Source organism: Cupressus sempervirens, chromosome 3 (genome assembly GCF_028749045.1).
Source record: "Cupressus sempervirens isolate cs-2001-9-10 chromosome 3, ASM2874904v1, whole genome shotgun sequence".
Lineage (NCBI taxonomy): Eukaryota > Viridiplantae > Streptophyta > Pinopsida > Cupressales > Cupressaceae > Cupressus > Cupressus sempervirens.
In genome coordinates this window covers 762,770,969-762,915,147 of record NC_143120.1, presented here as the reverse complement: position 1 = coordinate 762,915,147, position 144,179 = coordinate 762,770,969, and the positions used below count along the sequence as shown (strand labels likewise).

General features: G+C 34.7%; 1 protein-coding gene and 2 pseudogenes across 1 annotated transcript; 2 read left to right on the top strand and 1 right to left on the bottom strand.

The window, feature by feature from the left end:
* Nucleotides 1-52,763: 52,763 nt before the first annotated feature.
* LOC149569048 (uncharacterized) lies at nt 52,764-105,556 on the top strand. The gene is made up of 6 exons (XM_089821832.1): nt 52,764-53,104; nt 53,193-53,267; nt 76,142-76,201; nt 76,308-76,363; nt 103,685-104,563; nt 104,897-105,556. The coding sequence occupies exons 1-5, from the start codon at nt 53,006-53,008 to the stop codon at nt 104,511-104,513; spliced, it is 1,119 nt and encodes a 372-aa protein (XP_089677958.1). The 5' UTR covers nt 52,764-53,005; the 3' UTR covers nt 104,514-104,563; nt 104,897-105,556.
* On the bottom strand, nt 54,885-60,865 carry LOC149569049 (chorismate mutase 1, chloroplastic pseudogene; annotated as a pseudogene).
* A 2,281-nt stretch (nt 105,557-107,837) lies between the features above and the next one.
* Nucleotides 107,838-117,614, top strand: LOC149569047 (disease resistance response protein 206-like; annotated as a pseudogene).
* The last annotated feature ends 26,565 nt before the right edge of the window (nt 117,615-144,179 follow it).

Sequence of the window (144,179 nt, the reverse complement as noted above, 5' to 3'; positions counted from 1 at the left end):
ACAGACTGGTTTTGTCCCTGGTAGGCAAATTTTGGACTCTATCATGATGGTTCATGAAGATATTAACTCCCTTGAAGCAGGTAAAAGGGAAGGTTTGTTATTCAAGCTAGACCTTTCAAAGGCCTATGACCGGGTGGACTACACTTTCCTATGACCGGGTGGACTACACTTTCCTTGATTCTGTCCTCGAGGCTTTTGGCTTTGATCAATATGTTCGCAACCTTATTTCTCAACTTATTTCTACTTCTTCACTTGTCATTATGGTCAATGGGGATCCTTCTAATTTCTTCAAACCTTTGAGAGGTTTAAGATAGGGTGACCCTCTCTCTCCTATTATGTTCATTATTATGGCTAAGTGTATTGGTAGGTTGACTGGGAAGAAAAGACAGGAAGGGAGACTAAGAGGGATTAGGCCCTCCTCTGGGAATGTTTCTTTTTCTCATCAACAATTTGTGGATGACACTATTATGGGAGGGGAATCTTCTGTTAAGGAGGCTAAAGTGATGAAGGATCTTCTTGATGTGTATATCAAAGGATTAGGCTAGCTAACTAACTAGGAGAAGAGTTTAGTTTTCTTTATCAATACTCTTGTTTATAGACAAATGAAGATAGCTAGGATTCTTGGGTGTGGGATTGGTAAGCTACCCTAAGCTATCTTGGTCTCCCAATGGGAACTAAGCCCCCTAATTCCTTATGGAATGGAATTCTCGACAGGTTTAGCAAGAAGTTGGCTGGGTGGAAAGGAGCCACACTGAGCTAGGTAGGTAAATGTCTTTTGGTTAAGTCGACTCTTCAAAATCTCCCAATGTATGCCCTGAGCCTCTTTGGGATACCGACCAAATTTTCTGACAAAATGGAAAAGATCCAGAGAGATTTTCTATGGTCTAGTCTAGAGGAATGTAAAAGATATCCTCTAGTGGCTTGGGATAATGTTTGCCTTGCTAAGTGCTACGATGGTCTTGGTATAAGGAAATTAAAACCTCTCAATAAGGCTCTCTTAGCCAAACAGATATGGTGCATTTTCAACATTTTCAACAGCATGGGGAAATGGAGAGATGTTTTAGTGGAGAATTATATTAGAAGGCCTTCTCTAAAGTTCTTTCTCAATAGTTTTGACATACCGAATGGTTTAGTCATTTGGAATGGTATTCTTAAGGCAAGAGATCTGGCCAATTTTAAGACTAAGTGGAAAGTGGGTAATGGTGATGACATCCTCTTATGGCATGATAACTGGTTGATTGAGGGCCCTCTAATTAATAATCCTATTTATGGGAACTGGGCAAATGTTTGTATCAGGCAGTTTGGATTAAAAGTTAGAGACTACAGAACTGACCAGGGATGGAGGGACCTATCTTTTATCTCGAATGGTCTCAAATCGATAATGTTAATGTTGAACTCAATGATTCTAAATAATAAGAGGGATGAACTAATATGGTAAGATAATCCTAATGGTTGTTACTCGGTTGCTTCAAGATATAATTCACTTTAGAGCTTAAAGGAGAAACCTCCTTGGGCCAGGGCCTGGGTTCCTAGCCTTACTCCAAAGATTAATATGTTTTTCTGGTTGGCTTTACAAGATAAAATTCTTACACTAGAAAACTTGAAGAAAAGAGGCCACTATATCCCAAATAGATGTATTTTGTGTAAACAACAAGAGGAGTCAGTTAATCATATGCTTATCCATTATACTTATTCCAGGGAAATTTGGGACCTTATCATAAAGAATTTTGGAGTCAGTTGGTGCAAGCCGGGTAATGAGTTGGATTTCTTTTGTCAATGGAATAACATGTATAAAGGCTCAAAATTGCAGGATTTAAGCACCTGGTCTTTGCCTCACTTATGTTGGGGAGTTTGGAAGGAAAGAAACAATAGGATATTCAAAGATAGGGAGGAACTTTCTTATGTTCTAGCAGATAAAATCAATAGACATATGAAGGAAAATTACCAAATTAGAAAGTGGGGAGACATTGAAGATGGGGGTAAGAAAAAGGAGAAGGAAAAGGACAGGAGCTCTAAAAGAGAGGAAGTGAAATAGAAGCTTCCACCTGAGGGATGGCATAAAGAAAACTTTGATGGTGTGGTAAAAGGGAATCCTGGTCCCTCCGAATGTGGAGGTATTATAAGAAACTACTACGGTGAAGGGATTGCTACTTTATCTTACCCATTGGGACATCAGACAAACCATTATGTTGAAGCTAGTGCAACTCTCCACACAGTGAAATTAGCTTTTGATAAGGGAGTTAAAAAACTATGGTTGGAGTAGGACTCAAATAAATCATCAAATGTATTAAAGGGGATATCCAACCATCATGGAAAATAGCTAACATCATTGAAGAAATTTGTTTAACATTTGGTAAATTTGACAACATCCCCGTCAGTCATGAATATTGAGAGGCAAACTCAATGGCTGATTAGTTTGCCAACGAGGCAGTAAAGAAAGACATGGTGATGAATTGGAATACCGGTGGAAATATTCTTGTAGGTATGAAAAGCCTAATTGAATTGTAAAAAATCCAAGGAGGTAAGGGGGAAATCCAACAATAATTATGGATATAAATGAGAATATGGGTGTAAGGAAGTGTAATAATGGTAAATATGAATGGAATGGGCAGATGATGTTATCAGTGTCAAATTGACATGTTTTATGGGTCAAATTTTGTATGTACCATTTTAGTGGTATTGAAAGACAAAACAACAAAAATCAAAGCGATTTCCATCAGAGTATTCAAAGGGTTTAGAAAGAGTTTCAGAGGAAGGAGTTTATGAGAATAGTTAGTGCTAAGATTACAGAGATGGTAGGGGAAAGAAGCAGGAAAGAACCAATAGGCAAGGCCAAAAAATGGAAGCAAAGAACTAAAGTGTGGGAGAAGTTAGGAAAGGGAGGAATTGCCAATTATATAGCCAAGCTCCATGGTTACAACCCAACAATTACTGACCTTATGGTAAATTTGTGGAAAGATGGAAGGGTTAAAGTCAATGTGATCTCATATCAAGTGACTATGGACATTATTGCTCATATAACTAAAATTTTGAATGAAGGTCTAAAGTTTTACAGAGATAAGGCATCTGCAAATGCTATGAAAGATTTTGCAAAATGCATAGAAGGAAAGAAGGAACTAATCAAGAGAAAAACATACTATGAGATGGATTCGATAAAGAAACTATGGAGGTATGTTTTGAGGGCTATTATTAAGTATATATCTTTAGACATGAGATTTGATAGAGTTAGGACACACCATTTTTTTCAGCTCAATCATTTCCGTTATGGGATTAAGGTCTCTTTTCCTTTATAATTATATACTTCTATGCATAAGAATATTTCTATGCACGATAAAAAGCCTACTTCAAATCTGGCCCTACATGAGGGTTTGCTACTTTTTATTTATGATCATTTCAAGGCTCAATATCAAAGCAAAACCCCCACCTAGGCAGTTGCAACATCCGAGGAGACGGGGAGTTCAAACTTCTTGTCTAGTATAGATGATGTTCAGAGTATAAGTTCGGAGGATGACGATGCTAACTCTTCATCTAGAAAGAAAGCTAAGGCTTTTGAGAAGAAATCGCCTTCCTCAACTAAAGCCCCATTCAGGAAAAGTACCAGGGGGATTGGGTTTTAAATTGTTGGCCAAGGAGATGAGGAGTATAATGAGGAAGGGGATGAGATGGATACTAATGAAGAGAATAAGGAGGAGGATGTTAAGAGGGAGGAGCCAATAGCTACAAAATAAAGGAGGTCTAAGGAGGAGGATGTGCCCCGAATAGGGAAAATGGATCCTAGGTCGAAGATCACAGCCATTCCTCTTTCCCCAACTTTCCCTCTTCAGGAACATGACAAGGAGAAGACAGAGGATGAGAGTGGAGAGGAGGTTATAAAGGATAGGCACATTACCTGGAAATTTTTTAATGTTAGAACATCAAAAATGGGAATAGTGAGAGAAACCATGAACCCTCAAATCCTTGAAGGTAAAGAGGGAAAGCTCCAGATGGAGGAACTCATTGATCCAGCCCTAGTGGCTATTACTGATAATGCAAAGGAAATTGGCATGAATTTGATAAATAATGCTAGAAATAGTATGATAGACAATTTTAGGTCAATTAAATGGCTCTACCATGAACTAAAGGAGGTCAAAGAAAGAGTGGGTCAGTTGGAAAACCAAGGGAAGAAGTTAGAACATGGAAGTTTGACAGATCAGGGGGATGGCCTCAAATTGGTCGAAAAAAGAATTCAAAATCTGGAAAATTACAATCATAATTTGGCAAAGTAGATGATTTCAATTCCGACTTCTCTTAATGAAAATATCTCTTCTCTTGCCAGAAAACTGAAAGCCAGGGGCTTCCTGGAGGATAATGAGGAAAAGGATAGAGCCAAAGATAGGATGGGTGAGGACATGACTATGGACATTACCCTCAACAACTTGGATGAGATGGGTTAGAAGAAGCAAGAACGTATGGTTGAGGAGATCCAGAAAGCCTATGAAGTAGTGGAAATGATGCAGGAACTAGAAAGAAAGACAGAGGAGTAACAAAGGTTTTTCATTTCCTATGTTTTGGTCTGTCTGGTTTCTATAGTTTTTGGGTTTTGGCTTTTTGCTTGTCTGTTGTTCTGGCCTTTTGGTTAGCTATATTATTGTCACTCAGCTTTTATGCTTATTATCAACCTTTTGAAATGTATGGATTGTGACTGGGCTTTTGTTGCTTATTATCAACCTTTTGATATGTATTAACTTTTGGGTTTCTGGATCTTGTAAAACCTATTTTTCTAATCAAAAACATAAATATATAAAAGTTATTAATAATTCTTCAACTAATCTATACGTTAACACTCCCTCTTAGATTAGTAAGATAAACACACATAAGAGGTCTTTGATTAGAAGACTTCTTTATACAATGTCAAATATAAGTATTGATTCATTAGTTTAATCAATTTATATTTGACATCATATAATATTAGAGTTGGCCTATTAGAATATCAATCACATGATATTCACCAAGTACTCAGGGTGGTAATGGCCTATCAGAATATTAGGACAAGATATTCACAAAGTACTAAAAATATATATGTACAAGTAACTTGTAGATAATCAAATTAATGATATCAAATGCCTAGTTTTGATTTATAAGATAAAGCCTTTACATCAGACAATTTCACAAAAAAAAAGAATCATGCTACGAGTTATTGTAAGGACATTGCTTTACAACAACTTCTCTTGATACAAGTGAAATCATTTTGAAGTCATCACTTAATGATTAACATAGGTTTTATTTATAATATATATAAAATGTACAATAATCAATTTCTCTAAGACATTTCCTCAGATTTTACAATCATACCAAGTTCTATACAAAAATGCTCCACTTTTGTCTTAGTAAGTGGTTCGGTAAGAGTGTCTACAATTTGATCCTCTGTACTAATATATTCTAACTAGATTACATCCTTCTCAACCATGTCTCGAACATAGTGGTATGGTATCTCAATGTGTTTTAATCTGTTACGAAACATTGGATTAAGAGATAGCTTGATGCAACTCTGGTTATCACAATAAATAGTAGTAGGTGGAAGTGGCTTCCCAAATAATCCAAATAGAAGTTTCCTCAACCATACCACTTCTCTTGCTCCCATAGATGCAGCTATGTACTCAGCTTTTGTGGAACTCTGTGCTACTGAAAATTACTTCTGACTAAACCAAGATATCATTGGGGAACCCAAGGTAAAATAACATCCTGAAGTGCTCTTACAATTTTTTGAATTTCCTGCCCAATCAGAATCTTTATATCTTCTTAGATTTAGCTAAGTTTTAGTGTATTTGAGACCATATCTAATTGTACCACTAAGATACCTGAGAATGTGTTCTGCTACTACTAAATGAATTTGTTTAGGTTTGCACATGAATTGACTGAGGACATTTATAGCATAACAAATGTTAGGTCTTGTGTTTGCCAAATACATTAAAGAACCAATAATCCATTCATATAGAGTAGAATCAACACTTTCAGAATCTTTAGTTGCTTCTTTTAGTTTCTGGAGGTTTGTTTCCATAGGAGTTTTCATTGCCTTGCTATCCAACATGCCAAATTTGTTGAGTAGATCCAGAGTATACTTTCCTTGATTCAAGAAGATTCCTTTTAAATTTTGTTATACTTCTAGTCCCAAGAAGTAGCGTAGTATTCCTAGATCTTTCATTTCAAATTCATATATGAGATCTTGTTTACATTTTTCAATTAGATGATCTTCTCTTGTAATCAAAAGATCATCAACATATAGAACCATGATTAACATATCCCCCTATATTACGTTGTAATATAAATTTGGATCAGCAATATTTTTAGAGGAATCAAGTTTAGTTAGATGTTGATCTATCTATTCATACCAAGCTCGGGGAGCTTATTTCAATCCATATAAAGCCTTTTGTAATTTGCATACATGAGATTGTTTATTGTGTACTTCAAATCCTTCTGGTTGTTCAAGATAAACTTCCTCTCCTATAACACCATTAAAAAATACAGTCTTTACATCCATTTGATGAATTTTCCATTCCTTGGATGCAACAATGGCTAAAATAGTTCTGACTGAAGTATATCTGGCTACTAGAGAAAAAGTTTTCTCATAGTCTATTTCTTCCTTTTGGGAAAATCCTCTTGCTACAAACCTTGCTTTGTACTTGTCAATACTTCCATTTGCAGCATGTTTAATTTTACATAGCCATTTTGAGGAGAAAACTTATTTATCTTTGGGTCTATGAATAGTATCCCAAACATCATCTTTAAGTATGGAGTTATATTCTTCTGTCATAGCATCTTTCCAATGTTGATGTTTTATAGCTTCTTTTACATTAGATGGTTCAGATTTGGAGATTTCACTCATTAATACAATGTAACTTGAGTATATATTAGGATGTTTTCTTTCCCTAATGAAATCTAAGGGAAGGGAATTGTTTTCTTCAATTAGCTTTCTGGCCCATAGTGGTCTTTTCTTTCCCTCAGAGGTTTGAGTAATGTCCATAGGTTCAATGGAGTTATCTTCCTCCATTAGAGACTCCCTCTCATTATTAGAGTTTTGTCCTTCTAGAGTTTCTTCTAAATTTGATTAATTTTCATCTTTGAATCTTTTGTAAGCCAAATATTCATCAAATATTACATCTCAGCTTAGTTCAATATTTCTTTATCCAAGGATATAGTTACGATAAGCTTTGGAAGTTTCACTATAACCTACAAAGATTCCTTTCTTTCCCGAGGGTTCTAGTTTGGTTCTCTTCTCTCTAGGAATATGTACATAGACAGGGTAACCAAAAATTCTCAGGTATTTAATATCAAGTTTCTTCCTAGTAAATACCTCTTTAGGGTTATTGAATTCGAGATGAGAGTGAGGACATCTATTTTGAAGGAAAACAATACTATTTGAAGCTTCTCCCTAGAGAAATTTTTCAAGATTTTGAACATGAAGCATTGCTTTAATAGAATGAACTATTGATCTATTATTTCTCTCAGCTATTCCATTATGTTGAGGATTATAAGGAACAAAACACTCCCTCTTGATCCCAACAGTTTTACAATAGTTTATAAAGATATCAGAAATGTACTCTTTACCATTGTCTATTCTCAAGACTTTTATTTTCTTTCTAGAAAGGTTTTCTACAAGGGCTTTAAACTCTTTAAATTTTGTCAGGATTTCTTCAGATTCTTTACTTTTAAGAAAATAGATCCAGGTCTTCCTAGAGAAATCATCCACAAATATGATGTAGTATAGAGAAGCTCCTAGAAAGGGAACTAACAAAAGACCACATAAGTCTAAGTGAATAAGTTCTAGAACTTCTTTGGATTTGGTTTGACTATTTTGGAATCTAGTTTTGATGTTCTTCCCTAGAGTACAACCTTTATAGGTTCCTTCATGGTATGGATTAAGTTTAGGTATACCTGTTACCATTTATCCCAAAGAAGGTAATCCTCAAAAATGAAGATGACCTAGTCTCCTGTGCCAGATTTCATTTTCTTTGAAAGAATCATGAATTAGAGCTGAATGAGAGAGAGAGAGTTAATCCGATAAAGACATCCATGTCTGGAGCCAATTTTGTATGCTTTTTTTATGTTAGAATTCTTAGGCCAAGCTAAGACCTTTCCTTCCATAAATGTAACTCTAAATCCTTCATCTTCAAGAGCACAAATAGAAAGCAAGTTTATTTTTATACTAGGTACATATAGTACCTTAGTAAGTTCAATTGTTTTCCCTGATTTTAGATGAATAGTTCATGTTCCTATTCCCATTACAGGATAGCTTGTATCATCTCCAATGGTTAATTCATCAACATAGTCTTCTTTGATAGAGTTTAACTGTCCTTTAAAACCTGTAATATGTCGAGAGGATCTGCTATCAATTATCCAAGTACTTGATCTGGTTGTTGCTTCACTAGAGAGAGCTGAATAGAAAGCATTGTATTCAAAATTTTCATTTGAGTTTTGAGTAGATGAAAATGAAGCTTGTGGCTTAATTCTATCAGGACATCTAGATGTTGGATGTCCAATTTTATCACACCTAAAACATTGCATTTTGGAGAAGTTAGGTGGCTTCCTTTTTCCTTTCAATTTTCTTTTCTTCTTATTTACTTGAGTTGAGAGAACTTGTAAATCTTCTTTTGAGGATGAATTATTTTGGCCTTGGGCTACTTGCATATACTCTTCTTGTATACAATCAGCTTTGAGTCTTTCAAATTTTGGTAGTTTTGATCTGGAGCATACCCCTTGTTTGAAGGTATCCCATGATGATGGAAGGCCTTTAAGAGCCATTATTGTTCACTCCTTTCCATCAAAGATGTGTCCTATGGATGAGAGTTGATTTCAAAGTTTAATTATTCTCATAAAGTAAGAGGAAATTTTCTCTCCTTTATTCATTTTAATATTTGAGATTTTGTCCTTTAATGTAATGATCTGAACAACATTATTTATCTCAAACATATTTTCAAGAGCATTGTACATCTCATGTACAGTGTCCAGTTCTGAGATTACAAGAAGTAGATGAGTTTTAACACCATCCACAATAATTTTCATGGCTTTATTGTTGTCACTCTCCCATTTTTCTAGTTTGTCCTTTCCTTTAGGTGATGAGTCAAATTTTTCAATAAACTTATTTAGGCCATGTTCTTTAGGTAAGAGTTTCAGTCGTAACTTCTAGCCTACAAAATCTGAATCACCTTCTAATCTGTCTTCCAGCCTCATGCAACTCACCATTTTGAATAATATTTGTCTAAAGTCTGATTTCAAGATGTTGTTAGTCACTGCTTTGTATATAGAAGATTGTTTTATGTATATGTTCAATGTCATACAAAGTCAAAGAGGAGTAGTATCTTCTATGCAGATGTTTATTCAAGAGTCATGTCTATCAGTGTAACTAATGTGAATGACAGTTCAACTAATGTCATTACCACATTATATGCTAACACCCAATAAATATATATTGACGCCCGATTATATGTTGACATAAGACTATGATATATCGATGGGAAGGAGTTAATAGTATATCGATATGAATAGATTAACTTATTCATAACTAATATATATGTATTCGTATTTGTATATTAGGATATCTACACATGTGTGTGTGTGTGTGTGTGTGTGTGTGTGTGTGTGTGTGTGTGTGTGTGTGTGTGTGTGTGTGTGTTAAATATCTTATACATATAGAATAACATAAACATGAATAGAAGAGTTATTAATAACTCTTCAACTAATCTATACACTAATAGATAAAAACATGCATTCCCCAAGCTCATCAGTCCCTTATCCATTGGGCATTAACTAAGTTATTTAACATACACCTGGATATCCAAATATACTCATACACTCAAATATCTAATCTATCTATCTACCTTATAAATAGACATCAGTGTTCGTAAAGACCTAATAACCAACAACCTTGTTAGATGTATCAAGCATTTACATGGCTCTTTGTTCCAACAGCAAAACACATAAGACATACAACCTTAAGGGGATGCAAAAGGGTTTAAATTCTTTGTCCCTAAACCATAAAACATTGCAAATTATAGAGAGAGGAGATGAGAATCAAAATGAAACTAAGAAATTGGTTGTTCTTTGTATTCATTTCATTGAAAATAATACATCAAGTGTATATAAAACTTATATAAGACACAATAGATGATTGTATAAATTATTTGCTTCAAGGGAACTACAACATTGTTGTTCATAACAGAGAAACACTAAAAATGGGTGGTATCACAACAATAAAACTGGAGTCATCCTTATGATCACAATAGTAAAGACTCGAACGCCTATTGGTCTTGCAGTGATAAAACTGGAGCCAACCTCTTGTTCCTCATCCTGGAAATCTTTATAAAGGATTAAAACAAGCTATAGATGAGAGGACACATGTTAGAATCCTTACTAGAAAATATACGTAGAGATATTAAAAGATATTGCATTTAAAACATTGTTTGTCTTTAGATGAAACTAGGACAATGACTACTAAATCAACATGGTAGAACTTGCTACAAGAGTCTGCAACTTGATTCAGTTTTATCCTCTTCTACCTTCAATAATGGAATTCTCAACTACCTCTGCAACTACATTCAAAATATTTAATCTTCTTTGGTGGTTGTTCCATGAAACTAATTTGATCTAATTTTCACCATCTCCCTTCTCCACCAGAAAATTTGATCCTCAATCAAAATATGTTGCTTGAGCGATCCTATCAAATCATCTATTTAGTGCCACTCAAAACCATGCTCTATTTCTATGTGATAAAATCAAAATTCATTCGCCACCCTGAGGGTCAAAACCTCAGTTGACTACCAGGTGAGATCCATGTGCACAATAGTTAAAAATTCAACTTTAAGGTTTTTTGACTCATAATCTCAGGATAAGACAATCACGTGATAAACTAGAGAAGGAAGCCCTTCATATCATCTCAACATGGAAATCTTGGCCTTACGATCATATGATCCTCAATTTTTTTAATCTTTTATCATAGCATCATGAGCCCATGAAATGGCTTCTATGATCATATGATCATCAATTTTTTTAATCTTTTATCATAGCATCATGAGCCCATGAAATGGCTTCTGTGATCATATGATAACCCAGTACATCATGGCATCAAAACATATCCTGCAATTGTCTACAATCTTATAATAGTCCTTTAGATTTCTTCACTAGCATAGCATCTTAACTCTTTTTCAATTTCCCTATAATCTTATGATCGTAACAAACTAACCATCAGTGTAGCTTCGACAATCAGCACATAAACCTCTACAATGTCACAAGAAGCTTGGCATAACATTGTGGCCTCATCATTTACCCCTTATGACCACACGACAATGGTCATCTAATTGTTGTTGTAACTTCAGAAGATTTACACTTTACCTTTATGATCCCATGACAAAGGCACTGTCGTACCATCTCACCTCATGACATCACAGATTTACCTTTTCTCATGATCTTATGATCATCCTTGCTTCTATAGCTTCATAACCCATCTGTCTTTCTACAAAGATTGTATGATAAATTATTCATCATAAAATTAGGACTCTAAACTAGCACATGCATATCTTATTTCTTTATGCTCCTAGTCCCACCTTGCCACATCAACTTAAAACTTACGATCTTACAATCATGCCTTGTCACAACATCGGACATCACCTATTCTGCTCTTATGATCTTATAGTTGCCAGTGCTTTGTAACATTAGACAACATGCTGAAAACCTTACAATGTCACGAGAAATCCCTTTTGTCATAGGATTGGGACCCATCATTATGCCTTTTCCTTATATACTCATGATCTTATGATCTCCCATTCTTATTGTATGGTCGTAGGCTATTATTCATCCCTTCCTGATCTGATGACATAGAACATGTCATAACACTAAGACTTTAGCTTTTCCTTGCCTTTATACACTCATGATCTTATGCCTACATGATTAGACGATCATATGACCAAATGATGAACCATAACATCTTAACATGAAAACCATGCTCTCATGACCCTGCGATACCCATGTACCATCTCAGCCCATACAAAATATTCTTTTGATCACTCGACAATATTGTAAGATTGCAACTAATCATTTTAACTCCTCGATCACATGAATATAGAATCTATTGTGGCATCTTATCATCATAGCATCAATGGTGTATGTTCTAATCATAACATCTCTAGGCATAAAAAAACATCATAAGATTGTAAACTTTAATATATCGGCATAAAAAAATTTGAATGAACTCTCATTCTACCTCTATTGATCAATTCATTTGAAAAGTGACCCCACCGCTACTTGTTGACCTTTCATCCTTCCTACAATGTACCACACATTAGATTTTGATTTGTCCACTTCTTGGATTAGTTTTGTAAGAATTTTCCTTAGGGGAAAATTCACCCAAGACCAAGGAACTCAAACACAAGCACAACAGTAGACCAAAGAGAGTATGATCAAGATTACGATATATTCATTCAATATGCCATACGAAAGTACATTAGGAGTGCCTGTATATAAAGGCCTCTGGAGAGCTTCTAGAATGCATAGAAGTCAGCATCATGATAAGTCATACAACCAGGCACATGTCCACTAGATATGGGTTATCCTCCATTAAGCACAGAAGTAAGTGTGATGATCAGAGGATAAGCCTACAATGGTGTAGCATGCAAATTTATGTTGTAGACAACATGTGCTAAATTAGGAGTGTGAATAACTGTGTTGTCTACATGACAACTCAATGAATAATGCAAACTCTAGTGTTGTACACACCATGTTCTAAAATAGAATTGTGTACTTCTGTGTTGTCAACATTACAACTCATGAGAGTACATAAACTCCTAAGTGTCTCACCTAAATAAATAATAAAATAATACAATATAATAAAATAATGCATTAACCTAAGTAAACTTAAGTAAAGTGTAAAATGATGATGTCAAGATACCCTGTACCTGTGATGATATTAGCATGACATCATGATGACATTAGCATAGTATGATATTGTACAGACTGTACAGACCTGTACAAAAAAATTGATGTGTCAGCCAAATAAGCGTTGACTATACAGGTGTAGACACTGTTGATTAGGTGTTGACTGGGTTTGATTCGATTGTTGATGTGTTGACAGCTAAGCACTGATTTGGCATTGCATGTATAGGATGGAGCTCCATGTGGTGCAAGTTTTGTATGTTCGCATGGCACCGTGACTAGAGGATATTGACTGTGCAAGTAGAATTTTGTATGCAGGTTAAACCAATTGGAAAATGCCACATGGCGTGCTGTGAGTGGGAGATGCAAACTTGCACATGGCCAGGAAATGCTATCACAGGGGCCAGAATTCCTATTTGCGAGTGTCGGAGGAATTAAAAACATCGTCGACCGGTAACTTTTGCGCTGGCACTATGCTTGGTGCCAGTTTAATTTGTTGTCATATGGAATGAGTTTTCAAGTGCTGGGAAAATGATTTTGGAACGTCAAAAACTTTGTTTATTATCCCACATTCATGGGTCATCCATGATATGGGTTCTTTAAAACAAACAGCCCGCTAGGCATAAATAAAAGATGAGCTCGCCTATGAGTGAATTGTCGTGTCTTTGTCGGTAAGTATGTGAGTCCGCCAGATGTTAGATTAAAGTGCCCACCAAAATATAATAATATCCTACGATTAAAAGGAATATTCCTCCAAATTTGCAAGGCTGAGATCTGACAGCCCGGTTCTGCTAAAAAAATTTCTCTGATAGCTCGATAAGGCAGAATAATTTTCCAAAAATAAATTTTGAAAAATAAATTGCAGAGAATGAAAATTAAATTCAGATCTAAAATAAATGTGCAAATTGAATTAGATCATACCCAGTTTGCAAAAAAATTTGCCTTGCGATCAACTTTAGTCCAACATAGGCCTATTTATAGTCGATCTTCACCAAATCAACATTCCAGATGCAATGGAGAGGTCAGATCTGGCTCTAGACGCTCCCAATTTCTACAGATACTCTGAATTCGGGTCAAGGTACTGAAGCATGAATGGTCTTGAACAACTATGTGTAGAGAATCTCCTTGAGCTATGATACCATGTAAGAATTTGCCTTAGGGCAGAATTCACCCAAGACCAAGGAACTCAAACACAAGCACAATAGTAGGCCAAAGAGAGAGTATGATTAGAATGATGATATATTCATTCAATATGCCATATGAAAGTACACTAGGAGTGCTTGTATATAAAGGCCTCTAGAGAGCTTCTATAATGCATAGAAGTCAGCATCATGAGAAGTCATACAACCAAGCACATGTCCACCAGATCCTCCATTAAGCACAAAAGTAAGTGTGATGATGAGAAGATAAGCCTACAATGGTGTAGCACACAAATTTATATTGTAGACAACATGTGCTAAATTAGGAGTGTGAATAACTATGTTCTCTACATGACAACTCAGTGAATGATGTAAACTCCAGTGTTGTAGACACCGTGTGCTAAAATAGAGTTGCGTACTCCTGTGTTGTCAACATGACAACTCATGAGAGTACACAAACTCCTAAGTGTCTCACCTAAATAAATAATAAAATAATGCATTAACCTAAGTAAACTTAAGTAAAGTGTAAATAGTAAATACTTATTTACACCAACAAGCTTGACCACCTGAGCCTACAAGGACATGTGTCCTTACCTCGCTTACTCGCATTCCTTAAAAATCTTGTAACTTTTACTAGCAATACAATGATGTTCATTGATCTTCATTTGATCAATGACACATAAACATGCACAATCATTGCTTGGAAACTAAAGAGAAAGAGGGGCCCACCTAGATAGGTGTCACAAGGTCACATCCCCACTTTGTTTAAAATTTGCACAACTTCAAAATGCAGGGATATGCCCATCGTTGATCTGCCAAGATCTAACACTCAAGAACATAACTCTCCTTGGGTTAAGATTTTCAAAGGAACAATGTGTGACTTGACCCAAGGCAAACCTACAGTTAAAAAAGCAGTTATGTTATGGGTTAAAAGGATATTCATGAAAAATATTTAAAATGGTTGTGTGAAACTTTATAACAAAAGGGTTTTCAAAGGTATTCTAGGGCTTTGTTTAAAAACCTTCCCATGCATTTTGAAAATATGAATAATGCAAAGCCATTTTTAGGAACCTAGGGCACAAAGGACATTATGGCAACAATGATTAGGGATTTTTATGGGGAATGAAAAAAATTAAAAAACCCTGAGCATCAAAAATACTTCTTTTTTATTTTCACAAGATATTTCAAAATCTTTTGGGTAAGCAGATAATTAGGCCAACACAACTTCAGTTTTAGGAAGATCTGATAATAGTGCTTCTCTTGCAAGCATATTGAACATGCATACATCTTTTTGAGCTTCATAACAACCTTTTAGCTTGTCTTCTTCAATCACATCCTTATTACTCTTTGTAATCAAGCAATAACTCAAAACCATTTATAGCAAATGTTAGGAGTCAATGAAATACATTCAATACATATCAATCCCTATTAAGAAATTTCAACCCTATTAGGATTTATGCCAACCCTATTAGTCGTTGTTTAGGAAGACCATTGAACCCACCATCCAAATAGCCTTTGAACTATCCTCACTAAATAATGCAATTGTACATCAACATTGTCAAACAATAACTTCTTTGCTAGATATAGTTTCTTGTCAGCTCATTGTGCCTCAATTGCACCAAACACCTCTTTGATCCAAAAGTTTTTTGCATGTAAGTTCAGACAATACAATATATCATTGATTACACAATATCCATACTAGATGATTACACCCAAGGAAATCATCCTTCTTTTATGCTAATTCTTAGAATAAGTTATTGAGTCGACCTTGAGGCTTTCTCAATTTACAATTATAAAATAGGAGCAACTTAAGATATTGCATTTATATGTTGCATTGCAATATTACATCATTTCACAATTACACACAAATTGTCAGCTCACCGTCTTCATAACTCTTCACTCAATGCTCATTTGGATGTCCATGATTAACCAAAGCATCTTCATCATGTATTCTACCATTGTCCAAGTCCACATGACTAGATTCTATCTTTGTTAGGATATACAATCCAAACAACAATAATCACTACCTAGAAACTTTGTCTAAACATTACCTTCACTAAATCCATCATATCTTTGTCTAGTCTTCATATTTATGAGTGCACACTCTGTAGAACATTATCTCAAGTTTTCATAAGCTCATCTTCATTTCTCAAATCGTGTGAAGCCAAACTCTATATGCCACTTTGCCAGTCTTCACATAGTAAACAACATGTTGACATCGATGACAAACTTTGTCACGAATGCATAGGCAACCTCTAAATCATGTATCCAACAATGCTACAAAACACCCCCAAAGGAATAGCATTAGCATTCATTCTAATAATTTTTATGTATAATTTGATTATTATTAGCATCAACAAAAAGGGTAATATTATTATCTTTAACTTGATTATAATTACTAACTATGATCTCAAACACCTCTGTTCTTTAAAATTAATCTGAAATGCGGTGCCTAACACCATGATGTTCTTGGAAGGTTATAAGCCAAGTTTATCATAAGTTTTTGGGGAGAGGCGAATGACTCAGATAATATAATTCTATTTTCTTCTAATGGATTAAGGTATAACCTGAGGGAAGATCTCATAGTAACTTAATCCAGTATTCAATGTTAAGGATTTAGTTTTGCACAAAGAGTTAATTTCTACTAGAATTTTAAGCTCTTTTATGTCATACCCAAATTTCTCAAATCCAAGGAAGACCAAAACTATTACTCAAAATCTTTAAAACTTCCCATTTAATTAATTATACTAGAAGAAACCCTAGACTAAACCAATTGTAACTTGCCCTAGGTTTATACAAAGAGGCATAATCTTGGGAAACCAATCAAAGAAGTGAAATATATATCCATTAAACATCAACTTTGTACTATCATGTAGAGACTTCTTCAATTTATTAGATTTATATCCTACCATGATATATTTTCTAGCTAGGTGCATAATACTTACCTAGTTATGGAAAGAGTTATTCCACCACTTCTCCATCTCTTTCTTCCTCAAAACTAGACTGTCCCACATAGTTATCAACCCTATATTCTTGAAATTTTATACTTGTGGCTTGAGAATGTCTGGTTGGATATCCCCTATATAATGTGAGGACTAAATTATAAATTCATCTTTTCTTGGCCCTGACTATGGTTTCTTGGATGAACATGTCCTTTGTTATTAAATAAACTTTTTAGGGTTTGTGATTGTTTTGGTGGCCTTTAGATGATAGGAAGAGAAGCCTCATTCGAGCTAAATTGAATGTATTTTTCACCATAGAAAAAAATGGATGATGATTAGAAAGGGAAATAGTAAAAAAACCTAAGAAATTTTATGGTATCTCAAGATTTCCTCTATAAACCCTTTCCTTGGAACTACAATTTGAAACCCTCAGGAAATGCCTAAAAAGGAGCTGTGATTTGTGTTGTTGAGTCTGATTGAAATATTTCCCTGTATGATGTGGTCTATGTGGAATGGTATTGTGAAACCAACCCATTAAAATCCCCTGGCTTTTGAAAATGAAACAATAAATAGAATCATAAGACACAACTCTAACAACTATCCTAATCCTTTGTCTAGTTTTCTTGCTCACAACCATATTCTAGTCCCTCCTCTCATCAATGCTTGTTGGACATGCCTTTAGAAATGAAGTATTGTTTAATCACATATTTGTAGATAGAAAACTAGGTTAAACTTTTTCTTAATTTTTATAATGTTTTTTTTAAATATTGAAAGCTTTAAATTAATCAATTTGTTTTTTAAAATCTTAATGTTGGAAGACTAGAAGAAAAAAATCAATGATTGAATTTTAACAAACTATTTATTAATTTCAGATAATATTGATGAAATAACTCAATTAGGCAAATATAGTTTATTCAATTTATATGGGAAAACTGAAAGAAAATATTTAATAAGTTAAATAAATCAATTCTATTAACATTTAATATCTATTTGTGGGATAGTCCTGACCAGTGTCATGATAGAAATGTGACAATGCATTTTTCTCTACATTTTTTCTATCTTTAATAGACAAATATAGTTTATTCAATTTAGGTGGGAAAATTAGAAGAAAAAATTGAATAAGTTTAATGAATCAATTCAATTAACATTTAATATCTATGTGTGTGATAGTCCTAGTGTCATGATAGAAATGCAACAATGTATTTTTTCTCTACATTTTGTCTATCCTTGAGACATTAGATAATGTTGAAAAGAAAAAATAAGAAGGGATGCCTTAACTCCTGGAAAGAGAATTAGTGAATACATATGAATTTTGGGTGCCCCCTCAAGAGGGTGAAGAGATCCATAGGGTCTAAATGGAATCTCAATTGGAGAATCATGGCCTAAGAAGTAAAAAACAAGGTTTCTCAAGTGTGACGGTTAACTAATGGAGGAGCATCGAGCTTTGATTTTATTGACCTTATGTTTTGCATAGTTAGGGTTATGTTCGAGGCATATTGGTGGACCTTGTCTTATGTGCACATAACAATTGGAATAATTATATTAGAGTTGGAGTCATTTTGGTGGATGTTGGTAATGTGTTCCTATTTACTGGGGAGACTTTGGAGATCATTTTTGCGAGCTTCGATCTAAATGAGTTGTCTTGTGGAATCTTAGATGTGGATTGTTGGATGGAGTGTGACCCTATGTATAAGGCCACATAATGTTATGTTGTCATATGAGTTATTTATGCATTTCAAACTTGGGGCTTGTCCTGAGTATTTATTTTATTTAGTCTATCAAGTTGACTTGTGGTTGAGTGTTTATTTAATGTAACTTGCTAGTCCAACTTGTGGCTTGATCTAGTATAAGTAGGGGGTCTTGTCTTATCTTGAGACATCATTGGATCATGGAGGAAGCAAGAAGTAGCTGAGAGGAGTGAATTTCAATATAGCTAGTAGCTAAGTGTGGGCTTGGGAAGCAAGAAAGATTCTTGGTGGCTTGTGAGCACAAGTTTAGATTCTTCTTGGGATTTCTACCAAATTGTGGTTCTAGGATAGCTAGGGTTTAGGTCTTGTGAGGTCTTGCAGAACTGTTATTGTAATTGTTTTGTATTTGTCCATAATTCGAAGGCCCTACAACCAGGCATGTTGGATGTTAATATTATGATTCTATTATGAGAATTGGTGTTGTTTTGGATCTAAATCTTTGTGTTTTTTTTATTCTTCCACTGTGTGGTTATTTGTTGGGGGAAAGGATGTCTCATTTGAGGACTCTCTTGCCTTACACTATATCAAGTGGTTTAGAGTTGGTTTCAATATGGTTAGTCGATCTAGTTGATCTTATTAGAGAGAATATTTGATCTAGTTGGTGATTGTTTGAGTGTGGTTCCTGAGATTTAATGTGATTTGATTTGTATATTTGTGTTCCTAAACTTGTGAAACTCTTTCCTGGTTGTTGTGTAAGGTGGTAGGTTGTGATTTGGCTTACAAGTAATTTGGAGGTTGTCACAAGTACTCAGATAGGATTTGTTGTAGAGTGTTTTCAAAGATCTTGAAGGATGTTTTTGAGAATATTGGACCCTAGGGAGATTGTTGAGAGGAATCTATCTTAAATTGAAATTGTTGAGAGGGTACTAAAGCAAGGTTTGAGTTGGATTCTACTAATCAAGAAGAAAGTTGTTTTGCTAGTTAGAAAGATTATGCAAAGAGAAAGACAGACTGGAAAAGAGCATGATGGCTTTGTTGAATATGAAGAGGTATGTATGGTTGGTTTTTGTGATCAATTTGTGGAGTTTGGTATGAAACCTATATAACAACTTGTGATTGTTGCTTAAATACTTCAGCTTATTGAAGAGGTTTCTAACCTTGTTGAGACTAGAAAGGAGATTTTTTTTCATAAGCAAATGGATAGATTTGACATGGAAATTGCAAACAATATTCTTGTGAGTAATAAAATTATTGATTACGAGGATTTGCATATAAATGCCGATATGGATCTAAATTCATATGTTGTTATTGAGATGATTGAGGATGTACCTGATATTGCTAACATGGTTGTTCTAGATTTCCATATTGTTGTTGATGTGAATATGGATTTGGATTCACATGTTGCTTCCTCTATGGTTGGAGATTCTATTGTTGATGTAGATATTTCTACTGATATGGAGTTGGATCTATCTGATATTGTTGATTTGGATCTATATATTCTTGACATGGATATGCTTATGGTTGACATGATTGAGGATTTACATGTTGCTCTCATTATGGATTTGGGCTTAAATGTTTCTAATTTGGTTTTGGCATTAGGTTTTGGCATTACCTAGTGTTGCTAACATGGTTTTCATGTTTGAGGATGTTATTATGGCTAATTGTGAATAGTTGCAAGAATTTTTGGTGAAGTGTTATGTCCAATTTGTTCCCAGGAGTGAGCATGTTGACTGTTTTGTAATTGAGATTCATTTGATTCTAATGTTTGAATGGATGAAGTAAAGATGGTTTGTTGAAGTTGATGAAAGATCAACCCCACAACTCCCAAGAATCACCTACACGCAAACACCTATCATAAAAGAGAGAAGAAAAAAAGCTATGGAGGCTAGAATTACAAGATCCATAGATGAGACATTCTTAACGAGCAAAAAGAGAAATCGCTAGTATCAAAAGAATTGATCTCAATTAATGTTTACAATGAGAGATGGTCCTTATAAAGGAGATCAAAACCCTAAAAAGGTATAACCTAGGTTGCATAATAATAATTAATAAAAGTATTAATTACTAGATTTCTAAAGTTTAGCTTAAGTAGACTATAGTTAATTAGAAAATATCTAATTACTCTAACACCCCCCCTTAAGATAAACTTAGGGAGTAGATAAAAACCTAGAAACTACTTCTGAAAGTAGATTTGGGTCCCAACAAACAAGGCCTGATGAGGTACCCAAGCACAACCAAATCTCTAAAAAGAGAAGAAATAGAGAAAACCACATGGTAAAAACCCTACTCCAAAAAGAGATGGAAAATAATGCTAAAAAGAACTAGTGAAGGATTGAAGATGCCTCCAAACTAGGGAATGTCCTAGAAGATAGGAACAAAAGATGATCACGTAGAACACCACTGAAGCATTTAGAAGTTGCAAAGCTCTATCAAAAGTAACTGCTAATCTAAAAACCTCCACTAAAATAGGACCTGACCAAGTAGAGAAGACTATAATTTGCATCAAATCAGGAGGCACACAAAGGAAGACAACTGAACTTGAAGATACAAATGGCATGAAACATCAATACCTAAAGAGCTAATCAATCAAACCAAGGAAGCATGAGAAACAATAGAAGAACCCCCTAGTGCAAACAAGGGTGAGGTGGCAAGCAACTAGAAAAGTGGACCAAAAGAATTGCATATCAAGGAACCACGATCAAGATGCACAAAAGGGTACATATATGTGTACTAAGGTGATCAATCTCAAACATGTCATGAGGCTAATGTCACAGAAGGGACACTCACCAGACAAAGGAAGATGACAAACAAAGACAAAACATCAACCCCCATGGCACTTTAATTAGGGTAGTGCATGTACAATAAGGCACAAGATATGGTGAATCCCAATAATACAATAATTTTCATGAGTATACTCAGATGACAATGCTAAAATCAGAAGGCAAAACAAGGCAAAACAACTAAAAGAAAAATACAGATGCAATATGGCACTTTATCTTAGTGCATTTGCAAGAATGAATATAAATGATGTCTAAATAGACCAGAAGAGACATAAGACTAATATAATAGATATTACAACTCATGAAAAATCATATGAAGCAATGAAATTGATCCTTGGACATGAAACAATCAAGATATCCACTAGAATGCAAAAATGCAAAAGATTGAATAGAATATGCCTAGAGAAGAATCTAGAAAAACAACCAGCATCATTGGAAAGAGCTTTCCAATGATGTAAAGAATTATCAAATCGAAGATTAGATGCTCAAGATATGCCTCCTAGAGTGCAAAAATATACCCCTAACTTTGGTAGAAGAAAAAGCCATAAAAGAAACATCAAAACTGAAAACTAACTATACCACTGTGATGAGCTTAGAACTAGCTTTTCGGCGATATCTTGTTTTTGGAAAATGGAGTCTGTATTCCTAAGATATGAGCAAAAACATGAAGTTAAGTCCAAATAGAGGCCAAGGAGGTGACAGAAAATGCTGATGCAATATTGATGTGGTGTTGATGTTAGCAAATGACGAGCCCAAATTTGACAAGCAAATGACCATCGAGGCAAAAAAATGACCCCGCTGGAAAAAATTTCAACCATCAACATAGATGCTAGAAATCAATGTCATCGGTAAAAGAGTCAATGCCAGAGGAACAATCCGGTGGCCAATAAATTTCACATGTGCCAAAAATCATGGTTGGAAAATTTGGAAAAATGCCAATGACTATGCACAGGGGTCCACAATCCATGTGCAAAAATAATCTACATGACTATCCTCCAATCAAAATATTGTTTGTTCACCAATCACAATTGGTAGTGATCAATGTAGGACCACCAAATATGTCAAGAAGGCTGACTGATCATGTGGAAACACTCAAATAAAACACCAAAAATCACCCCTTGGATTCATGTGTATGCCAAGAAACAAGGTTGGCATACAAATGCCATAATCAAAGGACTCAAGATTACACTTTTTGATGATGGTTGTTGACTAAGCATAGGACCTGAGATCAATGCACTATCACACCTATCACTAAATAGAGAGCTTAAGGAAGATTTGGGATCTACCATTGGAAAGAGAAGGACCAAGGAGTTTGCACATCAACCCATCAAATTGTCATGCACACCAGAAATTGTCAAATTAGCACAACCCACACACAAAAAACTTTCCACGTGAGTAGAATCAAATTTCATGTGAGTTGTGGTTCACAACACTTCCTCCCTTAGCACCCATGGGTATGGCATTGAACTCACACAAACTAATATTCTTATCTGATGCCATTCTACCCCTCAGGTACATGAAGATGAAGCTCTCGCAAAAAGACTCCACTTTCAGCACCTTTGTTGCTTTTACCACCAACAGGATGCTCGTGTAGATCGATGCTTATTGTGATGGGTCTAATGACATTTGTTCCTTCATCCCCTACTCTAATAGTAACTATGATTGGAACAATTTTAAGAGGCCCAAGATCACAGTAGACCTATAAATTCTTCGGTCATCATGGTTGAGATTAAGTGATTCAAATATCTAAAGCTTGGGGTAGTGAGCTTGAGAGTCTTGAAGCAAATGTCATAAAGCCCCTCATTGTCCAATACCATACACTCATTTCCTCCAAGAATTTGCCGCACCACACAATGAACAACCCACCTATGTACTCCCCTACACAGTAATGGGATCAACAGGACCAAACCAAAGATAGCAACAGATCACTTCATGCCTACCAATGTTCCCAAAAAACATTTTTTTAACCAATGCAGTTTTGGCTTGAGAAAGGGCTCACCAAAGGAAAAATGCATGCAAACACCAAATAAAACTTGCATGTACCATGTAGGATGCAGAATGGGGATTGAGGCATGCAGAAAATCAGAGCGCTTGACAATGAAGGATTCCTTGGAAATGGGTGCAACCTCCAAAAAAAATAAGAGTTGATGAAAGGCATGCAAATAAAAGTACATGGTGATGTTTCCAAAGAAGGTGGGTATGGTCTACAAGGGCTTTAATACCATGTTGAAGTTGAGGAAAGATCAACCCCACAACTTCTTTTTGCAAACCCACAAATTTTTTTGATATATAAAATCAAAATATCGATGCCTTGGTTTGTGTGCCTAGGTCAAAACAACCTAGGTGCAAAAAAATTGCCTTAGATTTCAACAACATCCAAATGGGATGTATTTTATATGGAGATGGGGATTTTCAAGTGCTCTGAGCTTAACAATGATGTCCATTTTTTCTCCAAGTGCATTGAAAATTAGTGACCCTCAACACCCCCGCCCCCTGATCCAATAAAAAACTATTGAAAGATCTGATCTAAAAACTAATGCCAAATCTCCTAGAACATAATAGGAACATGAAGATCTAGAGCTCTGATACCATGTTGAAGTTGATGAAAGATCAACCCCATAGCTCCCAAGAATCACCTCCATGAAAACACCTATCATAGAAGAGAGAAGAAAAAGGTTATGGAGGCTGGAATTGCTAGATCTATAGATGAGACGTTCTTGATGAGCAAAAGAGAAATTGTTATTATCAAGAGAATTGATCTCAATTAATGTTTAGCCCAGGTTGCGTAATAATAAAAAATAATAATAAAATTAATTATTAGATGCCTAAGGTTTAGCTTAAGTAGACTAGAGTTAATTAGATAATATCTAATTACTCTAACAAGGTTTATGTGTAGATTTGTTCTCTTGTCCTTGATGGATTGGAAGCCTTTGGTGAATATGAAGCTAAGTGAAAATATTTATTTTGGCATCAAAGTGTGGGGCACACTTTCCTATATACCCCAAGAGTCTAATACATAAGCATCAAGCTTGGATTTTTGGACCTTACATTTCATGTGGTTATGGTTATGTTCAAGGAATATTGGTGGACCTTATCCTATGAGTGCATAATGATTGGAGTAATTTTATTCGAGTTAGAGCAATTTTTGTCATTGTTGGTAATGTGTTCCTATTTCCTAGATAGACTTTGGAGATTGTTTCTGTGAGCTTTAATTCAAGGGAGTTGGCTTGTGCGATCTTAGATATGGATTGATGGATGACATGTAGCCCTATGTCTAAGGTAGCATAATGTTATGTTCATATGAGTTAGTTATACAATGCAAACTTTGGGCTTGTCCTAAGGATTTATTTAATTTAGTCTATCACATTGACTTGCGGTTGAGTGTTTATTTAATGTGAGTATTTGTTCAATGCAAGTTGTTAGGCCGAATTGTAGCTTGGTTTAGTATAAGTAAGGGTTCTTGTCTTGTCTTGAGACATTAGCAGATCATGGAGGAAGTAAGGAGTGGTTGAGAGGGTGAAGTTAAATAGAGATAGTAGATAAGTAAGGGCTTGGGAAAAATGAAGGTTGCTTGGTGGCTTACGAGTACAAGTTTAGATTATTCTTGGGGTTTCTACCATATCATGGGTCTAGGTTAGTTGGAGTTTGGATCTTGCAAGGTCTTGCAAAATTGTTATTGTGATTACTTTGTATTTGGCCATAAGAAAAAATGCCTTATAGTCGGGCATGTTGGATGCTGATCTCATGATTCTATTATCATAATTGGTGTTGTTTTTGGATCTAAATCTTTGTGTTTTTGTTATTCTTTCCTTGTGTGGTTATTTTTTGGGGGCTAGGACATCTTGTTTGTTGATTCTCCTGCCTTGTACTACATCAGTAACATTAAAGTAGAGATTTATAAAACTTTTGGAGAAAAAACCTAAACCCTTATTAGTAGGGGAAGATGGAGTCACTTGTGAGGAGTAAGGGGAGAATTAGTAAGTAATTATAGGTTTAGTAAATGAAGTAACTTGACCTCTATATTGTTGGTGGAAGTATAAGTAGGGAGTCTTGTCTTGTCTTGAGACATCGGTGGATCATGGAGGAAGCAAGGAGTAGTTGAGAGGGTGAAGTTAAATAGAGATAGTAGATAAGTAAGGGCTTGGGAAACATGAAGGTTTCTTGGTGTCTTGTGAGTACAAGTTTAGATTCTTCTCGGGGTTTCTGCCTAATCATAGGTCTAGGTTAGTCAGGTTTTGGATCTTGCAAGGTCTTGTAGAAATTTTATTGTGATTGCTTTCTAATTGGCCATAAGACAGAATGCCTTACAGTTGGGCATGTTGGATGCTACTCTCATGATTCTATTATCATAATTAGTGTTATTTTGGGTAGTTATATGAATGCAAACTTTGGGCTTGTCCTTGGTATTTATTTAATTTTGTGACTTATGGTTGAGTGTTTATTTAATGTGAGTGTTTGTTTAATGTAACTTGTTAGGCTGACTTGTAGCTTGGTTTAGTATATGTAGGGGGTCTTGTCTTTATTTGAGATAGTAGTGGATTGTAGAGGAAACAAGGAGTAGTTGAGAGGTGAAGTTAAATAGAGATAGTAGATAAGTAAGGGCTTGGGAAACAAAAAAGTTTCTTGGTGGCTTGCGAGTACAAGTTTAGATTCTTCTTGGGGTTTCTACCAAATCATGGGTCTAGGTTAGTTGGGGTTTGGATCTTGCAAGGTCTTGTAGAACTACTATTGTGATTGCTTTGTGTTTGGCCATAAGACATAATGCTTATAGTCGGGCATGTTGGATGCTAATCTCATGATTCTATTATCATAATTGACATAGTTTTGGATCTAAATCTTTGTGTTTTTGTTATTCTTTCATTGCATGGTTATTTGTTGGGGGCTAGGACATCTTCTTTGTGAATTCTCCTACCTTGTACTACATCGATAACATTAAAGTAGAGATTTATAAAACTTGTGGAGAGAAAATATAAACCCTTATTAGTGGGGGAAGATGGAATGACTCGTGAGGAATAAGGGGAGCATTAGTAAGTAATTATAGGTTTAGTAAATGAAGTAATTTGACCTCTATATTATTGGTGGAAGCTAAGGATAAATAAAGTGCATGATGTTGATCAACATTGGGACAAGTAGGTTCATGAGTATAAACTAAAGGTTGTTCAATGCTTTGTCATCTCCATATATGAAGTTAGGATCATGAAGTATCATGGGGTTTTTCACAAATTTCATGGGCACAATGAAAAAATGTGAAATTGACATCAAGTATAATTCTTGACGCAACATTTTTTCCCCATTTTAGTGAGCTGTTTAAATCTTAAATTGAGTTGTCTGATGGTGGCTTGTTTCTAGGTTTTTCTATTATGGTTGTAAAAGGGCTTGTGTTGGGGGGAGAAGGTCCCTTGTCTGCGGCCTTCTTTGGTGTGTGCTAGACACTTTTCTCACATCTTTAATGGGTATAATTGATAACAATTAAACATAAACTGATTATATAATTAAATATATATCAACAAAACTTTAGAAGTAAAAAATCAAATTACTCATTTAAATATATAGATATTAAATAAAATATTAATAGTAAATCAATATTTCCCCCTCATAGGAGCTTTGGGGCAAATCCTTTTTCTAGTAGAGATAGAGATGTTGAGTGGAAAGAACTTGACACTGTTAAACTCATATTGGTTTTGACATATGAGTGACAATACATTTAAGTCATTTATCAGATAGAACTTAGTTCATGTCGAACAAGTAATGTATGTCAAGCATAAGTTGTCAGATAGTATATGCCAAGCAAGGTATACAGTATGTGACGAGTAACTAGTAAGTGCTAAGTCATTCAAGTGTTGAGCAGATAGTTGATGCTGAGTGATTCAGATGCTAAGTGATTAATGGATGCCAAGTCATTCAAAGGTTGAGTTACATCATTGAAGATACAATGGATGTCAAGCATCAGAGACTTCAAGTGCTCAGTCAAAAAATTTTGGACATAGTTGTTTGTAATGACACAAACTTCTATGTAAACCATTTTTAGCTGACTTAAGGATTGTTTTGTGATTCTCTATCACAAGTATGAATCTATATTAAGGATCCCTATGTAATTAATGTAACCAATCAGTTAAAGGGATGGATTAAGCATCAAAATGGATGAATCATAATTTTTGACTCATACCTAACCATATGTCACCCAGGTCTTCTTAAGGAAGGGAAACCCTAAAACATTATATGTACGAAGAGAGAAGTTTACATGCATAGATAAAGCATTCATGGTGGCTAAGGAGTTGTGAATCAAGTTATACATTGCAAAATTAGTTAGAGGAGAATAGAGGAAAGAAGTTAAAGGACAAAAGTGAGACATCTTATTAGAGAGGATCAAGGAAACATGCAAATAGGTGATATGTTATCTAGTAACAAAGTGCTAACTGTAGGATCATTGTAGAGACATTCTAACAAGTGAATTAGTTAAATCTCTTAACAAAGTGGTCCTAACAAGCTATTATAAATCCTTTAACAGGGTGCTTACTTCATTGTAAGTTTAAGCCCTTTAATTAGGCACACTTCTAATAGGGTGTTGACATCCTTTAACTAGGCAAGATCTAACAATCTTGTAAGCCTTTAACAGGGCAGACCTTTCATAGTGTAGATCATAGTTTATGATCAAATATTGTAACCTTCATTGGGTACACTTTACAACTGCAGTAGCGAAGATTTGTGGATGTCATCCCCACCCTAGGTTTACCTTCTCATTAGAGAGTTTCTAGGTAACCAAATATCTTGTGTCATATATGTGTTGAATGTTTATTTGATTTCATGTTATAAATGAACATGTTTAGTTTGGTATTTCAGTTTACATGAAAATTGTGAGATGCATGTATGGTGAATGATTTTATGGTTAAAGTTTTGAAGGATAGAGTCCCCCTCCCTTCTTAGAATTTACTTTCCCTATTGTATTTCCAACAATTGGTATTAGAGTTTTGTTCTCTAGAAAGGAAAGCTTTGCAACTTTGAGGAAAGATCTTAAAGATGGAAGTCTACAAGTTGGGAAAGACTATTGAGAATCAAAAGATTGAAATCCTATTTGTACTACATCTGTTAAATGAAGCAATAGATGATTTAAAACACTCATTGAAGAGAAGGAAAGAGATATCTATTGAAGAGAATGACACACATTACCAAGAGGAAGGCATTACTGAATTGTTTGCAAATGGAAACACAAGTGAATTCAATGTAGCAACTGCAAATATGGTAGAAAAGAATGGTGCCCTAACTAAAGAGATTAGAAATATTAAGATAGAACAAGAAGTCCAATCAATATTGCTATGTGAGGATTTCTCATATGCAACTAGAAATAATGAATCAAATGATGATTTCCAATCATGAATTGAATGGAAAGGATATTGAGATCACAACCCTAAAGTTGTAGAATGAACAACTGAGAAATGATCTGAAAAAGAAAAAGAATTTGCTAAAAGTTTCAACAAACCTAGTGAAGCCATCAAGTATTTTGAGCAATTGATGAGATCTCCTAGATCTAACAGTGATGCTATTGGATTGGGTTACACCAACACTGAAGAAGGAGAATCATTTTAAAGTGGTGAAAAAAGAAACAACAAAGGTAAGAACTAAAACCTACTTGTCATCATTATGGTAATATAGGTCATACAATAAATGTTTGCAGGAGCAACAATGCAAATAAGAACCCTAAGAAGACATTCATGGGTAATTATCACAAGTGCAACAATCAAGGACATTAGGCATATGAATGCAAGAGCAAGACATCAAGCACACAAAGATTTGAAGGATACTGTTACAACTATAAGAAGTATGTACATAGAGCATATGAGTGCAGATCCAAGCCTAATTGGTCATCAAACAAGCAAGCTGGAGGAAACCATATTGACGAATCCTACAATTGGGGTTACAATACAAGGTATAGTTATCGCTATTGTCAAGAGTATGGACATGTTGCTGAAAATTGCATTAGAACACATTTTAGAAGTGACTACAGTAGATGGTTGAGTCAAACTACGTGTTTTAGTTGTTTGAAGACTGGTCATGTTAGCAAAAAATGTCCAACAAGGTCAAAAGCACCTAGTAGTTAATTCAATAAAGGAAAAGGAAAGGTTGACGTTGAAGAAGTCAAAGTGTATATGAACAAGACATGGAAGAGAAAGGAAGATTGTAGCACATCAAGTTCATATGGGATCACTTAATCCAATGGATTAGGTGATCACACCACCCCCAACTAGGCAATCAAGAGGTATGTGTGGGACTAATATTTCAAAGTTCAATTATACATCAATTCCAACGATTTAGTTCTAAAAAGATCATATACACATAAATTAAGATGCAAAGTATTGGTTAGAACTAAGAAGAAATCTATATGTTTTCATATTGTTATCGAGCATGAAAAGTTTTCATGTCATTGTTGAGCATGAAAAGTTTCACTGTTGTTGCTAAGTGAAAGTTAAGCTGTTGTTGAGCTATCGAAGGTGATAGTATTGGTCGAGATCGCTATGGTTGCTGAGCATGGTAGGAATTACATGGAAGCTGAGTGAGTCAAAATTACCATTAAAGCCAAGCTTACAGTTGTGTAAGCACTGAACATTTATTGCAAAGTTTTAAGGGCTATATGATCATTTTTTTACTCATTTGCAATCATTCAAGATTGAAGAGAGCACGAAGAGAATAAGGAAAATTGGAGAAATTGATTCAAATGTTTGCATACTAAATTTGACTACTACTTGCCACCAAACATCATATTTTTCAAGGTATTTATCGTGTGTTGAGCTACGTTGTTTGAATTTACATAAACCCTAGATAGTTTTTATGGTATCTATCTCTTTTGTTGTTGTGGTTAAGGAAGAAAAGGAAGTTTTAAATATTCAATTGATTAGTAATGAGATTAAACAACCACGTTTTTGGGTGATTCTTGGTATTGCATACAAAGGAGACCCATCTAGTGCATTATCTACGATACCACCACAAGTTTTAATGATACAAGATGTAAGGTGTTGCTACACTTGTAAGGTAGGCAGTATATGAGACATGGAAATTAGAGACTTGGATGAAAAATTGTGCAAAAATGGAGTGTTGAAAGAGGAAAACAAAATTGTAGAGAGAAAAGGGTTAACTCGTGCCCTAGATTTTCCTAATGTATTCAAGACATAATGGATTAAGATAGTTCTCAGCAGAATACATGACAACTTTGTATGTTAGAAGATGACCCTATCAAGATTACAAAGAGGATTATTCAAAGAGTAATAGGGTATCCTACCCTAGATAGAACAAAGACTATGAGGAGTGATGCAAGATAGGAAATTGAGAAGAATACAAGGGTAGTGTGGAACAAGAGTGGGATGACCATAGACACAATCGTTGATCCCCTGATTGCATTTGCAGTAAGGGTAATTACACATAATTTTTTTCAATCTAGAAGATTAAACAATGTACCATGTATATGTTAGAAACAATAGTCCACAACAATTAAAATATTTATCTTCTTTAAACAAACTTAACCATTCAACCAAAATAAACAACAACCATATAAAGATGCACATGGACAATTACACCAGATATGTTAACTAGGGAAAACCTCGGTGGGAATGATGCCCACGAGATGATGTACTAATATAAATATTCCTTGTTAGAGGATGGACCCTGTTAGGAATCTGTTATAACATTTAATACAATGAGTCCCTATTAGGAGAATTGAATTCCTATTAGGAGATTTTGACCCTATTAGGAGTTGTGGTATAATGTATGCAAGAAGAGCCCACTGCCCAAACATGCAATTTCAACTACAATAAGAGCTCATTGCTTAGACAAGTAATTTACTGTTATCTTCTTCTTTCCTCTATCTTGTCAACTAGACCAATCACTGTTATAACCTCAAATCCAAATACCAAGCCTCAGATCACTCAACAAAACCTTGATAATGAAGTTTCCTTCACTTTCGCACTGCTCTGCTATTTATCAAACATTCACACCATATCATGATAAAGGAAAATGTCCTTCCTTTATATAAAGTCCATAAAACAATTCCCTGAGTTGGTTGTTAGACCTTCTTAATTAATTATTATAGGACCACATTAAGAATATGTTATATTTAGTGATAACCTTAATCTTTTGCCTTACAACTTTAATAACTTTCTAGACACACAATATTATGATGAGTGGTCTTAGCCATGTCATTCTCAACATGTCTTCAACCTTGATCCTAAAGATATCAAATCTGCTAAGAGACATAACAAGTTTACTAGAACATGCCTCTGTAAACTCTATCTCAAAACAAACATCACAAAAACTTATAAAACTTCTTCTAGACTTATCCTTTATTCTTCCAATGTTAATTGCATATACTAGATACGTAGAAGTATCTCCCATAACCTCAAGTGGTTATCATGCTCAACTAGTCATCCATACCAACTTGATCTTTCTGTTGTTCTTCTGTTAGATACCATAGAAAATTGCTATGTTGACATCAATAACAAACTCAGTCATGAATGTAACATATCATCATAGTAGTACTCCCCCATAGGAATATCATCAACATTCATGCTTCCAACCAATCTTCCAACAATCTCCCTTTTGGCATTGGTGGCAACATAGATGAAAAACATCTAGTTCCAAGAATACCAACAAAAGATTCAAATCCTCTTTATCAATCATTCTCCCCCATTGATATACCTCAATGTGCTCAATACCAAATTGTCATTCTGCATATTGTACTTGTGTTGAAATTCTCATTTAGCATATTGTATTTCATACCAAACTTCTCCCCTTTAGCATAATGTTTTTCATGCCAAACTTCTCCCCAATTAACATCAATGTCAAAGGTAACCAACTCTACTGCATCAAACTTTGCAACAATTGATACTTACTAGCTTGAGTGTCAAAAGACACTATTCAAGACAACATTAACAAGAGTCCTGGATGACTCTATCCATCTTAGATACTCCCCCATTCAGGAAGCATCACCATTCGGTCTAGACAACAATGGTGCTCTGTTACACTGGATTGATGCACTCTTGCATCTTCTTACTCTGATGTAGGAAGGGGCATAACCCCAAGCATACCTCGCAAATACTCAAAAGTCTCTTTGGGAAGAGGTTAGTGAATATATCTGCAATCTTCTCTTTAGTGTTCACATACTCCAATCTAATTTCTTTTTCTGCAACTTTTTCTCTCAACATATGATACTTAATAGAAATGTGCTTAGTCCTCGAATGCAATATTGGATTATTAAACATATTTACCATGCTTGTGTTGTCACCATGTATAACAATAGGTTCACTAATTTCTATCCTTATATCCTTCAACAACTGCTTCATCCACATTACTTGATTACAATTATTTGCTACTGCAACATACTCTACTTTTTTTGTACTTTGAGATGTACAATCATGCTTCTTGCTTAACCAAGAGACCAATCTTCCTCCAAGAAAGAAAGCTCCTCCATTGGTGCTCTTTCTATCATCCATACTACCTGCCCAATCTGCATCAGTATAAGCACTTTGAGTAAAATTATTAGATCTATCATACCATAATCCAAATTCTGAAGGTCCTTTCAGATATCCAAATATCCTTTTCACTGCTACATAATGTGCTTCTTTGGGATCAGCCTAGAATCTTGCAACAATTCCAACTGCATTTGCTATATCCAGCCTTGTGTGAGTCAGATATTACAATCCTCCTATCATGGATTTGTACTTCTTCTAGTCAATAGTATGTGTTTCATCCTTTATAGATGACTTGTGTCCAATTACCATATGTGTTCCAACAAGTTTGCATGTTTCCAAACCAAACCTTTTTAGTAAATCCTTTAGGTGCTTAGTTTGAGAAATAAAGATTCCTTCTTTATTCTATAAAATCTACAATCCTAGGAAATATTTCATTTCTCCTATCACACTCATTTCAAATTCTTTCTTTGTCTCTTTTGCAAACTTCTTACTTTCTTCATCATTTCCTCCAAATATAATGTCATCAACAAATATTACTAAAATCATCAAACCATTATCAATTTCTTTCCAATACAGATTGTTATCTGCCATACCTTTACTATATCCAAGCTTTGTCAAATGCTTGTCCAACCTTGCATACCAGGTTCTAGGTGCTTGCTTCAATCCATACAATGCTTTCCTCAGTCTGCATGCTATGTCCATGTCATCTCTCAAAGGACATCCTTGAGGCTGCTCAATGTATACCTCTTCTTCAAGTTCTCTATTAAAAAATGCTAACTTGACATCCATCTGATATACTTTGAATTTCTTCTATGTTGCATAGGCTAAGAATAATCTTGCTACTTCCATTCTAGCCACTGGAGCATAAGTCTCCTCGTAATCTATTCCTTCTTACTGTGAGTAACCTTTACATACCAATCTTAATTTTTTTCTTACAACTTCTCCTTGCTCATTCATCCTGTTCTTGAATACCCATTTAGTTCCTATCACACTCTTGGTTGCTAGTTTGGGGATCAATTCCCATGTCTCATTCTTTTCTATCTGATCCAATTCCTCTTTCATAGCTTGTTTCCAATAATCATCTTTGCATGCTTCATCTGCATTCTTAGGCTCAACTTGAGATATCAAGCATAGTTCTTCATTTACTTTGTTTCTCATCATCACACCTTTGTCTTTGCTTCCGATGATCTATTTGGATGGGGTGATTCTTTATCATGTTATTTCCTGAAGTAGGAGTTGTTATCTCAACTCTTGGCTCTATTGAAGGTTCTGAGCTTTGTTCCTGCCTTGGCTCTTCTTCATTCTACAAATCATTGTTAGTTTCAAGAAATACCTCATCATTCCTTGGTTTAGTAACATCATCATCATCTAAATTGTAATCAACCATTCTCTCTTGTATTTTGAACTTCTCATCAATTCTCACATTTTCACTTTCCATAATAGTTTCAATTCTTTGATTATAGCATTTATAAGCCTTGCTTTTCAATGAATAACCAAGAAACATACCTTCATCACTTCTAGCATCAAGCTTACCAATGTCATCATCTCTGTTTATGTAACACTTACTTCCAAATATTTTGAAATACTTAACTATAGGCAAGTAACCAAACCATAATTCATAAGGTGTCTTGTTTGTGTCTTTCTTGACGTATACTATGTTCATAGTGCAAATTGTTGTATTCACAACTTCTCTCCAAAATGTCTTGGATACATCATTCTCTACTGACATAGCTCTTGCAGCTTCTGAAATAGACTTGTTCCTTTTATCTGCAATGCCATTCTATTCAGGGATTCTCAGAGCTGATAGCTATCTTTTAATTCTATTTTCTTCACAAAACATGTTAAACTCATCTAAAGTGAATTCTCCTCCTCTATCTAATCTCAAACATTTAATCTTCATATCAGATTCACTCTCAACTCTATTTTTGAATATCTTAAACTTGTCAAATGCCTCAGATTTCTCTTTAAGAAATGCAACCAACACCATTCTAGAAAAATCATTAACTAGAATCACAAAATACCTTTCACCATAGAATCCTCTAGTCTTTGTAGGACCGCTGGGATCTGTGTATAAAATCTCCAACTTCGTTGTAATAGTAAAATTCTTGCTAGGAAAAGAAGTACTATTATGCTTTGCCAAAACACATTCCTTGCAAATTGTGTTAGTAGGTTTTACAATCTTCGACAAATCTCTAACAACAAACATTCAACTAGTCTTTACAATACTATTAAAGTTTATATGACAAAATCTCTTATGCCATAACCAATTTTCGTCTACCTTTGCAGCTAAACATGTCATTTCAATAGGATTCAACTGAAATACATTACCTCTAGATCTAGTTCCTATACCAATTACCTTTCCATATTTATCTCTGATTATGCATGTCTTTTCTGTGAAATGCAACTAATGACCTTTGTTTATTAGTTGTCCAACACTCAAAAGATCATACTTTAAACCATCAACAAAGCATACATCCTCAGTATTAGCTTTACCATCAAGATTTATAAATCCAATACCTTTAACTTGACATGTTGCATTGTTTCCAACTCTAACAATTCCTCCATCCTGACTTTTGAATTCAACAAACTTGTTCATATCACCAACCATATGATGTGAACAACCGCTGTCAATTATCCAATTAGATTTCTTTTCAACCTGTGATATCGAAGCTACCTTCTTTAGACTTTCTTCTTTAATTGCCACAAATCCAATTTCGTCATCACTAGCACTTAGTGCTTGTTCATCAAAATCATTATCTCAATTTGCATAGAAACAATCTCTATCTTTTTTAGGTTCATGATTTCCTTTATAATTTTTCTCCCTTATAGGACACTTAGATGCATAATGACCATATTCATTACAAGTCCAACATTTAAAGATTTTCTTACCTCCTCTGTCTCTTCTTACCAGAAGGGCTACTCCTTCTTTAATCGTTTTGTCTTCCTTAGATCTGTTGTGTAATGCTTCGCCCGGAGATCCTTGGAAACAAGGATTCAAATCAAGCCAAGATAAAAAAAATTTTACAAGTATGAATGCACATGACAACATCATATAGGGATCACAACGATCGCAATGGAAGACTTCAACACAATCCCGACAACCAACGAATCTCCGAACGCCACTACCCAACTGACACACCCAAACAAAAGCCAACAACCACCACAACAAGATGAGGGCACAAGAAAAGACCACTCATCAACGAAACACCAAGCTGGGGTAAAATGTAGAATCTTGAAATTTGGCTAAGCCTGAAATCCTAAAGCCCTGAAAATTGGCTAAGTCTGGATTTCTGAAGCCCTGAAATTTCCTAGAATCCATAACTTATCTCTGAGAGGTCTGAAACCTATCTCAAACGATTTGTCGCATATATTAAAATATATCTTAAGTATAAGGAATTAAATATACGTCAACTTATCTGAATTTCAAAGAAACCTCCTGAATTCAAAATGCAACAACATAGGCTCGAAGAACGGCCAAAAGGGTATCCAGATCAACTCTCAAAAATATCAGATCACGAAGAAAAATGCTCGCTGATGGCACGCACAAGTTTTTCACAAAAATCATGCGACACGTTTCACTATGGGAGGGCGATACTTCTCCTTAAGGTGTGCGACACTCTTCCAGTGTCGTACGACATTTCTCAAGAAGGCATGCGACACTTTTCAGCATCGTACGACATTTCTCAAGAAGGCGTGCGACACTCTTCCAGTGTCGTATGACATTTCTCAAGAAGGCATGCGATACTTTACAGTGTCGTACGACATAGTTTGCATGGGCGTGCGATACTTTTTAAAGTGTCGCACCATGTTGAACAAATGTCGCCCATAGAAACATGAAAACACTCCCAGAAGCAAAAAGGACCAAAATTAGATCAAAAAAATCTCCACACCAGGGAGTACCGGATCCACCAAGGCTCGAGGAATGAACACTCGAGTGCAAGAACAACACAGAATGAAGAACACCAAACCATCTAAACTCCAGCAGCAAAGAACACACTGAAAATAAGCATTGCAGAGAACAAAAGCAACATCGCAATGTACATAAATACATCTCAAGAACAAAACAACCAAACTAAGTACGCGGTTCCTCCCAACCGTCAATAGCATCATAAGACCATCGTGGGTCCTAGCCATCCCCCGCACGTAACATCCCAAGCCACCGACCAGATCGTCAGTACTGTCGTAATAGGGATGTCACTACTAAAACATGCAACAATATAAGCATAAGGAAATCTAACATGCTAGTAGTAAAGCATAAAGATAATCCTACAGTAGATAACATCACCTATCACATGCTAAACAACAGTAAGCAACATATATACTACTAAATCAAATAACGTCATATAATCATATGCTAAACATCATGATAAGGGAATACGTCAAGTAAACTAACATCATCTAAACATGATATACAAGCATCCCAATGAAAGCATAAATCACAAGAAAGCATACTCCAGAACCCGAAGTACCAAGTGAAAACATCCAGCAACGGTCGCACTAGGATAAGAGACCGTCTTTGTACACCAGTCCCTAGCAGTGGTGAAGGTAGCTATGCCTCCCAACCACGTGGCACCCATAGGTCCACACCTGTCGTGCTAATGGAGATAATGATCCAACCACAAACACACAAAAGCACAACATCCAAGGCTAACACTCACGCCAGACAGTATGATGGCTGAACCAAGAACCTAAGACAATGCAAGGAGTAAAGGTCCCGGTCAGACACTCAAAAGGCTACTAAGTAGGGGCTGACATCATGGAGAGTTGCTTAGCATCGACAAGCCCAAGCTCAGATCTGTGTAGCTCAACTCCCTCAACGGAAGGCCAATACACAAAAGTACCATTTTATTATCTTAAGTTTTATTACCAGTCACACATTTTATTTAGTTATCACTTATATAAAACTTCCTCTGCCAACCGGGAAGTAGTCACCAGGTTACAGGATAGAAGCCCCCTCCATATGCTACCCTACCCTACCCATGCTCATCCTACGACATGTGCCCGTGGGCATGCATACTCCCATCCCAACCCCAATGATCATAACTTTCGACAAATCCACGGAAGATCGGGCCTCGCAAGTCACCCAACAAATGTACGTGCACGTACTCGTGTGTGGCGCACCACCATCACGAAGATCATAACACAAGGACAAGAATGAGAACACAATGCAAAGAAAACATCCAACTGAAAGCAACAAGAGAAGGACGGATTCTACATGAATCCCAAAGCCAATAAACTCATACATTATGAAATCACTCAATCGGCCTCAATCCGAGAGTATGGATTCTACACGAATCCCAATGATGAACAAGACCAAAAGACATGAACTTACTCAACCAGCCTCAATCCGAGAGTATGGATTCTACACGAATCCCAATGTCCATGAAACAAGGCAAAGGTTCAAAAGAAAACCATAACGAGTATAAAATCACTCAACCGAACACAACATCGGGAGTACGGATGCAACACACATCTCAATGCAACATAAAAGTGCAAAAGTGGTCTAACTGATATCCAAGCAGATCATCCAAGTCCACGACCCACATTGTGCCAAGAAAACCCGAGAAAACAGGGCGGCACGAGGTAAAAATCCCAAATTTTGGAAAAACTTCAAAATTAAAACCCATTTGGCCTTTGGGTTCAAAAACCCCAAAAATCCAAAAATAAATGGAATCGGACACCGTATGCAAAAATGGCAAGCATAATGGCGTAAAATCCCAAACCCTCATCCCAAAAAATAGGGAAATGTTCATACCCGCCCAACCGGGTAGAACTAACATACAGAAACGAAGGGGAACACTAGTTCTCAGCCTCCAAACAAACGGCTACCAAAAACAAAAGCTGAAACGGAGCAGAAACAATAAAACGGGAAAGCCCTACCTCACAGCCAAAAGGGAAAAACGGAAATCTGAACCATAAAATAAATATCCTGTAGAAGTAGTTGAAAATCGCGGCAATCCAAGGTTTCCCTGAGCTGGATCCAACGAGCCCAACCTCGCGACGATCCCACGCCCGTAGCTCCCACAACGAACAAAACAGTAAATCCTCATGAAGAGGATTTTGGGTTTTACTCTCCAACTTTCCAATTCAAAAGTGAGAAGTGAGGAATTAAATTCCTTTTTGGATACTTATTCACTTTTTGAGTGAATAATCGATTTGGGCAAATAACCAGCCAACCTAGTTATATCCCGAATCGACCCAAACAAAAATAGGCTATTCCTATAAATAGGAATTCATCTATGGCAAAGCTGCCAGAAATTAAAATAAATCAATTTAAAAGCCAAAAAACCCAAAAATACATAAATCTCCTAAACAACTTTCGCGACAAAGCGAAACTCTAAATGCACAGACATGCTTACTGGTCTAATCACATAATGCAAATGAGTTCGGATTTAATAATCACCGAAAGGTTTAAATTAAACATTTAACTAAGGATACGTCGACCATGCAAAGGTGACATTGGTAAAATATGAACGGCTGAATCACTAACTCCATGTGCCACTACCAGGGATATAAATCCTGCACACTAAACAACACGATCAAGTGCAATTGCATATAATAACATAGCCGAAGCAATAAATGTATTAAATCACCTAATTTAACCATTTATTTAATTATATTAAAATAATCTATTTACATCACTCACATTCGCAAAAGGCATAGCAACGCAGGAATGAAGTAAATAACCATAGCATTAAATCCATCACATAACAAAATGAGAGGTATGTCCAAATACCAGATAACATCGTAAAACACACTGTCATCTCAAAATGGCATCATCATGCAATATGATTAACTGAACAACATAGTAGTCTAAAATCTATGATATTGAAATCAAAGAGTAACATTTGACCCTCAGGTCATCTCAAATGTAAACATAACATGAGTAGCAATTATCTCTCTAATCAGAAATATAACAAGGTAAATGTCCGCAGCACATAACCAAATAATCCAACAAGAACAATCCATTCTAATTACTTAAGCATTTAATAATGATTGGTTACTTTGCATTAAAAAGGCACTTAAAACACATAAGCGAACACAGTCATAAACATGACTAACCACTACTATAGGAACCTAGTCCAGTGTAGCATGGTAATGGTACACAGTGCAATCTCTGCACACATCTCAGGGTAATCACAGAACAACCTCATGATACCACATCGATCCTGGTAACCACTGGCACAAACCTCAGTGAACCAAAAATCACATCATAATCTCAAAGATCAGTGAAAAGCATAATCAAAGCAACTGATAAAGAAACATAAATCCAAACACCTCAATGGTGTAGACCACTCAGGGTCACAATCATGATCCATCACAACAAAAGATCAACAAGGTTGCATCCATCAGGATGACTTGCAGAAGTCAAATGGAAGAGGCACTACATGCTGCTACTAACAAAATCTCCTCTAATGCTTGTTCTCCTTGATAAGTTAGGTCAAATATTCAAGGCACTGAAAGTTGTTTATGTTCTGGTCAATTCTCTGAATTGTCTAAGTTCATTCTCAACTACTTAAAGTCTTCCAAGCAATGTATCATTTGTGAAATCTTTAGTACATGATATCAACATCTATATCATCTATACTAATGACTTGAATGGTGGTGTTAGAGTCTTAAATGTCTTCCATATAACCTCATCATCTTCTTTGGTTCCTCCTTAAGCTTTAATACCTGCAGTAATTTCTAATATCCTGCCTATATATGTTCTTACAGATTCATCTTCCATCATTTTAGCATCTTGAAATGCACAAATCCAACTTTGTAGCCTCAACTTCTTAGATTGTGCATGACCTTCAAAACTATTTTCTAAAGCTTTCCAAATCAAATGTGAAGTAGCAAGTAATTTTACCTAATTGTACTCAATTTCAAGTAGTGCAATCAATAGTGCTTCTCTAGCTCTCGTGTCACACATGAAAATATCTCTTTTTGCCTCAATGCAAGTTTCCAAATCCTTTTCTTCAATGATTTGTCTTTGCTGATTTTTTTAAGATCCAATATCGAGGACCCCTACACAACAAATGTGTCTTCATCTTTTCCTTCCAACTATCATAGTTTGTTCCATCAAACTTCAGACTATCTTTCCTGAACATGTTTTCCATGGATCTCCCAAAGTTGTTAAACTTTTTCTTCAAGGGCTTGATGCTCTGATACCAATTGCTAGAAATAATAGTCCACCAAAAATAATTGAGAGGGGGAGGGTGTGTGAATTAGTTATCTAATAATTAAAATAATTACCTTCTTTAAACAAACTTAACCATTCAACCAACGTAAACAACCATATAAAAATGCACATAGACAGTTACACCGGATATGTTGACTAGGGAAACCCTTGATCAGAGGGAAAACCCTAGTGGGAATGATGCCCACAAGATGATGTACTAATATAAATATTCCTTGTTAGAGGATGGACCCTGTTAGGAGTCTGTTACAACATTTAGTACAATGAGTCCCTATTAGGAGACTTTGAATCCCTATCAGGAGATTCCAACCCTATTAGGAGTTGTGGTATAATGTATGCAAGAAGAGTTGTTGGTAAACAGATTTGTCACAATAGAATTTTCCCAACGGAGTATGTGACAAACCATTCACAACAGTTGGATAGGCCCTTGATATGCGGCCTTCCTTTGTGTTTAGAGAGACAGCTCCCTCGTATGATATAATTTTGAAGCTTTTCGAATAAAGAATCTAAAACTAAAAGGTGAGAAAGGTTATGATGACGAATGCACCACACGACTCCAAGGCTTTCCCGAACTACTAAATTAAAACTACTAATAACAACAATCAAGATCTATGCTTGAAAACTATTACTAGCACAATGCTGATCCACTGATTTATAAACATCTACACCATACTGTAAGAATGCTCACTACAAAGAGAATCAACATTTCTAACAATTTAGATTCAGAAGAAGAGAACTCAAATTGTAGGTTCCTTTAGTTTCTTGCACCAAGAACCTAATAGGAATTTTTGATTACAAAGACAAAATCTGTACATACTTTCCAAATATCATCTCCTGACCAAAATTTTAGCATAGTGCTCCCTTTTTCCAAAGCCAAAAAAAGTCCCTTATTACATTGATTTTTAGGAATTTATAGCCAATCTAGATTAATCGACTTTTCAGGTTTGTAACTACCCAAAAAGTTAGAGTTTGGAATGCTTGAAGAAGGTTCATAACCAACTCTAACCCTTAAAGCTTAACTACAGTTAGAAAAACCAAAACCAAAGTTAATTCTAAAGTTGATCTTTTTACAAAATACATCAATAAAATCCCAAGACAACTTTACACAAAAGTGTTTCTAACTTTAAATTCCCTGAGCTCGTCCCTTGATCTGTAGGTGCTGCCAACAACTGAGTCAAGTTTGCCTTGTATGCTTTGAATGATTTGACAACCTGAGCCAAACTTTTGTTTTTAATCATGATTAAACTCTACATCTTTCATTTGCATAGCTCATGTATTCTTCTAACTTCATCCAATTCTATTATGCAACCTGGCAAATTCTGAGTACAGGAGTCTAATGCAATCTCTAGTGAAAGCCTGAAGAGAAAAGTCAGCCCATGTTTTCTTGCATCTAAATCACCATTGGATGAGTGTGGAAGAATTAGAGCTTTACCAAATGTGTTTCTTTATAAAGGTCCTCCAACAACTCCCTAAACATCATTTGAATGCTTCCACTATGACTCAGGTAGGAAGGATGGCACCTTGTTTGTGTCTCCAAATGAAATTATTTTACCTCATTGCTCAAGACGGGCTTCTTAATATGAGAATGTTTTCTAAAGCTTGTTGATAGTGCAGAGTACTTTTCATACACTTGGTAATTGAATATGTGCATTTTATTTTCAAATCTCTAGCATTTTTGTCAAACAATTGACATTATTACCAAGTAGATATCATGCTACATAAAGTGTTGGAACATTTGGGTCACAAGATCTGTAAAATGTGATGTCTACATTTACTGAATCTCCTCCTTCATGAAAGTATGCATTCAAAGCTTTCACATAACGAATTAGGATATCATCATATTGGTCCAGCGAGCAACATACATATTTGCCAGTATTCACATATGATGTTTTATGGCTCCAATTTCAAAAGGTGCTCTGTTGCACAGCTCCCCAGCTCTACATTTTCATGGCTTCTGCAGGTGTCAAGCAATGCTACCCATCCAACTGCACCGAGATCAAATGGCATGTTTCTCATTGAATTTTCCACATCTTCGAAATGTCCACCATGACCAAGAAGGTCAATCATGCAATTTTAGTGGTCCAAAGTTGGATTGATGCAATGGTGTTGGCTTATGGATTCAAATTAGCAATTTCCTTCATCCACTAGCCGTGAGTGACTACATATGGCAAGAACAGCAATAAAGGTCACATGAGTTGGCTTGATGCCTTCATCTATCATTTGTTCAAAGACTTTGAGAGCTTTTTTACCATAACCATGGTGAGTGTGGCCTGTAATCATGACATTGCAAGAGATCGCGTCTTGTTTAGGCATTTTTTTAAATAGATAGCATGCAACCTCTATGCATCCGCATTTGGAATACATGGTAATAAGTGCATTGACAATAGAAACATGCAAACCAAATTCGGTTATCATGAGAAGGGCATGAATCTGCTTGCCCAATTATAATACTGCAAGGCCACCACATATATTGAGACAATGGACAAAGCTACATTCATCTGGTTTTATTCTTTCTCGCCGCATTTGAATAAAAAACTTCAACATATCTTCACAGTAGTCATTCTGTGAATATTCAGAGAGCATTGAATTCCATACCACTGTATCTCTCTCATGCAATCTTTCAAACACTTTCTGAGCACAATCTATTCTACCACACAAATCACGTGTCTTGTTAAACATTCAACCAAATGATTTTTTTTAAAACTTCCTATATGCCCATGGCTGCTAACAAAAGTGAGGAGGCTTTGTCTAAAATCTAACTAGACTGCCAGTTATAAAGAACAATGCTCACGCCTTAGTCTTTTTCGTTATCATTTAAATCTTCAAACGTCTTCAATGCTTGTCATCCTCCAAACAAACCTGTGTTGTTTTACTTGTCAAAATGTAGGTCTGGACCTGCCTATGTGGCTGAGAGTTTAAATTGGGTTAAACTTTCACCAGGCCTGGTCTATGCCTTTGAAAATGCAGAACTCATTAATTATTTTGCAAATGCTTTGCGATTAAAACCATATGAAATGGTGTGGACTGTATGAGCTGCGATTAATCAAACCATCAAATGCCACTGTCTATGTTATTCCACATTTTTATGTGTCATCATGGCAGGGAGAACAAGTTGCATTAACCATGCAAATGTTCTTTAATTACTCCACCGTATACTTTCAACATTTTGTGTGCTGGTCTCACCTGATTCAACCCGCAGGTCTGGGCTTGCATGCGTGACTGAGCAATGTTCATTCCAAACAGCATGCCAATAAAAATCAATGATATGGGGAAAAAAACTAGTGCATTGAGGGGGGCTATCAAAAATTGGCATCCTTGAAAACATAGTCATCCTCTTAGAATTCACCACCATTGACCTGCGATTGTCTTCTTTTTCAACTAAAACCAATCTTCCAAATTATATCAGTGAATTTTATTTCCTGCCAGCAGTTGTTTTAATAGGTAGGTTTGGGGTTGGGGAGTTCAGGTTACGATTAGGTTAAAAAGTTTGAGTGCGGGGAGAGAGAGTATGGCTAGTACGTGGAGAGAGAAAAATTGAGTGGGAAAACTCAAACCCAAACTCAAACCATATACTTCTCTCTAAAAGGTTTGGGTACGTGGAGATAGAAAAGTAAGGGGAGAGAGAAAGTTTGATTTTTCTTGAGGATTAATCTCTCTCTTTCTAATTAATTAACACAATTAAACTCTCCGTAAAATGTTTGGGTAACAAGACTCCACTGCTCAAATGTGTAATTTTAACTACAAGGAGAGCTCACTACTCAAACAACTAATTTATTGTTATCTTCTTCTTTCCTCTATCCTATCAACTGGACCAATCATGGTTAGACCTTGTAGACCAGGTCACGAACCTCGAATCCAAATACCAAACCTCAGATCACTCAGCAAAACCTTGGTAATGAAGTTTCCTTCATTTTTGCACTACTCTACTCAACTTCGCATTCCACGCTCTCTATTGTTTATCAAACATTTAAACTTCACATTCTCACCATATCATGATAAAGGAAAATGCCCTTCCTTTATACTGAGTCCATAAAATAATTCCCTAAGTTAGTTGTTAAACCTTCTCAATTAATTATTATAGGACCAAATTAAGAACACGTTACACTTAGTGATGACCTTAACCTTTCGCCTTGCACCTTGAATAACTTTCCATACATGCAATACGAGTGAGCTTAGCCACGTCATTCTCAACATGTCTTCTCCATGTCCTCAACCTTCATCCTAAAGATAACAACTCTATTAAGAGATATAACAAGTTTACCAAAACATGCCTCTGTAAACTCTATCTCAGAACATACATCACCAAAACTTACAAAACTTTTTCTAGACATATCCTTTCTTTTTCCATTGTTAACTGCATCTACTAGATACTCAGAAGTATCTCCCATAACCTCAGGTAGTTGTCATGCTCAACTAGCCATCTGTAACAACTTGATCTTTCCACTGTTCTTTTGTCAGATACCACAAAAAACTATTATGTAGACATAAAACATGCTATGTTGACATCAACAACAAACTCAGTCATGAATGTAACATATCATCATAGTAGTACTCCTCCATAGGAATATCATCAACATTCATGCTTCCATCCAATCTTCCAACAATTTCCCCAATCTTCCAACATTATAGGTATGGATTTAGGCTATAAGATAGTAAAGAAGGACCATTCTTATGACCTTGTCAAGCTACAACTCCATCAGTTATTAGAAAACTTGGGAGCCATAAAAAAAAATTGTATAATACAAATTTGGTTCAATACTTGTTTTTATATTTTTCTATGTGTAGAACACTTATCCCTCATTTCGTAAAGTTGCTTGGAAGAGCAACAGATCTATTGCAGTGCAGATTGGAGAATACATTGAGCAACTTTTTGATAATTTTGAGATTGTAATGACAAGTTGTTTTGAAGACTTCAAGAAGTCAATGAAATAAAGATTGAGAATGCCAGTATTACTAGTAGAGAAACATTTCAATGATGTTTTTTTTCTAGTTGATGTTGATTTCACTTATGTTCAAGCTATTGTTCGATGGGTTAGATGGCTCAAGCCATTGCCTTATGAAATTAATTTGGATGAGGCATTTGTAGCCATCACTGCTTTACTTGTAAAGGAAGTAGATAAGAAGGCTACAAAATTTGGAAATTATGATGTAGCCAAGTCTAAAATCACAATGGACTTGAAGACAATTTTTGTGATGAGGAAAAATAACAAAATTGTGAAAAAGCTCAAGGAAAAATTTGGTGAAGAGGTAGAAGGAGATGAAGAAGAAGAGGATAATGAAGATGATGAAGAAGATATACCTACACAAGCACCACTTGCTCTCATATAGGGTCAAGGTGAGGACCGAGGAGAAGAAGAAGCAAAATTTGATGAAGGTGTCGAGGGAGAAGAAGCTAATGAAACACTTATTGGTACATAAAAGAAAAAGATAAAAGCAAAGAAGCTAGCAACAAGCAAACCCAAGAAGGTTGTTAAACCTTCACAACAAAAGCCTACAATTCATGTCACTAGGGCTAGCACAAGAGCTACTGCTGAGAAGACTCAGGAAGTTGAGAAGTCTAAAGGCAAGAGACCTAGTATAACTACCGAGGAAGATGAACTTGAGCATAGGCAAATAAGGAAATATATAGCTCTAGATGAATTAGATGAGCAGAGGATTGAGTTAGATGACAACAACCAATTCAAAGTGGTAATTCATAGCCCCTCTTTTGATTTGGATTACTTGTGTGATAATATCAAGAACAATGTTGATTTATCAAGGTTCACACATGTTGAATTTGATAAACTTGGGAAGGTAGAAATGAATACAGTAGAAGAATTTTTGTATTTCATGATGGTAACTTTTTTAAAAATGCCAATTGAGCTTGCCAAATATTTACCATAAAGTCCATGTGATAGAGTTGAGAAAAGGTGGCAATACAATCTCTTATTAGAACAAAATATCAGAGAGACTACTCTAGCAAGAGTAATGCTAGCCTTGGACAAGTCTGCAATGACAAAGGCAATTAATAAGCATATGGGAAAATTTACTCCAAAATATTGAGCCTCTAACATTTTATAGAAGAATATTGAAGATGTTTTCCAAAAGAGCACCCAGCTATGGAAAGTGATATATGGGGTAACAATAGATGAGTCAAATAAACAAACACCTTTGGAAGTAGGTGAAGACAAAGTTGAGCAAGAGGAAGTTGTGGTAACAAAGGATAAATTTGTAAGGGAAGGACATGAGGAAGGCACTATAAAAGAAGTAGATATAGAGGCTACAATTGAGGAAGAGCAACAACAAGATTAGAATGTACCAAAGGTACATATGTTGACTGCTAGTCCCCCTCATGTGGACAAAGCAAATCAACAAGAAGAAATGGTAAAGATAAAAAATATATCTGACAACACCACTCAGAACATGAATCCCTTAATAGAGGAGGATATGAAGAAGATGTTGATTGATACCACCACTAAGGCAAAACTATGCAGTCATCCTATATTTGGATGAGATTGAGAAGGCAGAATTGTCATCTGCAGGGAATAAAACTCAAGCACTATCCATTGCCCCTCCTCAATATACAGAAGTGAAATCTACCATGCCCGTGGTAGTATATCAAAGGAAAGACACAATGTCATCACATGTCAACACATTGGTGCCAAATGTTTTAGTACATGTAGTTTTAACAGTTAAGAAAGATGGGACACTAGTCCAAACAAGTCAGGAAGCCAGTTCTGTACCTACAACACAAGCACATGGTGATACAAAGATCATAGAAAAGGAGAAGGATAGGACTGAAGATTCAGTCTTGACTACAAAACTAGGGGAACTGATAGTAATTCAAATACTAGTTACCCTACCAGATACTGCTACTCCTATTCCTAGTCAAGCACTTCATAGGCCAAGTCTAGAAGCTACACCGTTGCAGTAATTAAGGCCTAGTCCTAGCACATCTAAGGTTGATGAAGTTACATCTTGTGGTGATATCAACTTAGATGAGGTGATTGAACTGCCAAAGTTTGATCTTGCATCAATCACTATAGAGAAAATGGGCATATTGTAGGATGCTCTAGCCATAAAGAAACACCAATAACTACTCAAAAGGGAGCATAGACATAAACAAGCACTACATGACATCAAGGACATATTTCTTGATGCATTTGGTCTACTTACACTTGATGAAACAAATCCAATCATTGAGCAATTAGCAAATATTATGGAGAAGGTAAATGATGAAGACCTAGACATAAATATTAAATTACTAGAATGGTTTGAGAAGAAATTTCATGCCAAGGTAACTTAAAAGATATCAAGTGTCATTGCACTTAGTTAGGTTGACTTAGCAACCAAAATTGATGGTGTAAAGAAAGTGTTAGAGTTACCTTTGTTCACACATTCTCTCTTTACACCAAGTTGTGTGATGTACCTTTGTTCACACAAGAAGTGCAGAGATACATTAACCACTTGGAGGAAGATTTGAAGTCAACAAGTAAATCCTATAACAATCTCCTAGTCAAAGTCAGTCTCATTTTAGAAATTTGTTGTCAGCACAAGGTCAGTTAGTAGCATTGCAAGCTTAAGATGCCAACATTTGGGCTACATTGATGGTGTTGCGCAAGGAACTAGTCCTTGTAGAAACATTGATGAAGAAAGATCCACATCTTTCTATTCATGAAGGCCTACTTAACCTTGCTGCCAAGATAGCTATTCAAATCAAATTTCTAGAGGTAGTGTGTGACAACTGGGATGCAACACTAAAGCTCATGATGGAGGTCCATAAATTATTCTTGGACAAACACACTATTTGTGTACCACCCATGACATAAGTGTCAAGAAGGGGGACAATGAATTTTGAATAAGACAAAATTGGAGAATGAACAAGTTTTGGGGGAGTCCAAACTAACGGGGAAGTCAATACAAAAAAAGAGAGCACAACAATACAACATGTTTACTCAGTAGGAGTATTCAGATTTAAAAAAGAACAATCAACTCAAGGGGAGTTATAAAATTTTGAGGTATGACTGATAAGTCACAAGTTTTGTGAAATTTTGAAGTTTTGAAATTTTGTATGTAAGCCGAATACTGAATAAAGATTATTTGAGTTATGCTCATAAGATAAGGTTATTCATGCATGACCAAGTGTTTTTGCCACTCATGTTAGAGGTAGAGATTGTTAATCTCATATTGGTTTTGACATACGAGTGAGAATATAATTAAGTCATTTATCAGATAGAATGTAGTTCATGCCGAACAAGTAGTGTATGTCAAGCATAAGTTGTAGATATTATATGCCAAGCGGGATATACAATATGTTCCAATTAACTAGTAAGTGCCGAGTCACTTAAGTGTCAAGTAGATAGTTGATGCCAAGTGATTCAGATGTCGAGTGATTAATGGATGTCGAGTTTAGAGGCCGAGTTACAACATTGAAGATACAATGGATGTTGAGCATTAGAGACTTCAAGTGCTGAGTAAAACAGTTTTGGACATAGTTGTTTGTAATGGCACAAACTTCTATGTAAACCATTTTTTACCCGACTTAAGGATTGCTTTGTGATTCTGGATGATAAGTACGAATCTATATTGAGGATCCCTATACAACTCATGCAACCAATTAGTTAAGGGGATGGATTAAGAGGCAAAATAGATGAATCACAACCATTGATTTATACCTAACCCTAAGTCACCTAGGTATTCTTAAGGAAGGAAAACCCTAAAATATTGTACGTGCGAAGAGAGAAGTAAGCATGCACAGACAGAGCATTCACGGTGGCTAAGGTGTTGTGAATCAAGTTATACATTTGCAGAATCAATTAGAGAATAGAGGAAAGAAGGTAGAGGACAAAAGTGACACATATGATCAGAGAGGATCAAGGATACATGCAAAGAGGTGATGTGTTATCTAGCAGTAGAGTGCTAACCGCAAGATCATTGCTGATACATTCTAACAAGTGAATCAATTAAATCTCTTAATAGAGTAGTCCTAATAGGATGTTGTAAATCCATTAACATGGTGCTTACTTCATTGTAAGTTTAAGTTCTTTAATCAGACACACTTCTAACAGGTGTTGAAATCCTTTAATAGGGTAAGATCTAACAATCTTGTAAACCTTTAACAGGGCAGACCTTTCACAAGGAGATCATAGTTTATGATCAAACATTGTAACCTTCATTGGATACACTTTACAACTGTAGTAGGGAAGATTTGTGGGTCTCATCCCCACCCTAGTTTTACCTTCTCATTGTGTTGACTGTTAATTTGATTTCAAGCTATGTATGAACATGTTTAGTTTGGTATTTCAAATTACATGCAGATTATGAGATGGATGTGTGGTGAATGATTTAATGGTTAAAGTTTTGAGGGACTGATTCACCCCACCCCGCTCTTAGAGTTTACTTTCCCTATTGTATTTCCAACAATAGGATGGGTCAAAGTAAACTTCAATGAGGGCTTCTAAAGGAGATCCCGATCCATCAAATGTAGGGTTTGTAGCAAGATATAATAGGGGCAATATTTTGGCTATTGGAGCAAAAAATCTTGTTGATTGAACCAATAATGAAGTGAAGTATCGAGCAACCTTACTAGTAGTTAATTTGGAAAAAACAATCATCAACAACAAATATTCATTTGGAGGGTGATTTCAAAATCATCATCAATGCATTGGTGAATGGTGTGTTGGCAAAATGTTCGACACTCCACTCGCGATTTGTAACAAGGGCTTAATCGGCTCCTATGTACTATAAGTTGAGTGGTTGTATTAGGCACTGACAAATTGATATTTTGGTGCAATGACAACCCCAATCTAACATGGTGAAGCAGAAATGCAAAAATTGAACAAATTTATCAAGCCTTCCAAATGCAAATTGTAAGAGACTAATAATTTTAAAATCACTCACAACTTTCAGAGTGGAAACAATATTGTTTATGTTTTTATCAAAATGGGTAGTGATGTTGCAAGATAATGATGAACTAGAGATTTGGAAATATTTTTGAGGGAAAAATTAAATGATGTGGGGGTAAATGTGACAAAGGAGTTATTAATAGTACATACCAATTTATTGCCTGTAAAAAAATTCTATCTTAGATGAAAGGTGTTAAGTAATGAGATGAGAGGCAAATATGATAGGATACATAAAATGCAAAGAGCTTTGAACACAAAGAAAAAGAACAACAAGGTGCGATTTAAGAGAGCTATGAAAAAATGGCAAATTGCACTCTTATAACTCAAAAATAATATATGTCTACTCTTTGAGAGAATTTCAGATGATCCTTTGAGGAAGGTGCTCAAAATATTTGAAATCCACGTTCCTACAAATGATCAAGATGCTACTTGGGGATGAATTTTTTAGGCAAAAAAAATTAGGTACATAACAAATGTAGACATAGCCTCCATGCTTCTTGTATGGTACTTAAAGTTGTGAAATAATGAGGAGGCAAGATGGATGATGAATGAACATGTTGAGGCCAGTAGTGCTTTGGGCTTGTAGCATTTATTGCCATTCCTAATCCTAGAGAGGGATTTGTTGCCCGTGGTAGTAATTGGTTGTTTGTTGTGGAGTTTACACCTTTGCTCCACCCATTTGTGATGTGAAGATCTTAAAGTGACAAAAAATGCAAACTTGCAAAAACCTTGGCTACTCAACCACACTTAAAGGAATATATGGAGCAAAGGCAAAGAATGTCAAAAGAGACAAAGCTTGTGAAGATGGAGCATGTCAACAAGCTCAAATTTTAAGTAGAAGACTATTGGAAAGGGAAATAGGGAATTAAATTTAGTATTTTTTTATTATCTATTATCGTTTGTAATGTTTATGAGAATTTCAATTTTAGAAAGTATATTAAACTACACTAGGGCACAAAATATTTTGTAAATGAACAATGTGTGCACAAATTGTAATTTTTGTATATATTAATAGGATTTTTAAAAGATAATTAGAATAAAACAAAAAATGCATATATGTTAAAGAATACATATATAATTGTATAATTCCTAAGAAATCAATATAAATATGGAGATTCATCCTACCTTCACCAATTAGAAAAGCTTGATAAGGTGCCATCTTAATTGGGATAACTCCCTATATTGCATAAAAGTGAAAATTGCATGGCCATACAAGGATTACATGTTCTCATTTAGCACACTGAACCTAATTAAATCAGTGCATACTCTTACACAAAATATCCCTATCCCTTCCAAATTAATTATATATTTATACCTCGTATAAACTAATAAACCACAGCTATATATATATATATATATATATATATATATATATATATATATATATATATATATATATATATAGAAGAATATATTTGTTTGGAAAGTATAATGGGGTACAATTAATCCTCATTATTGAAAACAATTAGTTATCAACAAAAAAAGACTATAGTCATAAATATATAGCCTATCACTATAACTATGAATAGATTTTCTTGTAGTTCCTTAAAGAGTTGGTCTCATAGATAAAAGGTTGATATGGTTGGCTGCATAGCCGTTTCGGTCTCATAGACTTCATTAAAAATCTTTCATTTCAATAAGAGTTTTGTCATTTTAGAAATCTTCCATTTCACTATATGTTTTGTCATTCTAGAAATGGCCTGCCCAAACTTTGAGTACAACCACAACAGAAATAGCCCCAGACTATGAGTTCGGTCGTACAAGAAATAGGCCCTCGGCCAATTATTATGACAAATCAAACAAACAAAAGCAGATTTATCTGGAGCCAAATGCATAAATAGTAGACTCCCGCCAAAGCACATTCAGATTGCTTGGCTCCGTGTTTATTTCGAGGATAGAGAGATGAATGTGCCGGGCAGGATGAAATAGATTGCCTTATTCCGTCTTTATATTGAGGATTGGGAGAAGAATGTACACCGCCCGGGATGAAATAAATTGAGGTGTTGCAGGAATTTTTCCTTTTATTTGATAAGAATGGGCGATCAAAACGATGATGAAGAGGATGAACTCTACGCAGATCTGTACGAAGATCTCGAAGATGGCAGACAGCTTCCCAAGACATCTATACTCCAGGTATTTCACTGCACTTCCCTTTCCGTCTCTTCCTTATGCTTCATCTGTCATGATATAATGGCATTGAGTTTCTGGGCTTTCTCTTCAGATGGAAGAGAATATTTCTCAGATCACCAAACAAGCTCAGGAGTTTCAAATCGAAAGCGAAGCCTTGCGAAAACAGGTCCAATCCATTCTCCAATTTATTTTGCTCTTCGCTCTTCTGCTGTTTTCAATGTTGAATCTCTTCTCCTTTTTTCACCCGCCCTCCAAAAAGAAAATAAGGAGTTGTATTACTTTTTGATTATCAAAAGGAAAATGAGCTTTGGAGTTAGAGCTGATTTTTTGTAGTTTGTTCCTTTTCATTGGGGCAGTTATTATTCTGGTTAAAGTGGGATAGATGTATTCTACGTCAGACCTAGTTTATTTGTAGCTTGTTGTTCATTTAAGTGTCGAAGCTTTTGTTCTGCCAAAAGTGGTATAGATGGATTATACTCTTTGATGATTTCAAGGAAAAAAAGGCTAGTGGTTAAAGCTAGTTTATTTGTGCTTTGTTGTCCATTTAGTTGGAGTTTGTTATCCTGCTAAACGTGGTATAAATGTATTCTATTTTTTTGATGATCACATTAAAAAAAACTCAATGATTGGAGCAGTTTTTTTTTAACTATGTTGTCCATTTCAGTGTGGAGGTTATTGTTCTGCTAAAAGTGAGATGGATGTTTGTATGGTCATGTAATTTTGTTTCAATTAGTAAGAGGATGTTGAACTCCATTTTTTGCTTCATACCCCTAATTTTAATAGAGGGGATTTAAAGGCTGCAGATATCTACTTGAAAACTTACTTAAGAATATCAACTTTCCACAATCCATATTGTTTCTTGCTTTGGTTTCTGGATTTGATTGTGTGTGAATTTTTTTGCATCAAAATTTTGGGTCACTCTGTGATTTCATCTTGATGATGGATCATGGAGTGTGACCGGAAATGTTGGTGAAAAAATGTTCCTTCAAAATTAAATGTTCATAGTTGAGGTACTCGTTCTCAAATATCAATAGTGTAACTAGCCTCACTATGCTTAGTGTACTTGCATCAGGAAAGGGACTGACACTTCTATTCAAGAACACCGACATCAAAGATATGACCAGGGACATAAACTTCTGCTCACAGCAATTAAGATTTTGGTTACACACATCCAATAATAACCGCCACCCTATGTGACTGGGGACAAACACTTCCAATCACTGACACCATCTTGTGAATGGGTTCACACACATCCATTTGCAGACAATCAACAATATTGATTGGGGACAGTCATATCCAATCACTTGCACCAGAAGCTTGAATACCAAGCCTTCAGAGTCGTGTATGGAGCCATCTTTGTAGATCACTACCACTCTGATCTCAAATGATATGAGATGGTTACTGCTGCCACCTGGAAAGCAATCTTAGCTTAAGTCATTTTGGCGTAATTTGTTTTGCCACTAACACAATATCACAACCCCGTCACTAGTGATTCACGAGAGGTCATTGAATGTCCTTTAGTTTCCTGTGCCTCTATCCTCCAATAAAATAACTACTTGGCACATTTGTCTTTTGAGGCTCAATTCATTAGTTGTGAGGAAATAATCTCTCTTCCACACCCCCCCTCCCCCCAACTCTTGGTATGTCAATTTTTTACAAGGAGTTTTGGGTAGCAGTGGTCATACACTTTAAACAACACAATTTTTTTTTGTTACAACAAAAACACTTAGTACTAACAGCTTTTAATCAAGCCTTCTTAATTAGGTGTGCTGCTTGAACCTTTTTAATTTTTAGTTAAAGGCATGATCCACTCACCATAAAGATTGGCAATCTAAGAGGGTCGAATCATGTAGGTTGAGTTTACTTTTGTAACATCCAAACTAACTACAATATGTCTTTGCTTTTTCTTCCACTCTTTTCTGAACAGCCAATAAACATTTTTGAATATGAGCAAATTCATTGAGTTGTCTTTGTCCTGGGCACAGATTGTAACTTCATATACAGCTGGAGAGACTCTAAACTTGGCTTCAGCTACAAACTTCCCATAATGAATCCTTTTAGAAAGGACCTGTGGGTATCGTAAAGGTGGCAACAAAGGCTCTGGAAAGCCTTCAGGAAAGAATGGATGCTCATCCAGGCTTTTATAACTACCAACTTTGGCATGAAAGTGTCCAGTGTCTCCGAGAACGAATTCAATGAGCAAGTCCCTGAATCCAGACATGCAAAATGCATTGACATCATAAGTGGGGGCATTAAAACAGTACTGTGCTCTCGCGAGAAGATTGAAGATAATACTATCTTGTTGAATCAAAGAATTGTAGATGGCATCCAGTGTTAAGTTCTCACTGAGATCCAATTGATATATTTTGATGCTGAATGTGGTTGAGGCCGAAAGACCTCCTACGCACTATGCTCTCAGCTGCATATACTGCATTCCTCCACATACTTAGGGTAGCGATGAATTACAAAGTGATGGCACAACTTCATAGTGATGCCCACAAGACAAAAATACACAACCAACACATATTGAAAAGGGGTGCTTTAAAATCATAGGCCAATACAACCTCCGAATGAGGTGAGGCTCCGCCAATTCTAAATGCTTTGTGTAAGAAGATAAGAGTGCAGTCTGCTTAGCTTATAAATCCTCAGAGCAATAAACACAAAGTGCAAATCTTAAAAAGCAGTCAAAACAAAATCGAGCCACAACATGGGCCAAATGCAAATGATCAAATACCTCTTTTGAGGAAAGCATGCTTGCTAGATAATACACTAGTGACGCACTAAGTCATGTGAGAAGCTTGATCCAATGCCAATGAGTAACCAAACATGACAAAGGTCAAGATGACACAAGCAACAAAAGATCAAACAAGAAATTGCCATCAATGCTTCAGGAATAATAATGCACAAGGTCTCCTTCTCTCTTATTATTTGGCAACCTTTTCTATTGTGCTTTCTTTTACTTGCTAACACCCCTGATCTTTTGCTCCTTAGCAGCTTCTTGGCCAAATCCACTTATTAAAGCTTAACAATTAATGTCAATTTCCTCGTAATGATATCAGTCAGCAACCGTAGGGCCTGTAACAATAGACACAAACTATCTTACAAATTGGAATAGGCAAAAGGATACCGCAGCCTTCTGAAAAAAAAAACAAAAGAGCTGTGACCTTTTGAAAGAACTAAGCTACCAAACACAAAGGCTCAGAGAATGAACAATGAAAAATGCTGCCAAATGGAGATCTGGTAATGCAAATAGAAGTGGAAAGTGGTATATCACATCACTCGAATGTAAACTTTGATAGGAAATATGCAAATGGTTGAAGTCCTTCCTGTTGATTAAGGATCACAGATTAATAGGCATAGAATACTCTTCAATCCCTTTAATCATGCCTGCTCTGATACCATATTAAAAAATGTGGGACATAGAAGCAGAATATATTTGCAAGATCCTATAACTCATTCAAAGAATAAAATAGATAACACTTATATAGGAGTTTAATCTCCTGTATTATATGAAATACCCTTGCTACTAATTCTTGTTTAAAGATATGAAATCCCATAGTTTTATCTCAAACAGAAACCAAGTTTCATCATAACCATGAAAAAATCCCACATCATGCAAACATTTCTTATTGGGAACCTCCTATTTGCAATAAACACAATTACAACGAATAGCTGCAAAGAGTCTTAACAGAAATACTAGTTTTTTCTACTGATGGCTGCAAGAAAAAATTACAGTGAGATAATCATATATGCAGCTACATACTAGGTCGCACCCCTTTATGCATCCTTCATTAAACTTCTGGAGTCTACAGTAAATACCTAGTTAGCTGCAATCATAATTGAATTATATGCTGTTGGAATACTTCAAACATGCAGTGATTTCTATTCCAACTGATTTCTAATGGATGCCTTGTCAAGCTGAAACAACTCAGTCTGTTCTCGCTTGAAAGTAATATTGCAACCTTTCGTTTATTGTCACAACCTCCTTTGTAACCTGCAGCTGAGAGGAAAAACACTGAAAAAGCTTGGGTTTGCGTCCAAGCATGAGCTTCCAGTGGTTTAGTCCTGGAAAAGACTTAGCTGTTTCTTGCAGAGAAGAGAAATATATTACCAAGATGCATAATAATAATCTTCTAATTGCCATTGGTTCCCTTTATAAAGACTCTCCATCCCCAAAGCAGCGAATTCCTCCACAAATCCTGGCTTCTAGGCAACTTGTCTTAAGCACTAAGATTACCATTTATTAGAAATCCTTTGATAAATATTTTGTCAAGTATAATAATTTATAACTTAAAAATGACCCCATGTCTATGACTGAAAAATAGGAACGTAAGGTGTGTCTCTATATTATAATGAATAATTGAAATAAAATTGGCTGAGACTTTAGCTTTTCGGCATCTTATTTAATTGATCATTTTATACCCTTATTAACCCGTTGGCTCCCTATTGAGGACATAATATTATAAGAACAAATTCTTACTTGTATGAGTTGTTCTAACAACTCACCTCCCCATCAGCTTTTGTACAACTATAATATATATTGTCTACAAATCATACTAACAATATTATAGTCTAAAAATAATATAGAGCTGTTTGTCAACAACTTTATACCTAACCTAAATACCTATGTAAACACTAATTCCTTACAAGTGTGAGATTTAACTGTGGTAAACCCTTTTGGGCAGAGTATGCGAGCTCTGCAAGTACTCTATTTTTTCTTGTTGGGCAAGTTTTCACAAAGTTAAACTCTCAAAACTTTATAGACACAAAAATAACACTAGTAAAAATTTGACATAACTAAAATGCTAGTTAAATCGTCTCTTCCACATGTTTTTGCTTTAAAGCCATGCATTTTCTCTTTCGAGATGTCAAATTTTAATTTAACACATTTTGTAATTGAATATTTTGAAAAACCTGTTCTTTAAAATATTTTAATCTTTAAGTACTTTCTAAGTTGCTGATTTTGAAAATTTGGCCTTGGGAAAACTCCAAGAAAACAACACTCATTGTATTAAATTTATTTGCACTCATTGTTTAACCTTAAGCCAAGTGATTATGTACATGCACATTAATATAAGAAACTACTATGTGGTATTTCAATACAATAGGCACAATCTATGGACTGCAAACCACCTATAAGAGCCCATTCTTTTGCTACAGTCTATAATTGGTGTAAAACATACAAAGCAGATAATGCATATCCAACAGAAAATTGGTCCAATAAATTTTGTGATAGATCAAGATTCAAGTTGAGTATTATATTATTGTGCATTATATGTATTTGTACTCATATCTATGCTTGTATGCACACAATTATATATTTGTTACACACACATCCACTCACACACATACATAATGCAAAGATTTTTCATTAAGCCACGAAGAATAGATCCCTTCAAAGTACACAATCCTAGACTCATGTAGGTGAATGACCATATTTTGAAGAAGGCAAGTCTTGTAAAATGATAATCCATTGAATTGTGCAAATGTCTAATTAAATAAAAGAGGGCACCTATGTATCCAAATATCAAATATACTCTAGGAACATGAGTCATGACAGCCAATGAAAGGAATCATTTTAGGAATGACATTTCAATGATATGGACCTTGTAAAAATCTATGTATTATATCATCCAATTCCATTAGACTTATGTTAATAGTTGGTCAAGCAAAAGAAACGAGCACAATAATCAACTCACTCGATCCACAACAATATGTAGTGTACAACAAGAAAATAGAAGCAATGGTGGTTTGTTCCTCTTTCCTTATTGTACAATTGAATGGAAGATGTATTAGCACGAATCCTTATGATACTACTTTGGGGAGTATCCTAAGCATTGGAGAGTATTGACATGTTGCATTCATAACTGTGTTTGTCATTGATGTCAACATAACATGGTTTTTGTAAAGACTGGCTGAGTAGCAGACAGAGATCTTAATGGTATAGACAATGGTTTGATTGTCTGGTGATGCGTAGTTATGGACATGTTCGACACAGTGTCCTGATGACGTGGTCGAGTGTGCAGAGTCTAAGTTGAAGATGTACGAAAGTTGTACTTGATTTACAGAGAGTAGTTCAGAGACAGAGTATTGGGAAAACAGTTCTTGATGTTTGTTTGCTATCTTACATTTGAGATGTAATGAGAAGATGCGTAGTCAGGCAGTGACAGAGGACAGTCCGTTGATGACATCAGCCAGTGCGCAAGCCCTAGTATCCCATGTGTGAAGTTTTGTATAGACTATGAGATGACAATGCTATTGTAATTATAATTAATTAATTATCTTATTATAATTAATTGGGAAAGCCTCAAGGTCGACTCAAGGAATTATTTTGAAGATATGGTATAAAGGAAAGATGTTTTCCTTGATTGTAAAGTATTGTGATCATTGTATGAAGTGCGAAGTGCGAAAAGGAGTAGAGTGTTTGGTAAATGTGTGTAAGCGATCCAAGGGATTATTAGATGCGAGATTTGTGATCTGGTTACAAGATCAGAAGGAGCATAAGTCCGATTGATAGAATAGAGGAAGAGGAAGGAAGTACATTTCATTTCTATTATTTTGCAAGGAATAATACAAAGATCATTTGGACAGTGGGTTCATTGGTCTTAACCTTGGAGCTGTTTGGGCAGTGGGTCCAGTTGTCTTCCACAACTCTTAACAGGGTTGGCACGATTCCTAATAGGGTTGGAATCTCGTAACAGGGATTCAAAGTCTCCTAATAGGGACTCATATGTACTGAATGTATTCATAGACTCCTAATAGGGTCCATCCTCTAACAAGGAATATTTATATTAGTACATCATCTTGTGGGTACCATCCCCATCGGGGTTTTCCCTCTGATCAAGGGTTTCCCTACTTAACATTTCTTGTGTTATTGTGTGTGAGTATCTTGTTGTGGTTTCAGTTTATATTGCTCATATGGTTAAGTTTGTGTAAGGTTGATAATTCTGATAATAGTTTGATAACTGATTCACCCCCCCCAGTTATATCAGTGGACTATATATTCTAACAAGATGATTGTAATAATTCGACCCTTAATTTGACTAGAGAAAATCAATTTCTGTCTCTCGGAATTTAGTCAACTAATTGGTGTGCAGGCTGGATAAAGAACAATGCTGATGCTACTGTTGTGATTGTTGAATCTCATGTAAATGAACAACTATTTCTCACATGTTAACTCATTAATGCCAAACAATTACAACAATAATGATCTCAAAAAATGGCCAAGAAGAATCGAATATGCAGTCAAAGTTTAGTAAATAACAGGCTTTCGTTATTCCATATATGCCAAGAAATTACAAGAATGAACTTAAATATTTTAACTAGATTTTGAGATAGTGAACACACCCGTATTCATTCAGGGAATTGCCGCCTGTTGAAGGTATGTATGTTTGCCGTTATCGACCCTAGTTCCGTCTTCTGCAGATTGGTGTGATACTTAGTCTGAACACTGCCTGCCAATGTCTTCCCCACAGTCACTTCCTGTATTGGCTCAATAGCATATGCAGACACTTGAAGGAAGATGCCGTAACTCCACGGCTTTGGAAATAATAGTCACGGCTACACTCTTCTCCCACCCAATGAGCTGAGGTTACCTCCCGACAGCATGCTCTACTGCTTCTCACTACACAGTGGTGTTCCTCCATTCATGTTAAGTGGATGATCACCTTGATATCTTTGCTGCTGCTAATCCACGTACTTATTGAATGTTACCGCAATGGAAGTTGTGATTAACGTGGCTGCAGATAGATAATCCAACGTCATCGAACACCATGCTCAAATTTCACAGACTGACGTCCCATTGTTAATGCATAGCTACCACTGCTACCAACTGGCCATACATCCCTCAAACTACTGAATTCTTAGTTGCATAATATTGTCTGCCCAAATAACAATGGAATCCGTACATACTTGTCATATGCTGACTGATTTTAATCTCCTGTTCTCTTTTGCTTTTGAGCTTCACATTCCTGTAGGTCAATGTGGTGAATTACTTCAATACTGAAAATCAATGTGAGTGCCAGGTTTGTGTCCAGCCTCACTATTTTCCTTAGGGGTTTCGTCCTAGGAAATATCCGGTCACATTTAAGCAACCATTAGGATTTTGTAGAAAATATCATATATTCGTTGGTGTTAATCCCAAGGCAAAAGGCTTTCTTAAATAACTTCAAAGTGTGGGGAGATACAAACATCTTAGCAATGTGGGATAAAAGACTATTTCGTCTTTTAGTCACTTAAGTCATTTTGTCCGAAAGTGATTTTAAATAATAAAGTACTTTATATTTCAATCATATAAAATAAAGTGACTTAAACCTTAGGATGCCCCATTTAAATCTCCTCAACTGAAACCCAAACTCCTATGACTGGCTGGCATCCTAAATCATATGCCGTTAGCCTATCCGGATGGAAAGATAGACCAACTAGGCGCCATTAAGGTTAGTGCGGAGAAGGGGACATTACAATGATCCACTAGGCTCAAATAGGATTTAAGTGCTAAGCGGGTGCAATGACCCTTCTCTGTAATTGATTTAGAGGAGGTGATGATAGGATGATGCAAGATGAAAGGCTAAATAAGCTTAAATGACAACTTTCAGCAGAAACAGATAATCAGAAATCAGACAAGAACCTGCAATGACCTGAAACAGCATTTAAATATTAGTATTGACTTGTGGTTTGAACTTGAGGCTGATTTGGAAGGTATAGAATGCCTTGCTCGCTATATACCCCATACTTTTATTTCCTGGATTGTTTGTCGGATCTTGTACTTTCCAGATCTACAATGACAGGTTTGCCACTTGTTCCAGCACACACTAAAATGGGGAAGAAGGTTGTATAGAGCGGTTTGCCTCAATCAAACCCCTGTTTGGAATCAGCCTTGACAAATGAAAGTATGCTGTCATAAAGCAGAGGCTAGATATGAAAAATGTGATCAAATATGTTGATGCAATAGCTTCAACTTAACTGAAAAATCCAGAAGGAAATCATGAAAGACAAAATGTTGTGTAATGGATGTTGTAGTTTACCAGAAACATCGGGTATTGCTAAATGTGAGCTTTTGTGTGTTACTGAGCATCAGAATCAGAAGAATCTCATGTCAGGGAGATTGAACACTTGTCTTTTCTAGGAGGATGAACTTTAGTTTCTGAGGAAAAAATGGTAACAGTGAATGGTTCGAATTTGTAGTGATTTTCCTTGGAATTGACTTGCCATTAGATTTTATCGACAATCTTGAACTTCCTGCGAGCTTTATAAAAAAAATATTAGTGGAACTGTTAAATGCATAGGGTCTTTGTGGGCTTAAGCGATGTGAAATGTAAACTGAGCCGCGAAGTTCATATTGAGGCAGAGACTTACATTAGATAATGGATTTACACAGAAGTGAAGGTGGAGATTAGTGGAACTGTTAAATGCATAGGGTCTTTGTGGGCTTAAGCGATGTGAAATGTAAACTGAGCCGAGAAGTTCATATTGAGGCAGAGACTTACATTAGATAATGGATTTACACAGAAGCGAAGGCGGAGATTTCCTACTTAAACCAAAGAAATGATAATTGCTCATGCGGAGGCAGTAGTAAGGAGAAAAAAATATTTTCAAGTATTCCTGTAGTTGTTTTGGACCTGCACTCAATATTTCAAACATTGTGTTTAAAAGGGTCCAAGCTTAATCTGTGGTGATTCTTATATGGTCTGATATATACGTTGAAGAAATAACACTGTGAGCAGATTTCATAATGTTGTGTGAATGGGTCTGTCGTGCAATTCAAATTGGAAGTTTGATTACTATTGCTGGCGTTACAAACTAGAAGCCTATATGTATTGAGTCGCTAAAGTCTTCAATGATACATCGGGAATCATTATTATATGGTGATTATAAAATCACAAGTGTCAAAGCTGATGCATTTAATGGTCCCTCGTTTCAAATAAAATTGTGGCCCAGACTCCTTATTTGGCCTCCTTTTGATGGAGCAAATTTCATTAATAAGTAAGTTACAGAAGGGTGCTGTGTGAAATACTTCAGGTCTTGCTAGCCCTAATCTCATAAAATCATAGCGGATATAGGACATCTGAAAGTTTGAAGGTATTCTTCGTATTTTCAATACATCAAATACAATTTCATTAAACAGGCTAGACTATATATTTCAGCTTAGATTGCAAATTTGTGGTGTTCTATTACTTCCAGAGGTGTGCTTTACTGTTCATTACATTGGTTACTAGTTGTAACTCAAGCGAAAGTGTATAAATGAAGAGAATGGAAAATCTAAAAGACATTTCTCTCCAAAGAATTTAAGGACACTCTTGATCATTGACAAGTAAGGGATTTGTAGAAGGCAAAAACAATAGGTAACAAGCTCTATATAATTGGATTACAATTGGGTTCCATGAAATCTTTGGAAGGCACACTTCTGAATTTGGAAGGGATGGATGCATATCTATCCAAGGTGGACCAGTCTGATCGGAGGCTATTAAATTGTGTCTTACAACCATCCAGATTGCCTTGGTCCAACATAGGTTAATGAAGCACTTGTGTGAAGAGGTGAGGTTAATAGTTGCTACTTGCTGTAGTGAGATTATCAGGTGCACGACTCCTATTACACCTTATGATGATAGCACATTGAATAAGGTATTGCAAATTATTGTGGACCATTTAAATGGACTACATGACATTAAGGCCCCTACCTTTGGTGAGAAGGTGAAGAGCTTAGAACTCATGGCAAAGACCAGATTTTTTATTCTCATGTTAGATCTTGGTTGTGAAGAAATGATCCTACAGTTGATACAATGGTTCTTAAGGGAATACAGGAAACATCAACCAGACAATGTGAGAGCTTGCATAAAAACCATCATGTCATTAATCTTAGATGAGGATGATGCCATATGTAAGTAATTACAATCAGATTTGTTGACTATATGGAGAAGGAAGAACGTAATCTCACCCATGGCTTATGAGCTTGTGTAGGAATTGATTGATTGTAAGTTTAACATGTTCAAAATATTCATGACCGAACATGAGCTAAGATCAGCAAGCATATAGGTTGCAGGATCTTTGAATCTGAGCGATAACCAAATGAGAAGAGAACATATTTTCTTTACATGTCATGAGTTTTGGACACATGATCATCATTGTGAAGTCAATAAAGAAGAAGAACTTATGCAACCAAACATTGGTAAGGACATAGAAGCATATATAAGTGAAGACTTGATTCATGAGGCACAAGCTAAAACAAATATACCTGAAAGAATTCCAGATGTTGACATCCAACCGAGGACGATATTATGGAAGAACCCATTGCTAGTAATGAGGTATTCTAAACTCTTAATTGGTGAATTGCTGATTACTATTGATAAACTGGTGAAGAGAAAAACTCCTTTGAGGAATCCATTTATGAACATGATGCTATTCCATTATCACTTCACGAAGAGTGCATGACACCAACTATAGAACCAATTAAGTGTGATGATGAAATTGCTCTAGCAGTTGAAGACGAATCAGAAAATCCGATGTGTGACAGCCCATACTCACTAGATGAATTTGAACACAAACCTTTATCACTGCATAATTTGATGGATATGATTTTGGTTATGGAAGAGAGGCTCGTGCAAGTGTTAGCAAAGGTAGATGATTCTCACAAATTCATTGAAGATCTCATTTGGAAGACCAAAATGGGTGAGATGCATGGAGGAATTGCATGTTGTGTTACTAGTTCTCAATTGCACACCATCAAAGAAGCATTCAAAGGAATGAAATCAGATTATTTGCAGCTATTAATGGAAAGGGATCTTGCCATCAAATCTGGGAGGGACAGAGAAAAAGAGGTTGATGACCACTGTTACCAATTTAGCATGGCTCACTTCTCTCAATACAAGTGAGAAAATCAGTTTGTGTCATCCACAAACCAAGGGGAATAAGGGGGCACCTGGGAGTTGGAAATCAAACAAATAGTAGTGGGTGTTGATGAACTCATGAGGGTGGAAATGAGAGACAATATGGTCAGCAAACTACATGTTAGAGACAATTTAAATGTTGGTGAAGTGATTGAACCTTTTTAAAAAGATTATCTTCCCATTCAAATGAAACGATAGCCTTAATACATGGAAAGGAAAATGAACAAGGGTCTACATGTATTGGAACAAGTTGTCGCTATACTATTTGGGGTTAAAGGGTGTTTGAAATGTGCAAAGTGAGGACACTAGGGAACCATCAGAGTTCTAATTTTCAACCAGCAGTGATACTCGTTTGCTACACCATGAGATTAAAGAGGAATCATGCGAAATTAGTTCGGAAACTCCTCTGACGGCAAACTTCTTGTTGAGAGAGGGGAAAATTTGATTGATAACACTTATGGTGAATCAAAAAATTCAGAGTTGTCCTTAATGTGTATGGAGGGCTTCTATAGTTTGTGTAAAGATTTATCATTGAGTTTTTATGAGATGACAGCTATTTAGTCACTAGTTGGTGATTTTATCGTAGTGCTTTCTTCAGTTATCAATGACTGCTCTGTTGGGTCTACCGTTATATTTTCAGAATTGACATGGTCTACAAGGACTATTGAGTTCTATGCAAATCTATGTAGTCATCTTTACTTGAGGGATATCCCATATGAGATGTTTACCTTTCCAGTTCAGTGACATCGTGATGACATCATTGACATTCTTGTTGCTGATCTACAGTATGGCAGTAGTATTTGGGGTTCTGATGAGTTGATCGTTTATGCATATGGGGGGTATGTTTGACATCTATTTGGTCAGCTGGCTGATTCAGGAAGATGGTGGATTGTTAGACATCTATTCCTATGCTCAGGATCGATTTGATAGGCTGGTCTGAATCTGGGAGTTGTCATGTTGTATCCCTTGCATTTTGTGGATCACGATGAGTTACCTCACTGTTTGAGATTGGATGCAGTCATGTTCAGAGTCATGCAACATATAGGTTAGCAGTGTTTTTCAGGTTGACTTGGGATTCAGGGATCCTATGGATGGATGGTTGCACTTCTACTCCTTGCTTCACTGTATGACAGGATGCTATCTCAGTGGTTCTAGGTTGGGTTGTAGCACTACTGGCTGATTGGTATGGGATTTTGATATTGATTGCTTGAGGGCAAGCAATCTCAAGGAGGGAGGACTGTAACGTTCCTTTTTTGGGCACTAGGAAATTTAAAGTCTAAATCAAGATATATTATATTTGGCTTATTGGAGCTTAATGCAGATTTATAAAAGGTCGATTTAATATTATGAGGTGGGTTAGTAAGAGACATAATGGCAAGAAAGGTGGGTTAGTAAGAGACAAAATGGCAAGAAGACAAGGAGACAAGGTAAGTGAAGCCAAAGAGTCTTGGCTTTAGACATTAAAAGGAGGAGAGCTGGTTTCTTTTGCTATGCTTGGATATTGGTTTTGGATTCAGATTTCTTCTCTTGAAGAATTGGAAGCTCAGCTTCAGGTGGCTTGTGGACGGAAACCCTCGAGCCAAAAGACGATGGACAAAACCCATTTTTTGTGGAGACGTCATATGGCGTGTCTCACTTGTTCTTAAACTTATTTCTATTCTCCAATCCGAGTGTCATTTCTGTATTTGCGATTGGAGTTGAACTTTATTCTGCTGAAGAATTGGATTGTAGTATTTGTTTGGAAAATATATTGCTATTTGTTAATTATGTGTATTGCTGGAAATTAGAATAAAAATAATTTATTTCCCGGGGTTATTGTTTGCTGATTTATATCTGAAGTTGCAAGAATTCTCTATTATACTTTTGAAATTACTTCGTGAGGAATTTGGTTGAATATTCAATCGAGATATTACATGAATTTGGTTCACTCTTTCGAAACTATCAACTCAAAGAGGATGATTTTGGTGGCTCATATTCCCAAATTGATTCATCTTCTCTAACTTTCTCTATTTTTTGAAAGTTTTCCTCATGGCCGTGACTTGAATTTGCACTTGTGTTTCGAATTGGATTACACTTGTGATCTTAATGTAATTCTTGATTGTTCTTGAAGACATCTTCATATGGTTGGAATTGCATTTTGCATCTCGCATTTGTAAACTTGACTTGAACTTGATCTTCAAATTCACTTTGATCTTGGTCTCAACTTTTACTTTAATATCTTGACTTGAATTAAATTTGTGAAAGGCAAATCTAACATAAAATAAATCTTTGCAAATTTATAAAATGAAAACTTATAATTGCTCAACAAGAGAGATTTCTCAATCTAAATAAAAGTTTACTAGGAATTTGAAAATAAATAGAGATGATGCCCCATTTTCACTCCTATTGCCACCCCTTAGATGCTAGCCCATCAACTTCTTAGATTACCTCAACATCTTAAAAAATATTGTATGGTACAATTAAGGAGCCAATCAACTTCGTTACCTTGGGGGATAAGTTTGTTGTTACCAAAGTAGAGACTGATGATTGATGTTTTGCTAAGATGCATTCACTTCCTTATGTTTTAAATGTAAGGGTGACCTTGAAAAAGCATGCCACTACAAGAGGCTGACTTGGCATCCATTTGGCCAATCAAACAATTAATTTCGACTTCCTCTTCTTCTTATAGGCCGACTTGGATAATAGGTGCCAATAAGAAAATATTTTAATCAATTTATTTTGGCCATGTAGGACGACCTAGATAGGCAGTTCGATATTTCTAATGTTTATCTTTGCTTAAGTCATACTCGTTGTCATTCTGAGTACTTATTGAGCCTTAACATGAGGTGGAATTTTGGATGGCGAGAACAAATAATCCTCATAGGAGGGTGAAATTCACTCTCTGTGAGGAACTTTCTTGTTGACTCGTACTACAGTGTCCATCAATTTCATTTTACATCCAACTCTTCGACATTAGACTAGATTTGTCTCCATCCAAGTCAAAACTCGCAAAGGCTTGAGGATTCTATTTGTGACTTTGGGCAGAATTTTGATCACACTGAGGATGGAATCCTCTTGGGGTGGTGGAACCTGTGACCCTTTGAGTATTCCTCTTTACTCAACCCAAATTTCTGCTTAACATATATTACTTCCAAAATTTTGTTCAACCCCCCCCGATAGAGGCATCATGCTCTTGCTTGTCCCACGTGCCTTGATGCTTCATTGTTGTTTTGTTATGCTGAGAGAAGTCCCTTATTTCCCAACAAGATTTGCAATTGTCTAAGGATCTAGTGCATGCTTGGTGGAATTTACTGGAAGATGAGGATCATGGACCCTTAGCTTCACCTTCTTCCCTCCTTGATATCAGATTTGCATAGCCTCATTTGTCCCTTCTATACCTTGTAATCAAGACATTTGCTTCATGATCAAAGGTGGATACTTAAGGGTCTCAAGGATTAAAGTAAAGTACAAGTGGAAATAGGCTAGGATAAAGGAATGGGATCCACTTGGGGTGGCATAATTTGTCACCCTTTGATGATTCCTCCTCACTTAAATAGAACTTCTGCCAATATGTCACCTTATAAGTTTGTTCAGCCTCTCCAAACTCTTTCGTTCACTTATATTGCAAATAGGAAGCGAAGATCCTAAGCACTATGACACAAGTTCAATCATGGCGGAGATTCAAGTGGCTTGAGGATTTTTGAAACTTTGACTTTCATTTCTAACTTTGCTTCGATTCACATGCTTGTTTTCCATCCCTCATTATTTTCTACTTGGTCACCACAAGTCCAAATGTCCCATTAAACCACCAAGATTGATGCAGGAGCATCTTGGGTTGTCTTGCTATCCTGCTCATCTTTGTGCATTCTGTCAGTTATTGCTGAGTTGTAGTTTTTGTCAAGTTGCAGTATTGATGGAGCGCAGTGATTGCTGAGTGCAGTAGTGGCCAAGTTTTTGCTTTGGCTGAGTTCTGTGGTTGCCGAGTTCCTTCAAGTGCCGAGTGAGCTCGCTAGTTTGCTTATGCTTGGTTCCTTCTTTGACCGAGTTTGTCTGTGATTGGTTCCTAGTGTGAGCCGACTTTTTCATTTAATTTGAGCTATGAATTTAATGTATGGATTGTGCATTGGGATGCATGCATACTGTTATGAGGTCAACCTTCTTTTATGTAAAGATCTAGAATCTTTTGTAAGCCGTTTTGGCAAGTATAAGTAGTGAGTCTAGTTTAGGTTTAGAAAAAAGAGAGATCAAGTAAGAAAAAAAGAATTGTAGAAGTCAGCAAGTGAGAGTTTGGATATCTGATCGTAGTTGTATCATGTTGGATGCATTTGATGTATATCTGATCATTGTAATGGTCGTAACTCGGAAGGCTTTACAGCTTGACATGTTTGCTGATATTATGATGAATTAATAAAGATATTATTGTTTCTTCTCTCCTTGGTGTTGTTCTCTGTGTTGTTGCTTCTGTTGTGTTTACTCAATAGGGTGTTTGGATAGTTAGGTGCACTTGAGGCCCTAATTCTCCACCCATCCTTGCATCAAAGATGGGCCCTTGATTTAAATCTCAAACCAAAACCTGAGGTGTAGAATGCCTAGGCCCTGTGTGCCTACCAATCAAGGCTTAAATTTAAACCATGGGTTCCAATTAGATAAGGGATGCTGGATTATGATGCATAGTCAATTTCAAGGTTGGGATAGAATACAAAGGCTATAACATAGGGCCGATGTGAGTAGATAATTATTGCATTGTAGAAACAATAGAGGAACATACTTTAAATAAGGTCATACCTTGATTTTGAACAATATCAAAATAATAGAGGACCTCTATTTGAATTTAGGTGCCCATTAGGTGCCATATGAAGTCCTATTATGCATGTTAAGGTGAAACAACACTAGGCGGGTGCTAAATAATCATGAAATTTTACACACCAATAAGGTGCTTACAACTTATGAGGGTACACATACAAAATTAAGTAGCACATTTAAAGGCCTTTTTTACTTCAACAAGAAGTTTCAAATGCAAGTGATTTTTTTAATGTTGTTGTTTTCTGTCCCAAGGATGTGTCGAAGTGTGTTTTGGGATCTACCAACACAAAATAATATACTATGGAATCTTATCCTCTCCTGAGCAAAATTCTGCATAAGCTAAGATTGCAAAAGATTATACGGTTGACTTCAAGGTTCTTTTCTGTTAGGCTTGACATGTGGATAAGCTCAATGTTGTTGTGATATTCTAGTAACACAAAGAGACTTATGTTTGAATTGTTCTTCACCTCTTTTCCAATGCTAGTTGGAACTTTTTTATCAAATATTGCAATCTCGAGATTCTTCTGCTTTGAATGACCGAACTGAATTGTACTGAAAGTAAAAGGAGAAAGGGTGTAAGAAACCTAGTCTATTTGTAAGGATAGTGATATCAATGGACGAATTCCAAGATAAACAAGTTTCACTTTGCCAAGATCAAGTACAACTTTGCAAGAATTGGTGCAATCTTCTAAGGTTTATGCAAAGAATTCTCATATCATAATATAAATTATCATAATGAACAATGCACATTTAATATTCAAAGTTAAGCATCCATATATCAAGGGCTCAAGCTAACTTGACAATGCAATTTATAATCAATAGATGCAAAAATTATGATTCATGGAAACTCATCTTTACATTCTCCATTGAAATCAAAGCACTTTGTCTAACAATTGAGAAATTGGAAGAACATCATGGGCAATATTTTCTAACCAATCCTAACTTTGATTAACTCACCTGAAATTATCTATCCATGATCAATTTTTTCCTTCCGCGTACTTAGTTGGGAATTCGCATTCTTGAAATAGATCGGATTCCCTTGTCAATTATTCTATCATTCTGGAATTTCTCGCATAGAACTACTTGACTATGGTCTTGAATTTTCAAAGGAAATTCAAGATGTTAGATATTTCCTTCTACATTTGTACTTGAGCTTTGATCTTTGAGGTCTTTATCTTGAATGCCTTGAGCTGGATTTCTCATGTTGTCCTTGTGCTTCATTAGACTAGATTTCTTCACCCTAGATCTGAAGAGCACACGCCTATACTGAGAGTGGGGGGGGTGTGAATCAGTATAATAAAAACTTTTGCCAATTTTCTTTTTTTTTATAATCCAAATAACTTTAAATGTTGGAATCGACAATTATGCACATAACACAATTGCACAATGATTTACGTGGAAAGTTAACGTGCGAGAAAACCACGACAATAAATGTTTTTATATAAACTTTGTTCTTTACTATGTATTATAGGCTTCGACCTACTAGAGGCTCCAATCCCTATGTTTACGAGTACTGACTCATTGGAAGCTCCAACTTCCACACTACACAAGTTCTGACCTACTGGAAGCACCAACCCCCACTGTCGTCTTCGTGAGCACCAACTCACTGCACACAAGCTTCTGTTCCACCTTGATGATGTTTCTGACTTCAACTGATGATGGAAACCTTAGCACACAAATCTTCGTCTTATCTTTGTATAGATCTTTCAGCACACACCCTTATTTTCACTTAACTCCTTGAAGTCAGCTTCTTATACTTCTCCCTGTATGTTCTTTTATATCAGCACACACCCTTCTTTTGGTTTATGGAATCTTCTTTTACAATATTATATGCTCTTTATATTTTCTTCATACTGATATGTATATCTGCTTTAAATCCTCATTCACTTCTGCAAATATCTTCATTTATATCTTTATTAACAGAGCAGCAATCTTCCTTATTGTTCTATCCCACACTTATACTATATATAGTTGTAAATCTGAATATCTTTGTTCTCTATTTTCTTATTTTTAATATAAATGTCTCTTTCATACTTTTTATTCACTTCTTATGTAAGTTTTTCTTCATATATTTTACTTTTTGTTTTCACTTCTCTTCTGAACCTGCACACCAAAATATTCTGTTATTTCAAATATCTGCTCACTACAACTCTAATTAACATATGTCATATTTATTATTAAAAGATTTTCATATATATTTTATAATCTGCACCCTTCTCATTCCCTGCTCGATATATCTTTTCTTTTCTTGACTTACTCTTTTCTCTACTCCTCTCTTATTTTATTCGTCAAAATCTATTTCTTATTTATATCTTCATCTCCTAAGAGACACCTTTTAAAGTGGAAAGTCACATCTTTTTAACTAACAAATGTAATCTTCCGTTCAAACCTTATTACATAAAATAAATTTTTAGTTAAAGTTGATCTTTGTATATGTCCCTCACAAACTGGTCTTAATCGCACAGTGACACAGATTCAGATTCTTTAAAATATGAATTACATCTGGTGAACTTCGAATGGCATCATGATTCATGCTACAATGTGACACAACAGATGTCTTCGTGCTGCTGCACACCCAATCCACGTCAAAGACTTTAGACTCCCCGATGGCTCCTTTTATTGTGACTTGTAAATTTCAAACTTCATCTCAATTGCATGGTGTTTCTGAATATATTGTGGTTGCTTTTCTTTCAACTTCATTTTCATAATCCGCATATCTTTCATTTCTGTTAACAAATGCTGGTATCATTAAATATATTCAGCCTCTCGATACCACTGTGTATCTTTACTTTAAATCTGCCGTCTCATTTGCTGATAGAAATCTCCGTATATATTATTTGACTCAAAGTAGACAGTCTTAAAATTATCGAACCAATCTCTAGTGCTGACCTGTATATGTTTTGGAACCTTTTTTTTTTAACTGACATGTCGCTGCTTTGTTTTCCAAATATGATATTTGTCTCGACTTATAATAATTGTTTTGCTGTACAGAATAACGCTGACTCTAAATTCCTTTAACAGCATCGATATGCTTATGTAGCATTTTCTAATGATTTTCCGCTTTATGTATCAAGCATATATGGTTTTATCCTGTAGACGTACGCATACAATTAGTTATCCAAACTTTATACTTGGTCTGATAACTGATGACATACTTTTATAACTCCTGTGATACAAATCGTTCAGTGGTATTGTTCAATTCATTGCTTCACATATCGCTGCCCTGAAATCACCCTTGGTGTTGACCATGTCATGTTTGGGGACTGAACACAGTTTGTTGTCAATCCAAGACATCCTAAATGACAATATGGTCGTGTATTAATTTGAAACTCCTGATATTATCTCTGCTTCATACACATCCGATGATTCCTTAGTTCATGACATAAGGCAAATTCTGAATCATTGGCACAGGTATATTTAAAGAATCTCAATGGTGTCTTTGCACATAGATTATAAAATGCTGCATAGTCACTATGTTTTTTCTTTTGTGAGATGTTGACTTATCACTTATTATTATGTCCTTTCCTTTACTATACTTTTAAAACAAATAATATCTTCCATATCAATGTGCTTCCCCTTCAACAGCAATCTAAACTAATATTCTCAAAGTTATCATAATGTTGACTTCTTTGCATTCATCCCTTGTAATTTCATATCCATACTTTTGACATCAATGACAATACTTTCAATAGGATCTTTCTTGCACTAATGTCTTTCATCCTCCAACTTGTCAAGACACCATATTTCATCAAAATATCTCCTTAGAAACTTAGATTTCTTTTTGTCTCTAATCACTTCTCTTCCTTGTGTGCATTTGAGATTTAGAGAAGGAATTTCCATTCTTGCCAAATTTTGTCCATTCCTTGAAATTTCTTTCCTCGGGCACAAATGGGATATTTTTCAAGGAATATGAATAACATGAAAAATTCTTTGGTGATGTGGAATCTACTCCCTTGGGTGTCGACTATATTGGGTATTGCATTTTAATCTTTGAAGCACATTCCTTGACCAAGTTGAATCCATTCCCATGGACTCCAATTAGGTAGGGTGATGGCTTTTAGAAGTTTGAGGAACTCAATGCCTATAGAGGACTTATGCTCTAGGGCACTAATTAGGCATAGTGGAGGATTTTTCCTCTTTGACTGAATTCCTTGACACTTAAGAAATAATGCTTATGGGTGCTCTTGAAGCTTGGTGTATAGCCATCTTTTGCATTCTTCCAAGTTCTTCAACTTTGGACACATTTGAGGAGTCAAGAAAATTTCTGATACTTAGCCATTTTTTGATTTTTCCTTGTTCTCTTCAACTTGGGCGCATATTAGACGTGGATGAATTTCACAAAACTTAAGACATTTTTTCAATGTTCTCATTCTCTTTACTTTGGGCGCATTTGAGGAGTCAAGAAGTTTTCTTTTACTTGCCCATTTTTTAGTCTTTCCTTGTTCTTTCCATCTTGGGCACATATTAGACATGGAAGAAGAATTTTCCATTTTGAAGAAATTGCTTGGACCGAGAGAACCCCACCTCTTGGATGCAAATGGAGCATGCAGAAGGATTTTTCCATTTTGAAGAAATTCCTTGAGTTGAGAGAATTCCCCCTCTTGGGCACAAATTTAGGGTGGAGGAGGATTTTCTCCCAATGTAGCGAAATTCAATGTTCTTCATGCCCCTTCCTCTTCCAGACGTTTCATGAAGAGGATCAAAGATTTTCTTAAATTTAGCTAAATTTGGATCATCTGCCTTAATTGTTCATTCTTTCAGATTTAGAATTGGATGCTCTCTGTTTGTTCCTTTATCAGTGCTCATCAGTTGCTAGAAATGGACCTGCCAAAAATAGACTTACTATTAATAGTGAGTTTGTTACTTCAAACACAAAATTTGGCCAATCAGGGACACAGTGAAACTTACTAAAAATAGTAAGCTTTTCCAAATTCAAAATCAGGCCAAATGGGGACATAGTGAAACTTACTAAAACAGACATGTCTAAAAATAATAAGTTTTTCCAAGCCCAAAATAAGGCCAATTCGGGATATAGTGAAACTCACTTAAAGTAGACTTACTTAAAATAGAAATTCCCAAAAATTTCACGTTCATTAGAACACAAAATTTCACTGGCATCCCCTTGGAAAGACCAATTTCCTTTTCATACCTGACCAGATTCTCTATTCCCACAAACTTTCTTCTTTAGACCAAAAGGCAAAAGATACCCAATGCCTTACTTAGCACAAACCACCCATGTATTTGAAGGGTCCCAAGATGACATTGACTGCAAAAAAAATCTTGGCGTATTGAGCTAAAAGAGGAGGTCCCTGTTTGCAATCGGGCGATGTGTGAAAAGGTCACAACAAGATGCAAGTCTTTCATCCTTGTTAGTATCTTTGTGGTACTATGTGTGCGTTCTTTGCAAGTATCCACAACAAGAAGATCAATTCTGTCATGGTAATAAAAGTATCAAAACTAAAAGCAAGATTATAGTATTTTCAATAAACATCCAAGCAATAATTTAACCCAGATATATTACAGTTGTTGCATATATCCAAAAACATTAAGCTAAAATAATTCTAATGCACTCAAAATTACATTGTGCTCATATTTAATAAGTCGTCACCACATGCTAAGTTTATTGAAGATTATAATTAGGTTCTCAAACTCAAATTACGCTTCCTATTAAAACAAAATGGGCTACTACATGCATGTGTTTTCTTTTTTGAGTGTTACTACAGACACACAAGTGTCTGTCTCCTTTCGTGTTTTCTCCTTTTGATCTGCATCAGCTCCATGCTTCATTGGGAGGTTTTTTCTTGGAAGGGCGATTTATACTATTTCTATATTTTATAGATTAATTTGTTGAAGTCTTATTATATTCGTGCTCTCTTTTTGCTTTGTTTGATCTACTTTCCATAAGCTAGGGCATTTCTACCAAATCAATTTTCTTTGTTTGTACTTCTTGAGTTCCACTTGGTGTATAATAGTACAAATTTCTTTTCTAAGCTGGACCTTTGTTCAATATGTTTTTGATATTTTGGAGAAGAATTTTTTTTTTCTTTCTTTGTTTTCATAGGACTATATTTTCTAAATATTCATCTTTTTGTATAATTTAGTTTTTTGTATAGGTTTTTTTTTCTTATTTTTAATTTCTTGATATGGAGGATAGAAAAAAACTTCTTTATCTCTCTAATGATTACGTCTATAAGCATCTTGCTAGCCTATAATGAAATGAGAACTTAAATAATGATACATAAATTAGCATTTGCCTGATTAAGAAAATGGAATTTTCATGAATTATAGCTAAGTGGTTACTTTTTTTTAGTGAAACACGCAAGGGCAATAAATTTATAATCAGGTACCATACTGATATTGTATTGATTTAATGCAGAATCACTCGTTACAGCAGGACAAGGATATCTTGATTCGCAACATTTCATGCTTGTTCAAGGTTAATCTTGAAGCTATTTGTCCAGGCATATGCACTTTGATTTTTCATGTCGAATTACTATGTTCTGTTTGGATTTGGTAGTGACACACATAATTTCTCCTAACAGACTGCACAAATGGAAATTGCAAGGAAGAACAAACAAATTAATGACCTTCGCAAAGAGTAGGTTTACTTGAGCCCAACCATTGCACATTTAAAGCAGTTGTGTATCTAAGGTGAAAATTAACGCCAAGAACAGTGTTTAGTCAAATTCTCTTTTTATACATGAAGTTTTTATTGAATTAACATTCTAATGTATTGTATATGCTCTTTGAATATATTATATATTGCCTACTGTGAAGCTTGTGGATGCCTCAAGAAATGGCAAATTAGGGGTAAATGACATATACTGAATATGTAGATGATATACCATTTGTCAGTGTAGACTATTCTTGTTTCTTGATGAAGACATTGTTCTTTGATGATGAAAAAGTCGTGAAGGCTCTGTATGTAGGGAATCACCAATTTATTATCATTCAACAAGATTGAAATCCATTGTAAATTTTTTTTATCTTAGCATCTCTCAGACAATATAAAATGGAGGATTGGCATGTGACATGTATGTCTAGATTTGTTCAATTCAATTGATAAACTTGTGCATGTTTATCATTTGTTGGTTATCATCAATAATATTCTCATTGGCAAGTGTGGTTTCACCTCTTTCAATAATGTTCCTTGTCGGGTAATATAGTGAAGGCAAAGTGGAGGTCATTGATGGGTTATTTGAAGGACTATGTGCTGAATGAAGGTTATTGATGTGGCATTGACTGATTTTAGAGATAATGTGAGGCCACTAATTGGCCATTGGCTGATTTGAGGGCTAAGTTGGGGCCATTGATGGGCCTATGTTACTTGTTGGCAATTGTTTGATTGATGACTTACTTGAGATTGAACCTGGACAATACATGAGGTTTTTGTTACATCCCAATTTTTTGACCTAATTTAAAATATAGCTGTTATGGTTCACATGAAGTCAATTGACAGTCATTGTTATAATCCTACGAAATGGTAAGATAGTCGTTATAATTATTTATCATGAATTCATGGAATTGAATAGGCGGTTAGCCATTATGATTAGTTATGATTAAATAACTTGTTATGGTAATATGATTTAATTGCGGAGAATTTCCTTGTAGGAAGCACATTGAAGGGGTGGAAGCATTGTTAGAAAAGAATTAGGCATAGGAGCATCACCATCATTGGGCAAATGGGTTGAGGATTTAGCGACTTGAACATCAGGATACAAGCGATGAAACCGTATGAGCTATTAAATAAATAATTTAAAATGTAAAATAATCTAATTAAAATAATTTAATTGAATTATAAAACGTATCTCAAAGAATTTAATATGATCTTTCACCTTATTATTATAATATGTGCATACGTACATATAGATATAAAAATGAAATGACGCCATTATATTATGATAATTTAATAAAATGATGTCACCTCATTTATATTTACATGTATATATAAATATAAAATTATAATAATGTTCAAATTATAATCTTCCAACTTTATTTCCAATTTTATTCTTCTTGCTTTTAACCGATTAAACACTTGGCATGATAAATTGGAAAATAATCTTTTATGTTACGGAAGCCAAGAAATCTCGACTTGTCTTTTATATGGAAGCCGTAAGAGAGTCGGACATAACATTCATACACCCGACTACTTTCTGCTACGTTCCAGTCTCCTCTCCGTCCATCATACACCCGATTTCCAATTATTTGATGTGCCGGATTCACAGCTATTTCAACCAGTATTTTCCATTCACAAGCAGCACTTTAGAACTCGGATTCACTGTTATTTAAATCTGTAGTTTCTATTCACAAGCAGCGCCTTAGAACCTTGCTGTGTGTGAATCGATCATCACAGAAGATTGAGTATCTCAGCATTTGGATACATTCTTAGCAACTACAGGAGAGCTGGTTACCAAATCGGTTTTGCAAATACTTCAAGACAGACCCAAACTTATATCAGATCATGTGAAAAACAAATCCAGTTCATGCTATTCCCATGATAATTATTTTTACAAGCGATTTTCATAGCTGTAGCTGTGATTTACCATCACTTATACTTTAGAGAGTTTCTTAGCAATAAGCATATTGATGTGTTATAGCATGGATTCATAAACCATTTGCTAATAAATTTTAGAGTCAGCTGATAAATATTTATGCATGTCTCTTTCTTTAAAAGAAGTTTGTGAAAAAGCTGGAAGTATATAATCAATCATGTTCCAAGCATAGCTGTATATTTCTTATCATTTCCTATTGGTTTCCAAATTCCATAATAGCTAAATTGTAGTTATAATCATCAGATAGAACCTCTTGAGAAACAGTTATTGATGATGCAATGAAATCATGATTTAAATATGCAAATTGGAAATAAGAGTCGAGGATATTTTTGCTAGTTTTAAAGAACATATTCTTTCAAGTCATAGTTTGTGATAAATTGAAAACATATAATATTCTTTTACCAGTTAAGGATTAATAGAAAGAGCGGGTTGCTCTGAGATTCTAACACTTGAGACTCACCTGGCTGTACAACCAAGGAAAAGGGTGAAGAGGTGAGAGAAAGGAATCTGCAATAACATGAAATAGAATTAGTTATGACATAACATTGTTTATCATTTTAAAAAAGAATCATTTAATAACTCATGCATGATCATGTTTATTGTATTCTTCGCTGTTGAGTCGAGTGGCGTGATTAGATACCAGGATGCTCAGTGGATGACAAGATGTTCCCTGTCTATTTTGGGTAGGGAGGCCCTTTTTCGTTAGAGATTGTGTGGGGATAAGTTTTGGTCCGAGGTTGGGTGGTTAAGCCCTTGACAATGTTTCCCCTCTCCACAAGATGTCAGACGTGCATCAGACAACGATAAGTTATGCATTCAAACGTTTGGCGGAAACAGGTATTTTTACTTTTATGATGTATATGCAAGAAGGTAAGATTAATTGAGTTATATCATTGTTACAATTATTTTACACTTAGTTGCGAGAGATAGATTTATTTAATGGATTGTTATTTCAATCTTTCATTTAAAAGAATAATGAATATAAGCATATCTTTTAATCTTATGTTATTGCCAAAGTTAAGCAAATTTAAAGGAAAGGAATGATACAGTGGTATCTGAAGCCCTAAATGATCCCTAAATGATACAGTGGTATCCGAAGCCCTAAATGATATAGTGGTATCCGAAGCCCTAAATGATACATTGGTATCTAAAGCACTAAATGATATAGTGGTATATGAAGCCTTAAGTGATATAGCGGTATCTGATGCCCAGAATGATCCAATGGTAATCAATGCCCTAATTGATACAGTGGTATGTGATGTCCTAATTGATATAGTGGTATTTAATGGTAATCGTCATTTGATTTTGATATAGTGGTATTGGATGGTAGTCGTCATTTGATATTGTTATAGTGGTATTTGTGAACTAACTTGGGTGGTTGCAAAAGCATTCCCAGATTTATTTTGATCTCGAATTCCATGGTATGTAGATTTTAATTTCCATAGTAAATTCTTTGATGGTGTTTTTCAATTCCTAGTTAAGAAATTTTGTTTAATTGATTTTAGCCGTAAATTTCATTCACACGAACATGACTAACATAACTATTTTCCTATGAAAATGAAGTAATAACTGTATTTCTTTGGTATGTTAGTTGTATAGTTAAGACCTGAGAAATCCGTTTGTGACAGTTTCTCAGTGTAAAATTGAAAACAAATATTTAGGTCTCCACATGATTTATCCTTTGCCAAATTTCAGGACTATAGGCTTGTTGATAGAAAAACATAGACTGGAAACCAATTTTTTATGCTTTAACAAGCCTATATTACACATAATGGACGTTGATGTGATATTATTATAGAGACCAATTTACGTTATCATTTTTTAATATACTAAAATGTCTTATGCATGTCTTATAATTCATTTCTCATGCTTTACATTCACTTATCATCTTCTTTATTTGTGTACATCAGTAGTTCATATGTTTTATACTCTTATCTCACACTTTTTACTTCTTTATATAAAATCTTAAATGTTTTTTCATGAACATATAACACCTTATTTCTGTCTTCCCATGAATTTACTTTTCGTTTCATGCTATTTTCCTCTCTTATATTATATTTGGGCATATAAGATGTGTTTTAGGGCCTATTTGAGTGATATGCAATGGATATGTGTTTTCATAAATCCCCCAAATTGTACACATAGTATTGTAAAACCTCTTGTATGTTGTCAACATTCTATATGGGCCTAAAGACATGTTTTCTCCCCAAGATAACTATGTGAAATCACTTGTAACATTCAATAGTTAATCTTGATGGCTTTTCTTGTTGTCAATTTTCATTTGTGCGAGTGAAAAATTGCACTATGCCTCTTTGAAGTTTTGAGCAGATCGCTAAGGTGAGTAGGCTACAGGCGATGTTTACTAAAGATCCCGCATGCATGGGGGAGACAACAAATAGTTCGCTTTTATATAGGAACCCTCAATGTTGCTAACAAAGGCAAGACAACTTGTGAAGCTGATGGGGTTGTAGGATGTCAGGGTTCTCCAATGTCGGTGTCGCTATGCAAGTGGGTAGGCTGGAATGTTACTGCTCGGTCCATGATGTGCGGATTTGATAGCATGTCTGTGCTTGCACTAGAGATTTGACAAAATTGATAAACAAGGGATGAGACCCATAGAAAACACCAATTCTTGCAGAATATACCAATAAGAAAATTTTCATAAATTAATTTCCAAAATTTGAAGATAATGTGCAAATCTAAAAATTCCATAAATTTTGTCCCTACTTATAAGTCAGGCTTCACAAGTCTGATTTGCACATTCTTTTGCCTCAAATTTGGCTTTTGCCCAAGGCAGACAAATTTAGAGTCAAAATTAGTTGAAACGACCATTCAGACTCAATGGTGAGGTAAAATCTCTCTTAGACACTCCCACAAGCTTCTAGTACTCGTGATTTGAATTGCGAGCCTCCAAAAATTAAAGCAAAAAACTCTCCAATGGCTAAACAATGAACACTCCTATGACTGTGACACAATGTAAGAACTTGTTTAAGGCAATGAATGAAATGCCAAGATCTAGAAGCTTAATAGATAACACAAATAAGAGAGACAAAATTATATGATCCCTAATTGACTGGACTCAATGAGGATCAATAATAAAATGATAATAGATGTGTACAAAGTAGATGTGCTTGAATATATAGGCAATGCATGATAAGACAATCAAGCATTCAAGCATTTGAGCGAGGGAGATTTCTATCAAGCATTGAAGGATCTTTTGTGATCATTTTCTCTTCAAGATCTAGTGTATTGTTGGCCATCACGAGAGGAGATATACATTGAAGCATTCATCATCTTCTACATTGATGCACACTTACATTCATGGCACTATGATGGGATTATGTTAGATTCATTGCAAATTGTGGAGATACCCTACATTCATATACCGAATTTAAGATCTACAACACATTGCAAAACAAAATCCTAATTGACAAGGATTTTAAGCAAGGTGAATCCTATCATTTATCTTGTTTAAGTCATTGGCATTTACATTTATCATTTTTAAGGTTGATTCTTCAATATAGGGCTTGACCAAGGCAAGCCTTCATCCACCAAACAACAAAAATCCTCCACTTTCTGTGTGTAGGAACAAGATAGTAGGATTTCACACACGGATTTGGAAATTACTCCCTAAGAGCTTTTTGGAGGAGTTGGTTCAACTCTGTTACAGTGTCCTTGGTACACATCAACGCCATAGGAATCCAACCCTCTAGGTTGACTTGGATCCTGTTGCTTTTTTGGAAGATCAATTTTTGGGTTTCGTCCGTTACGTCGTTTAGTTTTGAGATATGTAGTCGGATAATTAGAAATAGGCTTGGATATGTGATTTTTGGAGCTAAAATACCTCTTCTACTACATATCTTAAGGTGAGAATTTTATATATTTTTTCATTACATATTTTTATCTTAGATCTATATCTTAATTGGGCTGATTGTATACACTTAGCATCTAGATCTACATTATTTAATCAATTAGTTTAATTTTGCATACATATAATCCTATAAAGGCCAAAGAGTGCATTTCCTTATATTGTATTCTTCTTTATAATGCGAATTTAGAATTAACGCCCTTTCTCTTTTGGGTCTTTGCTAATCTAATTTGGGTTATAAAGAGGAACCATATTTGGGAATTATCTCTTTCCTCATTATCCTATCCTTTTTGAATGTTTTTGTGGCTTGGAAAGTAGAGGTCTACATCCAATTAAAGCATATCCCTTTTCCCTCTAAACAATAGGTAATGCCTTCTAATTTGAAGCCCAAACATCTTTTGCGAATTCAGCTATGTTCTGATCAGCTGTTATCTCTTCAATTGAACATAAATGTGGTGTTCTTGATAAAGCATCAACTAGTACATTTCATTTCCCTTCGACATAAATTATATCAAAGTCGTAGGCTAATTTAACCTGATGGACATCATGGTTTTTTCAAACCATTTTGGACTAATCAGAATATTTGTGTGAGAGTTTTTAATCTTTTTCCCTCTAATAATGAAGGTTTCTTGGTAAGTACTTACTCCTTGAAGTTGATGCTTCCATCTCTTGCTCTTTTGATATCATCCTACAAACTTCTTGGGTTTAAAGCCTTAACCCAATTTCTCAAAGGTTTTATTAAACCATCTAGAAAAGTACCACTCTCCTTTTGAGATATTTGCTATTGAAATTGAAAGCTTTTGAAAATCTTAGATAAAATTCTCTACAGGTCCCCATTGTTTCAACTGAGCTAGTTCCCTAAAGTTCGATTTGGTATCTTTCTTATCAAAATGATTTATGAGTTTCTCTATAAGTCCCGTATAAAATACAATATGATCATGGCCTGAGGCAATCAACCCATGATACAACCATGCATGAGCACTGTCTCCCAAATGCAAAGACGCATATTTTATAGCCTCATCTTCTAGCATTGGTTTGAGCAAGAAGAAAGTGTCTAGTTTTTGTACCCATGGTCTTGTTTAAATTTTCTCTGAACCATCGAATGAAGGAATCGTGACTTTTCCAAGTCTTCGTTGCAAATCTTGGTTCTGAAATATCCCACCTTTTCCCCATCGTGGTCTTTTCCCAAAAAGGCAATTCATCCTGAAAATCTGCTCCCAAGGTTTGCTAATCAATCCAAACTTGTCTATGAAATTCTTGATCAGCTTGCTCATTCTCAGCGAGTCACAACCACAACCACATTGGACTGCTAGTGCTAGAAACCCCCACTCCCATAGTTTTTAGTAGAGCTATTGGGAAGGGAAAGAAGAAGATGTAGACTATTTCATATTGTATGTAACATTTGTATTTGCTTATCTTTTCGGAGACAATTTGCTATTTTTAGTTTGCTTTATAGTTCAAAGTCTTTAACTATGGCTGCCAGCCATTGGCATTCCACATGAGGATGCAATTTTGTTACATATTGCATTTATATATATCTAAATCAGCTTGTTTGTTTTGTTTACTCATCTATTGATTCATTAGATGCAATTTATTGAATTATGCAAAAAAAATGCATTTCTAAATAAATTGAAGTCATTTTTTTAAAATTCTCGATATTTTCTTGAGAAGTTACCGATTTATTTTTGATATTTGCTGGGATCTTTTTTTTGCCTTGTTGATAAGTGGCAGAGAACGAGATTTTGAACTATGGTTGAAACAATGTGGAATTTGAAAACAAAAGATGAAGAATTGATTTGTCGTATTCTCTCTAAGCTTGGTCTTGATTATTCAATTTTTATTTCTACTTGCTATGTGTTGGTTAACAGTCTGTTCTCCTATTATATTTGATAATCTTGACTCTTTGATACCCAATGTTTGGAGAAACAAAAGGATGTTTACCAACAAATGGGTCAGTATATGTATCCTATCACTGCTCTCTGAATTGATTAGGTACAGCTCCCTATGATTCTTGCAATAATATGCAATGAATATGTCTTTATGTGATCAAAATTCTTGATATTATAAGCTCTTAACCTGAGAGCAGTAAAGGATAACAAAGTTGTTTGTAGGCACAAATAGCTCAGGCAAGATGTATATGAATAACCTATCACACTCAATGGAATGATTGCAGTAGATTATCTTGATATTTTCTGACTTCTAATTCTATTGTAAATGCAAATTACTCATCTAAATGTAGAAGTGGAAAGAAAGGATTATACATATGAGGGCAAGTGGAATTGCTTTGGCTGTTAGCCTTGACTGAAATGGAATTCAACAAGTATCCAATAGATTCGCATACATTATCCTTTAATTCCCAATGAAATATCTAACATGTATGAAACTATCAAGAGAAGAAACAAAACCATATATGAAGTAGCAAATGGAATTACTGTACTGCAAATATCAAAACAAAGTGGAATCCATCTAGTTATTTACAGGATCATACACAATTGTTTTTCAACTCTAAGTGCAAAAGCTATCTAATGCATGAACTACAAAACATGAAAAGAAAATATTGTAAATAGAAATACAGAACCATTCTCTCTCAAGTTTGCTGACCTATGTTATGTTAAATGAAGTTACATTTATAGTTCTCTATCATTTCTTAATTCTGGCAGAGCAATAGTCACAAAATAAAAAGAAAATCAAATATGAAATTGTCCAGTCATACGAACATGTGGTATCTTCTCCACTGCTGATTCTAAATCCAATATGTTTCTAAAACACATGATGACCATTCAACTTCCTACAATCTTCAAAAAATCCTATGGACGATCACTGTTTCTTTTATTTTCTGTTGCCTCGCGCCAAATTGCTCATTTCATATTCCAATGGTCATTGCATTTTCAAATTCTGACTGTCAATTATAAATCAACGATCGTGATTTTAAACGTTGAGACTTTCCTTTATAATTTCCACCGCGGGTCCCTCATACATGTGTTGGATTGTCGCTTTGTTGCATAGAATAATGGCCAAGCAACTTTTTATAGCGAGATAGCAACGACGGTGGATCCATCTCAATCTGACGGTGGTAATAAAATGATGTTACATCTCTTTGTTTTGCAGAGACCTTTCCAACTAGGTACATTGTGGCATACACTTGGCATCACTTCATTGCATGGAGTATCTGACTTTGACTTATTTGTACTCTGTAGAATGTAATGGGCCCATTGAGACACATGTCATTCCCTCACTATGTCGCTTTACTTAAAGATTGATCAACTTTTTATAGTGACATAGCGAGAATTGTAGATCTGTTTAAATCGGGTGGCTGAGAACATACACGACTTGCAGTCTTTCTTTAAACTATTTGACTTCTCAATTGACCAATGACGTGTAGTTTTTCATTAATTTGACTTTTCTCCAGCACGTAGTTTATTATGATTTGCATTTGAGCCGTCGATTTTATTTTCAAAAGAAGTCTTATCACCTTTGATTGGTTTCTTTCGCCATTTTTGCATTTTTAAGCATTCATTCTGTATTGAATTCAACTGAACTTGATTCTGAACTATTCTCATGATCTGTATATCAATCAACTTCAGTCTTCATTGTTCTCTTCTGCATTTGCTTTGTTTATATCTGTGAAAATGTATCCTTCTCTAGATATAGATCTTAGACCATGGATTTAGAAACTTTTAGAGATGAAGAAATGCTTTCATAAAGAACTGCTTCTCAACATGAATCTTGTATTCAACATGATTAGGAACAAAGAATATGAATCATTAGAGATATTGAGGCCTTCTTATCAAGAAAATGCATAACAAATCCTCCCAAACCTAATCATGTAGCCAAGAATCAATGTATTGCTCATATGATTTCCCGCATTAGGTTATCTCAAAGGGAAGATGAGAAGAAAGGCCATCCTATGGGAAATCTATACTCAGACTCAATACATTGACACTTGACTTAATTTTAAACCCTAAAGCAAAAAACATATGGACTGAAACTTAGGCAACACTATGCCACCAAGAGTGCTGTTGGAAACTCAAGTTACCACACATCTTTGGATAACTTTTTCATGTCTATAACTACGAAACATGATAAGTTGATCCAATGTGCTATCTAAAATTTTCCAAGTTGCATGCCTTGGTTGTTGACGAAGACACCAAATAACAAAAGAAATCATGTAATGAGGATAAGAAACAAAAATATGGTAAGTAGAAAAGGATTATAGATTAGCTGCCTCAATATTAGCCAAGGAGATCTCTTTTTGAAAAGTTGCCAAGTCTAAGAAAAAGGTCAAATGTGCTTATTATAAAAGACATAATCACGATGAACACAATGTTTGAAGAAACGAATAAATCACTTGATACATTTTGGAAAAGAATAATATCAATGTTTTTGAGTCAATAAAGCAAAGTTCACGAGGAGCATAACAAGACAAAAGATAATGGAAATGTTGAGGCCCTTATAGTAGTTTCTTTACAGCCATATGCTTGGTGCCTCACATCACATGAGTTCATCAGAGTAGATATTCTCAGCTTTGGAGCCTTGTTCTATGCCTACTATTTGATAGGGGATGACACTCTAGCTGAGATGTGTGGGAAAGTGTTTTTTGATGTGGGCAATGACACATTTTAGGATCTTCTTGTGTCATTTTTCCTATTAGTTTAGCATAACAATTACACAAGTTTAGGCAAGTGGGTTGAATTCACTTCCAATTCAATGATTATTAGTGAGATGCACAATGGCTCTATAGTTTCAATGGGAGAGGTGATGATCAATCTCATATCTTTTATTTTCATTTCATTGTTGATCTTCCCTCAATTATTTTGCTTACTCATTTTGATGAGTTGAGTAAGTTATGGCATGAACAATTTGGTCATCTTAAGCACTACTACCTCTAGCAATAACCAATGGTTATTAGTGTTTGTCAAGGTTGCATTCTTGGTACGCATCTTGAAGAAAAGTTGGACAAAGGGAAAGAATAGTGAGTTTCAAAAAATTGGTTCTAGTACATAGTGATTTTATACTATTTCCATACCTTTCTTCAATAGTAACATACATGTTTTGACATTCCTCACATGATATTTCTGAGTATATTTGGGTATACTTTCTTAGGTCAAATCCCCATGCCTTTGAGTATTTTCAAGACTTGAATTTTTTTATAGAGCAATAGTCAATGAATACGATCAAAGTTTTGTTGATGTTAGTTTTTATACCCCATAACATATTAGCCATTGAATATCTGATACGGAGTATCAAACACACAATTCCTCTCTTGAAAAGTTAATACTCATGGGACATGAGAATAAGTCCAATGTTCCTTACACTTGTGGATACTAACTTAGTATTCAAAGATAACTTGGTCTTTGGTGGAATGATGGTGATGGTGATTCCGTGTGAATGTCAGATGATGTTGATGGAGAAGGTGATGGTGATGGAGGGTGAATGTTCTTACAACTTACGTCTTTTTAACTTTCCTCTTCAAAACTCCAACTCCTAACTACTTGCTATTCTGTTCCTACTCCTATGAATGGAAAGATTAGCAAATGGACGAGGATCGAATCTAATGAAAGTTAACCCGTGGCTTTACCTCCATAGATGCAGTGATTCAAAGGAAAATGAACTAGTTTACCACACAAGGCTTCCCAACAAGCCGCGTTATTATTCCCTATCAAACATCCACTAGTGCTACCATGCAACTATCCATCTACTCTTAATCTTGCGTAGCAACTTGAAATGAAATCTATTTTAGCAACTTTAAAGGAAATCTTATTCTAACTAGCGGAAGTAGAAACCATGCAACAATACCAAATGTTCTTAATCACCATGTAAGTCACAACAATGATAAAGAGAGGCAATTTTGGCATTATCTTATGCAACAATTTTTTTCGACCATTACAAATGAGAGCAAATGGCCTTGTATAGAGGCCAAAAATGTACAATCGACGGTAGAGATAAAGAGGCAAAATTGATTATCCAGATTGAATCCTAGAAACCCTAATTAGGGTTGCCACCCCATCGGCCAATGAGAAGATGCCACCTCGCCAATGGACCAATGAAAAAGTGGAAAAGTAGCAACCAATGAGAAGGCACCAAAATGGTGGCCAATTAGAATTAGACACTTGTCCTACCCTAGAAGAAAGAGAAATTGCCACTTGGGCTTACATCAAATGATCTTCTAATATAAATCTCTTTTTTTCTTTCGTTCTTTTAGCTAAGGCAATGAACCTAGCTAGCCTTTCGTTGACTTCCTACATGGGAGGGCAAGGTGTATGCTTTATCTTGAGCTCAGCCGATTTCATCATGCTGCTTGCTGTCTATAGTGTCTTCTCATGGTCCTTTTCATACTCTTTTGCAAATCTGATAAAGGCATCGAGGGAGGAAAGGGTGCCCAAATGTTTCTTCTTGATAGCAACCTTTCCTAACTCATCCAATCTTGATCCAAGTCTTGTCTCATCAATATACTGTTCTCTGATGTTTTCAAAATCAAGTGCCACCCCAACGTTGCTTATCATGGTTGAAATGGAAGTGTCGACGCTTGGGCTGTGCTGTGCAACTGCATTCTGTATCTCCTCAAGTATTCTCAATCTGGTAGTCAAGGCAACAAACCAAGACTCAACCGTACTCAATCCTCTTTCATCAACCAACTTGGCCCTTTCCAAATATGCCTCCGGTAGCCCAATGAATGCTTGTAGCCTAGGAATAGCTAAATCCTTGATCGAAAGGAAATCCTTCCACTCCTCTTCAAATACTCTGAATTTGTTTCTAACGGACACTAATGACTGGAATGTCGAGATAAAGGAAGGCAAGAAATTTCACCCATCTTGGATTGTATCATGGATCCAATCCCTGACTTCATGTAGCTGAGCCCATATCTCTTCTATATTGCTCCCGCTGTCTTGAGGAAGGGTTGCCTGGTGCAGTTGTTGGATAGGCTGACAATCTCTCCAATATTTGTTCTTGGCCTCCAACTTTATGATCTTTTTATTTGCCTTCCTCAACTTTTCTCTGATTGAAGCTATACCCTCCTAGATCTCTTCACATTTCATATCATCTGTGTTTCTTCCCAAATTATGTTCCACTATCTCATATTCTTGGGCCGCAATCTCATCCAATGCCTTGTTAACTGTTGGTATAGCAATCTGAACCTTTCGGTGACCATCATTGTCGCTCTCTTGATTATCTTTGCCACCATTTTTGCCATTTGTTTTTGGTTCTCACTATCACCCTTTTCTATTAGTCCTTGGATGTCTTCAACTGTTCGGGTAGGTACTACCTCGCCTCTTGGCATAAGAATTTGCCTTAACCATAGTGGTGCGATGCATCTCCCCAAATTTGGATTTGGTTCGACTAACAAAGCATCACCAACGGCCTCGGGTGCCTGACTTATTGCCTCAATATCAATCGACCCATCTTCTTCTTCATTAGTAATGGCCATGTCATCTTCACGTTGGTTCTCTGAGAGAGGAGAGTACTCGGTGCTATTACTGTAACCACTTGTCTCTGATTTAGAGCTTACTTCTACCACAGTCCTTTGTTCACTTGTGTTATCTTCTTGGCTTCTAGCCTCAATTATATTTTCCCTTGACGGTGCTGCGTGCTTGTTAAATACTGTGGATCTCTGATAGATAAAACAATTACAAATAAATGCTTGTAGAGAATATCTTACTTGAATAATGCATAATATATTTACTTATCTTTGGCAGCGATCTCAGTAATGTATTTGATTATCTTTCTCCTTCAGCAGTAATCGTAACACTAGATTGCTGTGTAACAAATTGATGGTGATAGCAGAAAGTAATGTTTACAATATTGATGCTGACTGCAGGTACTTGAATCCGTGTAATTGATTCTTTCCCTACGGCAGCATGCTCACTTATATATGCGGGTAAAGGGCATGACTCTTCAAAGGCATGTTTAGTTTAGTCAATAACAAACACTTTATATACGTGCCCGATAATATTAGCAAGGCACAATAATGAAGTCTGTTGATAATAGGGAGCCCGATCATGATGAAGTCTGCCGATGATAGGGAACTCGATCATTATGAAGTTTGCTAACAAATATGCTCTCAGTACTGCCGATAATCCATGAAGCATTACAAGGATGTAGGCATATGTATGTGTGTATATTAATATGTATACATATATGTATGCTTATATCTCTGTGATTTATGGAAGCAACAATAACTTCAGTATATCAAGTAATTCATGTTTTGCTTCTTTTGACGCTAAACATTAACACTCCCTCTTTAGCTAGGGAGAAGTAAAACATTAATTAAGTTAGAATCATCATATAAGCAACACAATATGAATAGTAAATGATCTCTACTTGCACTTAAGCAATGTTCAGAGATATCCATTGTGATTAAGTTTTCAAGATCTCTACTTGCACTTAAGCAATGTTTAGAGATGCACATATAATCTCTACTTGCACTTAAGCAATGTCTAGAGAAGCACATAATAGGTTTATTATTTACAAGATTGTCACCTTGTAAATAATTTTCTACAAATGAATATGTCTATGAAAGATCGTCACTTTTTATTACATATCAAATACTACTAAGTAACCAATGGAGGCATAAACTCAAATGAAATAAATATTTTATTTCAAAAATTTATCCTTACAATTAATCATACCAAGTTTTTTTTTGAAGTATTTCAGTTTCACTTTAGCAAGAGGCTTGGTAAGGATATCAACAATTTGCTCATTAGTACATATGTATTCCAATTGAATAACTCCTCGATTCACCATATCTCTAATGTAATGAAATGAAATTTCAATATGTTTGGAGCGATTGTGAAATATTGGATTAGAAGAAAGCTTAATACAACTTTGATTATCACAATAAATCACAATGGGCTTCAAATGTCTTTTGAAGAGATCTGATAGCAACTTTTGTAGCCATACAACTTCTCTAGCACCCAAGAAAGATGGAATGTACTCTGCTTTGGTGGAGCTCAAAGCTACTGAAGTTTGTTTTCGAATAGACCAAGAAATCATACCAGATCCAAGATTGAAATAATATCCTGAAGTACTCTTTCGCTCAACGGAGCTTCCAGCCCAATCATAATCTGAATATCCAAGTAGTTCAATGTTGACTTTGTCATATTTGATTCCCATTCCAATAGTATCCTTCAGATATCTCAATATGTATTTAGCTGGATGTAAATGAATCTTCTTAGGAGCACACATAAATTGACTCAAAGTCTGAGTTGCATAGCAAATATCCGGACGAGTATTGACCAAATACATTAGGGATCCAATAATTTGTCTGTAGTAAGTAGGGTTTGCAGTCGGTTTGCATTCCATCATTCCAAATTTGGTTAAGATATCAATTGTATATTTTCCCTGATTTAGTATAATACAGTTGTTTTATTGCTAGACTTTTAATCCCAGAAAGTAGTGAAGTAATCCTAAGTCTTTCATTTCAAATTTTGCAGTGAGTTCTTGCTTACATTTTTTTATGAGATGTTCCTCACCTATAATTAGCAAATCATCAACATATAGTACAAGAATAATCATATCATCACCTTCAGTTTTGAAGTATAGATTTTGGCATATCCTAATTTCAATAGGTGATTATCTATTCTTTCATACCAGGCTCTGGGAGCTTGTTTGAGTCCATAAAGTGCTCTCTTTAATTTACAAACATGAGTCTTGCTGTCATAAGTATTGAAGTCTTCTGGTTGTTCAATGTAAACTTCTTTTTCAATCTTACCATTGAGAAATGTTGTTTTGACATCCATTTGATGTACTTTCCATCCTTTGGATGCTGCAATTGCTAGGATTGTTCTGACTGAAGTGTACCTGGCAACAGAGGCAAAAGTTTCTTCATAATCAATACTTTCTTTTTGAGAGAAACCTCGGGCTACAAATTTTGCCTTGTATTTTTCAATACTATCATTTGAAGCATGTTTAATCTTGAACAACCATTTGGAAGAGACAATTGATTTGTTCTTAGGTCTTGGTACAACATCCCATACATCATTTTTCAATATAGAGTTATATTCCTCAATCATTGCTTCCTTCCAAGATTGATGTGAAAGTGCTTCTTCAACACTAGTAGGTTCAGATTTTAAGAGTTCAGATAGTAGTGCAACACAACAAGATTGATTTTTGGTCCTTTTACTTTTTTGAATTACTTCATCTGGTTCAATTTGATTTTTTTCTAACATTTTTCTAGCCCAAAGGGGTCTCTTCTTATTGTTATTGTTGATGTTTTTAGGTTCTATATGATTAGGCAAGGAAGAGAAGTCAGAATTATCCTCCATCTCAATTTCTGTAGGTAGATCTTCTTCTGAAATAGATTCATCACTATTACAAAAAATTTTAAAGGCAGTGTCTTCTTCAAATATTACATCTCTGCTAATTTCAATTGTCCTTTGCCCAGGAATGTAGATCTTGTATCCATTTGTAGTTTCACTATATCCAATGAATATTCCCTTTTTCTCGGAGGGCTCCAATTTGGTTCTTTTTTCTTTTGGTATGTGAATATAGACCGGACATCCAAATATTCTCAAGTGGCTTAAATTTGGTTTAATCCCCGTAAATACTTATTCTGGGGTGGTATTTTCTAATATGGGGTGAGGGCATCGATTTTGAATGTAGACAACAGTATTGGATGCTTTAGCCCAAAATGAGTAATGGAGATTTTGATCATGTAAGATGGCTCTGACTGATTCAACAATAGATCTATTTTTTCTTTTAGCTATTCCATTCCGTTGAGGATTATAAGGTATAGAAAACTCCCTCTTAATCCCAACAAAAATACAGAAGTTTTTAAAGATATCAGATGTGTATTCACCTCCTTTGTCAGACCTTAGGGTTTTGATCTTTTGACTTGATTGATTTTCAATTAAGGCTTTAAACTCTTTAAACTTGGATAAAACCTCAGATGACTCCTTTTGTTTCAAAAAATAGATCCAGGTTCTCCTAGAGTAATCATCAATGAAAATTATATAGAAAAAACATCCATTAAGAGAGGGGATTGACATAGGACCACAAAGATCTGTATGAATCAATTCAAGAATGAATTTAGATTTGTGATCACTTTTGGGGAAGGAATGTTTAGTATTTTTACCTAATGCACACCCTTTACAAATACTTGAATGATCTGCTTTCAGATTAGGTAGACCTTTTACAATTCTCCCTATAGATGATAAGGCTCAAAAGTTAAGATGACTTAGTCTCTTATGCCAGATTTCAGAGGAATTTGACTTATCATTACTAAGGGTTAAGTTTACATTATGATTTTGATTATTACAAAGCTTATAAAGACTTCCATCTCTGACTCCAATCGAGATGGCTTTCTTAATAGATGAGTTCTTAGTCCAAGATAGAACTCTATCTTCTTGAAATGCAATTCTGTACCCTTGATTAACAAGTTCGGAGATGGAGACAAGATTTCTTTTGATCCCTGGTACATATAGGACATTCTTGAGTTGAAGTGTGATTCCAAAATTCTTTTAATAGGGTGAGAGGAATAATCTCCAATAGTTACTTTTTCTGATTCATGTTTTGAGAAGGTTTCAAACTTATCTTTAAATCCGATGATGCGACGAAAAGCTCCACTATCTATGATCCAAGTATTGTGATTAGTGTCTAATTCACTTGAGAGAGCTACGAGGAATGCATAATTTTCTTTCTCCATTTTGTCAATATTTTCTTCTTTAACTTTTGCTAAAACTGCTTGAATTTTCTACTTTTTTGGACATACATAATAAGAGTGACCAAGTTTATCACATTTAAAACATCTAACTTTGAACTAGTCACGTTGTTTGTGAGATTTGTGATTTTTGTTGAAATCCTTTTTGCTACTCTTAAACTTTCTTTTCTTATTTGATTTGGTGTATAGCGCTTGGATGTCTCCCTCTTGATTTGAACTTAGACCTCTGGAAGCTAGTCTAGACTCCTCTTGAGTCATTCATTATTTAGTTGATCAAATTTTGGAAGTTCAGGTCGTGAACTTCAACCTCGCATGAAGGTTTCCCATGACAGAAGAAGACCTCGAAGAGCAATCATGCTTAGTTCCTTATCATCCACTTCGTTTTGCATAGTTGCAAGTTGATCTTTTAATTCAGTAATTCTTAAGAAGTATGAGGTTATGGATTCTCCACTTTTCATCTTTATATAAAGTAGATCTTGTTTTAAAGCTAATAATCTACTTGTATTGTTAATTTCAAATGTATTTTGAATGGAGGAGAACATTTCAAATGCAGTTTTAAGATTAGCTATAGATGGAAGTATATAATCCTTTACTGAGTCTATGATGATCTTCATTGCTTTATTATTATGCCTTTTCCATGTTACTTTCTCGGATTCATTTTCAGGCATGGGTAAATTTGATTCAATGTATTTTTCTAATTCCATCTCTCTTAGCACTATTAATAATCTGATTTTCCAAGATGAGAAGTTTGATGCTTCATCTAGCCTATCTTTTATTCTTACGTGATTCACCATTTTAAAGCTTTGATTTTAAAACCTCTTTCTTTAACTTTTGAAATTCAGATTAGAATGGATACTTTGCAAAAGTTTTCCTATCAGTAGAGCTCTAATACCATGTTAAATATTGTGGATCTCTGATAGATAAAACAATTACAAATAAATGCTTGCAGAGAATATCTTACTTGAATAATGCAGAATATATTTACTTATCTTTGGCAGCGATCTCAGTAATGTATTTGATTATCTTTCTCCTTCTGCAGTAATCGTAACACTGGATTGCTGTGTAACAAATTGATGGTGATAGCAAAAAGTAACGTTTACAATATTGATGCTGACTGCAGGTACTTGAATGCCATGTAATTGATTCTTTCCCTACAGCAGCATGCTCACTTATATATGCGGGTAAAGGGCATGACTCTGAAGAGTCATGGCTCTACGTGGCCCAAGGGCCACGTAGAGACATGCCTCTTTAGAGGCATGTTTAGTTTAGTCAATAACAAACACTTTATATACGTGCCCGATAATATTAACAAGGCACGATAATGAAGTCTACCGATAATAGGGAGCCCAATCATTATGAAGTTTGCCGATGATAGGGAACCCGATCATTATGAAGTTTGGTGATAAATATGTTCTCAGTACTGTTGATAATCCATGAAGCATTACAGGGATGTAGGCATGTGTATGTGTGTATATTAATATGTATACATATATGTATGCTTATATCTCTGTGATTTATGGAAACAACAGTAACTTCAGTATATCAAGTAATTCATGTTTTGCTTCTTTTGACGCTAAACATTAACAGTGCTGTCTCGTTGCTGGAGGTTTCAGATTTTCTTTACTTTTCTCAACCTCCAAAGCTCTTTCTTGATTCTAACTAGTTCTTGTTGCCGGCTATTTCCTTCTCCCTTTTGTCTGACTGATTCTGTTGGACCGTCTTTTGGCTTCATCTTCTCATAAGTAAGGGGATCCTTTGACTTTGTAGCTTCCTTAATCTTTCATTATACCACGAGTCGGTATGCAAATCAATAGCTCTTGTAATTGCCTTCAAGGAAGGATCCTGATGATCATCCCAATCTACTGGATTCAACTTTGTTCCTTCTACTGTATCATAATCTTCTCTCAACACATTTCCATCATCTTCCAGTTGATCGGGAATATCAAGGCCTCTCCATTTGATATCTCTCATCATGTTCACTGACAATCTTGAGAAAGCTAGCTTTCTCACATGAAAGTTATCCTTGGCATTGGCCCAAAAGTCCTCAATATTGGGAACATGTTTAAATGCATTTCCATGAGATACCTTGATAAGACCATTAGGATCGAATCCTTGTGTTGCTCTGTACCATCTTAGATGATACCATTCCAATTCCTTCTCCGCAGTTGCAAAGGTGACTCCATTGGGGCAACTATCATTGCCAATTCCGAATGAGAAGGTAATCCTTGATTTACCTTAGTTTCTCATTGTTCTATCATAATGCTCAAGTTGCCTAGCCAATTCCATCAAAACTACCTTGTCAGGTGGGTAACTTGGAAGCCTCATGAGACAAACTATACTTCCCGCTACTCTAATGTAGGTGAATTGCGGAAATTGGATAAACCAACTCCCATACTTCTTTATCTTTGCTTCTGCTTTCGATGAAAGTCTCTTAGCAGGTGTCCCTTGTAATACCCTTACTGTCTTCATGGCAAAGGCGTCACAAAACATTTTGTAATCCTTGTTTGTGCAAATGAAATTGTGGATAGCATTCATGCACCAAATATTGGCCCGGCCCATTGCCAACTTCTCCTAAGGCCTTAAGTCCCGAACTTTTATACAATTTAGCAATTAGGTAAAATAGATAGGATCCCATGTAGAATTGCTTTTGGTTTTGTACGATTCTAATTTGCAACTCTAGATTCTCTCTTATGATCTTAGCCCAATCAAATCTTCTTTTTCCATTTTCAATTTCATCAATAAAGAAGTACATCTAGTTTTCGAATTGCATACCTTGCGCTAGGCCCATGATCCGGTTGAGAAGCAAAATGAGATCGCCATATTCTAATTTGAAATCTGCCACTGTGAGCCTCGATGATCTGGTTACTCCTTTCTTTCCCTCGTATAGCCAATCCTGTTTTAGATGCATGAAATAAGCTTCCTGGTTATCTTGAAATGACTTGGCTGTCTGATCCATCATCACCACTGTCATGCTCTTGTATTGGGGAATGTTAATGCTTCTTCGATTTCTTGTCCGCCAATGTTGGTCAATACCCTCTTTCCTTCATCAAAGATGATAGATTTGCTGATCAGATCAAACCTGAATGTGCACTCCGTAACCAATTCTGGACAAGGCAAAGTAGGAGGAAAAGTTGCTGCATGTACAATTCCACTTCTGTATATCTTCTTTGCCATGGGGGATTGTCCTTCCTTTAGTCTATCTTTTACCTATATCATATTTACTGTATTGACATTGGTATTGGTTATTCGCCTAATTTTCGGGAAGAAAGTTGTTTTGGGCATCATATCCTCTGTCTTTCTTAGTGTTTGTTCCCTTAAGGTTCTTGCTTGCACTAACATCTACCATCCTTAACACTTATTTTTGCCCCTTCGTTCTAAGTGATATGGACTACCTTTATCGATCTCCAACCTTCTTTCTATCGATGGATTCTACACTTATTTTTGCCTCGCCAAGTCTTATCACTACACTTATCAATCTCCAATCTTCAACTTAGGATAGGACTAACACTTATCTTTGCCTCGCCGTTACCTTAGGATGGACTACACTTATATCTCCCAACTTCAACCTAGGGTGGTCTAGCTTATTTCTGCCTTTTCAAATGTCCTATCATGGATTCTACCCTTATCAATCTCCAATCTTCAATTTAAGATGAGATGATGAAGTGGTGGATGATGAATGCAAGAAGAATCAAGAAAAATAAAACTAGACAACAACAAAAGAGCGAAATCCGCTTAAGGACCACTTTCAACTCTAAATGAATTGAATTTATTTTTACCAATGGCCGGGTCTTCTTTTGAATTTTGGATCAGACCTAAGAATTTCGAGCCCCTTGCAAATATTGATGCCCTAGCCGAAGAAATCAGAATTTTGTCCACTTGAAATTGCCCATGCATGTGCCAAAAAAAATCAGACTTTATCACTTGTTTTCTTCACCAACAAAATTGTCCAATCTCTAGGAGAAAATCACAGCCCTTCTAGAAAATTAGAATTTTGTCTTCCACAAATTTCGGCTTCACAAATTTCGGCTTCACAAAATTCGGCTCCACAAAATTCGCCTTAGGGCAAGAAATGCTGATTTGCCACAAGAAGTTTCCTAGGGCAGAAATGCAGCCTTCATGGAAAAAAATCAGATTGCCAACAATGGAAATCCACCTTTGCAAAAATGTCAAAATTTGGAAAAAATCGCCTTCCTTAAAAAAAATCGCTGCCTTCCTCAAAATTCGCGCAAGCATGGAAGAGGAGGATGGAATGAATGAGGAGGTAAGTGGAAGGAGATCCCTCTTATACCCAATTCACTTCACTTCTCTAGCTGGCCGACTTGCACCTAGGAGAGAAAAAAACATTAATTAATGCACAATTCTGGCCTGGATGAAATGATAAGCTAAAAATTAATTTTGCCAAGATGAAATTTACTTTTTTAAATTGCCGGTTAGACCAAGATTGCAAAGATAAAGTAAATAAAGCCTTGGAGATGCTAAGTGTTTCCCTTTAATGATGATTTAGTAATTAATATATCATTAAAATTGGATTTTGGCTAGCCAAAATTGATTTTTTCAATTTTAAATTACTAATTTCTTTAAATATTTTAAAATCTTTAACGCAAATTTAATCCATTTTATGCCAATTTTTGCAATTTAATCTAAATTGATTTTGCTATGCAATTTTAATTTTTTAACAGAAATAAATCATTTCTCTAGAATCCAAAATCGATTTTGCAATTTGATTTCACCATCACAAAATTATTATTTTTTTCACTGAAAAAATTCAAGATTTTCCAAAAAACTCAAATCTAACAAAAATTTCATTTTAAAAAAATTACTCAATTTTGCACAATTATATCCAAATTTTAAAAAAATTTTTGTATAAGTACAAAATTTACAATTGTATCTTGCCAAGTGTTGTTCTTTGAAACTTGTTTAGCCTAAGGATAAAATTAGTCGTTTTGGAAAATCAAGCTTAAAATTGGGTGAAAAATAAATTTAACCTCCTCCCTCTTGCCCCGAAGGCATCCAAGAAGTAAAATTTTCTAAGAGCAGAAATTTTTGGACAACTTTAAAAATTATTTATTGCCAAGGCGATTGAAAAAAAGGGGGTCCCCAAAGTTTTGGGGCGATGGCGTGAAAACTTCACAACAAGTTTTCCACACCAATAATGGTGGTGAATATGGCAATTATTGTTCTGAGTAGTTTTGCATTTCAAAAGGAATTGATTTGCAATGTTTAGTTACATATGATCCTTAATAGAATGGTGTTGTAGAATGGATCATCTCTTTGAAGAAAATGGAAAATCACATGCTAAACTCCATATCTTGTGCACCTTGGTACTAGGTGAAGGCCATTACTTGTGCTTGTTTTATCCAAGATTGGGTTCCTTATCAAGTTCTAAAGGGTGTCACTTCTTTGGAGCTTAGAGTGATAAGTAATCAACAGGAAAGCACTTTAGAGTTTTTGGTTCTTTTGCATTGGTCACATTCTTATAGAGAAATGTATGGCTATGGATTCACTTAGTATGCCTTTTTATGGTGTCTAGATGTGTGAAGAGTTGTTGGTTTCTCTACCCTACTACACTTGAGCTATTCATAGAGAGAGTAGTTCATTTTTGAGGACTTGTAAAGCTTACTCATACTTCCTCGCAACCTCCTTTGACATTCGACTCACTTGGGCTTGATGAAAGATCTTTAAGGATCCAAATCCTTCTAGACAAATTCTTGATAATGAGAAGTCTTGCTCACTCACTTCAAATGCAAAGAAGTTCTAATCATCACTTAAAGGTTGACGATTCTCTTCTTCAACTTTAAGGCCACTTTGGGCTTGATTAACATCACAAGTTGCAAGCGATTGTGTTGGGAATCCATTAAGACACCAAGTACACTAGTTCACATTTTGAGGGGTCTACACATGTTTTTATTTCTACTACCTTTGATCCACTATCTTTTTGAAAGGTTCTTGGTAATATTGAGTTGGATACAACTATTTAGGAGTATAGTTTTATGATTAGGAAGCATACTTGAGATCTTGTCCACATTTCAAAGGGAAGGAAACTTGTTTGTTGCACATGGATCTATTGGACAAAATTTGTTGTGGATAAGAACAAAGTGTGATTAGCAAAGAGGTTTTTCTAGGTTCTAAATGTTAATTACCTTGAAACCTTTGCATTTATAGCTAAGATAAAATCCATCTCACACTTGATTGTTATGGCACATTGATGGGAGATTCACCAAATGAATGTAGAGGGTGCTCTACTTCACGAGGACCTTGAGGAGGAGATATATACGGAGCATCAACATGGCTTTTTCTAGGATTCTTCTACACTTTTTTGTCTCTAGAAATCTATGGCTTGAAACTAGTTCTTTAGGCTTGGAATGTGTGCTCATGTAGCCTTTTGGATTGGAATGTCAAGATTTGGTAGTAAGATGTTTCACTCGCAGCTCTCAATGTTGACAACCTATTTGATCAAGGGAGTTCCCTATTAAACCTTGTAGTAGCAAAAAATTATCCTCAATTGAAGTTTTTTTAATGATTAACTTTGCCTTCTTGTGCTACTTTCTTGGGATTCAAATATCTCCGTCCACTTCTAGAATCACCATCAACATCGAAGTATGCTCCAGGTTTCACATGGTTGATTCAAGCTTGATCCGACTTTTTTCTTTTTATTCTTAAATTTGAGGCTCAATGTTCTTCACCGTTTATTGATGACACTTTGTACTATCACATTAGGAGTTTTTTCTACTTGACTTGCACTAGGGCTCAACATTTCATATATTTTAGGCACGATCTCTTGATTCATTTAAGAGCTCCATGAGCAACACTAGAAAATAGCCAGGCAGATTCTTCACTATATTTAGAGTACTCATAATTTTGGGGTTCACTAGTGATGAGCATTCATATCAAATTAATGGGCTCCATAGGTTTATATTGGGTAGGAGATTCTCAGCTTGCAAATCTACTTTAGATTACATCTTTTCACTTGTTTAAGAGCATGTTTGTTGGTTGAGCAAGAAGCAGTATTGGGAGATTGTGTATTCCACTAAAGATTTTAGATGACCCTCAATGAATTACATTTCAATTGAAACTTTGACAAATTACTAAATACCAAGATACAAATTGTATCCATCAAACATACCAAATATGACTACTGACAATGACTGATACAGTGACACTGTTATTCATCACTGATTATATGAAACACTTATACATTGAAATTAACCATATATGAAAATGTAATGGGACAATGAATTGCTGGATAAATAGGACAGTACCAATAAACATGAAAACACCAACATAGAAATCCCAGTTCTGATTTTTATTTAGGGTCTGTACCATAATCAGCAGCAATGTATGCAATAGCAGCTACAAATAACATAAATTGCCCATATTAGGTTTGCAAATGATCTGAAAATGTCTGTTAACCAGCCACACACAAACACATTTTGCTTTCAAATACAGTAAAAAAAAGCAAATTTTTTTTTGAGACATTTTGGGACAGATGACTTTATTAGTCCCTGAGATAGTCAAGGGATTCTAGGTGTCCCTGAGACATGTTGGAGACTCCAGGCCGTCTCCAGATGTCCTGGTAGCAATGGCAGGAAAGTGGGGGGATACCTCCTCCCTCATTGCTGGGGGTGTGAGAGTCTTCATTTTTTTTGGTTGAGGGGTTAGGGAGGGTGGGAAGGGTGTGGAGGGGTGGGGATTTTTATCTGCACGGGTATCTCACTAGGCTTTATTTAAGTGGTATGAGATGAATGAATGGATGAAGGTCTTGAGTGATGTGTGGAACTGTAAAACCTCCTTTATGCTTCCAACAATAGTTTAATGATGGTTGAAGGTCTTAAGTGATGTCTTAAGACATCATGGAAATCTCTCTTGAGTGTGGTTTAGTGTCAGTCGTCATCCATCGTTGATCCATTTGGTTTTGGTCTTTTATGTTGTGGAGTTATGTTTATGTACTTTGTTAATCATCTGATTTATTCCTTATTTGCTTGAAGTTGATGCTATATGGTTAAGATGACATGGTTGAAGTCCTTTAGTGATGTCTTATGGAATGAACACCGCCAGAATCTGTCTTGAGGTATGGTCTAGTGATAGTCTTCATCTCTCTTTGACCTATTTGGTTTCTGGATTTTCAACGGTGTGCTGTTATGCATATGTTCTAAATTTCTATGGTGATTGATCGGTTTTCCCTATTTATGGTTCTTGTGTGCAATTAATTGGGTTGAAGGGATCAAGAGACTTACTAGTCTTTAAATCCAAAGTTATTAACTGGTGTTGGCCCGTTATATATGACATTGTCATGGGGTCAAATGTAATTTGCTGAGGCATCATTAATAATTGTGCCCCTGAGCTTGAATTGCAGAGGATTTTCTTTCTTGGTATGCCTATTTTTTGCGAGTTCTCCAATGTCAGACTGTTTGCAAGTTATTTTTTGTCTTCCATTTTTCATCTTGGGCACGTTTGCCAATAAAGAAGTCTTGTTTATTTTTTCATTTGTTTTCAACCATTAGTGGGGTTTACCCTTTTGTTAATTGTTTTATTCTTGTGTTTCAAAAGCTCTCTGTGCATACAATCAATGTCAAAGCTCTTTGCATCCATAATATCAAGTTGCTGTATTATAACTTAATAGAAGGAGATTTATTTTAAGAATCTGATACTACAGCATTTTTCTGAATCATTTTAGCATTTCATATACATAATAGAAGGTTAAAAGATGAAGGTAGTTGTTAAGGTCACCTCCATGCAAGACAACAAATTGGTGTATGAGACTCTCTTTATCTATTCATTCCACAGAGCGATTACTTCTTCAACTTACCTTATATATTGTTCATTAAAGTGTACAGCACTGCCCTCTTTGATTTATCACCTGACCTCCAATAAGAACTACATGTATGCAGTACTGTCATATTGAAAGCGTCGAAATCCTATCCTAGACTAAGTGCATATTTGATTGACAGCTCTGTAGGTCTGCTGAGAAACATGCTTCACTAATAGTGACTAGAGGTATTTTAATCAACTCACCTTCTATTTGAAAATGCCACAAGGCCAATTCTTCTGAAGAGGATTCTTGATCTGGTTGTTTAAATAGAAGATAAGTATTTTTAGACAATTTTTGATCCTAGGGGACATGAATAGATGTTATACGCAGAGATTGCAATCAGTAACTCAATTGTGCATATGGCAGCTGTGTCCCGAGTTTAAGATTCATTTTCAAAATAATTTAGAGAAAGTCACTAAAAACAGAAATCTCTGCTCCTTATTTGACTCAGCTGGCATAGAGAAACCATGCATTTTTTGATTTGGTGGAAGCATGTACACATTGAACTATTTCCATTTGTAAAATTTTAATTTGGGGTGCTAAAATAGGTGACAGAAATTTCTGAAATTGTCAAAATTAATCAATTGCAATCCACAATACATATCCGGCCCGTGCTGATTTGGGGCATTTATTGCCAGGATTGGTTATTATATTCATCCTGAATTTAAAAACTCAATGTATTTCAGAGTTCTGAAACTGTGATAGTAAATTCATGCATTCTCTAAACCTCATAAAAAGTTCATCTTTCAGAAAATCAATTCTGAACAGTGGGTTTTCACAACTAACCATTATATGCTTCAAGCCTAAAACAATTCTATGAAATGTAGGAGAATAAGCTAGTTTTTCCAAATAATACATCCAGAAAGTTCAATTGTTAAAAATGTGAACAATCACTTTATTTTAATTAGACCTTTCATGTGGGAATTTGCTTCTTGATAATTAAATTAATTTTGAGAGGTCATATTTTCATTCCCAATAGATTGCATTATATTTTACTGGAGACTTATTGAATTTACCTTTGGTTACTATCTCAGGATTTCCCAGTTGAAAACTCAGGAATTACATCCAAAATCTTTAATTTCAACAGAGGCACAAATAAAGATCAAATCTGAGGAACTTTTATGGGACAGCTATGTAAACAAAGTACAGGACAATGATCTTCAAGAACCTAAAGATGCAGACGCATTTTTAGGGATGGACAGGTGCAGCTCACATGATACAAAAGCTATGAACAAAGTATCAGGAGATAAAATTTCTTGTCAAAAAAGATTAACTGAATTAAATGCCAATGATAAACCACACCAGTCTTTCAGGGATACAAGGAGGTCAAGACTTCTTGACGACGAAAGGAGTTCAGGAGGTACACAAAGTAGAAAGGACAAAAACCTTTTTAAAGGTCACCATGAAAACAGAATGGAAGAAAATAGTTTCAGGCATGATAAAAGAGAGTGCCAGTCACAGAAGAAAGTTGTAAAGCAGGGCCATCACAATGGGAACGATCAAGTCATGCAACATTGGAAGAAAGATAGAGTCAGTTGCAATGAATCTAAAGATTACAGGACATCACGAATGAGTGAGAGGGATGATAGAAGCAGCCTAAGAACTGCAACTCTCAGATCAATGAATGAAAAAGAGATAATTTCCCATGATGCTAGCTGTGCAGTGTCTAAAAATTCCAGTGTAAAAAGGAAAGTTGCTGATGCAGCCTATACACACAAAATAGATTCTTATGATGATTCATCTTTATTTAAAATACACAAAAGTTATAAGGGAAGCTGTAGATCTAATAATGCTGAGTATTGGAATCAGGAAAGCTATAAGGAACACAGTGAAGGAATAATTCCAAGGAAGCAAAGAACATAGAGTGAAAGTTGGGAATGAGTTATGAAAGTTTATTGGGGGTGTGGATTCAGGTATAGTTATTTGATAGCTTGCCATGAGATGAATGACCAAGTCTATTCTGTGATGGAATTTGTAAATTACATTCCTTATTATTTATACTCTTCAGTTGTGTCCTTCAATCTTTCACAGTTTGTACACAAAAGTTAACCTTTGGAATCTCAGTATGAATGTCTTAAATGATATTTATTTGCACTATGGTTTCCATAAACTTTAGTAGTATATCAAAGTTGGGCTGTAGCATTTACATCAAATAAGACTTTCTGACTCTATCAAGCATGTTTTTTCAAGCATATTTTTTAGTGCATTATATGCTAATATTTACATAATTTGAAAATTATATCCAGGTATCAAATGCAGGCTAATAGGAACACGGTCAAGCAAACATACCAAATTATGTGATTGACAAGCAGTCAAAGCAGAACAGTGCAATGTCAAGAAGCAAAGTTTTTAATTCTCAGCTTGAGACTACCAGCTTTAGTCCACCACATTAATCACCGGTGGAAAAGTTTTTCTATTCTCTGTCATGAAACTGCACATGTGATGGAAGCTATTCTCCATGCCCATATCATTAGTCTATCTTATTTTTTATGTCTTTTTTTCTATATAGAATCTCTTCATTTTGCTATGCTCAGCTGAAAAAAAGAAACAAACTAGAAGAACCAATAAAAATAGATTACATAGTACAAGCTACAGCCCTGCTGCCACCACCCACTTTCAAGAACATTTTACCATTGTTACGGGGTTCTTTATCTGTAGTACAGAATGCTGCACTTGTAAAACCAACTCCTTATCTGATATGTATTGTACAACTACTGATCAGAGAGAAATTAGGCCTTCTGGCTAGAGATAATGTAACCCCACATTATCATCCATTTTTTTGTGGGAGACTATTCTGCCAAAAGTTAGTTGTGTATCATTATAATCTCCCTTGTATGCTGGTTGAATATAATCAGATTATCCTTTTATTTAATAAAAGGTTAAATGGTAACATGTTAAGGTTTTAAGGTAGGTCAGTATTCTGTCCTGATGAATTATTTAATCTGGTATTAGTTGTGTAAGACATGAGTATGAGCAAAAACTGTTCAAATGATACTGAATGCAAGATTTTGCCCAAATCACTTGCAATTCATCTTCATAGGTCAGGTAAAAAATTGCCGGGCTTTAAACATCAGACAGTGTTCGAGTAGTGTTACATCCATTTTTATTTAAAGGAGGGATGCAGACATTACACTGCATACTTTGATAGTATGAACTGTAAAGAGATCAGAGAATTTTTGTCTAGATTTACAAGTACTGAGCTGCTTGCTTATGGTGCTATACACTGTTCTCTTCTTAAAAAGACAAGAAAGACAATGCAAAAAGCCCAAATAGGATTAATAAAAAATGAATGTTAACATAAGTAACTTTTTCCAAGCATGAGCCTAAGAAGTGTCATAAGATGTAACCGTTAAGCAATGAATAAAACATGCACAAGTACTTGAGAACACCAGATACATGTGGAAATCCAAGGAGTAAAAATCCAGTGAGAATCAGTTGCTTGGATGTACTGCCCAAATCCAGCCTCACAAACTAATTAATCATTTGCAATCGTAAGGCAGTCATCAGCTTAGTAGACACGCCAATCCCTTGCTGTAAATTTAAGCAGCATCCCACTAATTACATCAAATTTCTGTGCCCGGATCTGAGCAACAACTCAGTGACCATGACATTAATCTCAACAATAAATTATGAAATGTGGACCTTTAGATGCACTACTCAAACTCAAGACATTCCCACTCACATCATACGATATTCTGATGATGACACTCTTACATCAAGATGCTTTGCACAACATCGTTCTCTAAATCAGATGATATGAGCTTGTATCCTTGAAGTACTGAACAACTATTTCAAGGCTCACGTGGGACACATCCTAGAGTTCCTTATGCATACATTACAATTACCATTACATCCATAGGCCAGCCTACAATAAAGATTATTGCATCTGCAAATTGGTGCGCAACATAGATCCAAAATCAAATGTGTGGTAAGTCTGGTCTATTAGTCTGACATGTCTCACCAGAAGATAGAATATGTTATGCAAATCCCAAAGTGGCCTTAATTGATCCCAACAGTCATCCCAACACAATCTCTGGAGGATGCTGGCCATATCAAACATGTAGTGCGTCTGGCTGGAAAAACTGACACGCACACAAGGAAACATGTCATGTAGATCCTACTGGGGATCAATATGATCTCTAGAAACATCCAATTTTAATCTCTGGTAGTATAGACACTGAAAAATTGCTATATCACTTCAAAACACAAACATGGTATGTCATCAACATGGTAACCAAATTGGTAAAGCTACTACTTTGTTCCACTATACCAGAATTTTAGAATTACTAGATATTGATAGAACATGTTTAGGCATATTCTCCATTAAAATAGCAAGACATCATCTCTGAACATAAATGAATGTTAAGAAAACTAGATTCTTGGAGCAATCTCATTTTCTAGGCAACTAACCAACTTTTTGGTACAAACTTTAGGATCATTTCCATTACTTTGAATATATGCCACTTAGTAGCATGGAAACCTCTCAACTGACTTCACAAATATTGTAATCCTTAGTGTTGCCACAACGTAAAATGTAGATTTGACATGACATGACTAATAATTTTGCTTTCTCTAAATGTTGATGCTTCCTGATACTTTTGCAACCATCACAACTTTGACATCAATAATAATGTATGTTCAACATTCTCCCTCTTTGTCATTGAGTGGAAACAACATAATGCTGCTAGCACATTCATCTCCACAATACAAAACTGACAAACAGCCTCAAGCTATGCTATTCAATGCATTATAAATATGTTTTTTTAGGACCGAGGACTCCTTGTAAAAATGTTAGCATTTGAGTTAATTTCCCCCCTTTGACATCAATGACAAAGATAAACGTCATGTTCTTCTAGATCCACACATATGACTTCCCTTGATTTCGAGCACATATTATCTTCTCACAACTTTGACATTTCAGAAAACCACTAGGTCTTCTTCCATTAGTGACCTCACACTATGCTTCCTTTGGATCTAAAGGAGGGAGCAGCCACTCCCAACCTCTTTAAGATGAGGTTTTGTAAACATATATGTAATATGTTCCTTTGGGTTTGCATATTCTAACTTAACCTCATTATTCACAACCTTTCCTTAGAAAATGATGCTTGGCTGCAACGTGTTGTGTCCTTGAATGTATCATTGGATTCTTTGAAATATGGAGAGCACTTGTATTGTCACAAAATTAGAATGAGTTCATCAAATTCTACCTTCATTTCTTTCACATTTTGCTTCATGCACAATCCTTAGGTACAACAAGTTGTTGCAACGTTGTAACAAACGGATTTTGATAACAAAATAAAGAAGAACTAATATTTGGTTTCACATAGAAATGAAAGAGTTTTCTTCAACCAACTTTCAAAACAAACATTCTTAAATACTTTTCACGAGACATTAATTGAAATAATTGAAATAATGATTAACTGAAGTAATGAAAGTAATGATTGATTGAAGTAATGATTAACTAAAGTAATTGAAATAATGATTAACTGAAGTAATTGAAATAACGATTAACTGAAGTAACTGAAATAACAATTTCCTATCATCAGTTGCATACGGTAAAGAAAATACATCATCAATTACAAGAGAAATATCAATGCATATCAGGAAAGGAAATAAGAAAACTTACAAGAAGTAACTGACAAGTCTAACTAGTTGTGCAAGCCTCGACTTTCTGTAAGAGGAGAAGTATTGATTTAGGCTTAACTTTCCAACTTCGGACCATATCCATCCCCACACAATCTTTTAAAAAGAAAAACCCTCCCTACCTCGAGATTGAGCTTGGGGTACTACTAGTCCAACCACTTTGAGTATTTCTGGTGTTTAGAATGTTTGCACAATTATGGATGAACATGTTTGAATAACTGACACTATCGACATCAAGTGATCTTATGAAGACAAAAATGCCCTTTAATGACCTTGGCCAAGGTTTTTAGATGGGTTCTATTATTCGATCACCACTGCTCGACTTGACAACAGGAGAATAATAAGTATTAACATGCATGAGCTATTAAACAATTTCCCTTTTTAAAGTAATATATTAAACATGTTATATCATTTTTGATTTTGTTTTCAAATTGCAGATTCCTTTATCACCTCTTCATCTCTTCTTTGGCCATTCAGCTCGGTGAGACTCAAGTGTTTAAATCTCAGAATAAACCAACTCAATCTGCTGATCCTCAGCTAGTGTATGATTAATTACATATTTAGTATATGTAATGTTGTACGCCCTGAGCACTTACATAGATACTGGACTCACGTCCTGTGTATCTCCCTTGGCTCCTTTAGGGTGGGCTCGCACAAACTCCAGATTTAGGTCGATCACCATATTGTTAGAGAAGATTGGGTGTGTACACTTTGTACCTTAGCTGAGGCAAAATTTGAGATTCATTTTCTTTTCAGATGCCTCGTATATTACGAGATTAGAGGGAGATTTTACTGTCTGTTTAGAGATTACAGATCCCTCTCGAATTTTTTCAGGTACACCGATTAGCGTTGCATTGCACTCTATCTCCGCGAGTCCTTACAGCTTCGTGACCATACTTTACAGCTTTCATTTCCCAGGAGTCAGACCCAGGCACAGCTTATTACGACCTTCTTCTCGCCCTTAACTCCAGCTCGGGGTGTGAAGCGACCGTATAGTTTCCCTAACACAGGCTGTTCCAGATCGGTGAGACCCCGCAGGGGACCTTTTTGCCAGCAACACTCCTCTCGTGGCACTTAGATTCATCACAGGGCTTCTGGTAGCCGCACAGATCAGTCATTGTTGGACTTTTTCCCTGTGAAGACGGATACCTAATCTTTTCCGTGATGTTTCTTGCTTTCTTATTCTTTTGTTGTGCTTGTTCTTTATTTTTTGGACACCGTTTGGTGCTTCGTTTGTCTGCTTTTTCCTTGTTGTAAGCTTCCAGTCCCATAGACCCACATTGTGGTATTTTGTTGGACATTAATAAATTTATCTTATCTTATCTTATCTTATCTATATCTTAGCTTTTATGGCTTGAGGAAACAATCTTAAGACTTGCAAATGTACAATTCAGTTATGACTTATAGCAATAAAAGAAAGATGTTTGGACTCAACATGACAATTTGTCTTTACTCAATATGGAAAGATTAGTCTCTTTGATATTTAGTGCAAACTTCTCATGGACGTACTTCCTTCTGCTATAATTTATAATGCAGAAATAAAAGAATGAAGATGTATCATTCGGAAAAGAAGTGACCACTTAACCTAGTTTAACATAGTACAGAAACGTGAGCCTTGGCTTGATGTTTAATAGCTGGCTTTCTCACAAAGCAATCTGTATGCAATATCAGAATGTGTCTGATTTCTGCCTTTAACAAGGGTGTAGAAATAAGGAGAAAAACTGTGGAAAGAAAATACAGGAGTAAACTTGTGTGGAGGCAAAAAATACATATCCGTATGTAAAGGCATTCGATTTCTCAAGGCTTCCAAGAAGCCGTAACTCTTAAAGAAATGTTTTGCCTTTTTGGACGTCGATATAATAAGCTAAGTCTGCATTTCGGTTTCAAGTAAAGAATTGAATAAATAAGGAAAGAATTTGAAGGATACGAATCAAGGATAAATTATAATATATTTATCTACTTGCACATAGATATATTTATAAAATTGACATCATATTATATGTTTTTTATCCAAGGTTATATCTTTTATTATGTATATCTAAATACATGCTTTATTTGGAAGATTATTTATCTTCTTGTACATGTATTTAAATGTACGTATTAGATAGAATCTGGTATACAACTATATTATGATGTCACCTTTATTTTTATATCTATGTGCACGTAAATAAATATGTGTTACAATGAAATGATGGAAATGTCAATCATAAGCCGTTAAAGGTATGTACTTTAATTAAGTAAAAATTATTAATTTTTTTTAATGTTTGTTTAATAGGTCACGCGTGTCCAAATGATTGTACTCTGCTATACAAGTCACTAAGTCCTTACCAAGATAGCTAGAGGTCATACGTGTCGACCAGATAAGTGGACTAAAATAGTACTCCATTCCATTGATTCCGTTTAGCAATGCTTCTCCCCTTCATCTTCTCCTGCAATTGCCCATGCAACATTTACGACAATAATAAGTTCCATGGTAAATCCATAATAACATTTAATGTAGATATTAGCAAAGAATTTAATTGTTAACCATAATTTTGAAATCAAATAATTGTTAACTACTATCATCATCATATGAAAAATAATGGATAACAAACATCATCATTAAACAATTAAACAAATAACGAATACAACAAATATATTTAACTACCATTTTCACATGATTATGAAAAAAATCCATTCAATTCAATGACTATAATAAATTAAATTAGGTCAAAATTTGGGATGTAACAAATTTCACATGATTATGAAAAAATCCATTCAATTCAATGACTATAATAAATTAAATTAGGTCAAAATTTGGGATGTAACAAATTTATTTTGCTTTTGTAGTGGACAAGGATATTGAATTCTATTTTTTATTAAACTAGGACAAAAGATTTTCACGAAGAAAGAATGCCCCTTCCATTGTATCTTCCGATGATCAACACATCTTGCCCAATATGCATCTATGTAATTAAATTGAAATTTAAAAACTTGTGTGGAGGCAAAAAATACATATCCATATGTAAAGGCATTCAATTTCTCAAGGCTTCCAAGAAGCCGTAATTCTTAAAAAAATGTTTTGCCTTTTTGAACGTCGATATAATAAGCTAAGTGTACATTTCGGTTTCAAGTAAAGAATTGAATAAATAAGGAAAGAATTTGAAGGATATGAATCAGGGATAAATTATAATTTATTTATCTACTTGCACGCAGATATATTTATAAGATTGACATCATATTATATGTTTTTTTTATCAAAGGTTATATCTTTTATTATGCATATCTAAATACATGCTTTATTTGGAAGATTATTTTATCTTCTTGTACACATATTTAAATGTACGTATTAAATAGAATATTGTATACAACTATATTATGGTGTCACCTTTATTTTTATATCTATGTGCATGTACATAAATGTATTACAATGAAATGATGAAAATGTCAATCATAAGCCGTTAAAAGTATGTACTTCAATTAAGTAAAAATCATTAATGTTTTTTATGTTTGTCTAATAGGTCATGCGTGTCCAAACGATTGTATTCTGCTATACAAGTCGCTAGGTCCTTACTAAGATAGTTAGAGGTCATACGTGTCGACCAGATAAGTGGACTAAGATAGTACTCCATTCCATTGATTTCGTTTAGCAATGCTTCTCCCCTTCATCTTCTCCTGCAATCGCCCATGCAACATTTACCATGATAATAACAAGTTCCATGATAAATCCATAATAACATTTAATGTAGATATTAGCAATGAATTTAATTATTAACCATAATTCTGAAACCAAGCAACTGTTAACTACTATCATCATCATATGTCAAATAATGGATAACGATCATCATCATTAAAAAATTAAACAAATAATGAATACAACAAATATATTTAACTACCATTTTCACATGATTATGAAAAAAAATCCATTCAATTCAACGATTATAATAAATTAAATTAGGTCAAAATTTGGGATGTAACATATGTATTTTGCTTTTGTAGTGGACAAGGATATTGAATTCTATTTTTTATTAAACCAGGAAAAAATACTTTCACGAAGAAAGAATGCCCCTTCCATTGTATCTTTCGATGATCAACACATCCTACCCAATATGCATCTATGTAATTAAATTGAAATTCTCAATTCTAGAGTACCATTAACCAAGGCCTATTGTTGCTTTTAAGTATCAAAAGATTCAGTGTTTTGGTTTAAAAAGAAAATTGTGAAAGCATTTTGAATATTAGGTTTCCATTTTTGTTAGTTGCTCCAATTGTGAAAATCACATTTCCACAATTGGCCACTCTTAAACATCCAACACTAAGGAGGAAATTAAGTTTAAAAAATAAGTCAACTTTGACTATTCAACACTTTTAGCCTAGGAATTTAGCCTTACTGCGTGATGTTTAAGCTATCTACAATTGTGCAAATTATAAAGGGTGTACCTTCACAAACAACAATGGAAATATCCAAAATAATAGCTCATGTTATAGATCTCTCACGCTAATAGCTATCCTGCACCTATAAAATTTTTTTATAGAACAAAAAAATTGTGTTAGAAATGCGTATATTAGTTTTTAATATGTATTTTTAAAATTTAAGACCACCTTACTTTAAATACTATAGAAAACATCTTTAAACAAGAGATGCAATGCATCAAAGTTCTTGCCAATAATTGGAAAAGAAGGAAAATATAGATTTATAGATAGAAATGAAGGATAGAAAGAGAGAGCTAAAAGAGAGAATGATATGTTATTATAAGGACACGTAAAGGTAGAATGATAAAGAGAGTTGAAGAGAATTTAAAAAAATTAATAATCATAATATTTTAAGAAATATATAAACAACAATAGAAATTATATTATATGAATGAACTACTCATTTCTCTCAATTTAATTATAAGTTGAAATATTTAATTTTAAAAATAAATTGTTAATTACTTAATTCAAATTGTCAAAATAGTAAGTTTGAGGAGTAGTATAGTTTAACAGTTTGTGAAATGATATTAAAAAAATTAGAGCAAGATTGTAAAATAGTACCTAGTAAAACATAGTGTAAACCTAAAAAAAAACATTTTACAGTTGGCAAAAATACACATCAATGTAAAACTAATAAATATATTTAAAATAAGAAATATAAAACATTTAACTCTATAGTTGAATTTGGGAAGAAAAATAAATTATGATAATTAATATTAAGTAGACATTATTTTTGTTTAAAGTGGTGTGAGGTGGAAGATAAAAATATTACGCTTTTGAAAATTGAAGAATGAAAAAGATAAAGTTGTAATTAATGCATGATAGAGTTGTTAGGAAATATTTGTATTTTTGTTAGAAATTTCTCCCGGTCCATAAATGTGATTAATAAAATAATGAAAAATTAGAAAAAGATATAAACTTTTGAATTTTTTTTTAATCTTTTAAATCAAATTGAAAAATTGAATTGCATAAAAGCAATAGAATCTTGACAGGAACTAATAAATATTTATTAGATTAATAATTAAATATGTTTATATTCCAAAATAATATTCGAAGAATTCAATTTCAGCCATCGTTAAACATCATACACTAAAAGAAGAATTAAGCTTGAAAAAAAAAGTCAACTTTGACTATTTAACACTTTTAGTCTAAAAATCAAGCTTAGTGTGTGATGTTTAAGCTGTTCCTTCAATTTCTCTGATTGGCTTAAATTTTGGCCGGTTTGTTCGGACTTTCTGGCAGTATGATGCCGATCAACAGAAAGACGATGCCGGTAAATATGGAAGGGAATGGGTAAACGGGTCGGTCGTGGTTGAGATCCAGCGGTATTGGGATGCACCAAAGTGTGGAATGCTTTTTGTGTTTCTTGGCTTGATACATTCAGCAGACTGCAAAAAGAAAAGACTTCCTAAGGCGTGTATGAATTTGAAGTTTTATTACCACGATATACTTAACAATGGTTCAAATGTTCAGAATGCAACATCTTTGCTAATCACAAATTCATCTGATACTACTAATTTCAGTCTCCAGTTTGGGTATATGACAGTTTTTGATTACGCTATTACGCTTTACAGTAATCTTCATTCTCCCCACGTGGGAAGAGCTCAAGGCCTTTACGTTTACAATGGGAAAAACATCCAGGGTGCTTGGTTTGACTTCACTGTTGTTCTAAACTCCACTGGTTATTAGAATGGCCGGAGCAGATTATCCAATTGCAAATTAGCAAAGGTATTTTTCTTGTTGTGGGTGGGATTGGGGATCTCCTCATGTCAAGAGGAATTTGCACTATTACCACTGATTAGGGAGCGAAATCATCCTATTATGAGTCATGACAAATTTGGTGTGCATGATTATAAGTCCAGAAGACATGTTCAATGCTTTCTCTTTTGTGGCGGAATAGACACTTGAGGATTTGAGGAGTCCAAAAGGTGGGGTATTCATTTAGAACAAGTTTGGAGTGCATGATCTTCCAAGGCAGAAATTGAACTTTCGTCAAAGAGAAATCTCACATAGATTTGAGTGAGGGGTAGGCTTTCACAATAATTGCATGAGATGGAAGTTGAAAGTGTTAATAATAAAGCTTTAAGAACCAAAGCTTGAATTCTGTAGATATAATTTATACGAGCATTCAACAGTTTATAATTTTTCTTAAAGTGCATATTACTTTTCAAATTAAGATTAATAGATTCTTGTCTAAAAACAAAAATTTTGACGAGGAAGTGAAATCCTATTTTGTAATCATGATATAATGTTTGGCAAATTGTATCCTTCTTTTGGAATAACAATGTTGTTTTCTAATTTTTAGAGGTAAGAACTCCATTGGGAAATGATCCAAAGATAGAAGATGAACCTTTGCAGAAATTTAAAGGTCAGTTCCATTACTCCTTGCTGATAAAATTAAGAATTACTATTACTTAATAAATTATAACTAACAATGACTTGAATTAAATAAGAGTAATATATTGAATTTGGGTTAATATACTAAGTAATGTTTAATTTCAAGTAACAAACATTTTGATTTTATACAACAAGGTTGCCACAAAATATATAATAAATCAATATCTATTAATTGTGTTAGATAAGTTTAGTGGTTTTATTGACATATAGAGTTCATTATTAAAGATACTAAAGTGGTATCAAATATGAATCTTAGCAAAGATCGACTCAAAATTTGTTTAGTACTTTTGTTGGGTGGATAAGATTTAGACCAAGGGCCCATTGACTTACCCATGTACTTTCATTAGTTGCGCTTGTCAAGTAAAGTTTATGAAAAATATATTTGTACTAATATGTTTATATAAACCAATAGATTACTGTTGGATCACAGTGAACATTTCACTCCAAGTTACATGAAACAATAAAGATTTCAGATGATATGCTCAAGGATGTGTAATAAGAAAAAAATGGCAATCCAAGAAGTTGGCTCTGTAAAATAAATTGGTTGACATCTTAGAAGAGATGGTGATGGGAAATGTATTTCATGAAATAAACAAATTTTTCTTTGTTAAAACATGGGGATTTTTTAAAGTGCACTCTAAAATGTACTTATTAAAATTGAGTCTTACTCTAAATTATTGAAACTAGGGTTGTCTTCTCAAGAATCTTATTGATTTGATTCAAATCTTTGTTATTTTTGTTTTTCCTTTTTAAAATACCATTTTCTAATTTTTTTGACTTTTAGTAATAAGTGTAACTTTATTAAAACATATTTATCATATTTAAAGATAACATTTTCTACTTGACATTTTAAAAAAAATCATCTTCATAATATTTTATGGTTTTATTAATAATATCATTTGATACTCATAATTTGAACTTTTGTTAACAATTTCATAAAGCAATCTCTTGCTGAAAACATGAAGATTCAATTATATTTTTTGATGATCCAATTGTATTTTTTGATATATCAATAGAAATCTTGCCTAATCAAATGATAACATAATTTATTCTATGATTTAAAATAGTATATTGGGGATTTATTCTATGAAATAAAATAGTATATTGGGGAGTCAACATCAACAACAAAAATCTTGGAAGTGTAATGTCATTGAATAAAAAAGTGTATACATTTGAGAAACTTGACATCAACCTAAGTTGTCACCTCAAACTTATTTACATAGTGACATTATTTATTTAGGTTAATTGTAATTTATATTAATAAAATTGATTATATATAGCTAATTTTGATTTTTTTTGAAAGTAATACTTCTATTGTTTACCAACTTTAATGATGTAATATCTGCTTTCAATTAAAATTTTGATATAATTTCATAAAGATTTAATTTGATACTTTTTAAATTAAAATTTAAAATATTTTTTTATAATCATCAACTTCTTGAAATGTAAATAAATTAATATTATCATTTATTTTTTAAATTACAATAAAATATAATATAAGGGGAATACAAAAGGAAGTATAGGCACTAAACCTAGCCCACGAGAAATGAGTATGTAGCTCATGTAGTCATAAGTCCCTAGCCCACCCATGAATGATAAATAATGCTTGCCACACACCAAATGCTCAATGCCAATAACTCCAATAGCGCACAAAAATGGAATAAACAAGTAATAAACAAAGTTTTCTATTTTGTTATTTTAACCCGAGTTGGTCAAAATTTTGACCAAATTGGGAAATCCTAAGTTGATCAAAATTTTGACCAACTCGGGCATAAAAACAAAAAAAAAAGGTATTCAACAAGTCTCTTCATATGTTGGTCAAAAATTTAGGTCAAAATTTGACCTATAATGTACTGGTGCTCCATGCTAACTCAAACTAGCATTCATGTGCACCATTTGAAGGGCCAAATATCCCAAATCAACAATCTTGATAGCTTAGATACTTTGACACTCTATGTCGCATATCATGATGGAAACCACTACAATAGTATTAATAACAATGTCAATGCTCCTATAACACCCATGTTTTTGGAGAAGGATAGTCAAAGTATAAGCCACAATGATCAAGAGCCTATAAAATTCATTATAGATGAAAAAGGATGCAAAGATATTGACAAAAGCTGCAAAGAAGATAAATTATTGAAAAGACAAGATGAAACTCGGTGAAAGAAAAGTTTCACAAGGTGTATCCTATGGGTACCAAGGAAGATAAAATTATAAAGATTTAAAAATTATCTTACCAATGTTTCACTATGCGCAAAAAATGTTATGAACACTACAATGACATCATTTGATGCATATAAAACTATTGGTGTAACCCTTGCACCCTTCAAAGGTGCAAGTGCTACTATTTGTACACAAGTAAAAAAAATCAGTTATATAAAATTATTTATCAATATGTTAAATGTACTTTTGTACAAACATTTTTTTCCATTAAACAAAAAATATTACTCATATGATGGTGACTACTAGAAGCATTCTTAGACTTGTTAACACTTCTAAAATAAAAAAACATTACTCATACTGATGGGACTCAAAATTGTGTTCTTGTTTTGAGTACTATTCTAAACTTTTGAGTCAATTTGAGCCCCTATAAGCACATTTAATGCATGAGTACTCGACTGTCATTTTGAGGCTTATGAGGTGTTTTGTGTTTCTAATACCTTGCATTCAGCATATCCATGTGTCCTATAATGATAAATTTCCATTCTGAGTCATTCTGTGAAGTTTCATTTTGAGCAATGTTCAAATCTGCATTTTTGCTTGGGTCAAACAACGATAGGAAGCCTAGTTTGCAATTGAATATCTTGCACTTGGTTATGTTTCATGACTCATTGCTTTGGTAGTGTTCAATATGCATATCAGAGAACCTATTTTTCATTTTTCAAGTCATTTTGACATGTTTTGATTAGGTTTTGAATCCCACAAAGTTGGTTGTTTACTGTTGTCATGCTGATACATATTTTTCAAAATTTTGGGAAGCCCTGTTTGACTAGTTATGACTTTGACCTAGTTGATCTAATTGAGAAATTTCCTTTTGCGTTGCATTCTAGAGGTTAGATAGATGATATGTTTCAAATTTGAGCCTATGACGAATCTGTTTGACTAGTTTTCAAATGCGATTCCAAATGCAAAATTGTAATTTTTTACTGGTGTCTAGAAATGTAGATTGATCAATACCCCTATTTGTGATGTCATAATTTTGAATCCATAATAGATGAGACCAAATGGATTGTACCACTGTGTTCTACTCTAAAATTTTTTGAAGTGTGCTAGTTTTCAAATCTTGGTGAATTCATCTGCACACTTTCCCAGGTCCATTCCATTTGTGAAAATCAATGTCCTCCTATTGCTCCCAGTTCTGCAATTCTGAGTACTCCACTTTGCATGCTTTCCAAATGTGCCTAGTTATTCATCATGAGCCCAAATCACAGATTCATACCTTCCTTGTGACAGTGAACTAATGCCCCAATTTTCAAGCTCCCAAGTGTTTGTTTGATCTATTTTCGAAGCCAAAACTGAATGCATTTTCTTATTTTTTGACATGTTTTGACTGAGTGATGGTCATGAGGCGAGATTTTGCAAGTTGAAAGAATTTGCACCAAAGAATCAACATGCCAATTTTTAGAGCCCAGTTATTTGTTTCAGTTAGGTTTTAAAGCTAGTTCCAGAGGCTTCTTGGCAGAAAAGTTACAATTTGCAAGAAAGGTTAAAAATGAGTTATTTGTTTCAGTTAGGTTTTAAAGCTAGTTCCAGAGGCTTCTTGGCAGAAAAGTTACAATTTGCAAGAAAGGTTAAAAATGAGTTTTAAAGGTTGAATTAGTGATACAAATTGATTCTTTGCAATTGGTGGCGGTTAGCATAGGAATCAATATCATCATTTGCCTTGTCACAAAAAGCATAAAAAGTATCTCTTACCTTGACATAGAAAAAGAATTTGATAGATGAGAATTGAACAAGAACCCAAATGCTCTTGATGGAAAATGTTACTAGGTTGATCTTGGATCAACTATTTTATTTGACGTCTCAAAGTTATCTGCCTGGCATAGCGTTCCAAAAGCTTTGGAAGATTTGACTGAGAGCCTAAAACGTCCTTGGGCTGTCACATTTTCTTCTGATTGGCTCACAAAGAAAAGAAGAAGGATTGCACATTTGGAGGATGGATTGCACTTAAAGCGTGGAAGGGGCATGATGGTGGATAGGGCACTTTATTCCATTGCCAAAAGAATCACAACCCATGTTCACCTGCATAGGATGTATTGGAATATTTTTTTCATGAAAATCGATTGCTATGAATGCCTTTTATCAGATGTCTTGAGCAACCAAGTTATGGAAGAGCGAGCTAGATGGAGAGAATCTCGAGAATATTGTGGAAGTAGTAATAAAAAAAGGGGTAATGGTGCCATTGAGTGAAGTTAATGCCCAATGTTTTATTACATCTAGATTTTTGTCCCAAATTTTCTTAGAAAAGGGTGAAGAATATCAATGGACTGTTCAACTTTCCCCATGAAACAATGCCCAAATCTTCAAGGTCCACGCATCTTTCTATGAAGAAATTTGTCTTCACTCACCACTCACTGCTTAAGCAGGTCTTGGAAGATTTTATCTTGAAGAATTAAGGCCCCGTTTGGTTGGGGAAGATGATTTTTTGACATAACCAGGTTATCTTATAACCAGGTTTTCGAAAACCTGGTTTTGTGGTTTGGAAAGCCAATAGTCCGTTTGCTTGACACGGAAGATGAATATACTGTGGACCCCACAATATAATTAAAAAAACTGTCATAAAATTCAAAACCTGGTTTTAATTTCGAATTCCACCTTTTTGTTGGAAGAAACTTCTTCCAATTTTTGACCAAAATTGGAAGATGAAATTGAAAACCAGGTTATAATTTTAACCAACCAAACACCAAAGTTTTTTTGCAAAACCTGGTTTTGCCTCTGATAACCTGATTTTGGCCCTCATCTTCCAGCAACCAAACGGGGCCTAAGAGAGTTTTGACTGCTATAGATGGATGAATGTTGTGAATTGCATGAATTTCATTTGTAAAATAGAGGAAGAGCCTCAGATTTTAGTCCCACATTGGACAAATAGAGTGCTTTTGTAATTTTTAAATACCTCAACGCACAATTACTAAGTGTCTTAAGGACACCAAGGCTTTTGATGCTGTAGGCTCATGTGTGAGGGCTCCACCATGGATGGATAGCTAGCGACGTAGTCAACCATAGTTTGATCAAAATTGTAGGTGACCAGGAGAAGGAAAATACCTCAAGCCAATCCAAGAAAAATGCCCTAATAATGCGAAAATGCATATTTCACACCATTGCAAGGCTTAACCATGATTAAGAAGGAAGCCTTCCAAAGGCATGAAAGGCTTGTGGCACACGGTCACTCAGGTTAAGTTGTGGTTAAGTGTTAAGCCTTCGATGATGTGAAATTGCGACATATGGCGAGGTCTGCTGACAATGCAGTGATGAGGTGGATTGAGATTAACACATGGCACAAAGTTGGAGGTCAAAAGGAGGTTTGACCCGAATTTAGAGATGATGCAAAAATATAAAATTCAGAAAAATGATTTTTTTCCAAATTTTCACGTGCAAATCTGTGAGTTGAAAAATTTAAATGAATTTAAAGATATTGTATAGTTTTCACTATATACTTTAATTATTTTTTTTTCATTTAAATGCTCTGTTCATGAGTTGGGCTTGGAAACTTCAAATGCATGCTAGAGGGGCAATTTTTATCAGAAATACAGTGCAATAAACTATTGGAATCGAGAGAAGATGAGCTTTCCAGATATGTAATTAGAATATGCACAGTTATTAAATGGTAAGAGCTATAAGTAGTTTTGTAAAATGAGGATGTTCTCAGCAGAATGAGAAGTTTTCATGATGAAGCATCAAATTTAGTTAGAAGAGCAAACATGAAGTTTATTGGCTCCAAATTTGGGGGAAAATATTTTTGAGAGCTTCATTTTGCCTTTGAAAGTCAGTTGGTAGGTATTTTTACCCTTGTTTTAATATCAGATTTGACATCTTAATCAGTTGCATGTTCTCATCAGTCTGGAGATATTTTTAAAGCATTCTTCAGCATCAAGGAAAAGATCTGGCTTTTAGTTACAAAAAGAGGGTAGAGAGAAGTTTTGCATCAACATGTGGAAGAGTTTCAAGTGGACAAATGGCGACATCTGATCTGATCCAGGAATTCTTGATGTCTTCTTAATCTCTTCTCTTCTCTTTCTCTAGGGTTGTTAATGGTTGGTTGTTTCTAGACTATCGAGCAGAGCTCTAGCTGTGATCCCACCATTCATGCCCAACATTTTTCTATATTTGAACAACAGTTAATGAAGTATAGTGATAGTCTTAGTCTATTCAGTTGTTTCTGAATTAATTTCATGCATCCTTTATGTATTTGTTTCAAGGAAATGAATAAAAATGCAACAATCAAGCTTATCTTTAGTTTGAATCTCGTCTCCTATTCGTGTTGTTTGTAATATTTTATGTTTTGTGAACAAAGAGCACAAATCTTAGTTACAATCTATTTTAGGTTGTACGTTTAATATGTTTTACTTATGATTGAAGGAGTCATGTAAATGCTTGATTTACCATAATGGGGTTACATATTTCATGAAGGGATAGGTCAAGTATGAGATTCAAAATTGATGCAGATGTCTGATTCACAAGGTGAATGGATAAATCTGGAAGTCATGATACATGGAATGTATCAATGATTTCCAAGGATGTGTGTTAGTGATTTGTGGAATTTTCCAATAGATAAGGCATTGATCAGGTATAGGATCTATGTGTTTTTTTTGTTCATGTCTCGGTAATGCTAAAATCAATTTATAATCAATATCCTTTTCCCTTTTTGTTGAAGAGCTAAAAAGAGTTGCCCTCACTTAGCTTATCTAGTTCATAGGTCATGTTACTAGCTATTTCATGTCTATGTTGTTTGCATAAGTATAGAAGATTTGGGGGTATTATCTGCTTTATAAGATTCAGTTGTATGCTTTGATATGGGTACCATATGAAGAATATGAGGTTCACTGACCTAGGTCTTTTACAACTTGAAGGAGGAGTATAGCCTTATAGTTGGCCCTGATGTCTGAATGGGTATGTTGTAGATGGGAATTAGCTGCCCCTAGATGTATTCTGTTCTCATCATTGGGTTTTTGAAACCTGATGTTTTAAAACACCAACACATACGATGGTGATTGCTAGAAGCATTCATTCCAAGGAAAACACTTTATTTATTTTTAAAGTGGGAAAAATGGATGGGAAACATGAAACCAACAATTTATACAAAAGAATATACATACATACATACATACATACATACATACATACATATAACAAAATAGAAAAAATTGTAATTCATTTAATATGACATGTTTCAATCAATGTTTATTGGACAAGAAACACATTTTCTTGGCCATTTTTTCACAAAATGTAGCTTTCTGTGTTTGGCCAAGTTCTCCTCAACAACCAAACAATTGGGTCAAATAAACTTGGCCCCAAGCTTAGGCTACAATTAACCATGGTTTTTTTAAAATTTTGCTTCAAAAAAAATATTTTAATGTTCATGAAAATAAGCGAAGTTTTCAAGGCTCAAATACCTTCATGTCCTCAGCAGATGAATCTTCAATTAATGACACATGACCAATAAGTTTGGGTGGAGGTATCCAAAATCTGGTGGTTGGTTTCAATTTTCCAACATTTTTTACTGCTATCTTCTTTTCCTTCCAGCTTGAGGAATTGAATTTTGGTAGGTGATGTATGCAAAATTTGCCTTTCTACCAAAATTGCCATATTTGAATTCAAATGTTAAACAGTCGCTCCTCACCTTTAGTATTAAAAAATGCCATGGAAATATGAAATAAATTAAATAAAATTTTATTGTATTTCCTAATTTTAAAAGTTATTTCCTGACCCCTACAACTTTCCCCACCATTAGATCTTCTAAGATCCACAACGAGTGCTTTCCCACATTATGGAATTGCTTGAACTTTAAGCAACGCGGGAAAACACCTTACTGCATGGGGGTCCATTTTCTCCTTGAGGGCCACAGACAAAGCAAAACTGTTAGCCGAGTTGGCATATGGAAGGCACTTTATTGGCTGGGGTACTGATACAGGTTGTTAGTGGACTACATGTTTCCATCCATTGTTAGATCTCTCAAGATCGATGGCGGGCACTTTCTTGTATTTTGTATTTTGTTAGATTTTATGACAATGCAGGGAAGTGACTCTCTAACATGTGGACATGTGGGCTAGGTCATGTTGTGGGGGTTGCAATGTGACAAGGTGATGAGTCAAATTGAGCTGGTGTACGACGGGCATTTCATTGCTTGAAGTCTTTAACATGGTTAGTTTGGCAGGCCCCATTTCTTCAGATCACGAAAGGTGAAAGGTTAGAGCTACAATAACACATTGTGTTCCATGCTATGATCTTATGATCCAACATAAGATCATAGAGTCAATTACCAAGGCCATTGATGTTACGATATGCAACTATCATAATATTGTAGAGGTGCATGGTTGCAGGAGGTGGTAAGAAGGGTCATGATCTTACAATATGTGGTTGTTGTAAGATTGTAAGTGTAGATGTAGAGGTCTTCCGAAGGCATGAAGATAAGGGAATTGTCATGGCATCGCGATGATCGTAAAGAAACTTCAAGGGAGACCTGATGTTATGATAGGTTGATGATCGTGTCATCGTAGAGCCTTGAGTTGACTGCGATAAGGTGTTCACTTGTCCAAGCTGGAAAGGAAAAGAGTTTTCAACTAATAGAATTGCAGGAAAAGTAGAGAATGAAGGTTGAATATAATTGACCTACTAATACATCCGACTTGGCATGCTGATAGAAGAAAAAAATGACTCTTTTATGGTAGATTAAATTTTTATCATCTATAGATTGCTTTCAACATTTTCCATGCCTAGTAAATACAAAAGGAGCATGCACTCATCACCTAGTTATCCATCTACCCAGCTGTGCATTAGGGGTTCCATTTCATGTTAGAGTTAGGGTTCTTTCAGTCAGGGTTGATGATTTCCATGATTCTAAAAGTGTACCAGATCCAATCTATCACCTAGCTTTCATCCAATCATCCTCTAATAGTCTTAAATGCACAATTGAAATTGTGAAGCAATCGGGAGTTATGCTTGAACTATAAAAGCGAGTTTTGCTATTTTCTTGGGGGTTCTCTCTTTTCTAATTTTTAGATATTTCCTATAGTTTGGCCTATGCTCAATAGAGATTTTCTCTGCTATATCCATTCTCTATCAGTTAAGTGTGTGTATACCCCTGTGGCCTCACTTGTTGAATATGTTTGACAATTGAAATATCATATAATCATGTTCATACTTGATGACTAATTAGATTAAGTGAATCCATTGTATTCCTTCTTTGATTGAGTTATCTTTGGCCTATCATGATATAGAGATTGAAAAGGTGCAGATAATGGTATATTTTGAGAAATCTATTGACTTTTTTAGTGCATTCATTGGAAAAGAAGTAGATCCACATACTATTTTGGTGCATCACCTTTTTAAATTAGATTAGGTAGTTTTATTCTATGCATTCCTTGTCCCTTTTCCTCTCCAAGAGTAGTTAGGTGCATCCTGATAGTAAAGGAAGCCGACCTTCTCTTGAGACTCAACCTCACAGTTCAAGTCCCATAGCTTGGAGGTTGTTTCCATGTTACACGAGGCTATTTGAGAAGTATTCCCTCAGAAAAATTGTACCGCAACTCCTAATAGGGTTGGAATCTCCTAACATGGATTCAAAGTCTCCTAGCAGGGACTCATATGTATTGAATGTGTTTATAGACTCCTAACATGGTCCATCCTCTAACAAGGAACATCTATATTAGTACATCATCTTGTGGGTATCATCCCCACCAAGGTTTTCCCTTGGCTAGGGTTTCCCTAGTTATAAAAATATGGTGTTATGAGTTCTCCCTATGCATGGTTACTTTTACTGTTCAACATTACTTGTTTACTTTCTTATGCATGGTTCAAAGTAATTAATAATATCTAGTTGGCAACAAAAGTTTGTAGAATACTGATCCACACCACCCCTCTTAGTATTCCCTATTTCTAACAATCGGTATCTAGATGAGTTTATATCGTTGCTAATCTCTCTTGCAATTTAGAGCTTATTGGAACTAGTTACGAAGCAAATAAGAGTTACTAGTTATTGGGATGTTCAATATTTTTACACACATGTAAAGGATTGTGAAAAGTGAAAAATTTGTTTGGGTAAACCCCAGTTAGTTGCATTGCCTTTGATACTAGTCATAATTGATGAACCATTTAAATAGTGGGCTTTATATTTCATCGGACCCATAAATCCAACATAAAGTGTAGGTCACTCCTACATACTCACTGTAATTGACTATTTTACAAAATGGTTCGAAGCAATACCTACCAAAAGAAGCAACTCACAAGTTGCTTGTGATTTCCTTAAAGAATACATCTTAGTTCATCTTGAGGTACCCCAAAAAATAATTATAGATAACATGACATACTTTTCAGCTCAAGAGTTAACCACTTTATGCTATGACAATGGAAACTCTTTAGCTCACTCCTTAGATTATTTCCCCCAAGGGAATGTATAGGTAGAGTCCATTAACAAGAATTTGGTGACCATCATGAAAAATATTTTCAATGAGAATGATAAATATTGGCATAAACATATGTATGAGGCTCTATGGGAAGATCAAACTACACCAAAAAGAGTGATAAGAATGATACATTAAGAGTTGGTATACGGCGTCAGAACCCATGTTTTTTTTCGCCTTGACTTATCAATTGCCATAATGCAATAAGAAATTGAGGATTGTACTTGAACAAGTTAGAGGAAGGAAGCAAAAATATAGTAGACCATATAACAAAACATTAAATGAGGCTGAAAAAGTTATTTGACAAGAATATAAACCAAGGAAATTCATGAAAGGAGATGAGATTTTACTCTAGGATAAATGAAAGGAACCCAAGCAGGTGCATGGTAAATTCAAATCACTCTAGAATGGACCATTCATAATACATGAAGGAATTGGTTGAAATACATTCAAGCTTATGAACCTAGATGGTGACGTCTTACTGTTTACCTATAATGAGCAATATCTGAAGCTCTTTAAATTATAGTCTGGGTGATACCCATTCTGTACATATTATCTTTCCTTATTTCTTTTGCTTTTTTCTTTAGATGGTTTGATTTGTTTTCTTTGATTGTTCTTGTTTATTTTCTTCCCCTGTACCTTTTTTTGGATTTAACCACATATTTTGAGTTCTTTGTGCCTTGTTGAAACACACTCCTTGGTCAAAGCCAATGTTAGTTTAGTGATTTTTCAGAGTCACCTTGTTTTTGGTTTTCAAATTTATTTAGAACTGTTGGCTTTGGTTCTCCCATAGGATCATTTAATGAGTTATCACTTTATAAATTCACCCTAAAGATGACTCCATATCTTCGCCAATATGTTTTTCAAGAAAATTTGGTCTTGAATCTTTGAACCACTTTGAACTAGGTTCAAAGTGGTTAAGAATAATTTGGTACCTCTAAGGAATTTATTTCAAGAGAAATGGTGGGACCCGAAGGTGTATGTAGGGGTAGTGTAATGAGCCAAATATGATGAATGTTGATAAGGACCCAAACACATCCTATGATGTAAGAAGAAAAAGGAAAGATGTTAATAGATGATATAATCATGAAAGGAAGTGGCTCGTGTAAAGTCATTAAATCATAAGTATGTGTAGGAAAGTACACAACTTAAGGTTTGTGAAACCAAGAAGAGAAAACACGTGTGGTAGTAATGATTATTAGGTAAATGACATGAGTGAAAAGACTTTCATTTATGGTAAGTAACTCAAGCTATCTTATTAGGTAGAATTTCCAGGCGAGAAAATCTTTGTAAATATAACCTTAATAAATTATTTGTAAGGTTTTGCCTTTATAAAAAGCTTAGTTCTTAGCAGTAGTAAGTTTGTTCTTGCCTGCAAACTAAGTGTGGAGAGATCAAGATAGGAAGTGTTTGAAATTTGTTCAGCACTCCCCTCGAGATTCATGAAAAGGGCTTAACCACATCCTATGTACTATAAGTTAAGTGTTTGTATTGAGCATTAAGAGATCAGTCTTTTGGTGCAACAAAATCCCCACTCTAACAAGTGGTATTAGAGCTTGGTTACAAGTTTAAATCCTTGGACCCTTGGGTAACGCTGAGAGGGAGATTATTGGGAATTTTTTTATCACTCCTCTTGGGATTTGTGACAAGAGTTTATCCACCTCTTGTCTACTATAAGTTGAGTGGTTGTATCAGGCATTGAAAGATTGGTCTTTTGGTACAACAACAATGCTATTTGAACAAGGGAGTTCATAAGGTTTAAAAATCCTTTTTGTTGCAAATTCAATGTGAGAAGAAGAGTACAAAGGCATCAAATATTGAACTCACTCAAAATAAACTAGTTATGCAAAGAACAAGATCTACAACTTAGTTCAATAAGCATAACAAGATGGTGTCATCTTAAGATAAGACTCAAATAGATCTTGATACAGAGAAAGAGGAGAATACAGTTTCACAAAACATTGAACAACATGTTCAACACACTTAAGACAACATTTCCTAGGTTATGGATGCAATAAGAACACCAGTAAAAGATTTGATGCCATTTGGACATTACTCATCTATGCCTAACTAGTTGGCCAATTCAATAAGTAAGAAGAGAAGCTTTGTGTTGGTCTCTTCTGTACCTATGAAAGATATGGCTAAGAAGTATACTCCAAAAAATCTAAAGCCCAAGAAGATGAAGAATGATGCACGATCGGTTACTAATGTAAAAACTGGCAAGGTTCCATCTAAGGTCACCCTATACAAGCTTGGGGATAATTCTATGGGACTAAGTGTTACAAATTTTGAGATTACAACGGTTGACCTAGGCGTGTTGAATAAGAAAACTAAGCAATATTGGTTGGAGGAATCAACTCAACATATGTTAGCCCAATCTCAAAAAGATGCCAAAGAAAAAAGGGAACTGAAGTAAGTAATCAAAATGATGGCTGAATATATTGACTCTTTGGATGGATGTGGTGTCCTACCTTTGGTTCAAGCTCCCCATAACTTTGATCCTACATCCTAAGACAACAAGAGACTATTGAAATAGATCCAATGAGTTAAAGTTACAAAAATAGCCATAGATGAATGGATTGAATATGTAACTAAGAAAGGGAAAGAGTTCCTCCAAAAAAGTGCCACCATTTTCAATGATTTCAATGCTTCGTTGAGCGAGGTTCATATCCAAGTTCCCACCTAGGAAATAGAGGAAGGTAAATGGCCAGTCATAGTAATGTAGATCATCGATGTAGAATAGCATGGTTTAGAAAAATTCTTGGCTGAAACCCCCTTAAGAAAATTGATCTTGGAGTGCTATATGTGATAAAGAAAAACATGAGTTGGAGATGTTTAATATATAGATCAGCCATCATGAAGGCATACAACATCAACATAAATATTAAGCACATGTATGGAAGCTTCTCCAAGGATATGTAGGTCATCTCTCCTAGTGGCATAACTTAGTTTGATGAAGGAAACCTTAACATTGAACCATTGGCTAAGTTCTTTGAAGAAGACTTGAAACTAATGAAAGATTTGGCTAATCCCATAGCTGCAGATCTCACAAAGGATGTCCAAATTGATGCTACACTTCTCCTGTATACAAAACTGATGCAAGATGCTTACAAGATGCAAGGTTAATGATACAAAACTGAAAATTCTTACAACATCAACAATATGACATCATAGATATGAATTCTTCCAAAATAAGTTTACAAATGCTTCAACATAAGAGAACTCCCAAATAAGAGCTTCCACATGAAGAGTCTTCACACCAAGAGATTCTGTAACGCCTTGCCAAGGGATCCAAAAGAATTAACCTAAAATTCTTTACTGAGTTTGCAAAACATTTTTTTTTTTTAAACATGAAAGATATACCATTCATATCAAACACATAGTAGTGGAAACAATAACATACAATCAACTGTAAGCATACATAACAGGTGACATTCCTTAAGGATCCCAAGACATTGAGTCACATTTGATTTAATTACTACTAAGTCTAACCACTACCACATCCACATGAAAGAATAAATAGAAAGTCTAATGTCCATATTACACATTTGTTCTGAATGCCTCTTGGCAATTAAACTCGGAATGCTCAATCATCCACTGTACATGACACAGGGTACGAAAGGCTTAAAAGAATATACATATGTGAAAATAAAGTACATCATCCTATTCTAAGTGCAATAAAGTAAATGAAACCAAATTCCATACATGATACATCATCATAGAAAATATAAACATCTATCGTAAAAGATAGCCATAAATCATAAACACTAAACATAATTATCTAAATGCACGGTTCCTCCCAACCATAAATAGCATCATTAGACCATCATGGGCCTTAGCCATCCCTCCATGCGTAACATCTCGAGTCACCGAAGAGATCATAGGTATTATCACAGTAGGAATGTCACTCCTAAAACATACTACATTATATGCAGAAAGAAATCTAACATGCTATAATATATGCATAAGAAATCTAATCATGCAAAGTAAAACATAAGATAAATAAACAACATCATCTATCATATGCTAATCATCAATATAAGGATACGTGTCCATCATCATAAACCAAGAACAAAATGAAGATAGATACCAACAAAGAATGCTCCAGCCATGGTGTCTCAGATGGATCTCAAATGGTAAGAGTGAAAAAGCACTACCACCCAACCGCGTGGAACCTAAATAGTCCACTCCCACCACACTGAGGGGATAGTCTCAAGTCCCAAATAGGATATCAAATCATATAACACAAACACTCTCTAAGTCCAGGAATCCTATAAGTATACTAACTCAAAGGTTCCAATGCAAACTGACATCTAATCCCAGAGGCACACAAAGACATGTAAGAAACTTACTATGCAAGCGGAAAAGTGTCATCGCACGGATCATGCTAGAGTTACCCTGGTAGTCTCTCAATAGACCCCAACCCCCTAGTGATCCCTATGCGAACACTAGTATCCTCTCGTACTAATGAGGCATACTACGGAATGCAAGGTTGCAACCAAGCATTCTCTCTACTCCCATCCTAGTCTGTACTAGCACTTGAGGCATGGGCGAGAACAAACAATTATCTTATTAGGTTCATTTAATCTCCATTTAGTGTAAATATTTTCACTTATTAAAACAACTTACAATGAGTTACCCTGGCAACCACTTAGAGACCCGACCCCCATTGCAAGCCACTTCCTGACACTACAAGTAGATAACCTACCCTAAGCTCATGGAATTATAAATCACAAAATCACCACAATCCTATACAAGCGACTGGAAAAATACCAAAAGATAATCCACAATAAGAACATCAAATCTCCACGAGCAAAAGAAAAGCATCCATAGATAATCATGACCACAACAGTTCTCTATTGGCAACTGAAGGTATCACTGATAATCACAATAGTCATTGGTTCTCAACAAGCAACCAAAAAGTATCTCAAAGTAATACTAATCGAAGACTCCAAAAATGGTTGAGTCAAAACATGTCACAACATGACATCATCAAGAATAAATCAACACTTTAGTCCCATCAAGGCAGCTGGAAAGTAATCCAAGTATAACTGATCGATGACTCAAAAATAGTTAAGTCAAGTGTCTCAAATACATACACCTCAGCTTCACACAAGAAGACTGGAAAGCAATAATAATTAGTAAATACAAACATCTCATAGAGCATACCATCACATTACCATGGTTGGTTTAGAAAGATCGAGACCAAATAATATCAACATGCCATCACATTCACATAACTCCCAAGCCTCTGGTAGACATTCTAACTAGTCAACACTCTAAGACCACCCAAACCCCAAACATGGATAGCATAAAGAACAAGATACAAACACATATTTTAGTTTGCTTTCGCAAACACATGGTTAAGCCAAATATTAGGTTTCAGTTTTCATTTTCAAGTACATTTCAAGTGTATAAGATTCTTCATTTAATCTACAACTCAACCCATTTATTTTTTGAATAAAACATAGAATTATCCCTCCATTATTTTAAAACAATTCTCTAAAATAATCATAAGATAATTATTTACTTATTTAAATCATTGAACTAGTTCCCATTGACTTTTAGATAAAATCATTTGCATTACTTCACTAAAAATCAATGTTACTAATAATTCCAAGAAGTGTCTCCCATTATTCAAATAATAAAAATAATACTTATCAACTTTCAAATAATTAGTTTACAATTTCCTTAAAACACTTCAAGGACAAGCATTTATTTAAAATAATCTTCATTGATTTTAAGTAAAATCAATCTCATTAATAATTCAATTATTTAATTCTACTAAACACTTATTAATATGTCTTTTCTTTTGCCCTCATTTAAAAATCCATTTACTTAAATCGACTAATAATTAATTATACTTCTTCTACTATTAACTAATCTTAATTAAATTTGATTTAATTAGATTAGATAATAAATAATATAAAACTAATGCATATTAATAAGATTCTACTTTTATTCGAACCCAAACCCGAATCAATTTCCAAATTTTGATTATAAATGTCTTAGATCTATGTTGGTTTAGTTTTTAATTCATTCCATGCTTTGATAGATTATTTTTGTGAAGTTTAAGCACAAAGAACTCCTGGTTATGGAAAATGGAGGAATGACTGTCATTGAATAAAACAGTGGGCCATATCTCCCTAATGAACCATTGGATCGAGCCGAATTTGAAATATGTTGGAGAGGGCCAAGTTGCGCTAGATTTGACCAGAGCAATTGAATAAATTTGGTCAAGGTAAAAAGTTATGAATGTCTGAGTTTAGATCTATGTAAGGGGTAGCGACAGGGCAGTTTGTGATGAATTTCCTTCATAAATAAAACTGGGGCTTCCTAATGTCTCTTTGCAACCAAATAAAAATTAACATACATATCTAGATTCCAATTTCAAGATTGAAGATTCGTTCATAGAGTATATTCAGACACATATAACAGACACGATGAAGACAGGAAGAGAAAGAGTGCAAATGGAATATGTGAAAATCACGAGTGCACCTAGATACTGATGCTAATTTGCTATGCCTCAGAAGTCCATAGAAAAATCTCTTCCTTCTCCAACATTCGCCATTCCTCCAAGAATCAAACCAACCAAAACTCTCAAGTGACTAGAAGTGCTTGTAGAAGCATATGAGCATGTAGAAGCATATGAGCTTCTCGAATGCATGTAAGCTTGTCCATACACACTAGGAGAGCCTCTATTTAAAGCCCTATAAGATGCATCTAGAATGTGTCTAGAAAGAACTAGGAGATAAGCATGACAACTAAGCACATAACTTCCACGACAAGAAGATAGACATGATGAGGTCTCTAGAATGTTGTAGACACCATGTGCTCAAGTAATATGCTAACTCCTGAGTGTAGACAACATGTGCATACTTAGAGTGCAAACTCCTATGTTGTCTATATGACAACTCCTGAGAATTCACAAACTCCTATGTGAACAAATATTAAAATAATGCACCTTAATTTATTTAATATTCGCTTTATTTATTTTTATTAATTTATTAATTTTAAATCTCATGCACTCACTTTAATAAATCCACTTGTTTTATCTTAATATATTTTAATCACATACATGCATCATGCAATCTATAATCTTTTAATAATTTTAATATCTTTTCCACTTTTAAATTTATTTTTGAAACTTAATTGATAAAATATTTACTAACTTAAATAATAATAATATTATTTAACATTTATTTAAAAATGAACTCTAAATATATTATTATTAACTTAAATATATATTATCACGTTCCAAATTTAAACTTATAATTTTCATCTTCAATTTTTTTTTTAAATTTAATTAATTTTCCAATTAATTAAATAAAATAAATATTAAAATATCATATTAATTTTCATTTAATTAAATCTTTTAATTCGACTTAATTAATAGAAAAATACACCAAAGACTCATAAAATAAAATACGAAAAACCCATTATAGCAAAACACATACAAAATCAAACCAAAAGGGTTAATATCACGAATTACGTCATTTGATGCATTCGGAGGGTACTCAACTCAGATACTTGTCCTAATTTCAATTAGGACAAATGGTTTAAAGGGTTGGGATTTGGACTTGAGAATTTATCTCCCCTCTCTTACCATTGATGTAATGTGATAGGGTACGCTCATCTTGGCAATTTAGAGAAGTCAATACCCGGTACCTGCAACTTGCATAAAATCCACGCATGTACAAGCACAATATATACTAAGCTAAATAGGCAATGACAGGAAGTGGTGCATCGTGTAGATCCCGACTAGCAGGTGACTACGACTCCCTTCCTTAATCACATCAGAAATGCCATACAGAAAGAAAACAAACACGCACGCCATACACATGCAAGTATGGGGTAAGTATCCATAAGAAAAAACATATGATAATAAATCATCTTACTAATTATCATTAATAACTGTAAACACTGTAATAATCATACATACATGAAATATAAAGTACCAAGTAATCTCATCATATATCAACTGAATCTGAAACAATATCTGATAATCTCAAAATAATGTCACTAATAATCATCAACATACAATTGACCTAAAATAGTTCGAAAATAATAACAAAAATGCGAACTAGGGGCAGACACTACAGATTCACCAAGAGCTTCTACCAAGAGAACTTTCATGTCCAAGCTTTCTTACAAGAGATTATACCATGAAGAGCTTACACTTGAAGAGCTTATACTTGAAGAGGTTGATTACAAATGATCATAAGTATTGCTTAAATAGGAACTTCCAACCCAAAGACATTACAAACACAACCAATATGGGATAAAAGGTAAATACAACTACGTTAAAAACATATTAAATTCCCACCCAAATACAACTAAGCACCACCATGTGGCTCAATTAGAAAATTACATTTCCTTTGTGGATCACAAAAAATATTAAATGCCCGATTGAAGAAACTTTCCACAAACGTCTAAAATGCCACCTACACACCTCGATAAATGAAATTATAACTATTTTTCTTATTTTTCTATTTACACTACCTATGCACCTTGAAAATAGAAATTTCTCTTTCCTCTCTTTTTCCTTTTTATTATTATTAAATTTATTTTCCTCTAACTTTTGTGACTTTCTCTCTCCTCCACAATATATATATATATATATATATATATATATATATATATATATATATATATATATATATATATATATATATATATATATATATATATATATATAATCACACCCCCTTTTTTGTGATGCAAGATGCTCCATTAAACACCCATGCTAGGAAAATTTTTGTGGATATGAATTCACAAAATGAAGCAATTGACAATGACAATTTTCTTCTTCTTCTTCTTCTCTTTTAACAAATAGCTAGAACAAGTATTTGTTGCCCATATATTTCCTTCTTTCTTCTTTTCCAACACCTAGCTAGAACAAGTTTCTATTGCTGAAAATACTCCTCTGCAATGAACTTTGTCCAAGTATAACTTTCATCCTCCTCCAATCTTATAGGATTTAATAAATCTATAATAAACTCAACAACACCATACAAATAGTTCTTTGCATACCACACATCAACAACAAGATCCTTAGGCAAACCATCGTCATCTTTCAAATTTATCTCAAAGACAACATCCCATGATTCATAGAAATTTACCTTTTTCACATCTTCATCTTTGATTTCTTCTTTGATGTCTTCGACAAGGCAAGTAACTGCTTCACTTGTTTGACTTCCAACTAAGGAACTATATTCTTCCTCCACTGTTGTAGTCTTCAAATCATCTTGATCTACTTTAGGCTCATGAATCCTGTCATCTTGATGCTCTTCCTCTTCTCTTTCATCTTCTTCAACTTCAGGTTCACAAATATATGTATCTTTACCCTCTTTCTCTTCATTTGTACCACTTGTGTGATAATCCATTGGATCTTCTTTATTTTTCACAACCAAGGAATTTTCAATAGCTCTTTTCTGGTGACGTGCGCTTCTCTTCTGCAACTCAACTTCTAATTCATTCACTTGCTTTTGCAAATGAAAGAATGCAACTCATAATGCCTCTTGATGTATCACTCTATTTTTATCAAGTCTATGAATCCACATAATCCATCCAATCGCAAAAGTCATCTTCTTCTTTCTCTTCTCCATGCTCAAGTCTATATAAGACAAAATTCATGCAACACAAACACCTCGTGCAAACTACCTCTCAATTGGTGATCTATCTACACACTTAGCTGAAATTACAATCCTCATACAAACTATCTCATAGTTGGTGATCTATCTACACAATCAAGAACTTCTTGAAAAACTTTACCCAGTCCAAGGTCCTGGTGCAAACTGCCTCATGTTCAATGATTCACACTTCTCCTATTTTCAATATTACAGACTTAACAAAATATCATGATGATGCTATAGAGGAGGAGTTGCTACTGGAGCCATGTCCAATTCCTACTTCTGGAAAGAGATTAAAAAAATTCTAGATAGTCATGTGGGCCAGGGTGCTATAAACAAGCAGTATGAAGAATACCTGGTGAAGTGGAAAGGATGACTAGAGGAAGATTCAACTTGGGTATCTACAATAGAGGTTTCCCATTTGGGTTTTCCTCTACTAGCTATAAGTTGACAGGGTAACTTTTCAATCTACCTTGGGTGTCTAATGTAGAAGCATTCAGTGGTGTAAGGGCAATCCTATATCACCTAGAAAAATGGTTAGTGTTAGTTTTTGTTTAATGTGTCTTTATTTCTAGATACCCTTTTGGGTCAAATAAAGATTACAACTCTCATAGTTCCACTATTGGTTTTCTAGGTTAGAGTTTTTTAGCACCATGGGATATATGCCAATATAGAAAATAGGTAATTTTGTAATATAGCCATAACTATGATGAGTTAGAGGGTGTAAGTTGGAGGGATGATTATAATTGTAATTTAAAACACTTTAAAAAAAAATTAGGTCAAAAGGCTTTATGGTTTGAAAGTTATTATAGTTTTAAGTTGCCTAAAGACCCCCTAAGAGCACTTCAAATAATAACCTTGTACAAGCCCAAAAAATGGTCACAAGCATATATTTGTCCATAGGGCTATAGAGAACTTGAAGATCTTTATGAAAATGTAAACAGTTTGTCAATCAGAGTCCCAAATCAAAAGTTATGTCTCTCGAAAGTTGGACTACCATTTTTGGATTCTTCTAATTTTACATTGACTTCTGACATATTTTCTAGAATATTCTATTTTGGTGGTGGATGTCAAATGAAATATTTTAGAATGTATTCCTAACCCTAAACTTAATTTAGGCTACAAGGTCATTTATTGCATTATACATGCAATTTTTGGTGGAGTTTGGGAGAGGGTACTGTGACAAAGGTTTTTCTCCATAATATGATAACATTGTAAGTCATAGGGCATGTCATTGTACTAAATGGAATAACATATAACTTTTGATAATAATATTCTTCTTTTCCTGTTGTGTTCATTTTGTCTTGGATTGTGCCTTCATCAAGTGGTATTAGAGTGAAGGTTCTTGAGTGTGTGGATAGATCACTGAATGTGAGGTAGTTTGCATCAAGACCTTATGTTGGGTGAAGTTTCTCAAGATTGAATTCTTGATTGTGTAGATAGATCACCAATTGTGAGCAGCTTGCATGAGGTGCTTGTGTTGCATGAGATTTGTCTTCTGAAGACTTGAGCATGGAGAAGAGAAAGAAGAAGATGACTTTTGTTATTGCATGGATTATGAGGATTCCTAGATCTGAAAAAATTAGAGCAATAAATCAAGAGGCATTACAAGTTGTATTCTTTGATTTACAGAAGCAAGTGAGTGAATTAGAAGCTGAGTTGCAGAAGCAAAGAGTGCATTACCAGGAAAGAGATGATGATAATTCCTTGGATGTAGAAAAGAAAGAAGATCCAGTGGAGTATTAGACATGGTACAAAAGACGAGCAAGAGGATAAAGACACATATATTTGTGAACTTGAAGTTGAAGAAGATGAAGATCATGAAGATGAAAATATTTGTGAGCCAAAAGTAGATGAAGATGATTTGAAGACTACAACAATGGAGGAAGAGTACAGTGCCTTGGTTGGAGATCAAACAAGTGAAGTGGTTACTTGCCTTGTTGAAGACATGGAAGAAGAAATCAAAGATGAAGATGTGAAAAAAATAAATTTCTATGAATCATGGGATGTTGTCTTTGAGATGAATTTGAAAGATGATGATGGTTTGCATGAGGATTTTGTTAGTGATGTGTGGTATGGAAAGGAAGATCGGTTTGGCATTGTTGAATTTATTACAAGTGTATTTAATTCAACAAGATTGGAGGAGGATGAAAGTTATACTTGGACAGAGTTCATTATGGAAGAGTATTTTCAGTAGTAGACACTTGTTCCAACTAAGTGTTGGAAAAGAATAAAGAAGGAAATATATCGGGAGCAAATACTTGTTCCACCTATGTGTTGAAAGAAGAGAAAAAAAAAAAAATTGACAGTGGCTACTTCATTTTGTGAATTCATATCCACAATTTTTTTCCGACCATGGGTGTCTGATGCAGGAGATCTTGCATCAAGAACACCTTCCAGGATACACAAGAAAAATTACCAAGATGAAATGGGACATAGAGGTACGGAAGATGTAACTTCTGAGTCCGAGGAGTACTAGCTATAATGTAATGTGCCATTCCAGGGCATTAGATTTTAAAATTTTTAATTGTGCATATATTTTATATTTTTCTTCTTGACGATCTCTTTACCAACATTTTTTATTCCTTTTTTATATATTTCAATGGTAAGAGTTGTGTTTTTTATAATATAATAGTTATATTAATAATATAATTAAATTAGCGTATAGATTATACTATATAAGTTCAATTATACATAACATATATTATACCTATAGTGATATCATTATTCCTAATAGTGTTTTAGATTAAGGTAAAAATAGGTTTTGAAGGGGCCCTGAAACCCTTTACATCTAAGAGAAAGATAAACCATTAAGCACGACTAGGTTAAAAAGAAACCTGAAACCAGCAAAACAACTAAACTAGGTTAAACAGGGACCTGAGACCAACAGATGTGACCAAAAAAAACAATCAAAACAGTACTGGAACCTGGAAGGTCAACAGACTGGAATAGCAACCTGAAAAACCTCCCAGACCAGAGACCAACAAACCAGAAAAGCAACTAGTTCACCAACACAAAAAACCAGTCAACATAAGGAAACAAAGGATTTTCCTTTTGATATGAATTTTCCCTTACCCGACCGAAGGACCCTATCTAAAGGGGGGGTAGAAGAAAAAGAGTTCTTCTTCCGCTTAACTGCAATCCAATCGTCCTCAATCTTCGTAGCCTCAGCAACCCACGCCTCAGAAGACAAAGACCCGAGGAACCCAGGGGACGCAGAAGCCGCACCAACCTCCGTGAGAGAATCAGAAGATGCCTGACCCCTAGGAGGGACATCCGAACTAGGGGAAGAGACCAAAGCATCCACTTCCACCACCGGCTCGGACAAAATGCAATCCTCAGCCACAAAGTCCTTAGAAGCATCCAAGGAAAGATCCACCAGAGCATCCTCCTCAGTCACCGGCACAGATCTAGCCTCAGCCTCAGAATCGTTAGGAGCAACCAAGGAATGTTTCACCTTGTATTGCTCAGAGGAGGCCTTTGATCACCAAGAAGGTGGTCGCCTAGGTTTGGATTTCCCAACAACACAACGAGCAACATTATTCTTAATAGTGTTAGTAATATAAATATTATTTATTTATATCATAATATGGATATCTATTTATAATTAATAATCAATAGTATATTATTTAATATCTAATTACTATATATATAATTATATAATAGTATTTATATTATTATGATCTATAATAATTTATATTTTCATATTAGTATTATTATATTATTCATATATATTATTTATTCTTTTAATATTATAAACCTTATGTATAATACTTATTTATTATTAAATTATACGTCAAAATGGGGATATCACAGTCCTCCCCTCTCGAATTTGCTTTTCCTCAAGCAAAACTATTCACACACAAACTCTTTCATAGATACAAAACACATTTGCATACAAAAGCCTAAAAGATTTATAAGATATACATCTTAATGAATGAAAACACAAAGAGAACACAAAGTAGACACATGAATGCATGAAAATACAGAGTATACATGATGTAGAAAGATGAAGACACAAAGTATACACGATGCAAACACACAATAAACACATTATGCAATTCCTTGATTGTGAACCTACAACCACAAAAAAAGCATTAGTACACATATATATATAAATTTTCTTTTTTTAGGATTTCCTTATATTAATCCACTGACAAGATATTTATATTCTCAATTTTAGAGAATATCCAAGAATTCAACCTTACAGTATAATTTATTGCCAATAATATTAATTCATCATTTTCTGAGTATAGGAGGAAAAACTATAACAGGGTGCCCTGTTACCCAATCATGGGCTTCACCATTCTCCCTCATTATTGTTATCTCTCTCTAATATTCATCTCCAAGATAGTGCCTTCGTATGATGTACCTCGGGGTATTCGCTCCACCATAGGCCTTACCTAGTACCTTTGAGTGGTGTCACTCGACCCATTCCATTACCGACCTTATCTTATCTTGGAAGATGATGACCTTAGATAATCTTATTGATTTTACTTAACAATATTCTTTTATTATTACCTATCAACTTAAAAATCAATTTCATTTCATTGTAACTAGAATCATTGATAGACTATTCAATATTCTTCACAATAACAAAATGTGTCAATAATAAGAAAGACATTAACAGTTATTTCATAATAACAATATATGCAAAAAATATATAACTTACCTCCATACCTTGTATAATGGGGTGATAATGTAATTGTGCGTGATGGTCTTGCTCTCTCATTCCACATTAAAGTGTTTATCCTTTAATCATATATCTTTTACCATCGTTGATATTAATATGACTTTGATTACTTCACAAATGATTAGATGATGTCCCAAAATAAGATCTTCTCTTGATTTACTTCACCCTCTCAAATTAAAATATTGTAGATAGCTTATGAATGTGTTCAAGACTTCTTTTATAAGGACTTTGTCTATAAATACACACACTCTTATGTCTTTAAAAAATAATAATCTTATATGTTCTTTTCCCTTATTCATCTTTCTTCATAATACTTAAACCCAATGAAACACCTTTATACATTAATAAATCATAGTTACTTAATTTCAATCTCATTAAATTTTTTGAAGCTGAAATCACTTAAATTTATAACTATTTCCCTTTATTTATTTCCTTCTTTGTAATCCTCTTTATTTTTTTAAATATCTTGCATTCGTGTATGTAGGGAGGGTATACATTTTATAAAGAATTTAATTTTACATTGGCCCCATTTGTTCATATCACGCAAGTCGAATATGGTGAAAGATCATGATTTTCTGTTTATTCTTTAAACATTTGACTCCATCTTATTTACAATCCATATTTTCTTGTTTTAAGACCAACATTCAAGTGGTATTGGTTTTCAAGAAATGGAGATTCTAATTTAACACATGGTTTATAATTCCATAGTGCAGTTTGGTTTTCAAAATCTGAAATTTTATGAATCTCTTATATGTTTTAAGGAATTCAGATTATGGACCTTTTATATCTTGAAGGAATCGATGCTTTATTTCCTATGAATGCAGATTTTATTTTGAGTTTCATGAAATTGTTGACCAGATTTGGAGCAACAAACTCATATTTTAATGATGAAATTAGTCACCAATGAAGATAAATATTTTAATGATGAAACTAGTCACCAATGAAATTAGCAACATACTCTAGTTGCCAATGAATTATCGTTTTCAGAAATGATTTGGGTAAAGTATTCTAAAGCAATAACAACCTTGTGGGTTCTCCTCAATGTCTCTTTTCAAGGATAGCAGAGGACTACTCAACCTTGGCCATTGGAGGTGTGTTGTCTCTTGTATGTTTCTTCCCCATATAACTCTCATCCTTAGCAATATTTAGTCCATTGTATATGCATCGTTGTCGATTGCCTGAATGTTGTTTGTTCTATAAGTGGTTATATCATAATGTTTTATATATTTTTTTAATATCTAATTTTTTTGGGTGCAAAATCTGTTTATTTTCCATGATTAATTTTGTTCTTCCCTTCAAGTTGACAGGAGCTCTTATACCAATTATAATGTCTTCCATCTAAATTTCATATTTCAGGTTTCTTATTTCTGAATTTTTCAATTATTTTATTTTGATCAAGCAAGGTATAATATGTTTCTAGCATGATTTTGTTTGGATAATTTCTATCTTTCAAATTAGAGGAAGTCTTAAATTATATAAATTTTCCTCTCTATTATGATATTCCCAAATTTTCATTCATAGGCTGGCAGGATGTTGTGCTCTGATACCACTTGTAATGTCCCGTTTTAGGGCAATAGATTTTAAATCTTGATTCTGCACATATTTTATATTTTTCTTCTTGATGACCCCTTTACCAACATTTTTATTCCCTTTTTATATATTTCAATGGTAAGAGTTGTGTCTTTTTATAATATAATAGTTATATTAATAATATAATTATATTAATATATATTATATTAACATATAGATTATACTATATGAATTCAATTATACATAACATATATTATATCTATAGTGATATCATTATTCTTAATAGTATTAGTGATATAAATATTATTTATTTATATCATAATATGGATATCTATTTATAATTAATACTCAATAGTATATTATTTAATATCTAATTACTATATATAATTATATAATAGTATTTATATTATTATGATCTATAATAATTTATATTTTCATATTAGAATTATTGTATTATTCATATATTCTATTTATTCTTTTAATATTATAAACCTTACGTATAATACTTATTTATTATTAAATTATACGTCAAAATGGGGATATCACATATAATGCACTGTAGGAGTTTGTAGGTGCATATTGTGGGTGGAAATTGGTATGTGGTGCAATTGGAGATGAGGAACCGGGTGAAGATGAAGGACACAACTTGCTTGCATGAGAGGAAAATTTTGTGTTTATTTTATGTTATTTTAAACTCATAGGCTACGTGTCCTTTATTTTATGTTATTATAACTAATTTTTTTAAATCTTGAGGGGGTTGGGTTTTCAGCGAGACCCCCTCCAACATTAAAAACTATTTAAGGTGGGATGTTAAGTGCTTTTAGGGGTTAGAAGAAAAGGAAAGAAAGGATAGTCTAGTTTTTTTCTCTTTGTTCGTAGACTACAGACTACTACCTTTTTTATAGTAATGATAAAATTGAATCAATACTTATTGTTCAAGAGATTTTAGTTGTTACTGAAATTTGTATCAATATAAGCTAGATTAGTCTCATGAAAACTATGCAAATCTATATTTTTTAGCATGAGTTTGAAGGACACAAATTTGAGAATGCTTCCTTTAAAGTTCACACATTATTCTAATATTTTTGGATTGATGCTTTGATATATTTTTACATTGCTATCATCTTCTAATGTATTTTTGAATTATCATAATCTTGATGAACTTTGTTATCTTTGGATTCAATTTGTTATGTCTGTATCTATTTTATAATAATAGTGTCTCGTCTAAGAATGGGTTGCACAACTTTATTATTTTATGGTTAAAAACACATGTGTGAATCATAACTTACGAAATTCATTGAATATCCAACTAGGAAGTTGTACCTCATATAATTCAGATGAAAATCTAAATTATCATAATCTTGAAGAACTTTCTTATCTTTGGGTTCAATTTGTTACATTTGTAACTATTTATAATCATAGTGTCTCATCCAAGAATAAGTTGCAGGACCTTATTATTTTCTAGTTAAAAACATATGTGTGAATCATAATTTAGGGAATTCATTGAATATCCAACGAGGGAGTTGTACCTCATATAATTCAAAGGTTGGTTGGTTATGGAACCTACCCAACTATTACGAGCTCCTTTGATCTTGTAATATAAAGTATTACAGTTTATTGATAAATATCAAGAAGGAGAAAAATTTGTTCACCAACAAAGTTATAGGTTACAATTTAGATCTACTACCCTATAACTGATCTAATTAAGGTTCTCCATAATCCAAAACTCATAAGGAAAGAAAAATAAGCTCTAATATCACCTGACACAAGGTACCAGGTAGGAGGAATGAACCAATTCTAGTCTCCTAACACCTTGCCAGAGTACATATGAAAGAAAACACATATCTAGAAACAAAGAGAATTTTTTTTTCATTAATAGATATTGATTGATTAGACAAATCACATGATAAAATGTTTATGCCAGGCTGTAATGCCTTCTTGGTTGTGTTCAATACAAATAATTACAAATTTAGAGCTCAATCTCACTATCTTCATACTTCATTCTTCTAAAACTATGTGACTTATAAACTTCCAAAAATTTATTTTCTTAAACTTAGTCAAAGTTCTTATAAAGAAAACAAGACCATAAGTCATCCTGTCAGGCAATGAACTACAGAAATAAGTCCTTCCTTAGAGAATAAAGAAAATAATCAAAAAATGAAATAAATATAATATGTTTTCTTAAAGATAGGTTCACACATGATCTAAGAGTTGTTCTCCAACCGTACAAGATGCCACATCATCAAAGACAACCACACTGAAAGAAACTCCATGCTACACTGGATGAACCAAGTAGTGAAACGCAAGTGGAGAAAGAGATACAAAACTCCATGCACAAGGAACATTATATTTCAAGAACTTAGGGTAAGGATTGGTAATGGATCCTCATTAATATGCCAACTTTTCACAAATTGAAACCAAGAGAAATAATTACTAGTCTATGAAAAGCAAACAGGTACAATGAATAATTGATATTCTTGGCTGATGCAAGATTTCTCATTGACCCAAGATTATTCTACATCAACATAACCCCTTCCTTCGATTTTTATGTGGAGACTATTTA

Coding starts and splice junctions, on each gene's coding strand:
- LOC149569048 (XM_089821832.1), top strand. CDS start 53,006: ATGGGCGATCAAAACGATGATGAAGAGGATGAACTCTACGCAGATCTG. Junction 53,268..76,141: donor GCGAAGCCTTGCGAAAACAG/GTCCAATCCATT, acceptor GATTTAATGCAG/AATCACTCGTTACAGCAGGA. Junction 76,202..76,307: donor ACATTTCATGCTTGTTCAAG/GTTAATCTTGAA, acceptor TTCTCCTAACAG/ACTGCACAAATGGAAATTGC.